At 37.2% G+C, this 144179-nt stretch overlaps 1 protein-coding gene across 1 annotated transcript; it reads right to left on the reverse strand.

The window, feature by feature from the left end:
* Positions 1-22900: 22900 nt before the first annotated feature.
* On the reverse strand, positions 22901-93996 carry LOC131073484 (farnesylcysteine lyase). Its single transcript, XM_058009920.2, has 5 exons — positions 93278-93996; positions 33944-34111; positions 24122-24481; positions 23557-23732; positions 22901-23417 (listed from the first exon to the last, which is right to left on the reverse strand). Exons 1-5 carry the CDS (start codon positions 93785-93787, stop codon positions 23153-23155), a joined length of 1479 nt encoding a protein of 492 aa, XP_057865903.2. The 5' UTR covers positions 93788-93996; the 3' UTR covers positions 22901-23152.
* Positions 93997-144179: the final 50183 nt, after the last annotated feature.

Raw genomic sequence — 144179 nt, forward strand, 5'->3', positions numbered from 1 at the left:
AATACAACCATCAAAGCCTTTGAACCACAAGCCACCTTCAAGCACTCTATGTGAACAAGCATCGCATGTCATCCTTACAACCTCCACAAACGCTAACATGGCCAACCTACTAACCTTAAACATGTACCTTGTGGTTTCTTTTATAGAGTCAAGCTCCGACAAAGCCATACGCTAAAACCATGGGCTACCTAACCATTGACTCCATATTTAATATTGGGTATTAAATTTTCTCCTTTTAAATATCTTTCTCCAATATTAAATAATTATAATATAATATTACAATTTTATAATACAACATCATAGTGGCCTAACAACTAGCGACTAAATTTACTTCCATTTTTTAAAATGCGATCTCCCACTCTCTACAACTCGATTGTTGCACACTCCTCTTTGTTTGCACATGCGCCTTCATTTGCTAGAGTTCTTGGTGTTGTGGGTGATTCACATTGTGTGGGTGATGCACTTGGTGTGGGTTGTGTGAGTACTGCTTCTCTTGATGGTTTTCTTTCTCCCCCTTTGTGGTGTGTGCTCTCAGATGTTTTGTTGGGGGTGTTGGAGCTGCTCCATCTAGTTTTGTTGTTGCTACTAATATGGAGGGTGACCCTACTGTGGGTGCTAGGGTTCCGCCCAGACCTCCTTTAGCTAGAAAACACAACTTTTCTCGTGTGAATCTATTGCCCAACACTCTAAGGGGGTTCATCCTCTTCCCTGTGCCATCCTCCACTATGGTGGTTTGTGGCCAAGATGTTGTGGACAACATTGGGTTCTACCAAAGATGCTCTCTGGTGTGTAGATTCTCTGTGTTTTGGCCTTCACTATTAGACCTCCATTGTTGGGCGAGTGACTCCTGCAAGCCTTTGGTTGCTAATAGTATTGAGCTCTTTCCTTGTGCTAAAGGATTTTTCATTTCTTCTTTTGCTTCTTCGGCTGATCGGGATTTATTTTTGGATAAGTTGTGGTCTTGGGTAGTTCACCCTCTCTCTGTTAAGCCCTAGCCAACTTCTTTCAACCCTCTTACTGAGCCACTTAATTTGCGTCTGATTTGGGGTCTCCTTCCAAATTGTATCCTCCATTTTTGGGAGAATTCTTGCTATGAGGCCATTGGTAACATTATTGGCTGCTTCTTGAAGTTTAATGATACCATGTCTTCAATGGGTCACTCCAACTTTTCCTGCATCTTAGTCGACATTGACATCTCTTCGCCTCTGTTGGAGGATGTTGGTTTCTCCACAAGTCATTTGGCTTTAGATTGCTTGATTTTACATGATAAGGGTGTTGCTACTTGGTGGAAAGATGCTACTATTGACCACTTGACTATCTATGCTTCAGATTCTAATTTAGTTGGCTTCTCTCATGATGATGAGTGCTCCTCTCGAGATGACGCGCCTCTTATTATTGATGTTGTTGTTTCCACTGTTGCAGCTCCTTCTGCCCTTGACAATTCACAACCTCATTCTACTCTTATTGATTCTTCTCTTGATGTTGTTCCTCTGCAACAACTTGTTGTTGTTCTACTACAACTTGCTACGGTCCTACAACAACAATCTGTTGTCGCTACTGATTTTTACCCTACGGGGTCCTCCTCGCTTGATCTCTCTCTTGATGATCCTAATCCTAGTATCGCTTGGATTATGGTTTGTCACAGGCGGAAGATAAAGTCATTCCCCCTCACCCAAACCCCTCCTTATCAAGGCTTGGGTGTCTCTACCCCTCCTTGAGTTGGGTCTGGGTTGTTTATGGTTTGACAGTCTTTAGTCTGCCTATCTGACCTTGTTGTTTGGGGGATTGATCCCATGGTTTCTCTCATTGCCTATGGTCTATTGTATTAAAGGTCATCCTTGTTAATGTGTTTTTGATAGTCTTTGACTATTTTAAGGGTCAGTGCCCTGGTTAACACTAATTTTCTAAAAAAAACATCATAGTGGCCCCAAAAATATTCCAAAGGAATCTCTACATGTTACACGTCTATGTGCAACTCACATAATAAATAAAATATAACAATTATAAACATTAATATGCAAGGGGTAGCACACCTATTTTACCAACAATATCCCACTTATTGTATATATTGCATAAGGGGAAATAAGTAAACTGAAACATGATCAAAGGAACAATCCCTCCAGCCAAATATACCATCAAAGAATCAAAGTGCTCCATCAAGATACCTACAATAAGAAACAAAGTGACCACCATCTCATACATGAATTCTCTCACCCTCCACCATGTCACTGCCACCACACATAGATAAGAGGCCACCTAAAGAGAACCCCACACATTTTTCACAATGAAGTATAAGTTCTACCTCCATTGATACCTAAACACAAACACTCAAACCAAAGGTATCAAATGCATTTGTAGCTATCAAGAACCAATATCCATAACTTAAATAGAACCCACAACAAGTGCTAACACATACAACTATCCATACCTCCAAGGTATAAAAAATATATTGAAAGTGAATCTCATGTCATCAACATATACAACCCATAACATGCAATCATAAGCTCCAAGTGTAACACCTATCATATACACACCTATAAACTCTCACTACAAAGGCAATATCAAATCTGAAATTAATCCACTCACAACATCATATAGAAAGCATAACCATAATCATGTAGTATCAAGGAACATCCACAATAATATGAATAACCTATAAACCAATAACCTGCAACTACAACTCTCACCACAACTCTTCAAATATTCCATGTTCTCCACACTCAACAAAAGACAAGAGATAAAGGAACCTCCTTGCCATCTTCCACATGAAAACATATGAACACAAACTAGTGATCACATAGCTCGAACCAAACCTCAAATCGAATGTATTATGAAACTAAACATATAAGAAGATAATCAATATGAAAGAGAGAAACTACAAATCAAAACCTATAGCGTGTCCTTCTGCATACACCTCTAAATGCCAATTGCGTCAAGTATGATCTCCTCCATAAAACCCCAAATGAAAAGCCAAAAAAACACCCAAACTTGTTCTATATATATAAACATGGATTTAAGCCTCTCATAACCAAGAAGAGAAAACATTACCATTCTTAATCCTAGGGAATAATCCCAATAAACCATCTCCTAAACTCAACGTCAATGAATGTCATCGTAATATATGCCTCTCATAACCAGGAAGATCAAACCAGTACCATTCTTAATCCTGGGGAATAAGCCCAATAAACCATCTCCTAAACTCAACATCAATGAATGTCATCGTAATAACAACTCAAATGCTTAAGGAGACAACCAATTCCAAACATCTCTCAAATTGAATCCTCCAAATCTAACCATCTATCCATAGCTCAAGATCCATATCTATGAAATATACACTAAAAGGAACAATGTACAATACCTCTCAAGTAATAAACCACCAAGTAGACCAATAGTGGGGAATGAGAATTCTCATCAAGATTCACACTAAGAACAATCTCCTCTCAATTCCATCCTAGGTGAATTCTCCTCAGTCTTCTTGGTGAAACCATTAACCATCTCAACATGTCTCTAATCACAAGAGAATACCAAAATCACCTATGTCTCCATGTATCCATGAGCACTTGCTACCAATCAATCCATGCCAAACTCAAAATGCAACAAAGTACCATCATAAAGTAACCAATAAAATGATCATGTACTCAATACAAAGAGAACTACCAAGATCAATACCAAATCTCCAACTGCAGAATCACGAAAAATAAACATGACAACATGATCCAACGATCTCCTCCTAGGAGATAACATGCTTCGTATGAACATATCAAATAACTATAGTATTTCAAAACTCTAATGCTCAATCAAGAGTGTATCATGACATAATATCAACCATCCTATCAAGAAAGGATAACATGTGAAATACAAGCATAAACCACACCTCAACCAATGACTCAATGAATCGTCCAACATGTCCACATCCTCAAATATGAAGATTACCATCTCCCACAAGTGAACTTGCAAATGTGAAAGCTCATTCTTCCACAATAGGATCTAAGGCATCCTCCAAACATCTACAACACTAAAGAATATTATCCACCATCCAATGGTGAATACACGTCAATGCCACAAGATCCCACTAAATCGTGATATTGAGCTCTCCATAGCATTGTGATAACCATCTCCTAAATGAAGATCACCGAGGTCTACACACATACAACTAAAATACCAATAACATCAATTAAACTAATATTTCCAAGCCAAGAAGATACAAAACCACCAAACAAACCATCATGAACCAATCCCATATTGCCACATCATCACTATCAAAATCTTCCATTGAAAGTGCATAAACACTCTATCCATGACATCATGATAAACTATCCTCTACATAAAAATTAACCAAGGCCTTGAAACAATAAAAGAACTCAACAATGCATATCATGAGCTCACAAAATTCAAAGTAACCATGATCCTTAAATAAGAAACAACACCATAACCAATTTGGAATCCAATAAAAACATCACCAATCAAAGCACCCGCAAATCCAATCATGTCATTCCAAAGTCTCTAAACACAAGGAACATCCATGACATCATGATCACCTCCAACAAAACAATCATCTAAATCCTAATGTGTCCAAATTGTAATCATCACACCGTCAACACCATAGGTCTTCCACCATGACTGTACCTGGTAACAACATTTGTTCTCCTCAACATGACAACAAAATCAACAAACCAAGTGACTAAGTGGTTTCACCAATATGAATGTGCAACAACAATGAAAGGTATAAGGGCATACACAACCCATTTCCAAACCGTAAATTTAACTTGTAAGTATAGACCGTATACAACATTGCACAACTTATAGACCCAATAATACAACATAAAAATCGAAACTAAATATTGATAACCATGTCAACATGAGAGCAATTTGAAATACAAAATGAGTATACAATGACATGAACTCCAAACCTCCAAGATTAATCATGTCATAAATTCATAATGTCACCATAGTCAAAAGAACCCATAAATAGATCAAATCAATACAACAAAAAATAAATCATATCGAAATAGCTCAATTTGATCCACTGTGTAGTTATTTAAATGATCTTTTTGTCGACGATTGGAAGTCCAAAATCCAACTCTGTTTGCTCAAGTTATGACCTCTCAAAGCCATAAAGGTACGCCTAACTCCCAGCTAACATTTTGCTAACCAAACAACAAAATCTAAAAAATTGATCAAACCACTATATAGTGCTCTGAGTCCCTTTTCCAATAACTATAAGAAGTAGAAAAGCTGACATCATATGCTTGAGTTATGCTCTATGAAAATAATTTGCCCATTAGGCTACATTTGCGAATATGGACCCCAACAAATTTCTCCAATATGCGATATAAATAATGTTGTAATTTTTTTTTAAAGTAAAGTTATTTTGGTTAGGGTCCCAGACCTAACCCAAAAATTAAACATGGCATATAAAAATAATTGGCTTGGTTGATTAAAAATGTTTTGTAGAAGAATTTTTTATTTTTAAATTTTTAATTTATTGAAAAGGTCAATTTTCATTTATAATCGATGAGCCTTTTTTTAAAAATTTGAAGGGCATTAATAATTTTTTTTTCTTCTATGGGGCACAACCATCACTTTCTGATAGGGTCCTCACTAATGAGCCCTACCAACTTGACAACTACCAATCGAAGCCAAAAATCATCGGTGACAAGACTACCCCAGGTTGTCCCTGCCATGACAGTAACATCCACAAAATGGTACAAGGGTCTACAAAACCCCCACAATTGTATTTTGTTTCTTCAATAACATTAAAATCAATGCCCCTCGATTTAATTTTATTTTTTATTTTTATTTATAGGAATAAATTTGGCTTGATGGGATTTGTATTTCTATTTTTTAATCACATTTTTCTGCAAACTAGCCTTGACAATCATACGAGCATCAGGCTAATTCTTTTTTTGCATTTTTTTAATTTTTTTGCAAAATAGGAAACGTTTATATGAAAATTTGTCTCGTGGCCAAACTGAATCCAACAACATGGTACATTTTGTCTCAAGAGGTCATCTGCCACACTTTCCCCACAAAACCTTCATGTGAATGCAATACCAAGAAAACCATTTGATACATCATTTTTCTAATCTCAAATCTGCCAACAACCTATCACAACAGCAACCCCAAAACCCTTAAATCTACAATAAACAACCAACCTGCAAAAACCTTATATATTGCCATGTCTTCCATTCTCTCATGCAATCCATAGATTCAACTACTAGAGTTATACAACTGTAACCATGGCTCCAATACCAAATGAAAGGAAACTTGCAACCTCATATAGACAATTTGCACACAACCCACATGAGAAATTAAAGCAAATAAGTACTTAAAATTCATAAGAAAGAGAATAAATAACATACCCATCAAAGATGACACAAGATATACCCTAGAAAATCCCTATGAGGGAAAAACCAGCCTCCAAAAGCTTCCACCCATCATGTATTATTTAACAATGCAACATTACAATACATTCATAAAAGCCTTTGAACCAAAAACCACCTACAAGCACTCCAACAAGCATGTAACCATGCATCTCGTGCCATTTTTCCAATGTCCATGTGTAACTCACATAATAAATAAAATATTACAACTATAAACATTATTATGCAAGGCGTACGACACCTACTTTCCCAACACACATCATACTAAATTCTTTTTCTCAAGGCTCAAATACATAGATCAAACAAAAACTATAAATCATGAATTATTTACAAAACAAGAGACACAAATCATGGCTTGAATAGATTCAAATGAACCCATTTTAAAAAAATCGGTTTTTCCATATCCACTTGGTTATCCTTGCAAACTAGAATGCAATTCTTGCAACCATGTAAGGTCAAATTGTAAGTCCCAAGAATTCATCTTTTATTAAAGTAACTCTTGTACCCAAAATGAACATCATTATGGATAACATCCTTGATTTGTAACTCTTGATGGGAACTAATTTTGAATTGTATTTACCATTTTGACATCATTATACATGTCAATCCCACCAAAATAAAACAAGATTCTCTTCTTACCTACCATGTGCCTAGGAATAGGAAATTGCAATAAATGACCTATAATTAATATGTAACTACCATTATCATACTCTAATTCCTCATAAATGTTATTACAACTAATATTCCAAGTCAATTTGAAAAAAAAAATCAATGAAATAACTATCCATACACCTATATGGACATCTGATAAACAATTTCGAAGATGTTGAAGGCATATGAAAATTCATTCGCTTTGTAAGCTTAATATTGTCTTAAATTGTAACATTCTCCCACCAAATATTATACAACAATGGCATAAGTAGTAAACATAAAAAAAAATTAGTACATGATCCACATTCACTCCCTAGACTAAGAGAACTTTTTCATGCTCACTAATTTCATAAGAGAATCTAGAACATTTTCAAGTGAGAACTTTTCTTAACATTAACTAACCATTCTCTACCATCTTGTGAGCAAAGTAATATTACCCATCAGTGTCCTTGGTATGAGCATGTTACACGAAATTATTGCTAAAAATATCTCTTCAACTATCAATTCTAATTTGAATCACCTCAAAATTAAAATCAATACCTAAAAAACTCTATAGCCATATTACCTTTTTATAGATTTGTAGTGGTCATATATCCTACTTTAGTGATCAACAAAGCAACCATGAGTTTCCATGTAACACCCTTCCCATTTGTATCTTGGAGATGTGTCTATCTTGATGTTGTTTTGAGTATGTACCCAACGATGCATGGGTTGTGAGTGTCCTTTTCTCCTAGGTACTTATTCTATGTTTTTCTTTAATGTGTTTATGGTTCTTTCATGACTTATGGTGTGTATGGACGACCCACATGTTTTAGATGAGGATCTCTCAACATGTCAGTTGTTGATGTCATTTCATCGAGTTGTGTGTGTATACTATTATGCCTAGTTCCTTGTGAGGATATAATGTGCTCCTTTGTGATGATAATTCATGTGATGTGTGTGAGATTATGTTATACTTGATTTTGTTATGCTTAAATTTAGGGTATGTACACAAGATGGTATATAATAAAGTGGCCATGTACCAAAAAAAATTAAAAAGATCAAAACACATACGTGTTTTGAGTAAATTCAAATAATTTAAGTTATATTTTATGTATAGATTAGTAGGATGTTTGAGAATGGTTTCATATCTCTAGAAGTCATAATGCAAATTCTAGATTTTAGGAGATCCTGTAATTTTTTAGACATTCAAATTTTAGGAATCAATTGGCTCATATCACCATTCTCTTGCTATCTCTATATCTCATGCTCTTTGTCTCCCCCAAGATCTAGACCTATCTATTTCCCTATCAGCCTCCTTCCCCCCCCCTCTCTACCTCTCTCTATCTCACTCTCTCCTCTTTCCCCCAAGCTCTAGGTATTATAATTTCTAATACAATCAAATTTCAATAATCTCCAAGCTCTTATCATCATTCTCTCTATATCTCTATGTCACTCTCTTTGTCTCCCTCGACCTCTAGACCTATATCTCTCCCTTTCACTCTCTCTCTCCCCCTCTATCCCCCCCTCTCTATCTCATTCTCTCCTCTTTCCCAAGCTCTAAACATATCTCTCTCATCCTTAACTCTACTCTATATCTCCACTCTCCTCTCTACCTACCTCAAACACATTCTCCTTTCTACCTCACCTCTCTCTCCCCCTCCTCACATTTCTCTCATTTCCTCTCTCTACTTATCTCTATCTCCTCTATCCTTCTTATATTCTCCCCTCACTCCCTCCCTACCTCTATTTCTCTGCATAAGTCTCCCTCTCTCCCTTCCTTTCTCCCCATCTCAACCTCCCATGCTTCCTCTCCACTTATCTCTCACATTTTCCCTATCTACTTATCTCTATCTCCCTCCTCTCTCTCTACATACATCTACCTCCTTCCCTCTCTATTTTTCTTTATCTCACTCTCTTGTCTCCCCAAAGCTTTATACCTATCCTCTCCCTATTACTCTCCATCTCTTTCATCTCTCTCTCTACCTCTCACTATCTCTTTCTCTCCTCTCTCCCCAATATCTAGACCTATCTTTCTACCTCTCTCTATCACCCTTTACTCTCTACTTTGTCTCTTTCTCTCTCTCTCCCTCTCCCTCTCCCTCTCTATATATACCTCTCCTTCCCTCCTCCTCCTCCTCCTCTCTCTCTCTCTCTCTCTCTCTCTCTCTCTCTCTCTCTCTCTCTCTCTCTCTCTCTCTCTCTCTCTCTCTCTCTCTCTCTCTATACTTGTGTTTTTCTACCCTCCCTCATTCCAACTATTCTTCTCCACTTATTTTTATCTCACCTCTCTCTATATATTTCCCTTCTGCCTCTTTATCTACACATATCTCCCTCCCTCTCTACCTCTCTCAACCTACAATTCTATTTCTATTTTGTTTTCTTTGTACTTATCTCTATCTACCTGCCTCTCCCTCACCCCCTATACTCTATTTATATGCATACCTCTCCCTCCCTTCTTCCATATTTATTTGTCTCTTTTTCTCACTATCTCACTTCTCTCCTTCACTCTCTACTTATCAATAGAGAGGGACAAAGGGAGAGAGGTGGAGAGGGAGAGGTCGAGAGAGATAGAAAGGTGAGACATATATAGGAGAGTGGAAAATGTGTATAATAAGATACAAAATCAGAGATAGAGAAGTAAAGAGGGAGTGAGGGAGGGACTTGGAGAAAGGGCAGGTAGAGAAGAGAGAAGAGAGAGAGAGAGAGAGAGAGAGAGAGAGAGAGAGAGAGAGAGAGAGAGAGAGAGAGAGGAGAGTGAGAAATTTATGTAATGAGATAGGGAGGGAGTGACTTGGAGAGGAGAGTGAGAAATTTATGTAATGAGATAGGGAGGGAGTGACTTGGAGAGGAGAGTGAGAAATTTATGTAATGAGATAGGGAGGGAGTGACTTGGAGAGGGGAGAGATAAAGAGGTGAGATAGAGAAGATGTTGGCATATGTGCAGAGCTTGATGACATGATGATATTGTATGTTGTCATTGATGTCAATATGTTGAAGTATGAACTGGTATATTGAAGTAAGCAAACTAGCAAGAGAACCGGTATGATATTGTGAACCGGTATATGTGAAAAAGTGAAGCGGCATGTTGGAATGAGAACCTGTATGATATTGTGAACCGGTATATGTGAAAAAGTGAAGCGGCATGTTGGAATGAGAACCGGTATATGGGAAGTTTTGTATTGGGGTTTCACTTGGCATGACTACCGATTGGTAGTCTCAACTTCAGGGTTTCCGGTTGATGCATTCCAAGCCTATGTGATTCAACCGATGACATCTTGTGATGAGTCAACATTTTAATGAAGATCAGATAGTGTTTCCATGACAGCCTTGTGCGTGTGAAGGATTTCCTTGAGGATCTTGCATGGAGATTGATCCTATCTACCTCGGTAAGGTGCGAAGTCTCTATAAATGGTGGAGAGCACGTGATGGGTTATCAACTTCCTGAAGCGGCAAAGAATGAACGTTGGAGAACGTCTTGAGGTATGTTCAAAGATTGTTGTATTCAATGCAGTATGATTAACGGTCAGGATTGAACCGATTGAATTGTTAAACCTAAATGTTTAGGGTTTAGGGTTTATGCTACCGACCTATCTATTTCCTATAAGGTCGATGATGTTTTTCATTTTGAAGTTGTTGGCAAATGTTATGTGTGTATCCAAGTGAAGAGATACTTGATTCTTGCTAGACCGAAGAAGTGTATTGATACCTGCAGAGTGTGATTGCAGAAGCAAAGGAGCTAAAGTGGATCTGCCTTGGCATTGAGAGATGTTATCATATCAGTGTATTACCTGTTGACTTCTAACCATTTCAACAGTTGGAAAATCCCTTAACCGGGTAGCTTTAACAAGCTTTTGTGTAAATCCTTTAACAGGGTGACTCAATTCAATGAGTTCTTCAAATCCTCTTGTGAGGTAACCTTTAACAGGGTTCTAACCTTTAACCGGGTATTTAGCCATCCCTTAACCAGGTGATCCCTAGCAAGATCGGTTCCTAGTAGAACCTATTGTAAAAGTCTTTAACTGGACTAGGCTCCTAACATAGCGGACTTCAAAAGAGTTCAAAGAATAGCTTGTGGGTATTCATCCCCGCTGTGGTTTTTCGCAGTTGGGTTTCCACGTGAAAAATCAGTGTGTCATGTGTGATGCTTTAATATTTTCAGTCAAGTGGTAAAGCATGTTGAACCGGCAGTCATTATATTTCTGATGATATATTACTTGTTTATGCATACGGGTGAAGTGGAAATGAGATATTAGATTGTGTAGAGATCAAAGTGTTTACCGGTTTATGTCTTTCATACTCTCATTGTGTTTTATCGGTAGTGCCCGGATTTAGACTGGTGTTACTGTTTACCAGTTAAGTGCAGTCTTTGCAGTCAAACTGGTTCTGGGAAAGTTTTTGTCTTTACTGATTCACTTCCCCACTCTCAGTACTGGTTTGGTACTAACTGATTCATCATTATTCATCAGAAGAGAGGGAGAGGGGGTAGGATTGAGAGAGAGAGAGAGAGAGAGAGAGAGAGAGAGAGAGAGAGAGAGAGAGAGAGATATGTGTGTGTAATGAGACATGGAGGGAGGGAGATACTTGGAGAGGGGAGAGTTAGAGAGATAATAGAGATTAGAGAGGGAGGGGGAAAGGGGAAGATCGATAGAGAGGGATAGAGGAATATAAATAGAGAGGTCAAAGACCTAGAGGAGGATAGAGGGAGGGAGGGAGAGGGAGATAAAAAGGTGAGCACAAAGATTGAGAGGAAAGGAGGGAAGATAGAGAGTAGTATGGAGAGGGAAGGATGGAGAGAGAGAGAGAGAGAGACAGAGAGATTAACCACATCTAATTGAATGGTAACCACATCTTGTGGGAAGGAACTTCTATACACAACACAACCTCAAGTACATATTAGAACATGTCTCCTCTCCCAAATAACAAAAATGGGTTTGTAATGTCCCTTTCCAAAATTTTAAATAAATATAACAAATTTAAAACAAAGCAAACAATCAAGTCACCAAACTATATCCAAAAAACACCAATTAATCATACTCAAGCAATATAAATATTTGGCTAGACAAACATAAACTTGCATTATTGAACCATAGCTCCAGCAATAATTTATTAAGATTTTAGATATGATCTTTATAGCAATGATTAAATTCAACTTACACCAAGAAACACTAAATAACATAGAAAAATTACACAAATTAATTAGAAATTCTCATAGCTCTTATATTGATATAATTTGGATTTCCTAGCTAATGGGATTGTTATGATAGTCATTACAATAGTAGTAAATAACAATTACAAATTTGCAACAAATGGTGTACTTACTAAAAGATTGAATTGTACTACAAACCGTGAAGCTCCACTACACTCCATGAGTGAGAACACCCTCAATAACAAAAGGGTTTTTGCCCTCTAGCTCTAACAACTAATTGCCTTTTCTCCATTGATCATAGTCTCCCATGGGTTTTTGTCCATAGAAGAGACTTGAACACAATGTCTAGAAGATAAAATGACAACCTCTATGATTACAATTAAAATGTTTTTTGTTTTATATATGCAACCCAAAAAGACCTAACTAATTGGCCTAGAGCCAAGTTGGTGCCAAGGCCCAAATTTGAATTCTACATGCTACATCATAGGTTGGCCTTAGTCAAAATTTTAGATGTTACGTCATACATTGACCTTATAGGTCCTATAGACTTCTCATCATAGGTCCAAATTTTCTTCTTCCCTCCAAATTGACATGGGTTGTGTTGTATCTTTGAACCCTAATCCTTGATAGCTCATTGGCATGCATCAAGAAAAAAAATACAATCCTCAATGTTCAACAACTGTTAGGCATAAGTTAAGACATGGTCTTGATCTCCAACTTGTTTCAGCTTGTGATTTGCCATCTCTTTGTCCTTGGCATGCATTGAGCAACAACGATCAAGTTCTTGGCATGGATTGGGAAGCAATTCTAACCCCCAATCTTGAAAAACTCTCTGTCGTGGATCAATCAACAACCCTGATCTTTAACCTCTAACAACTCCCAGGAACAGGTCAAAAATTAACTTTGATTCTTGAACTCTGACAACACCTTCAATGAGTAGTCTTTTATCTAGTTTTCTTATAAAAGGGACATGAAAAGGCCTCCCTTCCCAAAATTTCTTGTACTCAAGCAATGCAAATTAGGATTCTTAAGAATCTCGAGCCCTTCTTGTGTGGCATCTTCAACTAGTAGGTTTTTCCACCTAACTAGATACCTTATGATGCTCTTGTTCCTTAATTTTTTGATGCAGGTGTGAATCACTTCTTATGGGATCAACAACTAATCGTAATTGTGTAAGGGTGGAAGCTCCTCCAAGGGTGTAATATGGCAACCAAGGATTTTCTTCAAACAAGATAAATAAAAAAACATTATGAATCCTTTTGTTTTATGGAATCTCCAACTCATAGGCCACTTCACCAATCCACTTCAAAAAATTGTACGGTCTAAAGTAGAGGGGTTTGAAATTTTAAACTTGACTCTTCTTAATAGAAGTCTTTTTATATGTTATAATCTCAAAAATACCAAGATTCCTACCTCAAAGGACCTCTCTATTCTTTTATGATTTTTATGTGTCTTTCGTTGATTTTGTGGATGATACAAGTTACCTTTTCAATTTTGTGCAAAATCTAAAAATCCTTTTAATTGTTTCAAATCAATGGAAGGTGCTTAGTCTAGAATCACTTGGATCTTTTGTTAATCTATTTACACATAAACATCCTTGGCACTAATGACATTCCCAAGATACAAAATCTCTTCCAAACCAGACTCACATTTGGACAACTTAGCAAAGAATGATTCACCAATACAAAAAAATTTAGTTGATTACTAAATACCTAATTCATGCACATTTGGTAGTGGGTGGAGCATTAGTGAGACTAAAGGGAATGACTAAAAACAAATATTTATAGTGACACCTAAAAGTGTTATCATGAACATCTTTATCTCTTGTGTGGATTTGATGGTATCTTGATCCCAAATCAATTTTCGAGAAGTATGTAGCTCCATGTAGTTCATCAAGCTCATCTATCATCAGAATGGGATATCTATTCTTGGTGATATTATTTCTCAAGGCCTTGTAATCAATATAAATTTGCATGATGCCATTTTCTTCTTCACAAAAAATACTAAAAATACAAATAGACCGAAGCTAGGTCTTATGAAGTCCGTGTTAAGAATCTCTTTGAGCCTTCTTAATCTCCTCTTTATACCCTCTTGAATGATAGTATGGTGTAGTTATAATAGGTTTATACCATTCTTCCAACTCTATAACATCCTCAAACCCTCTATTTAATGGTAGTCCCAAAGGAATGTCACCAAAATCTACACTATGCATATCCACATTTTTTCGAATATCAACACGATGAGTACCTTTATTACTTGATGGAGACTTTGTAGGAAGAATGAAGAAATTTTATACCCATTATAGTTGGCCTCTACAAAAAAATCTATCCATTCTCTTTTCTTTCACCACATGTGCAGCTCCATTGGAGACCCCTATATGAACAATATTCATTCCATGTATTGTGAACTTAAGTTCTATAGTTTGGTAATCATGTGAATACTCCCCTAGAGAAGGAAACTATTGTACATCTAAAAACATATCAATGTCTCCCAAACCAAACACATACAATTCAACATATACCTTATGATCTCCAAGAGCTATATTAGATTTCTTGATTACTCTAGTACATGGAATGGTGAATCCATCAACGATTGCAACATTGAAACCTTCAAATTATTTTTCCTTCAATCCTCTCATCACCTAACCTTAATTGATAGAGTTGTGACTGGCCTCAACATCAATGAGAACAGTCATCCTTTGCCTTGCCAGCACCCCACAAACCTTGAAGGGAAGGTATCTTGGGGATACTAAGAGAGTAATAAGTGTACTCTCCCGTGTCATTTCATGTTATATCCTTTTAGCCATATGATCACATAATATTCAAATACGTTAGATTCATTTTTATTTTGAAACTTGATATGATACCACTTCAATGTAATGTATTTGTCTTTTACCCAAACATCTATGTTCGGGAGTCCACAACTCTACAACGAAAACATAACTTCTTCCTCTTCATCTCATTCTTTGTCTCTTCCATTTTTCTTGGTTTTGAAGGTATTGTCGTAGGTTGAGGGAGGTTTTTATAAGGAGGCTTTTGATGTAGTATTGGTGGTGCATCATTGGTGTAGAATTTGTTTTTGATCACTCAATCCTTTAATCTTGGGCTCTTTTTGATGACTTCTTGCAGACAATGTGGATCAAATTCTCTTACCAACCCTTGATTGAATCAAATAGACCCTCTACAAATATAACTACGAGTCTCCTTTATATCATGTCTAGAAGAATCATTGATAACCTTTGAAATTAAATCTTTCATGTAAATCTCTAGATCCTTCTAGTCAAACATCTCCATCAACCTATGGTTGAAATTCTCTAGGGCAGTGATTGATCCATATCCTCAAGTCATCATGCCATGGTACCACGAATCATGAGCAACATCCTCTAGTTGTAAAGTGGAAAACTTAATGTCCTCTTCTTTGAACATGGGGATCAAGGAGAAATATGCATCCAACTTTTGCAACCTCGCCCTAATTGAACAACCATTTGATCCATCATATGAGGGTATATTGATCTTCCCTGAGCATTATTGAATGACCCTATGGGGATAATCCTCGTACCATTCCCTTTTATCCCCTTTTCTATTTTTTAATCTCAATACTCATGAAAAGGTATGTCACGTAGATGGCTAGATCCAAGTTATTTGTATTCAACATGATACTTTTCCATTTCACCCCCTTGTCATGGGCATATAGGTTGTTCTTTTAGGAGTTTTGTCTCATCTCTCTAAAACTTTATCTCTAAACGTCTTTAGGGTTGGGTTAATTAAATTCATTGAATTACTAGCTTTTTTCCATTTGGAGTAGATTTCCCAATAACCCATTGTTGATCCATCTCTTTCAAATTATTCACTTTCTTTACCTTAGAGTCCCTTAGGTTGTATTGAAATTATCTAGATAGCTCTCTACTTTTGGTCCTACTGGCCTCCTTGAAGTTGGCTTCCTCATCTCTATCACCCATAAATGATTCTTTTCTATTTTCCCTTTGCAAGTACCTAATCTCCTTATCACTTTTTTGCATGAACCTGCATCACCACACACTCATGAAAAAAAGGTGCTATAATACCACTGTAATTTTCCAAAAACAAATAAATAATAATAATATATTTGAAACATAACTAGCAATATTCATCAAACTGTATACAAACAACAACAATAAGTCATCTCAAACAACACAAATATTTCATTAGACACATAATTTTACAATGGATCGGGTCAAGTTTCCAACAATAATTATATATGGATTTAGAACTTATATCTACAATGATGATAAACTTCACCACATTACACTAAACAACACCAAATGACATAGACAACTTGCACAATTGACTCAGAAATCCCCACAAGTATTACATTGATATAATTTTGATATCCACAACAAATGGGAATATTATGATAGTCATTACAATAACAAAATAACAAATACAAATCTACAACAAATGGTTCAATGATAAACTAAATTGTTGTACAAACCTTGAAGCTCTAATTCACTCCCTAAGTGAGAATACCCTCAACAATCAAAGGCTTTTCCATTCACTAAGTGCAGCCTCCTACGGATTTGTCCACAAATGAGATTTGAACATAAAATGTCTAGAAGATAAAATAACATAACCTTCATGCTTACAATTAAAAATATTTTCCTAGTTTTATATGTTTTCCCCCGAAAGATCAAACTACTCAACCTAGACCCAAGTTGGTGTCAAGGCCAAAATTTGAATTTTATGCACTACAACCTTTTGCATGTTACATTGCACATCGACCTTACAAGCCTTACAAAAATTTTCCCATTATAGGTTCAAAGTATCTTTTTCCTTTAGACTTGGCATGGGTTGGGTGATATCTTCAAAACTTAATCCTTGATAGCTTCTTGGCATGTGTTGGGTAATAAATTCAATCCCCAATCTTTAATCACTCTTGAGCATGATTCAAGCCACAAGCCTGATCTCTGATCTTTGACATCTCCCTAGAATGAGTCAAGTGGCAACCCCAACCCTCAATCTTTAACATCTCCTTGTCCTTGGCATGTGTTAGGCAACAACCTTGACCCTTGACTTCTAACAGCGCCTAGGAATGGATCAAACAACTTCAATTCTCGAACTTCAACACACCCTAAGCAAGAAATCTTTTATCTAGTTTTTCAAAAAGGAACATGAAAAGGCCATACAATTATTACTTTAGCTATAAAGTTTTCTACAAGGGAAAGGACAATGTTGTAGTGTATGCTTTATCTTGCAAATATGAAGATTAGACAACACTTTGTGCCTTATCCTTACACACACTTGATTGATTCCATGAAGTTTGACAAGAATGGCAACAAGACACATATACTCAATAGTTTCTTTAGCAATTGGTCTAGCAATCCATCTAGTTCCAACTACTCTTGGGATGGACAATACTTGTACTATAAAAAGTGTATAGTTTTAGTTCCCACTTTGACTGTTCATAATGAACTATTACACAAGCTTCATGTACCCCCTTCTACATGGCATGTTGGATTTCTAAATACAAAAAAACTAGAAGGGATTCATGTAGAGTTGGAGCCAAATGATCTATACTAAATGGTTTGTCAAAGAATGCAATTTCTACCAATGCCACAAAAGAGAAATTATTCGAACTCAAAGGTTCCACTAGACATTACCAATTCCAACTTGTTTATGGATAGATATTTTCATGGATTTTATTGAAGGCTTACCAAGGTTGAGAGGCGAACCAATTATTTTGTTAATGTTGGATCGTCTCTCTAAGCATGCTTATTTTTGTTTCCTAACATTTCCCAAGCATTCCTTGACCAAATATTCCATCCCAACCATTTCCGAAGCATTCCTTGACCAGATATTCCAACTCCATGGAATTGCCATCTACATTGTTTGTGACCATGACCCCACTTTCACTAGCACTTTCTAGAAAGAACTCTTTAAGTTACATTATACAACTAAATATAAGCTTAGCTTACCATTCAAAAACTAATGGTCAAACAAATATTATCAATAAATGCTTGGAGACTTATTTGTGTGCTTCATCTCAAAGCAACAAGTTCACTAGGTCATATGGTTACTATTGGTTGAACTGTAATAAATCACTAATCACAAGGCAACAAAAATGACTCCCTATGAAGTTGTGTATGGGTGGTTATTGTAGACACCTAAAATTGTCTTGTCTAATTAAATAAATAGTTTTATTTATTTAATTATTTTAAACCTAGTTCTTCTATTAATTGAATAAATCTCTATTTATTTAATCAATTCATTAATCTTCTTCTAGCCTTATTTCTCATTTAAATAAATACATTTATTTATTTAAATTATCTTTTTCTAAATTAAATAAATACTTTTATTTATTTAATTGATCCCACTTCCTCTATTAATTAATTAAATCTTTATTTAATTAATTAATTCATTAGCCTTTTCTACCCATGACACATGTCATTCATCTCTTAATTCCTACACTACCTACCCTCTCATTATTTTCTTATTTTCTCTACCTACCCTCCAATCCTAGCCGACCATCTATCTTTTACACCTCTTAATCTTATCCCTCCATTTTTTATAGTGTATTCTATATAAGAGGATACTCTCTTTCATTATGAACCCTATTCAACTATTAGCACTCGCAAGTCTACTTGCAACCACATTTTCGTTCTTTGTTGAGCTCTTGTGCACACATAAAATCTAAGAGCAAAATATCAAGCAAGATCAATGGAGATAGGAAGAATGGAGATCCAAACCCTATTGGACATGTGATGGTATAATCTTTATGATTTGTTGATTTACACTGTCTTAGGTAATCTTCATATGTTATGGTGGATCTTTGTTGTTGTTAGGCTAGAGTTTTGTGGTTGAATTCATTTAGTCTTTCAATATTGTTGTTTCCATTTTTAACATAAACAGTTACTATTTGTGTGAATAAAGTATTTTACCTAATCAATTAACTAGTAGTTCCTCTTCACATGCTTAAGTTATTTAGGTTCTAGGGAATCTTTCTAGGTGTTAGTTGTCATAAGATTTCATCTTACCTTTTGGTATATAATTATTATTTGCAGTTCATTTAATAATTGTCACCTTAGTTGTCTCATAACATAGGATTAAGACACATGTCATAGTATTGTCTAATCCTATTTCTCAACCTTATCTTTTAGAAGAAAGACATCCTATGTACTTTTCGTATTTAATCAATTCATTCAAGCATCCATAATAAAGCAAGTTATTCTTGCCATTCTCTGTTAGGAAATGTTATTATTATTTTGCAGGGGATCCTAGGGATATGGAGTTCACAATTAACTCCTGCAATCATTACCATCTCCTCTCTTCTACATTCCATGTAGTTGTGAAGTACAAGTAATTGATTCTACAATCATCATTCAACAAAATATCCTTCAACACTGCTCTTTTAATCAAAAACAAAATATCCTTCAAGTTCTCAGACGCAACTTGCCATGGTCTAGAAATAAAATCAAATGAAGTGGCATGTAAACCAACACTACTTAGAGAATACCTTTAATGCAAGATGTGGTTTTTCTCCGTCCATAGCCATGGAAACAAACATTATTTAAGTAAAAAGGTTGCCAAAAATCAACACCCAAGTGTTATTGCCCTTATCAAGTTTTATCAAGGATTGGACCAGTTGCATACACATTGGACATTATATCATCTTCTATATCCATCTTGCTTTTCATATAGCATGTTTAGGGAGATCCTTGGTCACTACGTTCAAGTTTAAATAACATTGCAAGAGCTCAATCCAAAGGGATCCATTGTCTTAAAACCAAAGGCTATTATGGATTATCAATCATGTCAACTCTGTCACCACACTATAACATAAGTATTGATATAGTGGTGAGGTTTATATTGAAAAGATATGACTTTGGTGACAATTTCCTCATCAATTTTAACGACAACTTTTGGTAGGAGAGAGAATGTTAGGACCCTTATGTCGTATAGCTCTTTTACTGTGTATTGGGTATTTACAAATAAAGGCTTAGACACATATGCTTTGTAACTTGACTTGTATGTCAAAAGCATGCATCCCATATGTATGGGAAGTAGTAGTTTTCTTTAGTTGAAATTGGATATATAGAGGTGCCTAGGCAAGAAGAAAGACATCGTAAATATCATTTTGTATTGGGTGTTGCTCTAAAGAGGCAAACCCTCAAAGTGGCCAATGATATAGAGTAATCAATTTACTAATATCAACAAAGATTGCTTCATTTTGTTCTGATTTATAATTAATACACTAGTATTTAGACATTATATTTGCAAGTAGAACTAGCACACAACTACTAAATATTTATTCAATGCGAATATGTACCCCATAACATACAACTAAATCATTATTTCCATACAATTTACATGACATAATGGCCACAAACAAATAAGGACATTGAACGCCTAAAGAGTAGATTCAATGCCCTTGTCTCATAAACATCTAGGACTTTTTGGGGTATTTTTCATTGCATCATGCTCACAACCCTCTAACAATAATTACATTTTAAAAAATATGATCCATACTTAATGGCTTAACTTCCCTAATGGAAAAAGCTTGAATGAGATATTAACGAGGTATGACCAATAAATCTTGTAGAGAAGGCCTCGCACGGACCTTAAAAACAAAGATGTTAGAAATAATGCCACAACACATTAAAACCCGCATAGAGAAAACTCCTTGAGCTATCAAAGCATTATATTTTGAAATTTTTAGTTATTGCTTTATTGGAAGAATCCTCTTGACTTCTAAAATACTCATGGTAGTAATTTTAATCATCACACAAGTTAATTAAATCATGTCACCATTTTTTATATGTTCCTACCTAAACTGCCTCAATCATGTATTCAATGAGATAGACCAATCATTAAAAAAGTACATTTTTAACACTTTTTTTCAACTTTGTTTTTTAGTATGCAATTTGACCTAAAACAAAGCCCCACACCTCTAATTCATCACAAATCTATGAAACGAAACAATCACTTAAAGCCCCAACCTCGAGTATTCCCCCCTTTGCTTTCATAATTGGTATGCCCGATGTTTGGAAGAAACAATGTATTCGCTTATCTGAGGCTACTTTCATTGCTTCCCCAAAAATCCTCTCTAACTCAATGGTCATTACTAAGCTTGGTGCATCGAAGGACCAAAAGCCCTTGACAAGCAAGAAAAAAGGAAAGAATACTAGCCACCGCAAAAAGATTACTATTCTGGAAGAGTCGAGGAAAAAGGAAGAGGAAGTGAGGGAGAGCACTAGCAAGAATGAAGGTAGACGAAGGTCAAACGGGCTAGCCTCTCGTAGCTCTTAAAAAGGTAAAAGATTAAAGCTTGTTGATTATGGCTCGAAGGATGAAGAAGAGGAGTAGGGGAAGGATACTGATGAGGAGGAAGAAGAGGAGAATGTGAAAGGTGGTGGGGTTGACTTGGATGAAAACCTAGAGAAGTCGATGAACAATAGTTGTTGAGCATGGGAATCCAAGTAGGGATGACAGAATGGAGGAGGTCAAAGCGTCTGTTGCAAGTGAAAATTGCACATTGTGTCAAAGGGCTAACAAGGAGCTGAAGGAAATGGGAGCGAAACTACCAATGTTGAAGGCCAAAATCCTTGACCTAGAGAAGAAGATGGGCAACATCTCTAAATTCAGTCTCCAAGTAATGCATAGTTTGATGGCCTCCCTTTGTCTTATGCGGGATAAGGTTTTGGGCAACGTGGCGAAGGAGGAAGGCATCCACAAGGAGCTCTTCAAGTTCCTGATCGAGGATTGGAATAATGTCCTACTACAAGCGAGCTATGGTGTCAAGAATCTTGGTCATGTTTAATGTCGTAGGGGTTTCTTTTTATGCTGATTTTGTCCTTTGGAACTTGGCTCCCCTGCAGAACAATCTCGATAGCTACAATATGTTTTTTATTAGCTGATGTCCTGTTTCTGGACTCTGTTTTTACTCTCTGATTGGTGGTTTTTGTCTACTTACAAACTGTTGTTGATCTAATTGTTTTTGGTATTTATGTTGTGGTTGTGCTGATGTTTTTAGACGCCTTTGGACTATGGATGTTATAAGGGCAGCACCCTTGTTTTGCTGCTTTCAATATAAAAAACAATCACTTAAACTAGCATAACCTTCTCAACCTTGTCTAGTTGTATTGCAAGCTCTAAATATACATGGACCTAATAAAATACATCACCTCTAATTCATCACAAAACTATCCACATTAATTACTAAAACTTCATTTTAAGTTAAAATATCTAAATACAAGCTTATCCAACCCACTAAATCTCTATCCTGGTTTTGTCTTCAAAATTTAAGATATTTACGAGAAGTTTAAGCAAAATTGAAAATCATTTCCTTGCATCCATTACTTGCCAGGTGATCCCTACAAGTGCAAATTCCCTTGCCCAATTTTGCAAATATCTCCAAGGAACGTATATAAACTTCACATGTTCTTGGTACACAGTGAAAATAATTAATTCCCCCAATAACCGCATAGAGCTTCAAATGAAGTAGTTAGAATGTGACTTCTTTTTCATGCATACACCTCCTTGCACCATCCTCACATTCCCTACTCCCAGTGTTCTTATCTATTCTCTCTCATACTTGGTATAATCCAATTCTGTTAGTAAGCAGATGACAATCGAGGAGGAGCAGATCAACTGTCAATTAAGAAATGCTCAAATATAGGGAGCCAAATTGGACCAAAGAGTGAAAAAGCATTTAAAGGGCCACTAATTGGTGAAAAGATCAGACGCATATTCATATGATTCTGCTGTGGGTTGGATATTTATTTACCTAAATTAGTATTAGGAAATTGCCATTATACTGAAGAGTTGTTGCCGTGCTGAAAATGGGAGGATCTGAAAGCATGTTATAAATAACTGCGGCATAATCCATACTGAATAATGCCAACCTCTCCAAGTTGTAAGCTTCACCATTGTTACATACAGAAGGTGAGTTTTGATAGTTTTATGATCTTAGTTACAAGTGTTCTCACAAGAACATCTTGATCTACACATCTAATTTCTCATAACTCTGAAAACCTTTCATCATCACTAGACTCAGAAGATCCTGATCTTGATCTATGTAGTGGATCAACGTGCAATCTAAACAAGATAAGTCGTGCAACATTTTCAGCTGCAACAGAACTCATCTCCATGGTACTTGCAGCACTTTCAAACGTATTAATGTAATACAAGTGATGGCCATCTAGCAAAAAAGAAGCAAATCTTTCAGGTGCTTGATAGTGAGGATATGCAGCCCAGTCTATCTGTATGGTTTCTTTTCTGACACTGTAGACAATTAACAGCCATAGTTAGATTTCAAAACTACAATTTTTAAGTTAAGAAATCGGATAAGAGTGATAATTATCTACCAGGTTTCTTCTGAATATGATACAGGGAATCAAAACAATTAAGACAAGAAACCTACCTGAAAATCTTATCTAACAAATCATCTGCCATGACTTTGCGAGAAAATATCTTATAAGCTTTGTCATCTCTACTATAGTCCTTCAACACAGATATACTTGAAAACGGCAAACTGGGAACTTCCAAAGTGCCTATTAGCTTAGGAAGGATGAAAGAGGATGGTTGTCCAAAGTACACCTTGTTATCACATACATGAAACAATAAGCAAATAATTTGGTCAGAGAAAAAAAAGATAAATTTGTACGGCATATGAATCACAATAAATTAAGCTCCCAGGTGTCATTGCCAGGAAAAAGTCTCATTGCATTCTGGCCTATTTATTGTTGTGCAGAAATTGTACGCCTGCATTGAATTCATTAGAAAAATTTGGCATGAAGTTCTACTTCTAACTGCAGAAGACTAAACATTATCCGTGCTTCACATGAACTGCATCAAAACACCTAAGGATTTGTATGCGGTAGATAGACAAAAGTAGCAAGGCATGGCACACACCAAAACTGAAAATGTCAAGGTATGGCACATAAACATAACATCTTAAACATATTTTACAGGAAAATAATCATTACCGGATTCAACTGACCCCTGACAAAAGTTGTGTAAGTGTGTTGAAGATGTCTCTCTGGAATTGAAAATTCAGGGATAAAGCTGATGTTGACCTCATCCAGAGGTGTAGCCAGAACTGCAACTTCACAATTGTGAACTTGTCCCTTAGATGAACTTATTTCATAGTTCTTCCCATTGAATGAAACTGAAGCTATCTCTTCGTTTAGATGTAAAGAAACATTTGCCCTATCAAGTAAACCTGCAGCCATTTGCCAATTTCCTCCTTCCACTGACCAAAGCCCGCTACCTGATCCACACAAGGAAACTGCTCCAGCTAGTCCACTAATATTTACACTCTGTCCATAATTGATCCTCATGATAACCTATAAGAAAATATATTCCTCATCAGACAACATCTGAAGTAAAATACAAGACTAGTTGATTGATACTGGAAACTACATTTCCACACCATTTTCCACTGGAATGAATTTGATGATAAAGATTACATTTATTTCCCCCTATGACAATAAACAAGTTCTATCATAAACAATATATTTTAAGTCTAGATGGATTCTGCCACTAACCCAAACTCGAAAGAATACATAGGTTTTAAATCAAGTTTACTAATATGGATGTTAGATAATTACGTTAAATGTGGATGGTAGCCCTTTCTTGTAATGTAACATGGATCATTAGGGCTAGTATGAACGTTATTTGGTTGTGGCTGATCATTCATGTTTTAGCTGCTTGGACAATCTATTTTATGGTTAATCCCACTTCTAATCAATTTGTTTGGCGGTCCATCTCAATTAAAGGAAATTTTCTTCTATTGTCAACCATATCAATTATTGTTGATGTTCAATGCATCTAACCTAATCTGTGCCAATAGTGCACCTTTCATTAGAATATGTAAAACCCATATTATCGAAGATTCACTAAGTTACTGATTGTTATGATATACCTTTGGGTTTATGTTCAGCATGTGTTGGTAGTGGTACAATGTATGATCCATTGTTTTTGACCTCATAAATGCTGTTGTGTTGCAGGGGCAAAAATAGTACTTTGTGATGCAATCAAGGATAGGGGGCCAAACAAAAGGTAGCCTTTAGCTTGTAGCCAACACCCAAGAAAGCTCAGATTAATGTTAACCCAAGGATTCAATCAACAACAAATCTGGTTTTATACAATACAAAAGATAGACATACCTGCATGGATTCTACAAAATATCTGACAAAGTCTCCCTTAGAGATTACAACAAAACCCAAATCTTGAACACAAAATATTGCAACTATTCTCTGGATCAAATTAACATAATTTATTACATGCATTTACCCAATAGACTTCAGATCTCTACCCACAATGTACACCCAAGATTCTGGGAAATTTAGACATCCACACAGCTGTCGGAAGCCAAGTAACCACAAATGAGCTCACCCAGAAACAAGAGTCCCTAACCAACACTGAATAGCCTATGGGAACCAAAGAATAGACTCCTGGGAAACCACAACTGACTAGGTCAGAGAAGTGGACATTACAAAATGGTCTTCAACCTCCCTTCTGACATATGTTAGGATACTCAAAATGGTACGAACCAGTAACAGAAATAACCTCCTCAAACCTAAAAAAAATCTGCAACATTAGAAAACATCAAATATCTCCATCATGAAATCCAAAACTAGAAACTTTGCTTGAAGCCCAATAAAGATTCTTGAATGAAACCACTCCACCCTAGCTAAGGATTATCTTACAAATCCGAAACCAAAAAATCTAGAGGGGGTTTTCCTCTTCTGAAGATTGTGGAAGAACTCACAGGTTCAATCTAGCAACATAATAGTATATGAAATCTTCAACATATGCACAATGAGCCCAAACACCTTTTATAGCTTTGAAGGGAAAAAGCAATTTGAAATTATATAAAATAATCCATTTTTTGAACAAAAAACCTTTTTCAATTATAAATTGACTTTATATGTGCAAGTCCCCTTCACTTTCCCCTAAGCATCCACTTTTGAGGGAACATAAAGCAACTTTAATAAAATATAACAATTAGTAAATAATTTTACTTTAAACATTACAAACTTCAGTGTATATTATACGTATTCCACCTAAGTTGCGGAAAGCAGTGCCCAGGCCCCGAGATCCACTTCTTATCATGCCATGATGTAACTGAAGCAATGGGAGGATGACAAGTGCTAACTCAAGGACTCACCAAAAATAGGCATTACTTCCATGAAGTTTGGAGAACACCCCAGGAGTCCAAAACCACTTCTAAAAGTGTCAATGCAAAGTGCAAACCATAACGCCAATTGAGCCCCATGCCACAAATAGAAATCCTGAATAGTAAACTTGCATCCTCCAAAAATTTTGGAGTTCTCAACACACCTAGAAGCTTACAAGAAAATACGAAAACTAGACAAAAGCTCACAATACAATATTGTTTAAATGGGGTATTACATTTTGACTCAACAAAACTCGACTACATATTAAAAAATTAAACAGTAAAAATAAAATAATAATTATTTACGTAAAATATAGTTCCAAAATGTATCAAATAAGTTTGGTGGGGGTTTGGAAGTAGTGCCCCCTTGTAGGGTAAAGGTGCAGCAAAAAGCTATGTTTTTGTAAGGTGAAAATACGTTTGGCAGCTTGCCAATGACTCTCATGAGGATCATGGGAGAATCGAGAGACAAGACCAACCGCAAAGGAAATATCAGGACGGGTGTGAGTCAGGTACAACAAACTGCCAACCAACTGCCTGTAAAGTGTAAAATCGACTGAAGGAGTGGGACAAGCTGTAGTCAAAACAACCCCTGACTGAAATGGAGTGGAAGCAGTCTTGCAATCAAACATGCCGAAGCGCTGCAGCATGTCAAGAGCATACTTTTGCTGGTAGAGAGAGATCCCATCAGAAGACTAAATCACCTGAAGACCAAGGAAATAGTGCAAAAGACCGAGATCTGTCATCTCAAACTGATCCATCAAGGCACGCTGAATATGCTAAATCATAGAGGATGAGCTACCCGTGACGAGAAGATCATCAACATATAGCACAAGAATCAGTATGTCACCCTCAAGAAGTTGAATGTACACTGTGTGATCAGAATGACTGCGGGAGAACCCAATGGAGAGCAAGAAAGAGTCCATCTTCTCATACCAAGCCCGAGGGGCCTGTTTGAGACCATACAATGAACGCCGAAGTCTGCAAACCAAAGAACTATCCTGCACAAATCCTTGAGGCTGTTCCATGTAGATTTCCTCCTGTAGATCCCCGTGCAAGAAGGCACTCTTCACATCCATCTGAAAAACAGGCCAACACCAAGAAGCTGCAAGAGATAGTACAAAGCGAATGGAATTCATCTTGGCAACAGGGGCAAATGTCTCGGAGTAATCAATACCCTCAACCTGTGAAAACCCCTTCGCAACAAGACGTGCTTTGTACTTATCAATGGAACCATCAGCAGCATATTTAGTGCGATACAACCAGCGACACCGAACCATCTTTCTGCCCTTAGGAAGAGGACAGAGATCCCAAGTATGATTCCTCATCAAAGAAGAATACTCCTCCTCCATAGCACAATCCCACTCAGGGTGACCTGTTGCCTCTGAAAACTTTTGAGGATCATCTGAAATAGCATGACTCAAAAGACTGGAACCCACTGTATGAGAACGAGTGCGACAAGTATCTGAAGGATCACCAGCCATAGGACCGGCCGCCTCAATAGTAAGGCGAGCCCACTTGGGCATCTGAGGTGGAGCAGGGGGAGGTGGGGATGGTGGATCATCAGCACCATCATCAGAATCATCCTCAAAAAGATCCTAAAGGGGTGCAGAGGCCGGAGTAGGCAGAGGAGGAGACACTGGAGTCGGGGTATCCACTGTGGGAAGACGCTCATCAAACTGAACATCCCGTCGAAACAGGACCTCTCTGGAATCAGGATCAAAGAACCTGTACGCCTTAACATCCTCACAGTAGCCAACAAAAATGAGTGGTCGGCTTTTCCACTCCATGGCTTTCCTCTGAGCATCAGGAATAAAGGCCCATGCCTCACTACCAAACACTCGAAAAAAGGAAACATCAAGCTTGTCATGAGACCAAGCCTCCTCAGGAGTCATATGTTGAATAGCCTTGTGAGGCATCCGATTCTGAATATAGTTGGCACAATTGACGGCCTCAGCCCAAAAAGCCGAATCCATGGACCTGGACTGAATCATACAATTCGCCATCTCCCGTAAAGTTTTGTTCTTACGTTCAGCGACACCATTCTGCTGAGGGGTGTAGGGAACAGTGAACTGCTGCTGCAAACCATACTCAATGCAAAAATCTCTGAAAGCCTGATTCACATACTCCCCCCCATTATCTGTACGTATCCGCCGAATAGAACAGCCAGACTGCTTCTCTACATATGTCTTGAAGATTCGAAATGAATCAAAGACATCAGACTTGCACTTAAGAAAGTATACCCATGTGCGTCTGAAGAAGTCATCAATAAACGTGAATACATACTTGGCCCCTGAAAAAGGAGTGGGAAATGACATGAGGTCACTGTGAATCAACTCCAAGGGTGCCAAAGCACGAGAGGCTCTCCCCTTCGAAAAGGGATCTCTGTGATGCTTGCCAAGCACACAACCATGACAAACACCATCAGTGCAGGAAATCTGTGGGAGCCCAAGAACAAGTGTCTGCGTACTCATCTGCTGAAGATATCTATAATTGACATGGCCCAATCGCTCATGCGAAAGCTCACTCACCGAATCTACATGTGCTATGAGAGATGAACCTGTACCCGAAGAGGGCTCAAATTCATCAAATCTGTAGAGACGAGATGCAAAATCCACACTACCAGTAGCCACAACCAAATCAGGGTCATGGAGGTCCCGAATAACCACATCATGTGGTGAGAACTCAACTGTCTTACCAGAGCCAGAGTGGCAAATCTGATAAATGGACAGGAGGTTCGTCGAGATGTCAGGGACAACCAAAACATCCTGTAGAGTACCCCCATCCAAAGAGACAGAACCTGAACCCAAGACGGAAAGCTGAACTGAGTCACCCACTGCAATCTGTGAAATACCACAAGAGGCAAGAGAAGTAACCAACTGCTGAGTGTGTGTCATATGGTGAGAAGCACCAGAATCTAGAATCCATGTGGACCCATAGGTCGAAGCTCTAGCAGTAAGAGCATGACCTTTCCTTGTGGAAGGAGAAGACGCCTGAGGTGAGGAAATGTGATGCTGCTGCATGGCTTCCTCTAAAGCCTCTAATCGTTTCCAACACCTGGAAACTGGATGTCCTTCCTTGCCACAAAAACTGCAAGTGTCTGATGATTTCTCCTTAGTCTTGGAGGAAGACTCACCAGACTGTGAAGATTTCCCTCGTTTGGGAGGAAATGGTTTTGAATCAGACTTAGGAGCAGGCTTGGAGGAATTCTCACTACCTGCAGAAGGCTTCTTCGGCTTCGGTTTCTGCTTCTGTTTCTCCTTCTCCTTAGAGGACTAAACAACCAATGCTTTGTTCTTGGAGCCTGAGAGCGTATCCAGCTGAGAAAGATGAGACTGCTCACGAGACAATCGCTCACAAAAGACATCAAAGGTAGGCATGTTGAAACGAGTACCCAAGCCATCCATGGGGAGTAGAAAGTAGAGGCAAAAAACTGAAAGTGACCCCGAAGCTTCGAAAGAATCAAATGAATGCACTCTGTATCAGTCTTGTTCTTTCCACATCCCTAAAGAACAGATCTAGTAGTCTTGAATTTGTTCAAAAAATCCTCAATAGTGAGAAAGGAATCAGGTAACCAAGAAGTCAACTCTGCCTCAATCTGTAATGCCTGAATCTCATTGACCCTCCCGAAGAGAGAATCAAACTTCAACCACATATCCCTAGGAGTAAGCAACTCATCAAGGTGAAACAGAAGACTGTCGGAGACATGCAAAGAGATCAAACCCATGGCCTCATCCAGCTTGTTCTGGTGCATAAGAATCTCACAAGGACGCTGCAGGATTGGTTGAACCTCATCCAAAGAAGCCCACAACCCTCGTGCCCTGAGAAGCCTCGTGATGCGGGGCTTCCAGGTGTGATAGTTGTGTGAAGTCAACAACTCAACTGAAGGATCTGCCATGAGAACAAAGAAAACTCTGCACCTGCACCTGCTTGTTGGTTGTTTTTATTATGTGATCTTTCAAAATAGACAGAAGATGCAGAAGGGTTTGTTTGTTTTGAGAGTTTAGGTGTTTTTGATTTCTGATATAAATGACAGAAAGCGAGAAAAAACACCCCCCCACAATAGAGAAACCCAAACCCTAGTACATAGTAATGAGAAGAAAGTAGTGCATAAGCAAAAACAACTTCAAACTGATATCTCATGTACCTGGTGAAAATTCTGAGAAAAAAGATCACAAATCTGAATAGAGCATACTGAGAGCTTTCCAACGCCTATTCGTTTTCGAAAAACGGAGTCCGTTTGCCCATTCTACGGCCCCAGAAGTGCAAAAAAGAAGCCCGACTTTGACTAGTAAAAAATACAGTCAAACAGCAGATTCAGGAAAAAAAATCCACCACTACAAGGTCCGGCTCGGAATCACCTTTCCGACGCCTATTCGTTCGCCAAAATCCGACTCCAGATGCACAATCTAGGCCCAAAAAACCAACCCCCTCTCAAAAAGACTAGAGAGGAGCTGCTGGTGGTGGTCCGGGCGGAGGAGGGGCTCAGGTCGGGCGGAGGTGGTGCGGCCCGGGCTGAGCGGAGCGCTGGCCGGGTGGAGCAGTGCTGGGGCGGAGCTGGGGCTGAGTGGAGTTGGGGCGGCAGGGGCCGGGCGGAGGTGGCACGGCCTGGTCGCAGCGAAGCTCGGCAGGGCTGCCGGAAGGGACGGCCAGCGAGGGGGTTGCCGGAGCGGTGGCTGCCGGAGCCCGGAGAGGCGAGGTTGCCGGAGAGACCAAGACGCCGAAGGGTGCAGTCGGCGGGGCTGGGGTGGCCGGAGGCCAGCGGGGCCTGTGGGGCCGGCCTGACTGGCCTGCAGGCGCCGTACGGTGCCAAACAATCAGGTCCGGTGCCCTAAAAAATTAAAACAAAAAATTTGCTTCCCTTTTGATTTGTCCGCTTCCTTGGTGATTTTTTTTGAGTTTTTTGTAAAAAAAGTCAAAAAATCCAAAATTCGGCCTACATGCCGTAAAAAGGCAAAAAAAAAATTTATTTTTTTTCTCGATTTGCATGCCAGGGCCGTACACCTTGGTGGGGAGAAAAAAAAATCACCCAGATTCTCAGAAGTCAAAAATGGACAAATTTTATATGACTATAGGGGCTTTTGGGCCTTTTGAGCACGATGGTGAGGTCCGTTTAGGCCCAAAGTGCTCAAGGAATACAACAAATTTAAAAATTTAAAAGAAAGAAAAAAAAAAAAAAAAAACCTTAACCCTAAGCACACAAAAAAATGCCTGAAACCCCAGATCTGCTTCAAATGCAAAATTCTCAAAAAACAGGAACAGGTAGTTGCAGATCTGAGCTCTGATACCATATAGGAGTTGAGAAATACAACCCCACAATAGCCTAAAGATCTTCTGCAAGCCGAATAACCTGTTACAAGGAGAAGCAATGAAGCAAAATCTAAAGAACACACAAAACACAGAAAAGTATTCTCAAAAGATGAGAGCTCCAATTCACCAAAAATGTATTGTGAAAAGATAATACAATGAAAAGAAAAAATAACCTCTAATAGGTCAAGAAACCCTAAAAAGGGAAAACCCTAGGCTTGCACATAATAATTAATTAAAATAATTAGTTAATATGCACCTAATGTTAGCTTAAGTGTAAAAAGATAATTGGGAACTTAAAGAATTAAACAAATATTGTTTAATTAATCAAGTAAAGACCCAATTACTCTAACAGGAAGTAGTGCCCCCTATAGGGTAAAGGTGCAGCAAAAAGCTATGTTTTTGTAAGGTGAAAAATCACATATTTCTAAGTTTTTTACACATCCAAACTCTATATTTGATAGAGATTGAGTATATACGATAAAGCGGATAAACTCACCAAGTACTCACTAGAAACTTACACATTAACTTGCCAAAACTTACATGGAATTTGCCTCTACAACTTGATAATTTTATATTGCAAAAATTCGGGACAAAAAAAACTCACAAGTACACTGTGACTTGCCAGCAAGTAGTTAAACTATGATTTAAATTAGGTTCATTAGTTTTTGTTATAGGGATCCTCCCATTCTAATTTGAACAATGATTCTACCATACACACTGTTTTATTTAGTGTTGCAATGAAAAGGTGTGAATTAAATAACAATAGAACTTTCAAAAAGAAATCCCCAAAGCTTTAAAAAATCCTTTTTGTTTTTATCAATCTCACATGGACAGCGGTAGAATATTGGATAATAAGGCAGATAGTAGCAACCAAGGACAGAAGATAGCTACAATCCAAGCCAAAAAGTTACCTGCTCAGGATGAATGGTTCAATTTCTGCAGCTGGAGTTTTTCTATAAGCACTGCAACCTAAGCCTCATTATCAATACAAAAGTGTAGGCCACAGACCTTTCTGCACCAATCCACAGATAGATGTCCACAAATGAGCGGATTGGCGATGTAGAAGAACAAATCTAAGCAGATCTGAAAAGAGGGAGCAGGTGGGAAGAGGTAGAAAAGTAAGCCACAAACCAATCAGTCCCAAAACAATCCACAAACAATTCAAGCAGTGATCTACAAAGAATAAATTATACGACTGAAATCTCCATATGTCCCACAGCAGATTGAAACTTATCTATCAGTATATATTAAAACCTTATAAAGAACCACAATATTGTGAATGTTGATTGTTGACAAAGGGCACAACGTACACACTACATAACTAGGAAACAGGGTAAAATTTCGGTAATCAGAAAGAAAAACTGGAGACATGGAATCAACAGTTTGACATTATAAATTTCAAATCAGAGCTCGAGGCACCAAATACACAATAAGTGTATTAAAGGCCGTAGATGGAAGCCAATGTCTAGAACAAGGAAAGACAGCCAAAAGCCCACTATGCAGCAGATGAATAGTTTAATGAAAAAACATCCATTTTGACAGAAGATATCTAAATCAGAGAACTGGCATAACAAACACACAATAAAAATATTAAATGGTGGAGGTTGAACCCAATAGCCAAAATCATATCAATGTGCATAACTCTGAAATGTTGGCAACAGAGAAAGTTTCAGATATGGGAAGGACCTAATTGTTGCACTTTGGTACCAACTAATATGTTTTCTATTTCTGCATGTTTATGCATATAAGAGAAGCCCATAATTTTAAGATAAATATGTTATCAAAGCATTTAACATTTCCAACTCCCACTTACCAAATTCCAACTGAACAATTCCTTTTCAAGTTATTTCCATTACAATTTGAATTATTTCACTAAAATCTCCATGGAGAATTAAATTTTACATAATGATGGTTAAATACTAATCCTAATAGATGTCCTATTCCTTATCCTCACCCTAGCAGGTGTTTTGGGAAATGGTGCATGTCCTCACAGTTTTTAAGTTTTACTGAATTCATTAACAGGCAGGCAATAATTAATTCCACCCAGCATTTTTTCAACTAGAAGTCCATTATGAGATGCACGATACGTTACCTAAAAATTTTGAGAAGTTTTTTTTGGCATAAGCTCACCAAAAGATATTTAGTCTACAGCAGAAATCCAATAGATACTGTTATTTTCAACTTAAAAATCTATTATGAGATACAATATTTGTTTCCTATAAAATTTGTTTGTGCTTTTCCGGCACAAGCTCAACCAAAACAATGTTAAACCCACAAAATGAGTAAAATAAATACTGGGAATTATGCTCCAACTCACCGTTATGAGCTCAGATATCAAACGAGAGGATAATCCAGCAGCAACCAATTCTGCCTGGAGTGACTGCGTTGTATATTCATAAAGATCTGCCCATTTCAACATTTCCTCCACTGAATTGAAAATGGGCCGTGAATCATCATAATAGTGCAAGAACTTACTCAGCAGACTCTGCAACCATAATCAGAATTACTATTACTGCATTAATCAGTCTATCAACAATCTCAATGTCATTATTTTTAAGTTGCTGAATAAAAAGGAAAAAATCCCTGCACACTAAGAAAACAATTAAAAACTGCAAAAACTCATCTGGAAATTACCCATTCATAGGAATAAACCGAGTTAGGTAGGAATAATTTAAGCTGACTAAAAAAGTGTTTATTTTATATTTGCAGCTTTGCCCATCTATCATGATTCTATGAAGCATAGTTCAATAACTAAGACTCGGGAAAACCTTGCCAATTTTTAAAAATACATAAATTTGTAAAATTAAATTAAATAATGCATGAGAAGAATAAAGAATGAATCTATAAATTACAAAAGTCTATTTTGATTATAGTAGATTTACTTAGAATCAAGATTGACTCCGCAATTCAAAAGTATAAATGGTATTAAATTACTTCACATGTAATCGGGAAATTTTTGGAAACACTAAAAATGTTGAAATATTCATAAAAAAGGAAACTAATCCTAGACATAAAGATATGAACAAGAATAAACAATTTTGCAAACTATACAAGATTTTCAATGAGGTTTTGCATGAAGGAAATAACTGAAAGCAAACATGACCTGTCTTTTTTATCTCCGAGATTGAGTGCAAGACCTGAAATGTACATGTCTGACAAAAGAAGGTTTTTTCTAATATAAGACTTGCAACCAAACAAAATATACTAAAAAGACATGCTTGCTGCCAGGGTAAATGCAAAGACCAGTGTATTCACATTAACAGAAGAGAATTAAGCAAAACTACAGCACAACATCTAAGGAAAGTAAACCACTCAGAAACACACAAAGTTGCTTCCAAGACGAAAGACAATTATTAATACAAAGCTTAACACAAGTCTTTACTATAATCCACTTACAAAAACCTAACACAAAGACACAACAAGTCAGATCAGTTACATGAATGGCAATCTCTACTGCATAAGCTTTACTTCAACTATCATTAAGAGCTGATATGCTCAAAGCACTTATTTATAGGTTACAAAGAACAGATTTTAAGGATTTAAGAATATTAATTAAACATTCCAACAAGAACTGCTTTAAACTAAACCCATCCTTAAACTGCAGAAAAGGAAAAAACAAAACAACTTTAGAGCAAACCTATTGTAAAACAAATAATAAGATACAAACAGCCTAAAATAAGCCTAATCCGCTGCCTGAACATAGAACACTCAAAAGTGCCACTGCTATATGACCACTACTGAAAAATACCAATTTGCATATGGATGACCTTCAAAACTCTGGACCAACTAAAAATCATCTAAAATGTGGCAAAGTTTCTAGAGAATACTAAAACCCTAACCATAATGAATCCATTGATACCCTAGCAGGATGATATGCCAAACACTTGAATTTGAATTCCTCAACCTCAGAAATACTAAACAGATTTCTTTGACCTTGTTACACACAATCTCTATCAGGTGAAATAATCATGTGAGTAAGTAGGGTAGCTCATGCAGCTTCATTGCTGATAAATGATATTTTCTTCACCGTCCCAGTGTTAGTAAGAAGAAATCTGATCAACAATCTGTTTAGAAAGTAAAACAATAGTTGCTTAAGAGGAAACTCAATTGGAAAGAGGGAAGCTGCTGATATTTATGCAATAATACTGCTGTTTTTCAAAAACCCTTCACAATAATGTCACTGAAAACCTCTCCAATTCTGCAAGAATAAGAAGAAAAATCCCTGTTCTGCTGAAAGAATCAAGGATATATGTTTTGTGAATTTCAAAGAGGAATAGAATTCTTATATGTGCATTGATAGTCTTCTCTTTTGCATGCCTTATTTATGATTTTTTTCTTTCAGACTAATTGACTATAGCGAGATGCCTCTTTTTCTAATTTTTTCCATGCAAAATTAACTTAGGCAGAATGCTTTGATGGCAAAGCCACCTCTCAAGTGTACCAAGTCAAGTATTTATCATGTTTTTTACTTGAGTACAAATTCCTTATGGTTTAACCACCTAAAATGCACACCAGGTGGAGAATTCAGTTGGTTATGCATGCCATCATGAGAAACTACAACACTTTAAACTGTTCTTTTTCATCAACCTAGAGGCATAGATTTGAGCTGGTTAAACTATAGCAACAAAAATCTTTAGGGGAAAAAATTGGCAAACTAAAAGTATAAGATTTTTCAAAAAAAACAGGATTTCAATAGGAAAATATGAGGGAAAAATCCAATTTGAAAAAACATTAAAAAATGTTGAAAAAGAGAGAAAAACTACATAATTTTGAAATTAAAGGCATTTTCATAGCATAGAGATGTAGAGAGAATAAAATAGATTTTAGCCCATGAATTGTCCAAATAAAAAGTGTCTAAAATAGCAGAATGTAGTGTAGCATGTAAGCCTTTCTGCTAAATGATTCTAAATGATTCTTTGGTAAGTTTTGTATTAAGTTGGTAAAGTTATTACTAAATTAACAATAAAACAATTCACCAAATTATATGAAAGTAAACCTCTAGTCTTGTATGATGTGAATGAATGGTAAAATGTTACTAACCACACCACATTCGAAGTATTATTAATATCAAAAGAGTGTTTAATCATAGAGATTGCACTATCATAACAAACTCTGAAAATTTCCAAAAAAAGGAAGAGAAACTTAAGAAGGATTATGAGGGTAGACTGAAACAGCTGGAGAATAAGTTCCAAATAAACAATGACAACCTCATATCCCTGGTGACCTACAGCCATAAAGTGGTTAAGAGCTCGGTGGAAAGCATCAATACTATGGTTGGGAAACTTGAAGGCCTTCAGCAGGAAGGGATGATGGTTGATGCGGAGTCGCTTGAGAAGATACAGGATGAGAACACAGGTCCTTCCAAACGGACTAGAGCCAACCTGAAAAAGAAAGCTCCCAACCAAGACATTCAGGATTTGAAAAAGATCGCCCTCAACATGACTCAGTTGGAAGCTGAAGCCGCATAGGCTCTCAAGAATTTGAATTAGGGTCTCTTTTGTTTGCTGTCTAGTTTCTGGTTTTTGGCTTTTTGCTAGTTTTTTGCTGTTTTATGGCTGCTTGCTCTAATCTGTCTATTTCTTTAAGCAGCAATTTGTAAAAGGGTTTTGGGTCCCTTCAAAACCTGTTTGTTCCTTAATAAAAAAACAAATGCTGAAAATTTTGAAAACTTGGTAAAACCTCAAAAAAACTACAATAAACATGTTTGCACCCTGTTTGTTAACGTATTTGTCACCTCGTAAAGATATAAAACTATGAATAGCCCAATAAGAAATGGTGACAAAAATATACCCAATAGTTGGAGATCATTACTGGATTAATGATCTTCCTCTGAATTTTAGAGGTACTACTCCCTCGTATGATTAGGTTTGGATTTTCTGGGGTATGCTTTTAACCAAAAAGCAAACTAAAATTGAAATAAGAGATGATAACTACACCGAAAAAGAGAGAACACACAGATTCATCTCTCCAATGCACGTAAAATGCAAATACGATGAAGAAGAAATGGCTGCAGCTTAACACAACAAAGATCTGGAGATTTAAATGGCTACAAAATGAACATCCAAACAATTAACAACATAGAGAAACATATTCAGACTTGCAGATCAGAAATATCATTCTTTATTTCTCTCCATAATCATAAGGCTCACAGACTCTTTCCTCTGTAAAAAAATGCCAAAATCAGTTTCTTTCTACCGCAAAAAAGCTCCCTTCTTCATTTGGAAGATTTTATAATAAATAACCAAGGGGAACTTTTCAGTTCCTATAACTGACTTCTTAAAGAGAATCAATTACAAATAATAGAATAATAAGACCTTTCACATTTCCATCCACATAATATTTAACTCGTTAAAATGAGTTGAAACATTATCATCTCAAACTTTATAATAAAATGATATATCTCAGCTTGAAATTGACAGGAAAGTAATCGTCATATTGCATGGTGCAAGCTGTTGTTGCTCTTTGTTCTTTGCAAGCTGACTCATAAGAGTAATGGCATGCTCGGTGTTTTGTAAGGCAATGAGTGGGGTTTGAGGAATCCGATTTCTTGTTGTTTTCTGCCAAGTGCATCAATTATAGCTATGGAGAGGTTACCAAACTTGTCATTTTCAACACAATTGCAAAGAACAGGTAGGAACTCCAAGCTCATAAGTGAAACATCAGCAAAGGCATCTCCCAAATTCTATATGTCTGGCTTTGACTGTCTGCTTGCATTGTGCTCTATATTTTGAGAATTAATAAGTTCTAATGAAATCGAGAAAACTGCAATGAGACATCTAACAATAGTCTCAATCCCATTATGAACATATGGTTTGGTATCCATCAATACGGTTTGGTAACCATCAATACTCTTAGGTTTGTGATCACAGTTCTAATCCTTCTTGCAAAATGTGACCAAGCTTGCATACCATTCTTTCAAACAAAATAACTGCATTGATATAGGCAAATAGTTACACAGATCTTGAATGCACAATTGTATTGATATTTCAGACAAGATTGCATCTGGCATTACTATCCCCACATCTGTCCTAGTATTTTTGTCAAGTATTGTTTATGTTAGCAAAATCATCCATGCTTTTAATGCATTTTTCTCTGAATCTGCAAGGCAAAATGCTATGTTTGCAAGTTTCAAAACCTGCGGCATCTTTTGTACCACAACAATGGAACCTTTCTCATCAGAATGAGACCACCACTCCCTACCCAATTCTACTTTAAGGGATTTGGTATCATAAATATAGTCATCACCATACAGTGGATGAAGATCTTGTGATCAGACATGTATGCTGCTTCGCAAAATTGAATCTAGCTTCAGCTTTATGAGATAGTCTGAAACTTTCTGAAATGATCCAAGAAGAATTTGTCGACCTTCTAACTCTCCTTGAAGATGATAGTATAAATCATAGATGAAAAACTCCCCCAAAACTCTTTTGACTTGCGAGTACTCCTGAGTCAAAATGCCAAAAGAGTTCCACTCCGAAAAACTCTCCAACGAGTTTTTGAAAAACTCTCGGCGATTTTTTCCTATAACTCCCAAGTAAATGCAAATTATCACGAGTATTGTATTAAAAGCTCCTCTAAATTCATATAATAAATTTTTTCTTGCTTGCAATTAGAAAAACGCAATTTTCATTTGTGGTAAAGGTTTCAAAGGCCTTAATTTGGGCTTGGCTGCCCCTCGAACTTGGTGGGGGTGTTGCCCCCAAATCCCCACAAGGGACACTGCTACTTGACCTCGCTAGGGCTGTTGCCCCCAAACTCCATGAGGGGCACCACCCCTCGGCACTAGGGTCTGCATTCCCAAATCCCCATTAGTTATTTGGGCTTGGCTGCCCCTCGAACTTGGTGGGGGTGTTGCCCCCAAATCCCCACAAGGGACACTGCTACTTGACCTTGCTAGGGCTGTTGCCCCCAAACTCCATGAGGGGCACTACCCCTCCTCACTGGGGTCTGCATTCCCAAATCCCCATTAGTTATTGGAATCTGTCAAATAAAAAACTTGATTAAAATGAGAGGTGACGAGGAAGTAGGATATTAGTACCAATGTTCCACCGAAACATGTTCCCCCCCAAGCCCTTTGTCCCCCCGTCCCCGAAACCCGTCCCCGAAACTTTTTCCCTTTGTTCCCCCGTCCCTGAAGCCAGTCCCCCCGTCTCCCCGTCCCCAACAGCCGTGGAACACTAGATATTACTCTTGAGTGTGCCTACTTAGGCATTATTATTGCACAACTTGCCAAAAATATCTTTAGATGAAGGCATATTATACATTTTAAAGTTTATAAATGTTTACAAAATTACATATAATGATAGGTCTAGATCTTGGGGGAGAGAGGAGAGACTGAGATAGAGAGTGGTAGAGAGAGGGGATAGAGGAAGAATGATAGGGAGATAGATAGGTCTAAAATTCGGGGCAGATAAAGTGAGTGAGATAGAGAGGGCAAGAGAATGATAAAAGGAGCCTACTAATTACCGAAATTTGACTGTCTGAAAATTTACAAGATCTTCTAAAACCTAGAATTTACATTATAATTCCTAGAGATCTTAAACCACTCTCAAACATTCTGCCAATATATACATGAAATATAACTTAAAAGTATAAGAAACTTATACTTAAAAGTTATATTCCATGTATATATTGTGATGAAGAGAATGAGACTGACCTGAAAAAAAATGATTTAGGTAATTTTTTGACGTGTTTTCTGGGTTGCACGAGTCTAGTCAAAAGACTCGCAAGTCCAAGCAAAAGACTCGCATGAGTCAATTAGAAAGACCCGCGAGTCTTTCAAAAAGACTCGCCGGGTTTCGCCTCGCGAGTCGACTCGTGGCGCCACTGGACTCGCGAGTCCACGAGTTTTTAAACTATGGATGAGGCAACTTCTACATGACATGTCTAGTGGAAAAGGCATTATAACTCATTTAAAGTTGAACTTGTTTTTTGGTCTATGGTATGTATTAAATTCTAATTATGATTTATATATGATGGAAATTAGTAATATGCTCAACAAATTTAGTAATATGTGTGTTTTTGAAGAATATTTTTAAGCATTTATGTATATTAAATGTTCGCGAAAATTGCGGAGTTATTGTCGAGTTTTTGTTTGAGTCCGGAGGTTTTAAAAAAATTGGGCCAGAAGAGTTAATGCCGAGTAAGAGTTTTCGATCTATGGTATAAATCATTTACAATCAAAGCGTGAAGACCCCTCTTTGAGTTGTATCCTCATGTTAAATATTGCTCCAATAGTTCAACAAAAGCAAGATATTCAAACAAACCTTTTGGAGCCAAATGAATCTTCTTAATTAAGGACCAACTCAACCCTCTATTGTCACTAACCAATTCCTTCCAGATCAAAGCAACAACAAAAGCACAACCTATAGCCTTTGCATCAAGGAGGGGAGCTCCTTATTATACAAACATGATGCATAAAACTGAAGATTTCTATAGATGACCGAATTTTCATTCTAGTCCAGCAAAAATTTTGGAGCGCCAGATGATCCAATTGACCCCAAAATCATAGATTTACTATCATATCCAGTTGTAAAATTGTTAATATCATTGATGATGAAGCAACGGACTTTGTCACAATCTTCTCAATCTTTACCAAGTGACTTTGAAGAGATATTTTGTTGACCATGATATGCAACACAGAAGATAGGTAATTATACTAGAATGCTTGGGTGAAGCCTTATCAATGATAATCTTACTGAAGGAGAATTTTTGAAATACATGATATGTACTTACAAAATATGTCTTGGTTAAGAAGCTTATCAAGAATATGTATGCACTCAACATATCCTTGTTTGTGTAACTTTAGAAAATGAAGAATTTGCCAGTATATAAGGTTGCTTTTTCATAAGATCTTCACTATTTGGAATATAGCTCCATAGCACATCAAACCATTGCCTGTCACTGCCTCCTCTAAATTAATGCTTGAAGCAAACAATCCTATGATTTTGTTCTTTTGTATATTAGCAGACTCTATTATTCTTCCTTGGAGAATAGCATAATCTTTGCAAATGTAGGCTGCTAAAGGGCCGCAGATGTAGTCAGTTCTAACGTAGCAAAAAAGAGCTCCAAATTTGATAAAGTATTATCCTCACATAATAGATGGCAAATCACAAAATTCAGATTGTTTCTCTGTTTAGAACTTGATACATAGCCGGCAATGCTTACTGTGTGAGGGTATCTTCTGGGCACTGAAACACAAACTAGATAGGATTTTTGCAGCAGCCAATTGTAATGCAAGATTGAAAAAGAAACCAATAAAGAGACTGTAGCAGCAACAAAAGGAAGAGGTTTTTGGTGTTGAATGTAGCAATGTCTGCCCCAAAATCGATGGGCCTGAAAATCTTTTGAGGAGTTTCCATTTTTAACGAAGCTATTCTGCATGATTTGAAATCATTGCATCCTATGAGATCATGTCCCTCTAAGATATTTTCATGGGTCTTCATATGCTATTTGAAGCCGCTATTATGCTTCGCAAACAAATACTTCTATAGTGCATGCTTGTGACTATGAAATCCAATTCCAAAACTCCAAAGCTTGCACAAGGAAGAGTCGTGACTTTATACCTGTTGAGTATTGTAGTCGGCATAAAATGCCTATTGTTATGTTTGATTATATTGGTTATCCAACAATGTATTAATTGTCCGAATTAAGTTTGTTGTCACTCTCGGGTAGAGCTGTTGATTGTTCAAGGTAGTGCAAGGATACAAATTCAGATTTTGAAGGATGCCATAGAGTAGTGTTGTGACCTAATCACACATCACCCCATTCCAAATGGGGACCCCCTACATTTTTGGTCCACTTGGTCTTTTGGTTGTGGTTTTTTGGGTTGTTTGGCAGCAATTTCTTCAATCTCCCTAGGTGTTCAAGTGTTTTGGCGAATTTTGGTCAAGTCTGCAAGTATTTTGAATAAGATTGGCTAAGTATGGAACTTGTATTGTCTATTTTAGGGTTTTTACCCTTCAGACTTAGATTTGGGAGCAGTAACTTAGGGTTTTGAGAAATCTGAAGTTTGAACAAAGCAATGAAGTAAGAACCCTTCAAGGAAGCCACCAGTGAAATTTGAGAGAATTTTGAGGACTTGGTATTTTTAGTAAGGTTCACTATGTCCCAAATTGGCCTAACTTTGCAACTTACTATTTTTAGTAGTGTCTATTTTTAGTGTCCTTGTGCCCCGGTTTGCCCTAATTTGATGTTTAGAAGTACTTACTATTTTTAGTAAGTCTATTTTTGGCAGGTCTATCTTTGGCAGTTGATAGTGCACTGATGGCAGATCAATCTTGAACATCCAAGTTCTAAATCCGAAAAAAGTTGAAAAAGCAAGCAAACAATCAGAAAATTGGCTAAGTCCAGAATCCTTCCTTGAAATGGCAGGGCATGGATGAGTCTATTCTTGGATGAAATTCCAAAAGGGCATGGAAGGATTTTTTCTTCAACTCAAAATCCTCTTCAAACCCAAAATAAGGCTCAAGCAAGGTTGATTGGTGCTAGAATCATGACAAAGAGGAAATTTCCTCTTGGAGGAAATTCCTCCATCACCTCAAGAATGCACCCAAGACAGGCATCAAGGCCAAAACCTCATCAAGGAGGAATCTCCAAACTTTTCAAGATTCCTCCATAGCCTCCAAAATGCACCCAAGACAGGCACCAAGGCATCAAAACCTCATTAAGGAAGAATTCTCCTCTCCGACAAAATTCCTCCTACGAAATGCGCTCCAAAACAAGGATGGGCGCCAAAACCATGTTAGGGAGGAATTTTCCTGTTGGAGGAAATTCCTCCACTACCCCTCATTTGCACCCAGGACAATGGAGAGAGTGTGGATTCCACGTGAGGGAAGATTTTCCAATTTTCAAAGAATTCCTTCACTTCATCAAAATCATACCCAAGGATGGAAGGAGAGCACCAAAACAAGGTTAAGGAGGAATTTTCTTATTAAAAATCCTTCCTCAGGGCCAAAATGCACCCAAGTTGGAAGAATTTCAATACATGGAAAATTGGTCAAGTATGGAAGATTTCTCTCCTCAGAATTCTAGATAGGATGCAATTCCTTGGACATGGAAAAAATGATTAATTGTCAGAGAAACTCTTTCTTCAAGAAAGAGTATACACGAACATCAAAAAAATTAAAAATCCCTTCAAGACAAAATCTCTCTAGAAATGAATTTTCTCTCTCCTAGATTAACAGGCGTTCAGGAATCCTTCAGAAGTGGAGAAGATTATTAAAATTCCTCCAAGGCAAGAAAATCTTCCCAATATCTCTTGCATAGAAAGATTCTCGCAAGAGATGAGTTGGTGACATGCAAAAGAGATGTTTCGTAGTTATGAAGCACAACTTGGAAAATTATAGAAGTTTCTTTTTTTGAACTCAAGGGTGATGGTGGGGTCCACTTGCATGGTGAGTTGTCTAACGAAACATGATGCATGATTGTAAGAGAATTAATGCAATTGCTAAATTTATCCCCTTGTCAACTTAGCAGCTTAGTGAGTGACTTCTATTTAAACAATGATTTGGAATTCATTCTTCACAACGATTTTTGAAGAAATTGGAAGCAAGAGAGAAGTGAAGAAAGTCAGCACGAAGTGTTTATCATTTTCCAGAAGTTCTCATTGTTGGAGGTTTTTATTTATTCTAAGGTTGGAATTGATAGCCTGGAATTCCTTCTTCGGTGGATTTATTGAATTCTTTCGTAATGGCAGAATCTAGCAAGGAGGCGAATACCTACCGGCAAACACAAATCAAGAACAAATAAAAAGGATTTCTCCCGAAGTCAAAAATCATTTTGAAATGGAGAGAAATCGGCGACACCAACCTGGGAACTTTCAGGCTAGGAGAGTTCAGAAAAAGAGTATATGGAACAGAACGTCCTCCATCAGCCATTGCCACTAAAATAGTAAAAAGTGGAATTGTAGCAGTTGTTGGCTTCCCTCCTACCATCCAGTGCCCGGAGCTGATTATGGAATGTGCGAAGCATTACAATGCTGAAAGAAGAACAATGCTGAAAGAAGAGCGATTCTAGCACCTAATGGAAAACTCTTGCCAATCTTACACCTGAAGCGATCAAGGAGACTTTTGGAATTCCTGCATACCAGTCCACGACATACAATACCAAGGAAAGAGCAATGTTAATCTATGATTCTGGTTTTGAGAGATGCACTAGAATAATCAATAAGGTGTGGATGAAGAAGCCAAAGCCTCATATTTCAAAGTTACCTAAGTAGATCACCAACATGGTTTCAAACAGGAATATGCCGATCTTGTGTTGATGATGAGCAGGGTCATGGGATGTCCGCAGGCCTTCATGTTTGAATCTTGGATGTTTCACTTCAATGGCGAAGTAATGGAAGGTGAAAGAGAGATAGATTGGACAAAAATAATCAGCAACAACTTGCATGAGCAGCTGAGGAATTTAAGGCAATCTCAATCTTTCTATATGAGCTCGTATGTTGTCTACCTGCTAGCTAGAATGGGCAAGTTCAACGGATTGTCATGCAAAGGACCCATGGGATGTGGACCAGGACAATTGAAAGTTCATGTGTGTTAACCACAATTGCACTTGTATGATACTACTTCTTTCAAGAAAGCGACACATTAACTATGCATATCACTAGATCATTGCCAAGAGGACTTCACACGAGGTTGTCACAGGAAGCAAGGAAGCTAGTAAGAAGTATGAAGCTTGGTACATTCAATTTCCGAAATTCACTTACATCCAAGTCCAAGGATTCTCTGCCCAACCATATAAATTGCCAAGATATCCAACAAACAAGATGATGTTATTGGAGGTTACTAGATAGTTGACTACCTATAATAAAATTCAGAAGAAGTTAGGACTTGAATTCCCAATTGTAATGGGAGCCTATGAGGAAATGTGTCTGTCATTGGCAGCAACAGAAAAGTCAATGGATGAATTATTATTCTTCCACCTTGCATCTCATACTGCAAGGACATTCTTTGACTCATATGATAAAATCAAGATGGTTGTTGGCGTAAGGCATAAGCATAAGTTTTAGCTGGAAGATTATTGGGCCAATGCCAAAGATGACTTTGAAGTCAGGAGAAGGATGTTTTCTAGGTTGCCTCTCAAGTTGATAAGAATCTACGAGGTTATACAAGTGCTAGACCAAGTTGAAGAAGATGAAAATACTATTTAGCCGGGATATGAAAAGGAGAAGGATAGGCCTATTCAGGCACCAAATTGGTCGAAACCAAAAGCTGATGATTTAGATGTCCTAAGTAGGCTAATCCTGAAGTTCACTAGGCAAAGGGTTGAACGACACATAGCAAAATTGAAAGAAAAGAATACCCACCTAACCTACAATCTGATGGGAGAGTTGGAATCCCATGATGAGGCAACGAAAGGGTCATCAAGAGCCTAGGCTAGGGAAGAGGAAATTCTGCAGGAAAGAGTAGAACATAGGAAGGAGAAAAGCATTCCCGAGGATTCGCAAGCAAGGAAGAGAAAGGAAGTCCAGCAAGAAGAACTGCAGCAAATGAGGCCAAGGATAGAAGCACACTCACCTGCTAGCTCTTCTAGCATGCACGAAGTTGAAATGTTCACAGAAGAAGTTACAGGAAACTAGTTGTAGGAGAATGATCATGACATTGCACAAGCACAAGATATTCTCAATGTTAGCACTTCCCATAGGCCCGTTCAGTAGAGATGTCAAAGACAGGAACTTCCTCTGAATCCAAAATAGTAGGTTCATTTCATGGAAACAAACATTGAAGACTTGAGAACTTTTGAGGAAGTTTCACAGGAACAGGTATAGATGGAAATGCAAGATCAGCATGCAACCGCTTCAGATTGGTTGAAGGAAAGAATGAGAAAAGAGCCAGAAGAAGAGATGGATCCTGCACTGGAACTTGAAGAGCTTCTAAATAGGATAGATAGGCCAGCAGAGAAGAAGGCGGCAAAGATTTTCCAAAGTTACAAGGGATATCAAGATCTAGGACATTACACCTAGTTGTGCCCAGAGTTGACAAAGATAGGAATGAAATTACTCTTGATGAATATGAGATTATACTCCTGATGAATATGAGATTATAACAGTCGACTTAGAGCGTGCCTTAAAGGCACAAGTCGTAGAAGATTTTGATGAGTCTTCCTTAGCACTAAAGGAGCAGATGAAAAGAATAGAAAAGAAAAATAGTAAGTTGAAGAGCGAGAACAAAGCCTTGTATGAATATGTGTGGCACTTGAGGCATCCATTCAAAGAGGAAGATCGGTCCTTTGTTCCTCCCTCTTCTCTTCTGAAGGAATCCATTGATGGGATTGAAGAAATAAGGAAAAGGGATATGTGCTCTAAGGAATGGGTAGAGGACGTCTTCACTTCAGCCTGTAAGTTTATTGAAGACTTGGCTCTTTTCTATTGGAGGATCCTAACTATCCTAAGCAGGTTGGAGGCGTGGACAATTCAAGGGAGGATGTGCACATTTATCAAGACTTAACAATTCCATGCCTTAAAGCACTAATGAGGACTTCCAAGCAAACATTGGCTGATGGGAAGGTCATCAAGGAAAACGAGGTATATGATTTCCATCGATGGTTTTATGCAGTCAACATTGGGAAAGAATTCTTTGAGATGTTCAGTAAGGAATCAACATTATTGAGGGAATCAGTCAAAAAGGTTCAGGAAGAAATCCTCAATGCAGTGGAAGCATTGTTTGCAAGGAGGTTGACTGATGACGAGCTGACAGTGGACCACTTGAAGGACAAGCTACATGAATTCTTCTTCGTTGAATCCTTCTCAAAGGAATATTTGGAAAATGTTTCCTTGTTCTCCAGCACAATGTGCAAGACTCGAGAAGTTGTGCCAAGATGGGATGTTGTGACGTTTTCACACATCACCCCATTGCAAATGGGGACCCCCTACTTTTTAGGTCCTCTTGGTCTTTTGGTTTTGGTTCTTTGGGTCTTTTCGCAGCAGTCTCTTCAATCTCCTCGGTTTGCAAGTGTTTTTGGATGAATTTGATCAAGTCTGCAAGTTGTTCGAGTGGATTAGGCCAAGTCTGGAACCTGTTTTGCCTAATTAATGTTTTGCCCTTCGGACTTAGATTCGAGATCTTTTCCTTAGGGTTTTTGAGAAACTGGGCATTGTGTTGGAATCAAGACCCTTCAAGGAAGCTACTAGTGAAATTTGAGCAAATTCTGAGCAAATTTCTATTTTTAGAAAGTTCCTATTTTTTAGGGATTTCATTGCCTCCCAGATTGTCTTTAATTTGCCAAAAATCAAATTTACTATTTTTAGTAGTTTGATGAATTTCCACAGTTCATAATTTTTGCATCTTGTTGATCATAAGTTGCAGTGTAAAGTTAGCCTCAGCCACTAATTTGTGCTAAGTTCGATTGTGGATAGCCGTTTGGATTGCGCCATTTTGGGTATTCAAATGCACTTTCTTGATGTGAAAATCTTTCAACATCCTTGGAAGATTGCACCAGTTCTTGTGGAGTTGTAGTTAATCTTGGCGAAGCAGAATTTGGTTTATTTGGAATTCATCCATTAGAGCACTATCTATTGATATCACTGCCCTTAGGAGTAGATTTAGATCTTTTTAACCCTTTCCCCTTTAAATTTCAATTCATTCCAATTCAATTCATTCGAAGCAGAAGCATCACAGAATTGTTATATCCGATGATGAAGTTTCAGCCACAGCAAAGAAGTGAAAGAACGATCCAAATGTAAGTCCCCTTGGATTACCAGCATATCACATCAAGCCAACTAAGTCACATCCATTGCATAATCAAAACCTTGGAGTCAATTGTTTGAACTTATTGCAATCTTAGCATACAATTGAACTTTGATCAAGAGAGTAAAGTGACCGTTGGAAATCTTTATTTTGTTGCGTGTGGTCAAAAAACACATGTTAAAAAGGAGGAATTTTTCTCTAAGTGTGAAAAGGACACTTCTCTGCTAGAATTCAAACTAGAGACTGTGACAAGTGTCTCTGTAGGAGAGCTGGAAGCCGTTGTGACCAGATTCGTCGCATTGGTCATCAATGAAAGAGATAATGGTCGTCCTATTATGGACGAAAATCTATTGAGTGCATGATGGCATGATGGGTCATTAATTGCTAGTGAACGTTTTGACCAAGTGGTGGCACATTCATTGCATAGCGGCTGCCATATTTAAGGAGTTAGTGGGTCATTAATGCATGGTAAGCAGTTTGAAAGTAATGGTCATTTAATGCATCATGGACGCACTTTTTAGGAGCAAACGGCAATTAATATGTAGTGGTCAAGATTCTTCATTAATGGCTGTCCCCACTACTTGGCATCATATTTTGGGAATCTTTGGTCAAACCCTAATTAGGGTTTTGCATGGTGAATCTTAGCCATTGATTTGAATGTAATCTAGGTCGTCCATTTCCTTTTGGGGGCCTATAAAAGGGGTTCACCCCTTCATTTGTAAAGAGAGAGAGAATTGTATGAGATTGTATGAGAAGGGTGTTCACTTGTGTTATTTTAAAGCTTGCATGGTTTCATCTTCTTCACTTAGATTAGAAATTTACTTTCCAAGCAATTAGATGAATGAAATAGATAGCATTTCTTTATGGTGAGATCATTCACTCATACCTTTTACAGATAGATGATTTCTATCCGTAGTGCAAGGTTGGACTGAGCTTTTATATGTGCGTTATTAACTTAGATTGTTGGATGAACATTGTTCCTTGATGGTGTTCATAAATGATTTTAACTCTTACAAGCACAAGCTTTGAAGATTGTACCCTCTGTGTAGTTGTCTAAAAGTGGCAAAGCAAAGTGTGGTCGATCTCGCCTAAGTCTTTGTTGTCTGTTGAATTCCTAGACTAGATTAGAATCTTTCTAAACCCTTTCCTATTTGCTTTCTGCATTATTCATTGAGAAAATTTCCAAAAAAGAGCTATCGATTGTTAAATCATTCACCAAACCTCCTTGAAGTTTTAAATTTGCTTAAGTCTTCTTCACTGCACATAAGTCCCCTTGGATTACCAGCAACATCAAACCAAACGAGCCTATATCCATCATAAAGTCACAAGTACACAGTTGGAACCTTGGAATCACTGTATGATCTTCCGCAATCTTAGCATAAATGGGATTTTGATCAAGAGAGGATAGAGTGACCGTTGGAAACTTTATTATGTGTTGATGTGGTCATAAAACACCAGTCAACAAGTAGGTTGGGAAATGCTGTATAGGTGGTCACCAATTCAGCACATGCAAATTTGCTTACAAGCACATCTTTTGGACCCCATGTTATGTTTGTGTTGAAGAACACATCGAAAGACATAGGTACGATAGATTGGGTGAAGATAGTGGTGGTATAAACTAGAGATATTGAAATGTAAATTTGCAACTACCAAACCTCACTTGCTCTCTCAAGACATTTTTTAAGGAAGGAATTTCTCAAACTTGTGGACACTGGATTTGTTAGTTACTTCATTCTGTTAGAAGATGCTTGAGATGCAAGAGCCTCTATAGTTGATGATTAATCCAAAGTGGAGTGCATGGCCTAATGCAAGCACTAATGAGGGAAAAGATGTGAAACAAAAGATCCTTGACTACAATTGGTGGTCCACCATGGGGTAAGAGAATTCTGATTTTATTATTAAATTATTAACTATTAATGTTTATGACTTAATAATCTTATTCACTTGTCTTTGTATTCACTCTTTGTCATTTGAGTCTTATAATATTGTTCCTTTTTGAAATTTTTGTTTGCAAATATGTTTGCACCTCCATCTCAAATGTTATAGCCATAGGTGTCATTAGATCTACTAATACAAACTCTCATAGTCTTGAGATTTACGATAAATCTAACAATATGCTTGGGAAAATGTTTCAAGAAATTCATTATAGGGATCATAAATTGGGATTTCATGAGCATATTAGCCCATTGTCACATTGCAATGAAACAATATGAACACCTTGCTTCATACGGCAGTCTTTTCTTTAAATCCCAAATAGTATATACTAAGGATTGGGAGAGTGCCTCCTAAAAATGACGAGATGAAAGAAGGGCTATTAATAAAGGCCCTTCGAAAGATGTATTCAACTTAAGAGGCAACTTAACTTCAAACACAGTAGCTTGTCTTTGTTAATCTTCATAGTCCAACATTCAACAAACTAGAGGTGAGGATAGATAGAGCTAATTAGCTCAATTCAACACTATCAGATGGCAAGCATGGCATGGCAACGATAACCCAAAATTAAGGATGCTTGCCATTTGCCTTCATAGGTTATCAATTCCTTTGCTACAAAGAAGAATTGGTTCAAATACAGCTTAATCCACTCTATCAAGAGGAACATGCTTACCTCTTGACAAGCAAAGAAGTTGGTAGCCATGCATATTGCCTTGCAACTTCATGATCAACTAACTCCTAAGTATTGACGAACTCCAAATTCATGGTGGAATGTTGATTCCAAAGACACCACACAGATTTATGAGAAGGCACTAGAGGGATTGATGGGTGTTCCAATGGATGAGGCAGCCCCTAATATTGGCAGTAAATCAGATTCAAATCTGATTTTGATATAGGAGAGGATGAAGCATAGGCATAGCAATAATTGATCTTAGCTTGTTGTATGCCACCTTTTGGGTGGAGATTACTATTGTTTAAGCCACAATAAAGTGCGCCTTTTGCCTTCACATTTCTCCTTGAAATCTGGGTACATATCTTACTTGTCTTTTGCCATTAACAAGTGCACCTACAAATCGAAGTATTTTTCTTTCCTCTTTATTAATGATGACTGAAATACTTCTATACTTCTGCCCTGGTTGGTTTTCTTCCACTCTGCTGACCTGTTCTTTCTTCTGGTCCATCTTTAAACATCGTAACTGTTTCCATGCTCAAGATTATCACTTAACCCTGCAAAAGTAGTTAGTAGAAAAAACCAGAGCAGGACATTTACAGACTAACTGAAAGAATAACAATTGACTTGGTCTTGATGCAAATTTGAAGATCAACTGACAAGACATATGCATGAAAACTAAGCTTCCTAAGAATACCAACAGGGCCCCAAAATGCTTAGATCATCATTGAACCTTTTTTCACTTTTCTTTTGCCTTTTTTCAGTTTCTACAATTTTATTTTTCCAATGCTGTTCCATAAAGTGACTGTGAGCATGCCTTCAATTACTACATTAATCTAGGTAACCATGAATTTCGTCTGATTGCATCAATCCACTGAATTTGATCATTCTTCATGATCCAATTTGGATCACTCTTGCTATTTATCTCTTAATGGATCTTGCCTTGGGTACAGTTTTCTGTGGTCTTTCTTGCACTCTTATTTTTCTCCACCTTAAGCTCTTTGCCCCTATGTTGTCTCCCAAACTCATTGCCAAAATTCAGGTCCCCATTAATAATAATGCCCAATCCAGCAAGTCCTTCTAGGATCTCTAAAATGCTTCCATCCTTACTTCAAAAGAAGGTTCTGCTGCTGGGATCAATTGTCATGGAAGAAGTGGAAGTGGTGAAAGAGGATACAGTGAGAGAGTTGCTAAAGGTGTTGGGGGCATTGGAAATATTTTCAAATAAATTCCCCTGCATTCAAGTGCCACACACTTAATGATATCAGAAACAACAGCACTTTCAACCTTCACGGTGGGAATGCTCTTTATTGTAGAACCCTCCAACGTGTCTTACATCAATGGCCTGTGTCCTATAATCCCTATCCCATATCCAGAGATTCTATTTTACTCACACAGTCCTTCCAAGCTGCCCCATAAGAGCAAGGAGAGAATTCAAGAGGAATTTATCTCAAAATGAACCAATCTCTACCACAGAAACCTCAATATGAATGCAGCCACTGAAGCATACGTTGAAGCAAACAAGGCTGAAAGCTCCAAACCCAAATTCTATAGGAAAGGGAACCAATAGCTTTCTCCTTATTGATCCCTAAGAAAAGGGTATTGCACATGATATCCACCACCATATACAATCCACAAGGAACAAACGACCAGATAATTATCAAAATTATGGAGCTTGACAATGAGACTGACTCTCTTAAGCTCAAAACCGAGACCGAGATTTCCCATGTCAGACAGTGCATTTTAGAGAAGTTCCAAACCCTTATTTGAGCTATCAATGGTATGCACTCCAAAAGAGATGGCAATACAGGAATCACTGGAATAAGCACCCTTAATTATTTTTAAATTTTTTTGCCAAATTAACAAGATGCACTTCCAAATTAAAGGTAACTGCTGTTCCAAGGTCTGTTATAACAAATTCAACATAATTTTAACTGTTGGTGCAAATATCATGTTGGATAAGCATTCATAAGATGTAATTACATATAACAGAGGTACATATGATACTCCACATGAGAAGTACCTTGGATATCATGATAAAGTCACATGCTGTAGGTCTGAAACTGGATGCAGAATGCTGTAGCAGACATGTAGATCACTTCTCACAGGTCTAGGCATCCCAAAACTATCAAATTCAACTTCCAAACAAGTGGAACACTTTCCCAAATGACTTAGACCAGCAAGGCAATGATCTAGCAGTCATCAAACAGCCTTTAATTGTCAAGGTATGGAAAGGGACAGGTCTATCAATGATTTTCAGTCATACTTGGGACTGATTTGGCACCTTTTCTTGACATCAAACCCATCTAATACAACATCAAATTGCCACCAACACCCAGCATTATCACAATGGCCTCCAAACACACCCAGCACTTTTGCAAAGGCTACCAAACATGAAGAAACAAGTCTACTATATAAATCCGAGCGTTATCAGATCTCATAATGTGTTATCTCAATTTTTGAACTTTCAAAAATTGACAACCCCTACAAATTTTACTCAAAATTTGTAGTTTTCTTCTCTAAAGCATGTTTTATGAGGTTTCAAACTCGTATTTGCTAAAGTCAAATCATTAGTGGTTGTGTTTGCCATCGTTATCCAAGTTTTAGTTGGTTTTTGCTTTCATTTTCCTAGCTTTTTGTGCAATTTCGGGTTTTGAGTTCCTCATTGCAAGTAGGAACTTTTTGATGTCATTGCAAGTAGGAACTTTTTGAAGTCACTGCAAGTAGGAACTTTTTGCTCAAACTGCAAGTTAACTTTACTTGCAGTAGAGTCTTAGAAACCCGATTACAAGTTAACTTTACTTGTAGTAGGGTCTTAGAAACCCAATTACAAGTTATTTGCAGTAGGGTCTTGTTGATGTGTATTTTGTACACGACCAAACACAAAATAAAATACCCAGAGGTATCTTATCCTCTCTTGAGTAAAGTTTCCGAATGCTGAGGATATCACAAAAAGGATCAATCGGAGAAACTTCAAGGTTCTGTTATGTAGGTTCTCTACTCGTGGATAAGCACCAGTGGTCGTTGTGTTTACTGTTTTTCAAGGGGCCTTACGTACTTTCAGGGAAAGCTTGTTTGTGCGACTACTTTTCAAATGAGGAAACAAGACTCTCCTAATGCTAACTAATGTTTCAAAAAAGATCAAAAGATAAAGGTTTTGAGGAGGTGAGACTAAATTAATCCTAAGAATGACTCAGTGATGATTGGTCTTGATAGGACTCTACCAATTTCAGTATTGCCAAGAGGTTACAACTCCACTGGAATTGGTGCGATCTTCTAAGGGGATTCAATGATTTTCAAATCACTAAGGGGATAGATACTATCAGTAAGATACCTATCAATGCCTCCAACAATGATTGAACTCTTAAACAATCTCGATGTTTCCAGTTGACCACGCAGGGCGTTCTTACAATCAGTAAGGAGCTAGTGGTTTGGAATATAAGTCTTATCAAAGATCAAGCACAACATTCGTCCTTCAAACTTAAAACTTAAATGCTATCTCTACTAAGAGTGATTCAAGAAGATAAACAACCATGAAAATAGCCACAAGGATTGCAATAAAACACCATAACTTCAATATTTCATTGATCTCATAGCCAAATAAACAACAATTGTTCAACTTTCTCTCTTCACTACTTATTTCTCTGTTGCTGACAATATTAAACTCTTGAATTCTAACTCTCTCTTTTTCTTTCTAACTCTGAAATGAAATGAGTGAGGGCTTATATAGCACTCTCAAATACAATGAACGGCCTGGATCAAAAGAAGATCAATGGCTGAGATTTTGACACCTAAACCCTAATTAGGGCTTGTTACAAAAAAGTCCCCATTTAGATAAACATTATCAATCCATAGCCAATAGGAATTGGCACAAATAACGAGGAGACATAGACCAATAGGAATTAAGTTGCCACATCATTTTATAACAACTTTTCATCTAGAAGTTTATTCCCCTTATGCTCTCTTCTAGCATATTCAATGAATCTGGACGTAATCTTCTCAATCTCAGCAATGGGAATCTCAGGAAGATTCTTCATCCATTCTTCCAAGTGAAGGACTTGATCAAAGGCAGTGAGAAGGGTCGCCTCCCATCCAGGCTCAAGTTCTTTTGTCTTCTCAATCAGGAACATAGTAGCATTCATCTGATCTTGCTGCCTTTCTGTGATAATGTTCTCTTCCTTATAGAAAATGCTGTTGATCCTGCCTTCCAACTCTTGGACATCCACATCTGTCTCGATCTCTATCCTTCTGTCAAGGATTGTACACAATACATCAAACACCTTGTCTTGAATAGGGTGGATGGTGTCTTCGACTCGGCTGCATCTAGCATTGATATCTTCGAAAAGAACTTCCTTCATCTGGAGCAAAGTTGACCACTGCAGAAGGCTATGGGCTTCTCCATCCATTATCTTCTCTTGTGCTAGAATCTATCTCGGTGTCCTTCTTATCTCTTTTACCCCTTGGAATGAGAAGTATTCTGACTCACACTTGCTTCCCCTTCTTCTGTTCTTGTTTCCAAGGTGAATGTCATAGATACATTCTGCTCTTTCAACTTTTGATGTTGTACGTCCACCCATCTACGAGTGCAAGTTAAAATGGGATCCATCAATGCTCTTAAGTCTGCAACTTCGGGCTCGTTCAAATCTATCTTCACTTCTTTATCTTCTTTTTCATAGGAAGATTGGAGATATCTACCACTGTCCTGGGCTTGATCGGCTACTCTGTAAATTTTACATTTTCTGATGAGATCCAAGCGTAATCTAGAATGCATCTTTCTTTTCACCTCTATATCATCCTGAATATTCATCCAGAAATCCTCTACTTGAAACTCATGCTTGTACTTCTTCTCGACTGTCTCTTCCATGTGACCATGAGGGTCAAAATTCTCCCTTGAGGCAAAGGATGTGAATGAATATAGAGATAATTCTTTCTCTGCATCTTCCGCGGCTTGAGAATTAGGACACGCTTCAATTGAATTTCCTAGCAGGATGGGTACCGGGATACCATTTACATGCTTATGCCTTGATGCTTTACCATAAGCTGCCAACTGTCTAGTCACTTCAAGTAGTAGTATTCTATCTGTAGGATATCTCGGCAACATGTAGGGAGGTGAAGGACATCCATGGACCCTGATATAGGAGAATTTTGGAAACTGAATGAACCATGCACCATGCTTCTTCACGAGTTCTTGTGCTTCCGGAGATAATCAATGATGAATCCCTCCTTGCAATGTCCTGGTGATATACATCATGAAGGTGTCATTGATTAGCTTGTAGTCATTCCTTGGCAGATGATGTAGTTGAACATAAGAATCACAAACTCTTATCTCTCCGAGTCCTCTCCCGACAACTCCTCTGTGTGGTAGCCCTGCGTACTCAAAACTTCTGACTAAGGAATATATGACATATGAACTCATGTGAAATGACTTGGTAGGGGCTAGCCTCCTCAACTGCACGTCCAGGTTATTACTAATGATTCTAGCCCAATTGAACTTTCCTCTTCCTTGCACAATCACTTGTATGAAGAAGAACATCCATTTGTCGAAGAAGAAGGCTTGAGAGGCACCAATAACCCGATTGAGCATGGTTATCAAGTCCTTGAATTCTTCTTGGAAATCAATTCTATGCGGCGTATTGGGAATCTTGTTTAGGCGAGGTCTACTTTTGAGCAACCAATTCTTGTTGATGAAGTTCAGACAGGAATCAGGATCATCCTCGTAGATAGACTTAGCTCCTTCCAAACTTTTGTAGATCATGTCTCTCTACTCCGGGAGATGAAAAGCTTCACTTATAGCTTCCTCTGAAAGGTAGGCTAAGACAATTCTATCCTCAGCTACGATCGTCCTCGAATGTGAATCATAGTGTCGAGCACATTCGATCATGAACTCGTGACACTTGACTGCAGGAGGAAAACCTGCGGCCTTGATGATGCCACTCTCAATTATCCTCTTCGCGACAGGTGACGGCTTGCCGATGTAGGGCGCTTCCCGAAACTTCTTCACATTGAAGTTTCCTAGATTGGTGACTCTGATATTGCTCTACTTGGACACGATCCTAGTCTCCAATTCATCGTTCTTCTGATCCTCCTTGATGAGAGCCTGTCGGGTAGTGGATCCACTGGCCTTGGGGGTCGTCATTTGATACCTACAAGAAATGCCTAAGTTAGGTTTGAGCGTGATATCTTAAGATAGGAGATTTGAGACCTTTCAAGATTATAATTTGAAAATAATGTGATAAATCCTTAGAATTATGATTTTTCAAAATAATATTAATTGCGAATTGAAATCATATTGTGAAAGACTTAACCTTACAAAGAATTAATATGGAAAATTAAATCAAATCTTCAACATGCTTTCAAAATCTGATTGTACATACCTTCCTTTTGATTTTTAGCTATCAACCTTGGAAAATGAATAAAGGAAAAATGGAGATCTGCTGGACAAAGGTGTTTGATTTGAATTTCAGGTCCTTCTTGATGATGGCTTCACCTCCAATCAGCTTCCAGCCAGCCTCCAATCAGCCTTCAAGCAATAAATTTACCTTAGCCAGTTTTCTTTAATCAAAAAAAATCGCCTAAGTCTGCTGGAATTCGCACCTTTAGGTCTGCTCTCCAATTCGCATATGAAAGAATGAATGAATGATTAAAAAAAATCAAAACAAACCTTTCTTTTATAGGGTACTCCCATCAATTTACCACTAGGCCAACTTGATAAATGAGTAAAAAAACTGAAATAAAATCATTTTAAAGCATAGCTGACTTGGTAATAAAATAAAGATAAAATGTGCTGAGCGCTAAGGTATGAAATTTTTTATTTTTAAGGCTTAGAAGAAATTAATTAATCAATTCTATTAGTGCCTTAGCTCATGCGAATTTGTCTTAGTCCCCCAAATGAGATTTAATTAGCAAATTTAATGAAAAGATATAGGTAAACCTAGTGGATGGTAGAATTTGATCAAGGTTTGATGAATGCTCACCTTCTCCATAAGCACTAAAATGCTCAAAATATGAGGAAGGCTCAAACCACCCCAAGGAGGCTTGCTCGAACCTCTCTTCTAGGTTTATTTACTCCATTAATCAACATCTTTACAACCTTGATTTGTCATCACTTCATGCTCTAATCATCATAATTTTGCAACTTGTCTTGGTCAAGGTCCAAACAAGGTGAAGAATAGGCTTTCTCAAGGATCTCGCCTTGGACCCTTTGGAAGGGTCAGGAGAGATTTTCTTGATTAGGCCTTAATTACCCCATTTTTTCACTCCAAAATCCTCCGGAAGGTGAGCATATGCTTGTTTTAGTCCAACAAAGCCTAGGGATACATCCTTTTAGCTTCTCACATGGGCAAATTAGGTGATAATGGGAATTTTGCTCTGGACGCTTTGGAAGGGTTAGGAGCAAAATTCACCTTTTTTAGGTCAAAACTCACCTTTGTTTGATTGACAACCTTCTCTAAGGCAATCTCCAAGGTCCATTCACCTTGATCACTGACTTGGCTCAATATTATCTTGGAGGAGAACATGACTTTTTGTGAATTTCGCTCTGGACCCTTTGGAAGGGTCAAGAGCAAAATTCACCTTTTAGGTTTAATTTTCCATCTCCTCCATTTTCAATTTATCTTGCAAGGCTTAAATAACCTCCCTCCAATCTTTTCATGCCTTAGGGATCAAAATCTTGTCTTGACACAAAGGGGAAATAGTGATTTTGAAGAATTTCACTTTGGACCCTTTGGAAGGGTCAGGAGCGAAATTCACTTTTTGCTTGCCTATTCACACTCAATCTCACTTTCTTCACTTCAACTCATCTAGACTCCCTCATTTTGAATCCACCTCTCAACTTGGCAACATTCGTTTGATCTTCACAAGGCCTAAAAAGGAAAATTCGCTCAAAAACCTAGCCAGGGACAGGACCTATCCAGAATTTCGCTCTGGACCCTTTGGAAGGGTCAGGAGCGAAATTCCAGTTTTAGCTCAAAATTTGCATCTTTGGTGATCAAGAGTCTTTCCAAGGCAATCCAAATGGCTTCTCTCACCCTTGTCTAGGCCTAACTTCACTCAAATTTTGGAGAAAAAGGTGGTTTTTAGGGTTTTCGCTCTAGACCCTTTGGAAGTGTCAGGAGCGAAAATCTTGTTTTGAGCTTATTCCTCCATCATTTCAACTTGAATCCACCTCAAAAGGCAAGAAAACACTTCTCCTCACTCATCCAAGCTATAAAAACCCAAGTTTGACTTGATTTTGCAAGGAAAAAAAAGGTGATTGAAGAATTTTCGCTCTGGACCCTTTGGAAGGGTCAGGAGCGAAATTCACTATTTGGCTCAAGTCCTTCAAATTTGATATTCATTGGCAATTTGAAGTCATTCCTAAGGACTTCTTTAATCTTGATCCACACTAGACTTGGCATAAAATTAAGGGAAAAGATAGGTTTTGCACAATTTCGCCTTGGACCCTTTGGAAGGGTCAGGAGCGAATTTCCATTTCTAGACTTGATTCTTCATCCTTTCAATCCCAATCTTCATTGCAAGGTAAAATTTCATCCCTCTCACCTAAGGAACAAGGTCTCGAGCTTAAGCAAGGTTTTAAGAATAGGGTTGCAAGGAATTTCGCTCTGGACCCTTTGGAAGGGTCAGGAGCGAAATTCCTTTCTTGGCTAAAATCATTCACTTTTCAATGCTTTCAAACATTCCCAAAGGCAACAACATGTTCATTCTCCCTTTCAACATGCCTTGGACATCAAAATTCGGTCAAACTAGGGAGGAAATGAGTCCTAGGTAGATTTTCGCTCTGGACCCTTTGGAAGGGTCAGGAGCGAAAATCATGATTTAAGCTTTGATTGCTCATTTTTCAAACTTTAATCTTCTTTGGGAGGCAAACATAGATCATTTTCCACCTAAGGAACAAGGTTTTAAGCCCATTCAAGGTAGAAAATGAGGTTTATAGTGAATTTCGCTCTGGACCCTTTGGAAGGGTCAAGAGCGAAATTTCACCTTTTGGGCAAAATCCTCATCTTTCAAAACGTCTAACTCCCTCTCAAGGCAAGAACACAACAATTCATCCTCCATCATGCCAACGCCTAGCCAAAACAGGGAAGAAAATAAGAGCTACAAGGGTTTTCGCTCTGAACCCTTTGGAAGGGTCAGGAGCGAAAATCATGTTTTGAGCTTGATTCTTGACTTTTCCAACTCCAATCCTCTTTGGGAGGCAAACATAGATCCTTCCTCTTGCATCTCCACCAAGATCCTGACTTTGGCTAAGGGAGAAATGAGTGTTTTCAAGAATTTCGCTCTGGACCCTTTGGAAGGGTCCGGAGCAAAATTCACCCTTTAGGTCTGAATCCTTCATTTTTGCAAAATTCACCCTTTAGGTCTGAATCCTTCATTTTTTCCACCTTTACTCACTTCCTAAGGCTAGAACATTCAAAAACACCTCCAAACATGCCTTAGAAACTAAGAACTTGGCTTAGACAAGGAAGAAATTGAGGTCCAAGGATTTTCGCTCTGGACCCTTTGGAAGGGTCAAGAGCGAAATTTACTTCCCAGGTTGATTTTCATCTTCCTTTCAACTCATTCTCATACAAACTTGGTCAATTCAACTTCCTTTCATCGCAATCAAGACAAACCTCCATCCAACTGGGTTTAGGCAAGGTCAAACTAGGTTTTAAGGCCAAAGGAAGGCAAAAAAGGAAGATTTCGCTCTGGACCCTTTGGAAGGGTCAGGAGCGAAATTCTTCTTTTAGGTTGATTTTCATCTTCCCAAGGTCTAAAACCTCCTCCCTAAGGCAAACATGCATCAAACTCATTCATCTATGCCCCAGAAGTCTAAAAACTTGATCACATCAAGAGCAAAGTGGAGAAAAATGAATTTCGCTCTAGACCCTTTGGAAGGGTTAGGAGCGAAATCCCTATTTTAGGTTTGATTTCACACTCAATTCCACTCCTTCTCAATCCAGACTTGATCAACTTCATCTCTCCATAGTACCATCATGTCTACTTGCCGTCCACTTGACTCAAAAAACTTCATTCTGCATGCCTTAGGCCAAAATTGGGGGTCAGGTGAGGATTTCGCTCTAGACCCTTTGGAAGGGTCAGAAGCTAATTTCCTCTTCCAGGCTAACTTCCATTATTCTGATACTTCAAACCTTGGATATCCTTTCAAAACTCCTTCAATCATCATCAAGTGCATTTGTTCATCCATTTTTGAAATCGCCACTTCCATCTCTCCCTGACCACTGACTCCGCTTAATAGACTCGGACCTGGAGGAAAACAAGACTTTGACAAGAAAACCATCATTCCAAACCTACCCTGACCTGAGACCTACCATCTCTTTCACTCAATCTATCCATCTTCATTCCTCTGAAAGGAAAAGCTCCACTAAGGCAAACCTAGGGTTCCAGGCAGACAACTAATGACCTCCCAAAACCAGGCTAGACTCAGCTTGAAAGAAACCCTAAGACGAGCTCTCGGAGAGAAACCCTAATCTACCCAGCCCAGGCGACCACTCACGCACTCCAAACTTAGCAAGCAGAGAGAAAACCTAACTAAGGAAAAGCAAAAACCCAAGAAAAAGAGGGGGTCCCCATCCTAATGGGGCGATGTGTGAAATGGTCACAACAGGTCTTAGAAACCTGATTGCAAGTCTTTCTATTGCCATTATATTATTACTTGCAATACTTTTGCACTTGTAATCGGGTCTAAAAGACCTGATTGCAAGGGGTTTCGATGCATGTAAGGACAGTAAACAAAAGCTAGAGCTGTCATATGTTGATGACAGTAGTGATGTAAATTGAAAAGAGTACAATGTCATAAGCACAAAGAGAACTTCTCCTGAAGAATCAGTATTACCCCAAGCAAGAAGATGAGATTAGAGTTCATTGGCAAAGGACATAAGAACTATCAATGATGCAAGTTGATGTTCTTGGACAAATATCCTCACCAATCTTGAATACTTCAAGTGCCAACATCTTTTAGTAGCATGAAGACCTCCTAGACAGAGGATGATGTAAATAAAGTCATGTCTTGGACACTTAGATTAGTTACAATTATGCATTTGTAATTTCCCTTTGACAAATTACATTTAATGCCAAAAATTGTAATTGCAAGTAGTCACATTACTTGCATTCTTGTAACTTGTAATTACATGCAAACAAATTACAAGCTGAAAGATAATAGAACTGTAATTTGGAATAAGTCATAGTTGGTTGTGGAATAAGTCTTAGTTAGTTGGACTTCTCCCACTTTTTGCTCTTAGCCCCTCTCCTATATATAAGGGGGGTGTTCTTTGTATTTTTAATCTTTTTGGCAAGAAAGAAAACTCTGCAGAAATTTACAATCATAAAGACTTTGTGCTTCATACTTGTAAATTGGTTTCTCATGTAATATCAAGAAAGCATTTGAGTTTCAAACTTTGTGTTGAAGCCTTGCTCTTATATCCATTGTGTTCTTGTGTCATAGTGGTATATTTTTCTGAATTTGCTTGAGTTTCTAACGAGATTGTTGAAAAGAGCTTTAATCTAACTTCTTGTAGACTTTGTGCTACAAATATTAAGGATTAAATTATTACAGCTAAGTATTCATAGTAGAGAGAAATTGTAAGACTTTGTGCTTGTAGTTGCTCCCTTTCGTAGTAGTTTAGAAGTGCACCATATCAGCAGACTTTGTGTAGTTGTATGTTGTGCGTTGTTCTTATTCTAATCATTTGGAAAGGTAGATAAGATAGTGGAAAGTAAAGACTTTGAGCTTTATTTCTATTTTCTCGTCCTGAGGAAGTGATGGAAGCAAAGAAACAAGACTCGGACTCGGCGTGGACTCGGCAAGGCTAACCCAACTAGGGACTCGGCAAAAAATCAACAGGACTCGGCAAAAAAACCAATTTCTAGTGGTTTTTGCCTAGAGAGAGTCTCGGGTCAGCCTTGCTGAGTCCGAGCCACCCAGGACTCGCCGAGGGTGACTCGGCCTGTGACTCTCCGAGTTTTGGAGAGTCATGGCGAGTCACGGAACTATGGATGGAAGTCTTTGAGCTTTCACGGAAACTTTACTTCCTTTTTGTATAAGAATCTTTGTAGTTGTTAAAGTTTCTTAAGTTGATGTATTTGTTTCTTAGCTGCACTTTCTTTCTGAAAAGAGAAAAGAAAATCATCTTTTCTGAAGAAAGAGAAAAGGATGTTGTCCCACCCAAGTTAGATTAGTGTTATAGTTAATTTGTAATAGTAGAAAAGGGGGAGTCTTTCCTTAGAATTAGGAGAGTTTTAACTCACACGCTATGGCTGAAACCACAATTTTGCACATCTCCCTAGGTGTACAAAATTTTCAACCAACAATTTTTGGCAACTCTGCTAGGGAACAATATGCATCCAAAGGCCTCATGCTTTTGGATGAAGTATACCGATATCCTATTCATTGTAATTTCTTTTCTTGTAGTTTCTCAAGCTTTCACTAGGGACATGTAAAATGGCTGCTCAAGGTCCTTGGTGGAATGCTTTTGGTCCATTGAATCTAACTCTGCTTTACATGCTCCTCCTAATTGTTCAAGGAAGAACTTTCCCAAGTTCTTTGGAGATGGAAGACAACATCCTGATGAGCACATAGCTGCCTTCTATATTGCATGTGGTGTGCTTGGTGTAGAACATGAGGATGTTTCAGTGAGACTTTTCGTTGAAAATCAACTAGGTGTGGCTGCAAACTAGTTCTACCACTTTGCACCGCAAACCATCACAAATTGGGCTACTCTTAGAACAAAAGTTGAAGAAAGGTTCAAGCTCGCAGAGGATGTGCATGCATTGTTAGCACAACTGACTCAAATGAAAAAGGAACCACAGGAACCCATGCGGGAGTTTGTGGCTAATTTTAACAAGTTGTCTAAAAGAATTCCCACGGTAGCTCAACCCACTAATGAAAATTTGAAGTGTTTCTTCATCAATGCTCAGTTGCTTGAGGTGAGTTTCTTGTTGAGACCGGCAGTTCCGAGAGACCTTACAACTGCACAAACCTTAGCAATTGATATTGAAGATGATCTTATCCTTGCGGGTAAGATAAAGATAGAGTCAAATGGATCCAAAGAAAATTCTCCTTTGGAATCATTGTCTACCAAGAGAATAGATCCCATGGTGCAAAGCTTGGCTAATGAGCTGCTTGCCCTCAAAAAGCAAATAGCTCAAAGTTTATTCTCTTCCCTTTACAAAGACATTCCAAGGAGGCTGTATCCAAATACTGCTCCTAGTTATGTAGCTAGAAATCAGGACAAACTTCCTTCACCATCAGAAAAGCTTGTACTTGAGGCACCACCAACAAATGCAGCAGTGGGGAATTTTGAACTTGAACAAAGTGATCTTGCTGGTCTCTTCCAAGAGGAGGCGGCAAACATAGCTGGTCGCGACTCTCATATCGGGTTTATGCAGTACCAGAAAGTTGTTGAACAAAAAGAAAAGACCATGCCAAATACCATGGGGAATAACTGTTATCACTTGAACCTGCACCCCTGTTTGCTAAGCTATCAACTCAGCAGGCTTGTGACACATGGGAACCCTCCTAGGCCTGTGGGTTGCCTAAAACTTGGAGTGAACCTCTAGAGTAAGCTAGTTCTTTTCAAATTCTTCACCTAAACTAACAATTTCTTCAGGGAAAAGAGTAAGGAGGAGAACATGTAAAATTGAAATCTAAACCTAAGGTGATTGCACTAGATGATATATTGAAATTCAACTAAGCAAAAGATACACAGTATAACAGTGATAATAAAGCTCTTTTACACTAACCAACAACCCATAATCTTTGCATCAATACTTCATAAGAAGGCTGGGTAATCACAGTCCTAAGAGAAAAAAGAAAAAAAGAAACTCCTTTCACAACCTAAGACTGGCAATTACTGAAAAACACAGCTTATGACCTGCAAGAACATATGTATTTCTATATAAGGCATCAACAGAAAGTGCAATTTAAAGGGGGGCAAAAGCCAACCACAAAGAACTGACTAACACTAATGACACAATAACAGAAAAAATGAGAAGTAGAGAAGTAAGCCAAGCTATTATCCCTGCCAAAAAGGTATCACCAAGCTTTATAATTCCTGAAACTGTGTTACAAAAACATTCCTTCCTACAGAGAGAACTCAGAAATTACAGTCTGCTAAAAAGATGAATGAAGAAGAACCCCTGAAAAAAGATAGACCTGCAGTATATATGCTTTTACAAAAGGTAGTCAAAAGGACTCCACCTCCTCTTTTTGGGTCGAGCAGACTCAAAAAACCCACCTTTTAGGGCCCCAAACATGTCTGAAAGGGAATGCACTTGAGCCAAAAGTCAAGCCACCCCATGTCTTCCCATAAAAACCCTTATTTGCACTATAAATGACCCATAAATATCCCTAACAGGCCTGCAAGCCTTCATTAATGCAACAAATATCTTCTTTTTGACTAATAGAATGCAAATAAAATAAAAATCTCATAAAGTGATTTATAAAATATCACTTTAATAAGCTTTTACATTATTTTCATCTTCTTTACACTCAAGTCAAAATTTAATAACACAAAAATAATGAAGTTATTTATTAAAGTGATAACTAAATTAATTCACTTTAACAAGTAATTTAATTATTTTATCTATTAAAATTTTATAATTAATATTTATTAAGGGATTAATGAATTACCACTTAATAAAAAAAAATTTTGCACCCTTTAAATAAGTGATAAACCATAAATCACTTAATAAAATATTAATTATAAAATTTTAAAGAGATGCTAAGTGATAAATAAATTAATCACTTAACAAGCAATCTCATTTACAATGGGTGCCAAAACAAAATATATCGAACTCCCTAAGCATCTTCACGGAGCATAAAGAATGAAGAGAAAAATAAAACAGAAGGCAAAAAAGGAATGCCTTAGGCGATAAAGATAAAGAGTAAACGAAACCCTAAAATCCTCATTTCTCCTCATTTGGCATGAAGTGGCTGCCGTGAGCTAGGGTCTGGGAGTTCGATCTGCATATTTTGTTCGATTCTGAGTGGTTTGGGCGCCATTTTATTTCTAGCTGGGCGCTATTTTCTTTTCTCTCTGCCTTGCTTCTGGGTGCCATGATGAGGAAAATTCGCAAGGCTTCTTTGATTTTCTGGAAAAGATGATACCAATAGCAGATGCATTTCACATTTTAGGAGTTCGAATGGGCTCCTCTGGAAAATAATGCAGACCTTCAAGCTGCCATGGGGATTATCGCATTCTTTGCATTCTATTTTCCTTTCACTCTAAATTGGACGCTTGAATGGGTATTTTTTACCATCTGAAAGCTCGAAAGGGGACTTTTCTGGAAAACAAAACCCTTGCTGGCCGCCATCAGGTGCATTCCACATTTCCTTTGTATGAACAATTCAATTTTGAGCATTTTATCCTTTGAAAATGACTGTAAAAAATGTTGCTTGCTGCTGATTTTATTTTCTGTGAATTTCAGCACTTTCAATAAGGTCAACGTTTAAGTTTTCCAAAGAAGTAATGTTGATAAAATATCGAGCTTATCTTTCTTGTTGATTCCTATCGAAACATTTGCATCATCTTTAAGGACCTTATCTCTTTACCAGTAACCCAAAACTGCCTTTTTCCATTCTCAAAAACACCTACCTCAGCACCCTATGAACATCTCCATTCAGTGATTGATGATAGATATGAATGCTTTGAATTTGAAGATACCTGGACATTAAAATGCCACTGCAAAATGTAATTTTGACCTTTCAAACTAATGGACTGCAATAATCTCAACACTGCTTTTAACTTATTCAAACACTGGGCAAGGCTGCCAAAAATGAGTTATTTGACTGAAACCCTTATCATGCACCATCTTCAGCTCTCTGCAAATGAGAAATATATAGCCGCATCTAATGTCTGAGATATTTTGGCAGTCATATATGACTGCACACTCTTTGCTCTAGAGGACTTGCTCCTTACAACATGACTGATTTTGCCATCTTTGAATCCACTGCGACTGTCTTTTACAAGTATTTCCATTGATCAGTATATTACTTACAATATTCCTTCATTTCACTCATGCTAATGATGTATTCTTTATCATACTGTAATAGGCACGAAAATTCTCTTATCACTGTTTCTATCACTGATTCTTGCCTTAATGTCTGAGCTTTCTATTTAGTTCTGGGTTGCACAGTGGTAATGCACAATCATAAATGGAGCTATTTGATTAAAGCTGCTCTTGAATTAGTATTATAACTTTCCTTCACTGCTCTTTGCTGCCCATATTGTTGTTGGGACTGTCTCTTTCATGATTTATCTCTTGAAAAATTCTTATGACTGTATTTTACCACTGCATCTAGTCATAGGGACTTACTGTATCATGACTAAAAACTCCCCCATTTGCTCATATATCTGTGATAAAAATGACTCTTTGCTTGGGGGAAAATTTTGAAGTATATGCTATATGTGACCGCATGAACTGCTTTTACATCTGCTGTAGCTGAAAGATGAAAGCATTAATTCTAACTACCATACTTGATTGCTGCTCTACACTACGCTGCCCCATTCACTGCATAATGGAGATTACTCCGACATGTATACATCCTTGCATACACCTTTTGAGACATGTGACATGTGGCGTGAATGATTGCTGTCCATACTGATTTTGATTCTTGTCGGTATCATTTTCTAAGATGTGACTGCGTGCCTTTGTTGATTTCATATGAGCTGGGCTCAACCCTTGTGGGAGCCTCATTTACCCCCACTCATTGTGAAGTTTATGACCAGCAAGATGTTCTTTTCCTAATCCTGCACATGAAGCAAACATGTTAGCAGTAATATGCATATGTATGGTGATTTTCCTTCGATCTGATATTTGTTTTTCTGAGACCCCTCTGTGATGCTAATTATATGCATCTGATGCATGTGGGGATTATATATATATGCATGCATTAGTACACATGTTAGGAATGTAGTCAGCCATTGCTTAGAACGAAATGTTCTAACGCATTGCAAATTTTAACTCTTTTGCAGATACTAGAAGGAAAGCAGATATAAACCAGGACGAAGCAACAAGACAAAAGCAACATCGAGTCTACTCCAACCGTTCCAATCATTCAGGCAATGACTGGTTCCATTCTCAACATGCTCTCTTCATTTTTTGTACTTATGCATACATGTCTGTGTATTTCCTTTCTGCACCTGATGCATGTAGCTAGTCTCACGGCTCTTTGTGTGGGACGCATGTTTGAATATTAATAAAAATACTTCTCTTTTTGATGAGATGCCTCTTTCTTTTGCAGTTACAAACTAGAAGTATTTAAAAATACCACCTTTAGTTCATTTCTTAGTGCAGTTGGAACACCAAAATAGTAGAAGTAGTACACACTTGTTTCATTTTGTAAAAACAAGCATACCTTAACCTATTTTTCAGCTAGAAGCGAAAAATAGGTAACAATAACAAGCAGAAGGATGAAAGTCACTTTGCCAAGGTGTTGGTAAAGGAGGACAATCATGTCTTGAGATGTGAAAAGATGGACATGCATGAAGATAACAAGGAACTTGATGAAGACCATTTCACAAACATAATAGAGGAATTTTGTTTTAGTCTAATGGAAATATTGTCATTGATGTCAAAGATGCAAGAAGACATTCACAATGTATATGAGTATATGTGCGATTCATAAAAGATGAAGTTGTTATGACAAGTCAGCATACATGTCAAAAAGAAGATCAGAATATGTTGGTTGATTCCATAAGAATGTGAAGTGGATTTGTATAATATAAAGCATATCTGAAGGCATTATTATCAGACCATATAAGCATATCTGAGAAGTATTGAGCAGATCTGTACAAAGCTGTGAGCATGGTAATGACAGAAAATTAGACAATGAGCAGTGTCAGAATGGCGTACACCTGATTTGCATAACAGCAACCATAATGAGTTAATGGTTGATGTCTAATAGCATAAACATAGCATATGACAGATTTTGTGGGCATGTGATAGTCGACTATGTCTTTGAACAGTAATCAATGATAACATTAAAGAAATATTTTCATGCCAACAGTCTACAAAAATATAATAAAGGGGCATATTCAACAAGGTTAACTCTTTAAGAAAGTATTGTGCATTTGTAGACAAAGATGGTGATAATGATAAGTCGACTGAGATAATCGACTACATGGAAGATGACAATCAGTGACTAATGTGTGACAAAATACATGACTAATCAGCGACAGTAATCAAAGACTTATGGTAACATAGCATTGAGACAAAGAAGACTCTGAATCAGCAAGTCAATGATCGAAGAAAATAAATAGATTAGGTTCTGGAACGGCAATCAAATTATGAGCGATCAAACATACTATATAGTCTGATCATATATATATAAATTACAGTCCCAGTAGTTGGAGATATAGATCCCATGCCAATATACTGAGTGAAAGCTGATCCTTTTGTCGGTGGAGAGAAAGGTCGACTTCTTATTGAAGTAAAAAGCAATGCCACATACAAGTCGGCAATTCATATAATATAAACCAATAAACAAAGTCTAAAGATGATACGTATATGCAAGGAGTATCGACACATAAACAAAATGAAAATCGTAAGGATAAGAAAGTTCGTGAGAAGACAAGTGCAAATCGATTAATGACTAAGAAAATTAACTAATAGCAATGTATTAAAGAAATCGATTCATGGAGGAGATGCAAAAGGGAGTATTTGTTTAATAAAGTTAGTAAAGGATGTAATTAATATTAAATGAAGATCTGTCATTAGTGAAAGGTGGCGTTTCATTTCATAGTGATGTGTTGTTAAAACATGTGTGGCTAAAGAATGAATGAAGCACTTCGACTATTCTAAAGAGATACGATTTGGTGAATTGACAAGAATGTGGATAATATTATAAGCAAGCTTTGAAACAAGGATTAGTTAAAAGATGTGTAATTACCTTTCATAAGGTACGGGTCAATAAAACGGTGCGATTAAGAAGACTCGCCAAATGGTAACCTACGATTATTATACATGAAAAGGTGCAAAGTTTATCACAGGAAAGAAAGTGATTAATATTCTTAAAGACAGCGCTCTTCACATGAGGACAAATTGTTTTAGTAAAAGACAAATTCCTTGTCTCATATGCAATGTTGTCTTATTCAAAAAGGTAAACTTTTCCATCTTATTCAAGGTCAAAAGGCAGCGCTTGAGATAAGAAAGGTTTGTCAAGTAATTAATATAATATGCCATTTAAGACAAGTCAGCAAAAAGGTACAATTTATTTGGAAGATTTATATTTACGAAAGGAGGAGTCTCAAAGGAGGTATGAAGAAATAATTTGTAAGAAAAATAATATATCTATGGTGAAGCATCGTCTCTCTTATAGGAGTCGTATTCTTTCAAAGAAGATTTAAATACAATAAGAATATGAGATGGGTAGCTGTGAGTGAATGAAATACAGAATGCTAAGAAAAGTGAAAAAGAAGATGCTACTGTGCATGTATTAAAGACATTTTTTAATATACACAGGAATACTAAAATTCTGAAAGTATAGACTGAAGTGTGTGGTCTGTATATAAGTCTGAAATAATCTTCAGACTATAAGACAGTGAGTATGAGAAGAATGTGAGAAAGGTATTATGTGTGAAATATGAAAATATACAAAGAGAGGAAGAGAGTCGTGGGTGTATAAATGTTGAGAAGATAATAATTATATACACCTGTAGGTGAGCAATGTATAGTGCTGAAGGTATAAGGAGAGTTTTAAAAAAGGATCAAGTGGAGATTTATGAGAAGATTGTGAGAAGAGAAGTCTCAGGCATATGGGCAGATTATGAACAGATTTATATGACAGGCTTGTGAAGAATCCATGATCAGATTTGTATGACAGATTTATGTATATGCAGATATAAAGAGAAATGTGTGCAGATTTATAAAGACATATTGATGATGATAGAAGAGAAGTGTATGCAAATATAGTGGGAGGATTATGCAGCATTTCGTGCAGAGATAAAGAAGACTTATGAGCAGATTTATATGTGCAGTTTGAGAACATATTTATGACAGAGTTATGAGGAGATTATGATCAGATTTATGTGACTGATTAGTATTATTCATCACAACAGATTTGAGAAGATCAAATTGTCCATCATCTGTTGTTATAGCAACATTGTAAAGGTGGAAATTCAGATTTATATGAAGTGGGTTGGTGCTCACAAATTCAGAAGTGGGTTGGTGCTCACAAATTCAAAAGTGGGAGTTGGTGCTTCCAGTGGGTTGGTGCTCACAAATTCAAAAGTGGGAGTTGGTGCTTCCAATGGGTTGGTGCTCACAAATTCAGATTTGGGAGTTGGTGCTTCCAGTGGGCTGGTGCTCACAAACAAAGTTAGGGGTTGGTGCCTCTAGTAGGTTGGTGCCTACGAACATTGCAAAAGAAGATTTATATAAAAGCATTTATTGTCGTGGTTTTCTCCCGTAAGGGTTTCCACGTATATATCTCGTGTTCTATTTGTGTTCATATTATTTAGATCACATATGAATGTTGGTGTGCAATGAATATGTTAATGAGATAAGTTATATACTTATGATTGAAGTTGAAAAAGTTTAAATTGATAAAATATTGTTGTTATACTGATTCACCCCCCCCCCCCTCTCTCAGTATAACCGTGTGCTCTTCAAAGTCTTGATGACAATTCAAATTTTCTCAAAGCTAAAGTTTGTGAACACCATGTTGAAGCAAGTAGTGCAGCCATATTTTCACTTGGATGGCAAGAGGAAACTCATTCCACTCAGCACAAGGTTGTAGTTGAGGTATCAATTGATAAAGGCACATCAGGCGAGAAGAGGTCAGAGTTTGTCATATCAAGGGGATGTCCTATAAGACATCTAGCTTGGTTGGAAGTCAACAAGACATCAAAGGCCACACTTGTCCCTAGACATGAAGATATAGTTGAGAGTGAGGCCAAAGATGCATTGGTAGTTGAGCAGGAGTACTTCTGGTTCATTGATTTACTTTGGAGCAGCAGTATGTGTGACCTATTTGAGGAGGCGTGAGAATTTGTTCATCTTTTTCAAAGAGTAGTGCATCAAGTTATGGTACAATTGTTCGTGCTTCAATTGGTTGTGGTTGCTTATGATCATGCAAAGCATTGCAAGTTGCTAAGGAAAAGCAGCTACTTTGGTGAGCCCGTGAATGGTTTCATTTAGGAGGGTTTCCATGGTCAATTAGTTTAGGTTAGGTTAGTTTCATTTTTCAATAAGTGTGGTTGCACAAGTTTGCATCTTGTTTTCAGTCATACCATTCTTCCTTGTCGTTTGTGTCTTTGTTACTTCTCTCTGTAGCCTGATGGATGATAAAGGCACTTAGAGTTCTGGATTCTTCTCCCTTCAATCGTTCCAGTGATCAAAGGAAGTCCCCAGTCAGAGCCAACTGTTGTCTCAATTTTTTAACTTTTAGAAAATTGACAACCCCTACAAATTTTTACTCAAAATTCGTAGTTTTCTTCTCTAAGGCACATTTTATGAGGTTTAAAACTCGTATTTGTTAATGTCAAATCATCAGTGGGTGTGTTTGTCATCGTTGTCCAAGTTTTGGTTGGTTTTTGCTTTCATTTTCCTAGCTTATTGTGCAATTTCGGGTTTTGAGTTCCTCATTGCAAGTACAAACTTTTTGATCTCATTGCAAGTAGGAACTTTTTGAAGTCATTGCAAGTAGGAACTTCTTGATGTCAATGCAAAGAAGAACTTTTTGAAGTCACTACAAGTAGGAACTTTTTGATGTCATTGCAAGTAGGAACTTTTTGCTCAAACTGCAAGTTAACTTTACTTGCAATAGGGTCTTAGAAACCTGATTACAAGTCGATGTATTTGTTTTCTTAGCTGCAATTTCTTTTCTGAAAAAGAAAAAAAAAATCATCTTTTCTGAAGAAAGAGAAAAGGATGTTGTCCCACCCAAGTTAGATTAGAGTCATAGTTAATTCGTAATAGTAGAAAAGGGGGATCCTTCCCTTAGAAATAGGAGAGTTTAAATTCACACGCTGTGGCTGAAACCACAATTTTGCACATCTCCCCAGGTGTACAAAATTTTCAACCAACGTAATGGACTGTTACAGTCCCAAACAGCAATAGTAACCTTGATAACCACCTTCAAACATGCATAAAACACCCACAAATGGTCACCACTCGCCAAATACCACCCCAGCACTATATCGGGTATTGTAGTGACACTGTATCATGCACTGTAGCGGGTGTTGTAGCTGCAATTGCAACCCTTGTGCCTTTTTCTCCAAATACTCACTATAATTTGCTAAGCCAATATTACCAAGGAAATCTTTAATCTAGAAACAAAATGCAAACTTGGAAATATCATTTAAACACAAATCTCCACAAAACAACATAAGGCACAAATCTTCAATGCAAACATTCAGCTCCAATGTGAATCTTGTGCAAATCCACTTATAACCAGCTAGGGAGGATCTTTCACCACCAAAACCAGCAAACTCAAGAGAGTTTTCTCCTCGGGGGTTTCTGAAAATAACACAAATTCTCTCCAAATTATGGAAACAAAATCATATTCATCCATAACCAAACAAAGAGCCTTCAACCTCTTTTTATAACTCTTTGAAGCAATAGAATATTACTTTTTTTCTTATTTGCTCCAAAAACTCCTTTTATAAAATAAATAATTAACTTTATGGAGCACTTTTCACCATTTTGAGGAATAATAATGTTTTCTCATGAAACAGGTCCCTCTTCCAAGGCATCCATTAGAAATAACTTTTAAACTTAGTTGTTGTCCCTTTTAATATTTCTAACATTAGACAACTTAAGTGAAATATTAATTAAATAACTCAATAATATATCCAAATTGCGAAAAGCACCCAAATGATATAATTTTGCAATTTTGATCATACCAAAGTGATATTGAATACTAGGGACAATAATCGGACGCAATTGGGTGACAATCTAAATAGCATACTCCTCCAAGAAGTTTGAAGAGCACCCAAACGGTCAGAAATCAATTCTTAGAGCATCAAAGGGCTCCATCTAACCAATTGAACTCAAATCCAAGAACAGTTGCTTTGCAAGATTGATCAAATGCCTCTCCAAGAACATTGGAGTTCTCCCTAACAAACCAGCTAGCCTCTTAAAGACTTGGAAATTGGCTAAATATGCACAAATTGGCTAAGTGCCAAAAGGGGACATACAATCACGATCTACATACTAAAAGGAATTCAGATTGGTAACACCAATCAAAGTGAAATATTAAGACAAGTGGCTTTGCTGGCCTCACATGACAATGGAAACAAAGGAGCAAATGGCAACAATGAGGTCAACATTAGCAACAATTATGTCCATAATGGTAACAACCACATTACCAGTAACAACAGTGAAGATAAAGACAAAGATAATGATCTCAATAATTAAGTTCCTTTTAGTCTTTCTATCTAATAACTCGAGCTTCTGCTTATGCTTGTGTAGCATACACCCCTAATTTTTTGAAAATATTATCAACTGAAATAGAAATGCAAACTTCCCCTCCATTTTTTGATCACCCAGATATCGAAGTGAGCAAGGTGAGAGCATAGGATGTTTAGGGTTATAGCTACATGAAAGCAACAGCTGAAAGGAAACACCAGGCAGCAAAGCCAGCCAATACCACTTATTCAGTGGGGTGCATATATATTGCTGGAAATTAAAATAAGAATCTTCCACATAATTTAGTGGCGAGCATAGGGGCACATCCACTTATTCGGTGGGAAAGTTTATACAATATTGAAATGTAAAGGCAAGCTCCATCGACTTATCGAGTGGTAAGCGATTACAATAAACCACTTATTCAGTAGGGTAAGTACTAGCAATAACCAAAATCAACTCATTGGTGATAATACCATCCAAAGTTACAATCTAAAATGCATGAAAATAATAGCATTCAGCAGTATGAGCATCCAAAGCATTACAAGATTACTCCAAATTTGAGATAGATGACTCGATTCAGTTGAAAAACTAAATTTTTTTAATAGAACATTTTTTATGTAGGAAAATAGACCCTATGTATCCAAATTTTAATCGCTGCATACTTGGGTTAACTGAATATAGAAGCACTGGGCAAGGACTTATCCAACTACCATAATTTAAAACTTGCAACTATGATAACATCAATACAATGGAAAGATAAACAATAATGATACTAAATGTAGGACGACCTCAATAGCTTGAAAAAGACGAACCCTTGCAATTACAGAATAATGGTAACAACAATTCATTTGAGGGAATTAAGACAAAAGACAACTATCAACCAACTAATTGAACATAAGAAGCCACCACTAAGATAATGTAGTGAATATCTTGCTATACATGATTTTTAATAAAATCTCCATTTTATTAAGAAATCATGAATTGCATAGCATACTTGGCAGAAATACTTGTAATGGCATATTTAATTTATGTAATACTTGGCACCCCAACCATATGAGGACAGTGGGGCAAGTAATCTAATAAGGGACCTTCTTTTGGATAGTATGCTCATGGCATTTCACCGTTGGATCTGCTTCATAAATCAACAGTTACAATTTGCCCTTTCATTTTGGGTAAACCATAAAATGTAAGGATTGTCCCTTTTGGATAGGGGGTTTATGAAGGAATATTAGCCACACTTTTTTTTTTCTGCAACTATTGATATCGATTCCGTTTTTTTAAAAGTTGTGTAACTCGCTGGCACCTAATGTGTGCATTGGGGTCCCCACACCACCTCTTTTCCCTCAATAAAGAGGAGCTTACTGTCCCCTTGCTTTCTATTACGATTGAATGTAATCTCTAGGCACCCAATGTGCATGTTGGTGTCCCCAAAACCTCCTTCTCACCCTTTGCAATATGAAATGAGGGAGATTCTGCATTATTTGATGCTTGTGTCTTTGAGTGGAATGATTTTCTTTGTGAAAATTCCCAATTTCTATTCTAGCACTTCACTTTATTTGTTTTTATGCACTTTTCCCTCACCTTCTTTATCTCTCTATCCATTTTCCCTACAATTGTTAATGCGGGCCAAGCATTAGGATAAATTAGTAAAGGAACTGGCCTTCTCTAGAGGTTGCTCAAGCATTGGAGGAGTTGGCCCAAGCTTCAAATGTTGGTGCAGCCCTTGGGCACCCTTCGAAACTAACAAGAACCAACAAGAAGTAACACAAACTTAGAAGGAAACGACACAACAGAGGACAATCATTTAGCTATAGCCTGCTCAAACAAGCTTTGTCTGGTTATATAGTGAACCTAAACAATCAATAGTGAAATAGTGAGTCTGAAAAATCAGAACTGAAAGATCCCTGCTAGATTCCTGTTTCTGATCTGCTGTAATTTTTATTTAATAAACTAGGTTTTTGTAATTTTCTGGTGATCTTATAGAATAGACAGAAGTGCAGAAAGGGAGTTTGTTTCTTTTGTTTTGAAGTTTTGAAGATATATATATAAAGAAACAGTAAACAATAATAGTGCGGAATAAGAATGGAAACAATGTTCATAAATTAGAACTCTTACAATCCAAAATACTACAACTCGTACCACGACAATAATCTGATTTCCTTGTATTCCAGCAATTATCATTTACCAATTTGGAGCTGCTACAAAATGAATTGACCAGCAATGAATAAGCAAGACACAATATGCAGATTTCCAGCTCTTCACACCAGCAACAAACCAAACGTGGACAGCAAGGAAGAATGACGCCACCACAACTCCCAATGGGCTGCAGCTGTAGTCATGTGCCAGCTGAATAAGGTTAGCCGCCTTGATGAAACCCTCTGAATGCAATTTGAATCCTCTGCAATAAATAGCGCACCCAATCTCTGTCAACCAATGTCCAACACCCTGAAGTATTTACTGACAAACTACTGCTGAGGGTTACATCCCAGCCAGTATCCAACCTGGGGTTTGCGTCCCAGATGAAGAATCGCTCTACCAGAGCAAATTCGCAAGAAGCAAGTTTTGAATGTGTAAAAAGATGCAAGAATTAGGTCACAACTTCCTTATAACCCCTTCCCACTTAGCTCGAACCCTAAAAGTGACTCAATGGGGCGTTTAGGGTTAAAATGTTATATTTCTCGTTTTAAGTTGCCAAGTGTATAGAAAAACGACCTTTTTTCAAATATAAAGAAATCCGTTCACCAAAAGGATCTGAGTCAAAAGAGAAATATTTAGAAAAGTCCAAGACCTTTCCAACAAGCTATTACACCAAGGGATACCTATCCAGATGAGGCCAGAAACCCCTTATTACTCCAAAATGGCTATAAACATAGCCTTATTTAAATAATAAACGCTAACTTAGGAAATATTAAAAATATAACTCAAATAGCTGCAAAATGCTCAAATGACACCACAAACCAGAAAGTCAACCTGCCACCTGTCTGTGACTGAAGTCGGAAATCAAGGATCCATTGGCAGTCTCATCCCTAAAATCTAGGGATGCTCCTAGAAACTAGGAAACAAACCCAAATCCTCTGAAACTGAACCCAAGGAATAATCTCAAGGAGACCCAAACCTGGGTATGGTCATAACCTCCTAAATAGTAGGGATATCCTCCATAAATGTAGGAACTGTCTCCTAAAAATAAGGAACTGCTCCAAACTGATCAACTACTGCCAGAACACCAAGTCCCAGACACTGTATAACCACACTGAGTCTCTATCCATCACTGTCAGCCTACAAGACCCCATAATAAGCTGACTCACATGTCTCTGCTAGACAGAGCTAAAGAGGGGACATGACAGTCCTCCCCTCTCGGAGATGCTTGCCCACAAGCAACTGTAATGCTGGATGTTGTAAAATGGCCTCACCCTCCCAAGTGGCATCCTCTATGGGAAGATTTCTCCAACATACCAAATACTCACGAATCACCCTGCTTCTCAACCGCCGTTCCCTCACCTCAAGAATCTCCTCAGGAACCAGAGTCAATTTACCTTCTTCATCCATGGGGGGCAAATCGGGTGAAACTGTAATATGCTGTCCAAGGGCCTTTTTCAGGCAAGATACATGAAACACATTATGAATTTTACTGCCTGGTGGTAACTCAACCTCATAAGCAACCTCTCCAACTCACCTAAGTACCCTGTATGGTCCATAAAAACGTGGTTTGAGCTTCTCAGCTCCCCCCCCTTTAAGGGTGCTTTGCTGGTATGTTTGTAAGCGCAAGAAAACCATGTCATCCACCTCAAATGCTCTCTCAATCCTATGCCGATCAGCGTATATCTTTTGCTAATTCTGTGCATGCTGTAAATTCTCCCTGAGAGATCTCATGATATCCTGATTCTCCTGTAACCAATCCTGAGCCAAAGGAACTCTACTATCACTCAGAGCTAAATCAATGAAGGATAATGCCTCATAGCCGTAGAGAGCTCTGAAAGGCATCATACCAATGGACATATGGTGCGTAGTATTATAACAATACTCGCCCAAATACAACCAACGTACCCATGCTTTCTGCTGCCCTGACACATAGTTACGCAAATATCCCTCAACCCACTTATTGACTATTTCGGTTTGTCCATCTGTTTGAGGGTGGTAACTAGTACTAGGTGTCAACTCAGTGCCTGCTAGCCTGAAAAGTTCCTGCCAAAAGGAACTCATGAATCTACTGTCCCTGTCACTCACTATGGTCTTGGGAAGACCATGGAGTCTAAACACCTCTCTGAAAAATAGCTCAGCCACCTGAGATGCTGTAAAATCAACTGCAATGGGAAAGAAGTGGGCATATTTTGTTAGCCTATCCATGACCACATAGATACAATCCTTCCCTTGTACCCGAGGAAGACCTGTAATGAAGTCCATAGAAATCCCAGTCCACTTTTGTTCCGGTATAGGCAAGGGTTGTAACAACCTAGCAGGATAAGTATGCTCCGACTTGTTCTGCTGACAAGTCATACACTCACGGACATGCCGCAAAACATCATCTTTGAGACCCTTCCAAGAGAATCTCTCTTGAACCGCTCTGTAAGTCTTAACATACCCTGGATGTCCTGCCGTAGGAGTATCATAGAAAGCATGCAAAATTTGTTCCTTCAACTGTGAACCTGGAACAAGATAAACCCTGCCCTTGTAATAGATAATATCATATACCACACTGTATCTGTCGTCCACTATCAAACCATCCATGACCTCACAAGCATGCTGATTTTTGGAATACTCAACCAAAAGTTGAGCCTTCCAATCTGCTGAAATCTCGCTCAACGAACATAGGGCAGCAAATGATGGTTTCCTAGAGAGTGCATCAGCCGCAGTATTATTCTTCCCCTTTATGAATTCGATATTGAAATCATAAGCCTGAATCTTGCTCACCCATTTTTGTTGTCACCCATTTTTGTTGTCGATCATTGAGCTCTGTCTGATCTAGGAAATATTTCAAACTGTTGTGGTCGGTTCTTACCACAAATTTGCTGCCAACAAGATACTGTCTAAATTTGGCTAAAGCATGCATAATAGCCAACATTTCCTTATCATGGGTAGAGTACAACCTCTCATTATCTCGCAGCTTCTGGCTCCCATAGGCTCTCATAGGCAATGGGATGTTTGTTCTGCATCAACACAGCTCCTATGCCTAGACCTGAAGCATCACACTCTAGGACAAATGGCTGCAAGAAATCAGGTAATGCCAAAATTGGACAAGTGCTCATAACCTCCTTGAGTCTATCAAAGACTCCCTGTGCCTGTTCAGTCCATCTGAACGCCCCTTTCTTTGTGAGGTCTGTCAAAGGTGCTGCCAACTGAGAGAAACCTCTCACAAATCTTCTGTAATAAGCACATAAACCAAGGAACCCACGTAACTCAGTAATGTTTTGAGGGCGGGGCCAATCCCGAATCGCCTGAATCTTCTCCTCATGCACCTTCACCCCATCAGCACTAATCACATGGCCCAAATATAAAACCTCCCTAAGTCCAAACTCACATTTGGATAACTTAGCAAATAGAGATTGGCTCTCCATAATGCTAAGTACCTCCTCAACATGTCTAAGATGGTCCTCCCAAGTACGACTGTAAATCAATATGTCGTCAAAGAACACTAGAACCGACTTCCTCAACTGCTTGTTGAAGATATGGTTCATACAGGACTGGAAAGTGGCTGGTGCATTGGTAAGGCCAAAAGGCATTACCAGAAACTCATAGTGCCCATAGTGACAACGGAAGGCAGTCTTGTGTACATCCTCTGCTCGTACACGTATCTGATGGTAACCTGAACGAAGATCAATCTTAGAGAAGTAGATAGCTCCATGAAGCTCATCCAATAACTCATCAATGCGTGGAATAGGGTATTTGTTCTTGATTGTCTTCTTGTTCAAGGCTCTGTAATCTATACACATCCGTAGAGTCCCATCCTTCTTCTTAACAAGCACTACAGAAGAAGCAAAGGGGCTAGAACTAGGCCGAATGAAACCCATATCCAACAACTCATGAATAGTCTTCTCACTTTCATCCTTATAGGCTCGAGGATGACGATATGGGGTAGTAATCACTGGCTTCACTCCATCCTCCATCTCTATACCATGCTCAAAACCTCTATCTGGAGGCACTCCAAAAGGTATGTCACCAAATACTCTCCCATGACGGTCCATCACTGACTGAATATCAACATGAAATACCCTGCCATCCTGAGGTGTAGGTGTTTTGGACTTCACCAAACAATGTGTAGCCCAAATCACATCATTATGTCTAATAGTAGTCTCCATCCTGCGAGAAGACACCTCCTTAGGTCCACCATCTGATGCTGCCCTTAAGATAGTCTTCTTCCCCCCAGAAAGGAACTCTAACTGCATACGGTGGTGATCAATAATGTAACGCCCAATACCCTGTAACCACTGCATGCCCAAGACCACATCATAATCCTCTAATGGAAGCACATAAAAATCATCGGTCAGAGTATAATCCCCCATCTGAATACTAAGCTGTGGAATTCGTTTAGTACAGCCCAAAACTGCACCATCTGCCACCTTCACTCCAAAACCACCAAACTCCTCATACTGTAATCCACGCCTCTCCACTAACTTCTGATCAATAAAGTTATGTGTGGCACCTGTGTCTACCAAGCTCATGACCCGCTTGCCCTTCAGTGTACCTTTCAACCTGTTGTGACCATTTCACACATCGCCCCATTAAAATGGGGACCCCCTCTTTTTTGCTCTTGTTTTGCCTGTTCTTCTCTCTGCTTTAGGGTTTTGAGTAAGTGAGGGAGTCGTCTGGACTTGGGTTAAGCTTTAGGAGTTGCCTTTTGATATTTTCAAGCCGAGTCCAGTCTAATTTTGACAGATTATTAAGCATCCTCACTGAGATTGCAATTTTGAAATAGCTTGAGTCTGTCAGGAAGTCAAGTTTGTCTCAGGATGGGTCCAGTTAAGATTTTGAAGGCAAATTCAAGTTAGGTCTAAAGTGTTAGCATTTCAATGATTAAATTATGCAATTTTGTCCGGGTGAATTTTGACCAAATTTTTGAAGGTTTACTAACTGGCCCTTGGCCTTGGAGATGACTTAATTATGCCTTGTCAAGTGATTCGAAGACCTAATTTTTGATATTTTGGCCTGCAGAGGTGAAATCGCCCCTGTCCCTCTCTCAGGGACCAGGGCGAAAGTAATATTTTGTGCATCTTGGTTATTGACTTGTCTTAATTATTTTGTGCAGGGTCGCCAAGGGACAGATTGGACATAAATTGAATATTTTGAAGATTTTGAAGACTCAAAAATGATGAATTTTGAAGATTCAAGACAAGTTCGCTCCTGTCCCTCACCCAGGGACCAGAGCGATTTTCCTCAAACACACCTTCTTGGACATTGTTGGATTTGGACTTTTGTTCATAACTTACGAAATGATGATATCTTTCCCAGCAAAGGAGAATTGAGGTGAAAATTGTAAAGATTTGACCTTTAAGACAAAAATCGCTCCTGTCCCTCACTGAAGGACCGGAGCTTGAATTCCAAATTTGCATTGTCCTCACAAGATTTAAATGATTTCACGATTTGAGGAAGACAAGGGAAGTATGTTTTGCCCGTTGAATATAACTTGAATGGACCACGAAGGAGAAAATCGACCCAAGGTACAAATTCGCTCCTGTCCCTCTCCAAGGGACCAGGGTGATTTTCAAATGAAGCTCTTGTCCCTCTCCAAGGGACCAAAGCGATCCTCCTTCAAGGCAAATATCTGGCAAGGGATATGCAAGTTTCGTGCTTGAAATGAAGGAAGGAGGGCGTAATCAACCCATTGAGGATAGTTTCGAAAGTTAGCAATGCATAAATGAGCTCATGATGACCAAGGCGCTCCTGTCCCTCTCCAAGGGACCAGAGCGATTTCCTCATAAGGCAAATTTCCCGCAAAGTTAAAACGAATTTCATGTTGGAGATGAGTGAAGGAAAGCATAATGAATCCATTGAAGATAATTTTGAAAGTTGGCGAAACACAAGTGAAGCCTATATTGGCCAAGGCGCTCCTGTCCCTCACCCAGGGACCAGGGCGAAAAATGCATTATCAAGTCTTCCCTTCCAAATTTGGACGAGTCCAAGTCAAGACACAAGGTCAAAATGATATTTGGAATGCCTCTAAGAAGAACGAGGTTGCAAAAACCACAAAAACTTGATGTAAATGGTTAAGGCGCTCCTGTCCCTCACCAAGGGACCAGAGCGAAATCTTCAAATTTGCCTTATTGCCTAATATTTTGGAGTGCTACTTCCGTTCGCAAGACTCAAGATGGAATAAGGAACAACGTTTTACGCCTCGAAGATAATTTGATATTGATATGATTGAGGATTTGTACCATGGATTAAAAATCGCTCCTGTCCTTCACTGGAGGACCAGGGCGATTTCTATAAAATCAAGCATCTCCCTCCAGGATCACGCCAAGGCAAGGTTTTACAAAATGAGAAACGCCTTTTGGAAAACGACGGACAAGGAAACATCCACAAGAATTGACAATTTTTGGCTCAAGTATAAAGTTCGCTCCTGTCCTTCACTGGAGGACCAGGGCGAAAATCCTTGGGAGAGCTCAGTTAGTCTTGAAAAAGCGAATTGGACATGCATGAAGCAAACAATATAGATCATTGCCTGCCTCACAACTCGATTTGGCGACTTAGAAGATAAAGACCAAGGGCAAAAAGTAAAGATCGCTCCTGTCCCTCACCAAGGGACCAGGGCGAAAATCTCTAGAATATCAAGTTTGCCTTACAAAGGACAAGTTAAGCATGTATGGAATGGATGGAGGAAGATCATCGATTGCCTTGCAACATGAATTGGCGGTTGGAAAAGACAAGAACCAAGGCTAAGTGTGGGATCGCTCCTGTCCCTCTCCAAGGGACCAGGGCGAAAATATCCCAAGGTTTGCCCCTTCCAAAGATCACATGAATCGAACTCAAGATTCCAAGCGAAAATGCTATTTCAAACGTCCAGGATAAGACTTTGAACGTGAAAAGTAAAGAAATGCAAGGCCAAATGAAAAGGGCGCTCCTGTCCCTTTCCCAGGGACCAAAGCGAGGTTCTCAACTAGGTGGTATTTTTACCATGCTTAGGCGCCAATGTCATCTTAATCGCATTAAATGCTAAGTCCGCTAAAACTTTGAAATATTTTTTTGGCATTTAATGAGTTCGCATAAGGCATTTAATAATTGAATTAAGCCTTTTAAAAATCGAAATTTAATTGCAAAGGCATTTAATTAATTAATTATTAAATTAAGTGAAGGGAGTGCGCTTGGGGTTTTATTTTAAATATTTTATAAAGGTCGGCCTCCTTTTTATTTAATTTTGTTTATTATTTGCTTCATTTCCACCAAGTCGGCCTATGGGAGAGTATAATGGTGAGCGCCTATATAAGAAAGGTACTTTGAGGCATTTTACTCCATCATTCAATCATTGTCTACATGCGATTTGGAGAAGCAATAGAAGGAGCGAAATCTCATCCAAGGAGAGGTGCGAATTTTCAATCCAAGAGGAGTGCGAACTTTGCTAGAGGTTAGAGGTGGAGCGAGTTTCCCTCAAGGCGTTGAAGACCCAAGGTGGTGAAGTTGATGAAGGAGGCGCCTTTGCTAGAAGACTTCGATATTCATTTTGCCTAGCAAATTTCTTAATTTTTACATCGCTTTTTAGAGCTAGTTTTCAAAGAGAGGTATGGCAAGATCTTCCTAGCCTAATTTTGAAATTTTGAAATTTTGAATTTCCAATTGCATAATCGTATTTAGGAAATGATAATTCAAAGATTTATCATGAAGTTTCCTAAATTTAAAGCTTAAACTTTATTTTTACGTTCCAAGGTATATTGCTCATTATGAAATGTTGTGTAGGTGTCAAGATGGCGACCCCAAAGCCAGGAGCATCCACCAGTCGTCCAGCCCTTATGAAGGAAGATCAAAGGAACGAAGAAATGGAGACCAAGATCGTGTCAAAATGGAGCAACATTGGAGATACCAACTTGGGAAACTTCAGTATGAAGAAGTTTTGAGAGGTCCCTTACATTGGAAAACCATCACCTGTCGCAAGGAGAATAATTGAAAGTGGCATTATCAAGGCGGCCGGCTTCCCTCCAGCAGTCCAGTGCCATGAGCTGATGATCGAGTGTGCTCGCCATTATGACCCACAGTCAAGATCGATCGTGTCCAAGGAAGGAAACACTTTGGCTTATCTTTCAGATGAGGCTATCAGTGAAGCTCTCCATCTGCCAGAACATAAAGATATGATTTACAAAAGCTTGGAAGGAGCTAGATCCATGTACGAAGATGATCCAGACACTTGCTTGAGCATCATCAACAAGAATTGGTTACTCAAAAGTCGTCCTCGCCTGAGCAAGATTCCCAACACACCACATAGGATCGACTTCCAGGAGGAGTACAGAGATTTGGTAACCTTACTCAATCGAGTTACAGGGGCTCCTCAAGCCTTCTATTTTGAGAAGTGGATGTTCTTCTTCATCCAAGTGATAGTTCAAGGAAAAGGAACAATTCATTGGGCTAGAATTATTAGCCATTGCTTGGACGTACAGTTGAGAAGACTGAAGGCTACCAAGTCATTTCACATGAGTTCGTACATCATGTATGCCTTGATCAGGAGTTTTGAATGTGCAGGACTACCTCACAGGGGAGCGATTGGAAAAGGACCTGGAGAGGTCAGAGTTTGTGACTCTTATGTTCATTTGCATCATCCACCTGGGAGTAATTACAAGTTAGTCAATGATACCTTCACAATGAACATCACCAGGACACTGCAAGGCGGGATTCATAATCGGCTATCTCAGAAGGCACAAGAACTTGTAAAGAGGTATGGTGCTTGGTTTATCCAATTCCAGAAGTTTACATATATTAGAGTTCATGGGTGTCCTTCACCTCCATATATGTTGCCAAGATATCCGACAGACAGGATAGTACTACTTGAGGTGACTAGGCAACTGGCAGCTTATGCGAAGGCATTCAGACACAGGCATGGAAATGGGATTCCTGTACCTATCATATTAGGAAATTCAGTTGAGGTATGTCCTAATGTTCCAGCTTTAGATGATGCAGAAAGGGAGTTGGCCTTATATTCATTTTCATTCTTTTCATTGAGGGAGAATTTTGATCCTTATGGATATATAGAAAAGACAGTTGGTAGAAAATACAAGCATGAATGTCAGGTAGAGGACTTTTGGATGAATCTCTCAGATGATTTAGAAGTGAAAAGAAAGATGCATGCCAGATTGCCTTTGGATTTCATCAGGAAATGCAAAGTTTACAGAGTGGCCGATCAAGCTCAGGACAGTGGCAGGCACCTCCAATCCTCTTATGATAGAGAGGACAAGGCAGTAAAGATAGATTGGAATGAACCTGAGGTTGTGGACTTGAAGACTTTGATGGCTCCAGTTTTGTCCTGTACTCGCAGATGGGTTGATGTGCAACATCAAAAGTTGAGAGAGCAAAACATATCAATGACTTTTACTTTGGAGGAAAGGTCGACAGAAGGAGGAGCAAGCGCAAGTGAAGGCCATCCTCATCCTAGAAGCACAAGCGAAGGCAAGCCTCACCCCAGAAGCGTAAGTGAAGGCAATCCCCATCATAGAGGTGCGAAGAGGAAGGAAAGACCTGAGAAAAGAGAATCTTCCAAGAAGAAGCAAGAGGCCAATCGAGATCGCTCATCCGGCACATCTTCTCGACAGGAGAAGAGGACACTTGAAGTGGAGGAATCTATGGAATCAATGGTTCAAAATGATAAACATGAAGGAGGACAGGCATCTCAACGTTCATCAAGTCAATCTCCCCAGGTCAATGAGCTACATGAAGACCAGAATGACGATGAAGCGACGTCTCCTCTCCGGAAAGAAGAGTCACTACCTAAAGAAATACAAGTTAGAGAGACAAGGTCCGCCATTTCAGATTGGTTGAAGGAGAGACTAACAAGGGTGATTGTGATCGAAGACGAAGAAGATAATGTGATTGATTTAGATAGCCTTGTTGGAGATTCTCAGGGAGTAACAGAAAAGAGGAAGGCCACCAAAATGTCCAAGATGGTCAGAGATGAGACAGGGGCCAGGAAGTTGCAAATAGCTACATCGGCAGTGGACAAGTACGAGGGTGAGATCCTTGCAGAAGAATATGATGTAGAAACTGTTAGAGCTTGGTCCACTCACCACCGAGCAGGCATTGGATGAGGCAACTGACTCATTTGAGGCACTTAAAGATAAACTTAAGGAAGAAATGGAAAAGAGTAGAAAACTTGAGAAAGAGGTCGGTGCTTGGAGAGGCTACTTTAGCCACCTCAGTCAGCCTTTGGGACGTCAGGATCCAGCAGTATCTCCCGTGCAAGCACTTCCCCTTGAATCAGTTGGTGAAGCAGAGAAAGTTAAGAGCTTGGTCCAGCTTATGAGCTCTTGGATTGACAAATCCCATACAATTGCCATTGAGTTTGCGACAAGAATGATGCAGACCATTCATCGGGCTATCCAGGTCCTTGAGATCATCCACAACCTAATGATAACAGTAGCCGCCTTTGCTCATACTAAAGATGTTATCATTCTTGTCCTTCAAGTAATCAGGCAAACATCAAGGAAGACCTTAGCACAAGAAAAGATAATGGATGGAGGAGCTCATAATTTACTCCAGTGATCTACTTTACTCCAGATGAAGGAAGTTCTTTTCGAGGACACCAGCGCCAAATGCAATCAAGTGGAGGAGGTCATCCATCCAATCCAGGACAAGGTGTTTGGGGTTTTATGCACTATTCTTGGTAGAAGGATCGAAGTTGAGACAGATGTGGATCTCCAAGAGTTGGAAGAAAGGGTCAAAGTCATCTTTTGCAAAGATGAGAATGTTATTACAGATGAGCAAAGAGATCAAATGTTTGCTACTATGCTCCTGATTGAGAAAATTAAGGAACTCGAACCTGAATGGGACGCAGCTCTTCTCAAGGCTTTTGATCAGATTATTCACTTGGAAGAACGAATGAGGAATCTTCCTGAGATTCCTATTGCTGAGATTGAGGGAATCGTGTCCAGATTCATTGCATATGCTAAAAAGGAGCATTGGAAAGGGAATAAGGTTCTAGAAGAGAGGTTGTTATAGATGACTTGGCACCTTAATTATCATTGGTCTATGTTTCCTAGATTTTTGTGCCAAATTAAATATTTGGCTATGCATTTAATGTTGTGCAATAAAAAGGGAACTTTTGTAATAAAACCCTAATTAGGGTTTAGGTGTTAGAATCTCAGCGGTTGATCTTCTTTTGATCTGGGCCGTTCATTGTAATTGAGGATGCTATATATACCCTCACTCATTTTCATTTTAAGAGATTAGAAAATTAGAAATAGAGCAATAAGAAATAGTTAGAAGATTAGAGCTTTTGGAGAGAAGAAAGTTATTTTGTAGCAAGATTGAGTTTGAAGAAAGAATTTCAAACAATTGTTGTCTATTTTGGCTTTGAGATCAATAAAATATTGAAGTTATGGTGTTTTATTGCAATTCTTGTGGCTATCTTCATGGTTGTTTACTTTCTTGAATCATTCTCAGTCGAAGTAGTATTTAAGTTTGAAGGACTAAGTGTTGGGCTTGATTTTGGCGAAGATTCACATTCCAAACCACTAGCTTCTTACTGATTGTAGGAACGCCTTGTGTGGTCAACTGGAGAGACTTGAATTACTTAAACCTTCAATCGTCATTGAGCTTTGGATATGTGCCTTTGTGGTAGTGTCCATGATCCTTGATGAATTGAAAAATCATTTGTTACCTTAGAAGATCGCATCAATTTCAGTTGGGTTGTTATTTCATGGCAATATTGAAATTGGTAGAATCTTGCCAAGTCTAGCCTACATTGGGTCATTCTTAGGATTAGATTAGAATTTATCCCTTGCAAACCCTACCTTTTGATCTTTTTGAAGAACTTGTTAGTTTTAGGAAATCTTGTTCCTGCAAATCGGAGGACGTAAGGCCCCTTGATGAAACAGCATTCACAACGACCACTGGTGCTTATCCACACATAGAGACCCTACATAAAAGAACATTGGAGTCACCCTGATTGATCCTTTTTTGCGACATCTTCAGCAATCAGAGGCTTTATTCAAGAGAGGATAAGGTACCCTTGGGTATTTTATTCTGTGTATGATTGTGTACAAAATACACGTCAACACAACCTAAAGGCATGAAATTTAGGATAACTGGAGAGGGTAGCCATAGTTACTTTGGCTGTCGCCAAAGGCTCAGGGGTATCTAACTCCAACTGTGTCTGCACCTGCTCAACATCCTCCATGCTATACTCAGTGTCAGTGTCGAGTACCTCCTCATCCCCTAACTCAGATGTCACCTCAATCAAATGAACCTTTCCTTTACCCATGCAACGGTGTCCTGGTTCCCAAGGTTCCTTGCAGGAAAAGCATAACTTTTTCCTTCTCAATTCGTTCCTCGTCTCTTGATTCATCCAAGGGGGTCTAGATGATGACCCTCCTTTATTCTGTGAAGTATTGGCCTTCTGTGCAGGCCGAGAGTCCCTGAATTGCTTCTTATCTGCCTGATAAGAAGTGGGAACGGTATCCAGTCTCAATGTCACATCAATGGCCTCCTTAAGAGTGGCTGGCTGGAAAGCACGTACCAATCCCCTAAGTCTATCCTGCAATCCCTCAATAAATAACATCACACTCCGCCTCTGGGGCATATCAGGTACCATAACCGCAATACGCTGGAACTCATTAATATAAGCTTCTGCATGCCCAGTCTGTCTAAGATGTGCCAACTCTCTATAGTAGAGCTCTGTATCCTTACGGTCAAACCATGTAATGAGTCGTTCAGTGAACTCGGCATAGGAACGTACCAAGGCGTGATCCTGGGTGACCAATCCATGGTGCCACCAATCATAGGCAATCCCGTCTAAATGCAACACAGCAAACTGAATAGCCTCACGCTCAGGCATGGGCCTCAAGGATAGATATATGTCCAGCTTGTGCACCCAAGCTCGTGCACTCGTATCACCAGAGCCATCATATGTAGCCAATGTGATCTTCCTAGTAGCTCTATTGAGGTCATAGTTCTGCTGTTGTGGTGGTCTATAACCACGATCTCCTCTGAACCTAGTTGTATCTCTACGCTGTGCACAATACTGGGGAAGAGGGAAAACATCCCTAACCTCTGGGAGTAGGGCTCTCCACTCAGCTGTGGCTGCCAAAACTGACTCCTGGAACCCAACCTCTGGTGGATCTTCCTATGCTGGCCGTTCACCTGGTACAAACTGAGGAAGCAAAGGTCTATCTGTAGCAGGTGTACGATGGCATTCCTGCCTAGAGGAATGAAGGGAGCTCCCCACTGATGAATGGGACTGATGGCTATGCTGACTGCCTGCCACTGAAACTGATCAATTCCGCCCATGTCTGCCCCTATTTCTATCCAACTCCATTCGTGCCAAAGTTTCCTGTAATCTGTCAAGTGTCTGGACTGTCCTGGGTTGTGTAGTGATGAGAGTTCTCATCATCTCCCGTTCTTCATCCTCAATCCGGTTATGTCTAGCACCCCCTTGTTCATCTGCCATACTGGGTACCTATTCAATTCCAATCTCACTCTCCTGTTGAGCTACCCTGCGCGTATAATACCTATGTATCTCCTCTCTACCCGGATGCATAGAATAAAATGTAACCCTAGTGTGAAATTTCCACACAAACCCTACAGGCTGGCAGGATGATGGCTCCGATACCACTGAAAGATCCCTACTGGATTCCTGTTTCTGATCTGCTGTAATTTTTATTTAATAAACTAAGTTTTTGTAATTTTCTGGTGATCTTATAGAATAGACAGAATTGCAGAAAGGGAGTTTGTTTCTTTTGTTTTGAAGTTTTGAAGATATATATATAAAGAAACAGTAAACAATAATAGTGCGAAATAAGAATGGAAACAATGTTCATAAATTAGAACTCTTACAATCCAAAATACTACAACTCGTACCAAGACAATAATCTGATTTCCTTGTATTCCAGCAATTATCATTTACCAATTTGGAGCTGCTACAAAATGAATTGACCAGCAATGAATAAGCAAGACACAATATGCAGATTTCCAGCTCTTCACACCAGCAACAAACCAAACGTGGACAGCAAGGAAGAATGACGCCACCACAACTCCCAATGGGCTGCCGCTGTAGTCACGTGCCAGCTGAATAAGGTTAGCCGCCTTGATGAAACCCTCTGAATGCAATTTGAATCCTCTGCAATCAATAGCGCACCCAATCTCTGTCAACCAATGTCCAACACCCTGAAGTATTTACTGACAAACTACTGTTGAGGGTTACGTCCCAGCCAGTATCCAACCTGGGGTTTGCGTCCCAGATGAAGAATCGCTCTACCAGAGCAAATTCGCAAGAAGCAAGTTTTGAATGTGTAAAAAGAAGCAAGAATTAGGTCACAACTTCCTTATAACCCCTTCCCACTTAGCTCAAACCCTAAAAGTGACTCAATGGGGCGTTTAGGGTTAAAATGTTATATTTCTCATTTTAAGTTGCCAAGTGTATAGAAAAACAACCTTTTTTCAAATATAAAGAAATCCGTTCATCGAAAGGATCTGAGTCAAAAGAGAAATATTTAGAAAAGTCCAAGACCTTTCCAACGAGCTATTACACCAAGGGATACCTATCCAGATGAGGCCAAAAACCCCTTATTACTCCAAAATGGCTATAAACATAGCCTTATTTAAATAATAAACGCTAACTTAGGAAATATTAAAAATATAACCCAAATAGCTGCAAAATGCTCAAATGACACCGCAAACCAGAAAGTCAACCTGCCACCTATCTGTGACTGAAGTCGGAAATCAAGGATCCACTGGCAGTCTCATCCCTAAAATCTAGGGATGCTCCTAGAAACTAGGAAACAAACCCAAATCCTCTAAAACTGAACCCAAGGAATAATCTCAAGGAGACCCAAACCTGGGTATGGTCATAACCTCCTAAATAGTAGGGATATCCTCCATAAATGTAGGAACTGTCTCCTAAAAATAAGGAACTGCTCCAAACTGATCAACTACTGCCAGAACACCAAGTCCCAGACACTGTATAATCACACTGAGTCTCTATCCATCACTGTCAGCCTACAAGACTCCATAATAAGCTGACTCACATGTCTCTGCTAGACAGAGCTAAAGAGGGGACATGACAAGAACTTTCTAAATAACCAAAATTTCAAGGTATTTGATATGGAGAAAAAAGGTAAAAAATGAAGAAAGAATATAGTTTCAAACAATATATTAAGAGAGAATTAGAGTTTTTAAGCTTCTACAATCCATTAAATAGGAAAGTGTTTGTAGAAAGACCTGTGATAAAATGATTTACTAGATTCTCCATTATCAAGACAAAGATGTAAAGATGTATTATATGAACCATGATGGACTATACAGTGTGATCATAATTGTCAATGTAAAACACTTTATCATAAATTCTTCCAGAAGCGTTTTCTGCAAAGATGAGAATATTAGACAGTAAGTCAAGCATCCCAATCTTCAAGAACTCATTGAATTTACGATCCCAAAATCAGATCGTATTTATGTTAAAGAGGTTGGTTTTAATCCAATTTATACAAGGAATTCAATTCAATCATATTTTAGTGTTGGAGAGACAAATACAAGGTTGTTGAAGGCTCGGGTGATCTGAAGCATCTTGGGGAAAAAGACAATTTTGTACACAACTTTGAAAAATGGAGTTTTGCTCACATTGGCAGGCTCACCCTTATTGGCAACCTAGCTGCCCCGGTGAATGGCTGGCAAGAGAGGTAAATGCATAACTAGTAAAGAAACAAACGCATACATTTCAATTTGGCAATAAAATTAGAAAGAATTGTTAGTTCATTTCGACTTCCAGAGGTCAAAGTTCTTGATTTCCATTACTTGGGAAGTGCAAGCATCTACTTTGGGAGTTTGGCAGTGGGGGTTGGCACTCTTGTTTAACTTCACTGCAAGAGAAATTATGGAGGTTCAGCTATTGTTGGAACAAGCAGCTTGTGAATGGGTGCGATCACCCTTGTTACTTGTTGAAGAGCTGTAAAGGTCAGAATAAGACCAGCATTCATTCATATTGATTGTACTTGACTGGTTATACTGGATTCTGGAGAGTATTTACTCGTCCAACTGGAGTTAGTTTTTAACCTTTTCAGGTTTCTCTAGACTAAATTTAATCACTGTTATTATCAAGTGTTTTGCTCTTATTTCTAGGCTTCTTATTGCTCTGGTTTAGATATAATATTTCGTTGTGCATTCACTTGACAAATGTTTTAGCTAGCATTAGTAATCCACAATAGGTGAGCCGTTTTGGAATATCTAGAGCAGTTTACAGATCAATCTAACCGAAGAACCGTGTAAATCAAGATTTGATACTTTTTGCGTTCAAATAGAATTTTCTAGGCCTAGTTGTGCTACTTACATGGAGGAGATTTTTCACTCTGAATCATATAAAATTAAAGATCAGACAAATGATACCAGAGGTTATTTTGAGGCCTCCCTAAACTAAAGGATCTAAGCTGAACGTTCTGCTTCCATTCAGTTTGACAGAGGTTACTTCATGTGATGATTTCTTGGGATTCAACTGCATAGTTTCAAGTCGATATTTATGAACTTAATTTCATAAGTATTCATTTACAAGAATAAATCTTTCATAAATGGTCCATTTAGCACCTTGTTAGTATCTAGGTGATGCCACGACCATGAATGATCCACTTAATGAGCATCCCGATGCTCATAGGATAGTAAGCATGCCATTCATAATCACAAAAGATAGATTTTTGTGAACCGTTACTCATATATATAGATAGATGAAGACTAAGTTGTAACTAGAAAGTTGAATCCAAGTAAGCCATCACATAATTTGATAAACTGTGAAAAAAACCCTTTAAAAGAGAGCACTTTATTAAATTTGCGTCTGCTTTGACCAGATGTTAACTTGTTGAATGTAAATAGTTGTGTTGAGAAAGAAAAAAAAAACATGGCTTACAGAGACATATTTTTGCATTTTGAAGAGGCTGGTTCCGTATCGCCAAAAGACGAGCAAGTCGTTGAGGAAGGAGATAGCCATCCCTGATGATGGATAGGTCTTCAAGAGAAACTTTTGTCCATCCCATATCCCGAAATCAGTATCATCGCCGCCGCTACTGCGTTGGAGGCCAAGAAGTTCAGTGTATTGCAGAGTGTACAAGTTCTTGGGATGGAGGATTGAACCACCCGCTTCGAACTTGTCGCCTCCCAATTCCACCATGGCCATTCGTCCTCCTACCACTGAGTTTCTTTCAAACACGTGAATTTCCATGCCCTCTTGGGAATACTTTCTCAGAAAATGGGCGGCAGAAGCTCCGCCAATGCCACTGCCAACAATGCAAATCTTACTGCAATTGCAGCTGCCCACGCCCAACAACACCAACGCCAAGATTGTCCGTGCCCATGCCAGTGCGAGTGCCATTTGTTGCTGGCAATTGAGATTTCCACTTCTACAAAATAGGGGTCGCATACTACTGTCTGTACATTCATAAATTGTGCCAAAAAATTCTCAAATATCAATCAATAAAAAATAAAGGAGCTGGGTCAAAGGCCAAATGGTAAACAGATATCAAATATCAACCGTGGACGGCGAACGAAGCCACTGTCCTTTGTTTACTCATCATCTGTAAGAATATTATTAGAAAAATACTAAACAAATTCATCAAAGGAGTCTCTTTTATTGTTAATATGAATCACCCACTGTGGAGCACATAGTTTAATGAACAATGGAGCAATACAGTCGATGGAAAACTTAAAAACGGCTGAAGCTATTCTAGTTTCAAAACAGATCTTTCATGTTATTTGTTAATTGCAAAATCGATGGTGTAAAACGCTAACACGCTTGTTAGTCATTTTGTACATTCATTCTGTATATTAGATCCTTGAATGTAACAGCACTTTATTTGTTAATTGCAAAATCGACGGTGTAAAACGCTAACACGCGTGTTAGTCACTCTATACTGTCTTTTTGGAGCCAGAATAGACGCGTCCCTTAAAAACTGCCTAATTTGAATTGTGTTACATTCAAGGATCTTAATATAGTCAAATTATGGATAGCCTAGCGGTAAATCTCTGATAGTTTACAGTGGTTTCAGTTGAAGCTACTCTCTCCTCCCCACCATTGACCAAAGGGTACTCTCTTTTTCCCCACTATTAACCAAATTTCGCAATGTTGTAACATTTTTTCAATTTTAAAGATATTTTTTCCAATTTCACCCATTTTTATTAATTTTCTTATGCCTCTAGAATCTTTAGCCTAAACTATTTATTTTATTTTTGGCAAAATTATAACATTAGACAAGGAATTGAATAATTATGGATGAAATTATACAATCATTATGGTTGTTTTATTACTCCCAATATAGTTAGGCAATCATCATGGTGGTTTTGTAACTATTTCAATTTATCTTAAATATGACAATTTTGAAACATTATACATATAGAGCACTAATTTCATCACGCTTCATCAAAGGAGAAATGCAAGGGTCGATAGCTAAATAGCAATCATTCATCCTACCCCTAATCCTTATTTTCACTCCCCTTTATTTGTGCACAACAATCTTAAAGGGGTTTTTTCCTACAAGTAGATGTGTTTTTTCCTTTTCCTTGATAAAAAATCATATTATGCTAATTAGTTCTTTGTTCTCTCAATCACAACTTTAATACCATTGTTCTTATACACATTTTACTCGACCATACTTATAATCTTAAGATATTTTAAGATACCTGCATCTAGACCATGCATTAATAGGCCTTGCAAAGGATATTTGAGAGATAAAGATGCCCTTGTGTGAAAGAGGTGTGAAGGTTGTAGGTGTGATGTTGCAAATTGCATACCTTGCAATTTCACATCACATAAACTTCTCATTTACCTCAATAAAGATAATTGTACAATTAAATGATAATTAAATTAAATATGATTATGTCTAGCAAAGTAAGACCAATTCTAGACCCTTAAGTTTGGTTTTCCTTGAAGCGTCCCATGAAAATTTGTGACTTGATGCACCTTGGCAGCATAATGCCCCTATCAACCAACTCAAGTGTCATAGGCGTATCCAGATTTTCTATATTCACATTTGAACTTATGTTTTGGCAAGAACTTTGTCCCTCCAACAATCTCTCTTGCATTCTTCTCTCATTTTCTCACACATGCACATCAAGTTATATTGTTCTCTTGAAGATCTCATTGTCATACTTGCAACAACATTGAAGTTTTGAAGATCATTCTTCCTCTCTTGTGGTATCTATGTGCTAGAAATGTGGGATCAACCTGTATTGCAAGGAAAACAACTCAAACACACACATGGAACATTGCATTAGAGGTTAGAAATCAATAAAACAAGTTAGTGAATCTAAACTCTTTAAAATCGTTTCATGCTCCTCTATCTCTAAATATCCTCAAGCTTCAAGGTGGCCCTCACTTGGAAGAGCACTTGATCTCTTGGATGACAACCTAGAGAACGAGATTTAAATGATTCTAGGATCAAAAAGGATGCAACTAAGATCCTAATGAATGCTAAGATGATGGACGAGAGCTAGGATGCAAGATGCAAGACTAAATGCTCAAGGTGATGAAGATAATGAAACTAGATTGATTCCAAATTAAAGATTAAATGATACTAGATGAGTTAATTAAGCTATGAAAAGATATGAATTTAAATTAGATGATGTCCTAAAACATGATGCAAATGCTAAATGCTATAATGGTAATGCTAATGCTTGAAGATGACTTGAATGAGCTCCTTAACTTGCAAAATGACTATAATTTAGATGCACAAACAGATTGGATCGTTTGAAGAAGGAATGGGCTCTATTTATAGGAAAAATAGAGAAATGGATGGTTGAGATTGAGCAATCTCAACAAGAGCTATGATTGAAAGTTGTCAATCCATGTGAGGGATTCGATCCAATCCCAAGTTGACAAATGTCACCTTGAGAGGGCTTGAGAGGATATGTAAGAGGCATTAAATGTTCGAGGAGACATGGTGGTTACCTTAAGAGGTAAGGTTATGGCTGGTTTAGTGAATAACCAATGGATAAAGCCTTTACCCAAGGGGTAAACTCTTGTGCAAGGGTTAATAGGATAACTAGGATCAAAGACATGAGTGCTTGATGAGACCCTTGGGTTAGATGAGGGTTAAGTTAGAGAGAGAGTCTCTAACCATGAGGGGAGATTGAATTAACCATTAATGGTTAGTAAGACTTTGGGGGACAAATTTGTAAGAGTCCTTCCAAATTTGGGGAACTCAACAAGTTAACTTGTTGAAGAAATGAAGCCTTTAATGCATTTAGAAGACTTTCTTCCAAACTTGAGAAGTGACCTCCTCAAATTTAGGGAAAAGACATGATTAGGATGGGATTAGGAGGTTTCTAGAAGGATAATTAGGAGGCAAGTGGGAGATGTAGGATTTTACAAGTGGGTGAGGGAAAATAGGATTTAATTAAAATAAAATTGATTTATTTCAATTGTTGGTTGCAACTTGCATTTGATAGATTTAAACAAATATTGATTTATTTAAATGTGATTTTTGAATTTTTTGCAAGTGGGTGGATTTATAAATAAATTTTGATTTATTTATTTGCAAAGGGGATTTTAATTAAATGTGGGTTTAATTAAAAGGGGAAATGGGATAAATGGATATTTTTAATTAAATGTGGATTTAATTAAAATGGCTAGAGGGGGTATTTAATCAAATGTGAATTTAATTAAATGGCCTAATTAGAAGAAGGGAAGTATTAATCAAATCTCTAATTTGATTAATAGGCTAATTAGAAGAATAGGGATATTAATTAAATCTTATTTAATTAATTGAAAGAATCGGGGATATTTAAATGAATAAAATTCACTTAATTTGTTGTGCAACTTTTCGGTGTCTATAATATCAATATGAAGACAACTCTATCTTTTGAATAGTTTGACTTCCTTTATTATGGGAGATTGGTAAATTGTATATTTGAAGCAATCTTTTGAGTTGATTGTATTGTCTTTCATTTGAAGCATATAGATCTCTTTGGTGTCTCTTTTTATGTCATTTCTATCTTTATATGTCTTGGTTGTCTATGGAGGTGGAAACACCAAAACGGAGGCTTGACTAAAGCAAGCCCCTAAACAACCACCCCTAATCTTCTATTTGGTCTTCTATGTGTAGGTTTGGAAGACACTCTTTCGTTGGAATCTTTTATGGCATTCAACTTGTTAGACCATTTTTTCTTTTTTCTCTCAGGTCTTTGATTTAATTTATTTTAATATACACTAATTAATATATTTTATTTCATTACATTCTAGTACTTCTCTTTCTTAAAATTTATGTAGGGTTCATACTGTCATTTTCAAGACATTCCTATTTTTTCTATGGGACAAAAGCATGTTGTGTTTTCATCTATGTGTCACGTTAACGTCTATGACAAAGAGCTAGTCTAACTATCTAAAGAACCTCTCTCACTAACATGTTTTGTTTCTAGAATCATTACAATTTAATTATGTCATGTGCTCACAATATAATGAAAAACCTTATAAAATCTTCTTTGTCAAATTATAACTTCATATTAAATATGATAAACTAGAAGGTAGTGATAACCTCTATTTTATCTGAGTGTACAACTGGAAAGCAAGCTCCCAAAGGATCGTCATCCTTTCATAAAAGTTCACTTTTTCAACTCTACATTTTGGTGATTTCGACAAGAACATTCCTTTTAGTATCTTTGTGCAAAATTGCAAAAATCTTTTGAGTGTTGGCATTATAACAGACAAGGAGAGATTGTTGGCATTTCAATAAGGATATTGAGAAGGTTGTTGATGATTATGAATATAACTGATTAAGGATGTTTACTGTCTTAATATTATTATTTTGTCATTGATGTCAAGAAATTGATTTTCTAATTCAGTATGATGTTGCCATATCTTGAGAAGTATGATTTGATGAGTATAAAGATGTCGGTAAAAGACACAAAAAGAATATGATGAATAAGGGGAGAAATAAGTTATTCAATGGGAAACTATTACCAAGTTAGACAATGATGAGATCATGATGTTTAGATTGTTTTGATATCATACATATGTTATTGATTGTAAGATTAATACTATACTATGTTACCGAGCAAAGAACCTAGTCGATAAACCCTAAGGAACCTAGTCGGTAAACCCTAAGGTTATCGTTATCGGTTAATGAAGGCGGTATGTCTACAGCTCAAATTGAACTGCAATACCCTAGCATAAGTTCCAAGAAATGTATGCAAGTTCCAAGGCGGGGTAAAACATTTTCAGATCGAAGGATACATTGAACCTGGTCAAAGTTTGAAGATCTGATGGCTATGATTGATCATGGGAAATATGATCAAGGAGATTAAGCGGTTGGCAAATTGTTTATAAATAAGGAACTATTGATAAACAATGTATGCGGGCAAGTGTATGCACAGGGATGCTACATAGTGATTACCGAGCATAGAAGCTTGAAGACCTGTTTGAATAACAGAGTATAGAGCCCAGCAAATGGACAAGATTAGTCCTATTGTATTGAGCAAATAAGAATCTGCTTTAGCATTTTAGATGTGAAGTTGCAGATAGATTTTTATTACTGTTATTTTGTGAAGTGACAGAAAATCTCTTAACCGAGTGGACTTAACAGTCTTATTTGTAAAACCCTCTAGCAAGGTGACATTCTGATTGAATGTTTGAAATCCTTTAACAAGGTCACTTCTAACAAGGTGAAGATCCTAACAGATATGAGGGAAATCCCTTAACCGGGTCACATCTAGCAATGTGTTTGTAATCTTTAACAAGATTTGCTTTTAATTGAGCATACTCTAGAAGAGTATATTTCTTAGTGGGTCTGAAATCTCACAGTGGTTTTTCCCTATTTGGGTTTCCACGTTAAATCTGGTGTTATGAGTGTTATGATGTTTATATGCTTTTGAGTTTGCATGTTTAGCAGTTTTGGTTATATTACTGAAGTATATGTTACCAAGGTTGAATCCGATGTTTTTATGGAAGATTAAGTTTGTATGATTCACCCCCCCCCCCCCCCTCTCATCTTATTAGCTTGGCATTTGTACTTAACATTAAGTATCAGAACTATCTATTGGTATCAGAGCTTTGGACTCTGGAAGAAAAAGTTTAAAGGTACTTGAGGCAAAGATCCAAAGATGTATAAGAGGGATGCACCGAAGCTGAATAAGTCAAGTTTCTCTACATGGCTGAAAAGGATGAAGCTGCACCTATCAGGAGTTGGAGAATATGTTGTATATTATCTGGAGAATGATTTCATCACACCGAGCACCTATCCATTGACAATGGAAGAGATAAAGGCAAAGCAAGAACATATCCAAGCAATGATTGAAATAACATCTGCATTGACCGATTCAGAGTTTAATGATCTAGAAGGCTGCAATGATGCAAAGGCAATGTGGGACAAGCTCATATCTGTGTATGGTGGAGATGAACATGTTCAAAGAGCAAAAGTGGATAGTCTAAGAGGACAACTTGAATCTATGAGGATGAATGAAGGTGAGAACATAACCCAGTACAATACAAGACTAAAGGAGATTGTCAATCAAATCAAAGGAGCAAGTGGAACTATTGAAGAAAAGGATATAACAAGTAAGTTGTTAAGAACCCTTCTACCGGCTTATGCAATCCGAGTCTTTGCAATCAATGAATTGAGGTTTGTACCCAATATGCCAGTTTCCTTGGATGCTACTATTGGTAAGCTACATGCATTTGAGTTAAGTAACTTTGATAATAGTGGGTCATCGATAAATAAAGTTGAATCTGCATTTAGTTCTTTTCATATTGGTGAATCTAATGATTACAATGATAGAATGAGTAAGTACACTAAAGGGGATCACAGTGGAGCAAGTGAAAGATTTCACAAGAACATGGAGGAAGTGCACAAACTGTATGAGGAAATCAGAAAGCAAGAAGAGTTTGAAGCACTATTAGCCAAAAGGTTACCGAGAGGTAAAGGTAAGTATAAAGGAAAACTACCTTTGAAATGTTTCAATTGTGATAAGATAGGACATATGGCTTCTAACTGTCTTGACAAAGATTCTACTGAAAGGGGAGATTACCGAGATGATAGACAGAAAGATAATCATTACAGAGGACACTGAGACTTCAGAAGAAGAGATAGAAAGTCATGCTTAATAGCCGATGAGGAATCCAATGATGATAAATCAGATGAAACTGATATAGAGGAAGTAGTTTATGTGGCTATCAAAGATGGATCAAATGAAGAAAGGTATGAAGAAAAAGCCCTAATAACTCACATAAATACTAATGATTCTTAGATCATAGACAATGGATGCTCACATCACATGACAGGTGATAAACACAAGTTTGTTATGTTAGAAGACTATGATGGAGGCTATGTAAGATTTGGTAACGATGCACCATGTCTGGTAAAAGGTAAAGGATCCATAACACTTCTTGACAATGCAAGATGCAATGATGTTTATTGGGTTGAAGGTTTGAAATACAATTTGTTGAGTGTAACACAGCTAAACAATACAGGATACCGAATAGAATTTCAGAAGGGAATTGTCAAAGTTCATGACAAGCATGGAAAGTTAGCTGCTACCGGGACACAAACAAAAGGTAACACATTTCACCTTGACTCAACTCGGAATAAATGTCTGTATGCAAAGACAAATGATACCTGGTTATGGCATAAAAGGTTTTGTCATGTAAATTTTGATAATATGATCAAAATAAGCAAGAAGCACCAAGTAAGAGGTCTACGGAGTCTTGAAAAACCTGAGAATGCTATGTGTCGAGGATGCCAGATGGGTAAAATGACAAGATCAAGCTTTACAAGTAAGTCCTACACTTCCAAGGGAATTTTAGATCTTGTGCACACTGATCTTTGTGGTCCTATGAAAGTTCAAAGTTATTATGGTGATAAATATTTCATATTATTTGTGGATGATTATTCAAGGATGATGTCAGTTATGTTTTTAAAAGAAAAATCAGAAGCTTTTCAAATGTTTAAATGGTACAAGGCAAGAGTTGAAAATGAAACAGGAAGACAACTAAAATGTCTTAGATCAGATAGAGGAGGAGAGTTCACATCTGATGAGTTCAACTTATTCTGCAATGATCATGGTATAAAAAGATAAGTCTCTGCACCAAGAACTCCACAACAAAATGGAATTGCTGAGAGAAGAAACAGATCTATTGTGGATTCTGCCAGAACCCTGATGATTGAAAAGAAAGTGCCACAAACATTTTGGAGAGAAGCAATAAGCACAGTAGTTTACACCCTGAACCGAGTACAACTGTAGAAAGGAACTTTGAAGACACCATATGAAATCCGGTATGACAAGAAACCTAATGTAAGTTAGTTTAAAATCTTTGGAAGTAGATGCTATGTACACAAAGATGATAGAAATGGCAAGTTTGATCAGAAAAGTGAAGAAGGAACATTTCTTGGTTATTTTTCTAGAAGTAAAGCATTTAAATGTCTGATCAAATCATCTAACAAAATAGTAGAAAGTGCAAATGTGAAAATTGATGAATTTGCAGAAAGAAATGATGAAGGAAATTCCAAAGAACCAGAAGATTATGATGAATTTGTCTATGTTCAACCGACAAGTCCTACCGAGAAAACTACAGAAGGAAATGAAGAAAATATTCAGTTACCAAGTGATGAAGAAGATCATACAGAGCCTACCGAGCCTGTATTAGCTAAGTATGTCAAAAGACATCATGCATCAAGTCAGATTATAGGAGATAAGGATGATCAAGTAATGAGAAGGAACAAACTGAGACATAACACATGTCTGATATCTGAATTTGAACCGAGAATAGTGAAAGAGGCATTTAACAGTGAAGATTGGATAAATGCTATGACAGAAGAGATTGATCAAATCAAGAAGAATGACACATGGACACTGGTCCCAAGACCGAAGGACAAAAATGTAATCGGTACAAAGTGGATTTTCAGAAACAAGCTGAATGAAAAAGGTGAGGTCATTCGAAATAAAGCAAGACTAGTTTGCAAAGGTTATGCACAAGAAGAAGGAATTGATTATGGTGAGACTTTTTCACCTGTGGCAATTCTTAAAGGAGTAAGAACATTGTTGGCATATGCTGCTTACAAGAATTTCAAGATATATCAAATGGATGTCAAATCTGCATTTCTGAATGGTATATTAGAAGAAGAAGTTTTTATTGAACAACCTGAAGGATTTGTTGAAGACAAGAATAAAGATCAGGTATGTAAATTGAACAAAGCTTTATATGGTTTGAAACAAGCACCTAGAGCATGGTATGAAAGATTGCACTCTTATTTAATCAAGATTGGTTTTATAAGAACAAGTGAAAACAACAATAAGTACATGAAGAATGATGAAAATGGAATACTAATCTCAACCATATTTGTTGATGATATTATCTTTTGTGGAAATGACTCTCTATGTAAGAACTTTGGAAATGAAATGAGCAAATAATTTGAGATGTCATTAATCGGTGAGATAAAGTATTTTATAGGTTTACAAATACTGCAAATGAAAGATGAGATTTTCATTACTCAATCCAAGTACATAAATGAAATCTTGAAGAAATTTGAATGGAGGATTCAAAACCAGTAAGTACTCCTATGACTACCAACTGTAAACTATCAAAGAATGATGAATCTGCATCTATTGATGAGACACTTTACCGATCCATGATTGGAAAGTTGCAATATGTTGTTCACATCAGGCCAGACATAGCACATGTAGTAGGTATAGTTGCAAGATTCTCTGCAGATCCTAAGGAAACACACATGACAACAATCAAGAGAATTTTCAAATACTTGAAAGGCACTGAAGATTATGGCTTAGTATATCAGAAAAGAAATGATTTTGATTTAAAAGTTTATACTGATGCTGATTGGGTAGGCAACATTAATGATAGGAAAAGCACAAGTGGAGGAGCTTTCTTTTTAGGAGAAAGACTAGTGAGCTGGCTTAGCAAGAAACAAGGATGTGTTTCACAGTCAACAACCGAAGCTGAATACGTTGCTACATCATTGAATTGTACCAACATAGCATGGATCAAACAACTGTTGGAAGGTATAAATGAGAAAGTTACTGAGCTAGTAACTATATTCTGTGACAATACTAGTGCCATAAACATTTCAAAGAATCTAGTTATGCACTCTAAGACAAAGCACATCTCTATCAAATATCATTATCTTAGAGAAGAAGCTCAAGAGAAGAAAGTGGTGTTGGAGCTTGTTAGCACAAAGGAACAAATAGCAGATATCTTCACCAAGCCACTGCCAAGGGACACTTTTGAGTATCTCATAAGGAAGTTAGGGGTCCTACCCCTATCTTTTACTCACTGACCGAGTTCGGTGAAAGCATCAATTCAATGACTCTACAGAATATCTTTTAGGAGTTGATGCTAATTTACACACTTTAGGATGCTTTCTAAAGGTGTGCAGGAAACAATACAGGGAACAGGAATTAAAGACATAAATGCTCTGACTGAGACTAAGTTGACACATAACAGCAGGAAATCACTTCATACACGAAGAAATTATGTTTTAGTTCTTTACTTTTTGGCATTGTTGTCAAAGGGGGAGAAGACTGAAGAAAAGAGGAGAAGACTAATGTATGGGGGAGAATTCTGATGACAGGGGGAGAGCATTTCAACATTTCAGAATCTCACAGCAATCCGAATCAATTAGGTCAAATCAATTGGTTTTGCCATCAATGCCAAAGGGGGAGATTGTTGGCATTATAACAGACAAGGAGAGATTGTTGGCATTTCAATAAGGATATTGAGAAGGTTGTTGATGATTATGGATATAAATGATTAAGGATGTTTACTGTCTTAATATTATTATTTTGTCATTGATGTCAAGAAATTGATTTTCTAATTCAGTATGATGTTGTCATATCTTGAGAAGTATGATTTGATGAGTATAAAGATGTCGATAAAAGACACAGAAAGAATATGATGAATAAGGGGAGAAGTAAGTTATTCAATGGGCAACTATTACCAAGTTAGACAATGATGAGATCATGATGTTTAGATTGTTTTGATATCATACATATGTTATTGATTGTAAGGTGAATACTATACTATGTTACTGAGCAAAGAACCTAGTTGGTAAACCCTAAGGTTATCGCTATCGGTTAATGAAGGCGGTATGTCTACCGAGTGAAGTTTAATATTTACCGAGTTGCAACCGAGTAATAATAGAATGCATTGAATGAATAAAAGCATTATTTAATGAAGGAAGGTGACAAGCTGGCTATGATTAAATGATTGGTATGTCGTGAATAAAGTTTGTTAAAGAATCTATGGCAAAGGAAAATCGACAGGAAGATCTACAGCTCAAATTGAACCGCAATACCCTAGCACAAGTTCCAAGAAATGTATGCAAGTTCCAAGGCGGGGTAAAACATTTTCAGATCGAAGGATACATTGAACCTAGTCAAAGTTTGAAGATCTGATGGCTATGATTGATCATGGGAAATGTGATCAAGGAGATTAAGCGGTTGGCGAATTGTTTATAAATAAGGAACTGTTGATAAACAATGTATGCGGGCAAGTGTATGCACAGGGATGCTACATAGTGATTACTGAGCACAGAAGCTTGAAGACCTGTTTGAATAACAGAGTATAGAGCCCAGCAAATGGACAAGATTAGTCCTATTGTATTGAGCAAATAAGAATCTGCTTTAGCATTTTAGATGTGAAGTTGCAGATAGATTTTTATTACTGTTATTTTGTGAAGTGACAGAAAATCTCTTAACTGAGTGGACTTAACAGTCTTATTTGTAAAACCCTCTAGCAAGGTGACATTCTGATTGAGTGTTTGAAATCCTTTAACAAGGTCACTTCTAACAAGGTGAAGATCCTAACAGATATGAGGGAAATCCCTTAACCGGGTCACATCTAGCAATGCGTTTGTAATATTTAACAAGATTTGCTTTTAACCGAGCATACTCTAGAAGAGTATATTTCTTAGTGGGTCCAAAATCCCATAGTGGTTTTTCCCTATTTGGGTTTCCACGTTAAATCTGGTGTTATGAGTGTTATGATGTTTATATGCTTTTGAGTTTGCATGTTTAGTAGTTTTGGTTATATTACTGAAGTATATGTTACTGGGGTTGAATCTGATGTTTTTATGGAAGATTAAGTTTGTATGATTCACCCCCCCCTCTCATCTTATTAGCTTGGCATCTGTACTTAACATTAAGTATCAGAACTATCCTTGAGAAAAACTTTGGCAAATTTTTCTTCTCTTCTTATTTGAGGTCTATTGAGTTGAGTATTGTGTTCGCTTCTTATGAGATTCATGACCCATTCCACTACTTTTGGGAATATAGTTAGAAGGATTTTATGCAATTTGAACATGTCAAAATCTAAACATGCTTTTAGTCCTCGTAGACTAGGACCCGTTTTTCACACACAATCGAAACTCTCCAAACTATGTTCCTACACTATCACATTATATACTTAGTGTAGACACCTAAAATTGTCATGTATAATTAAATAAATATTTTTTATTTATTTAATTATTTAAGCCTAATTCTTATATTAATTAAATAAATCTTTATTTATTTAATTCATTCATTCATCCTCTTCTAAGCCTTTCCTCATTTAAATAAATACATTTATTTATTTAAATTGTCATGTTCCTAAATTAAATAAATACTTTTATTTATTTAATTGAATCCCACTTATTCTATTAGTTAAATAAATATTTATTTAATTAATTAATTCATTACCCTTTTCTACCTATGACACATGTCATTCATCTCTTAATTCCTACACTACCTACCCCCTTTATCATTTTCTTATTTCCTCTACCTACCCTTTAATCCTAGCCGACCATCTATCTTTTACACCTCTTAATCTTATCCCTCCATTTCTCACAGTGTCTTCTATATAAAAGAGGACGCTTCTTTCATTATCAATCATCTCCTAAGCATTCTATTCAGCTAATGAGCATTCTAATCAATCTTTTGTGATCAAGTTATCAACCACATTTCTGTTCTTTGTTGAGCTCTTGTGCACACATGAAATCTGAGAGCAAATATATCAAGCAAGATCAATGGAGATAGGAAAAATGGAGATTCAAACCCTAGTGGACATGTGATGGTATAATCTTTTTGATTTTGTTGATTTTCATTGTCTTAGGTAATATTCATATGTTATGGTGGATCTTTGTTGTTGTTAGGCTAGGGTTTTGTGGTTGAATCTATTTTAGCCTTTCAATATCGTTATTTCCATTATCCACTTTTCACCATACACACTCAATACTCCTTCACTACTTAGATCTCCTCCTATTGTGGTTCATGAGGTTTCTATTATGGTTCCCTTTGAGCAAGTCCAATCCTTGGAGGAGAACCTTAGAGGCTTTCAAGTCTTTCTAAATTAAGATTCCTTCTACACTCAAGCGGCTCCTATCATTGGAATTTTGAGGGACATGCTCATCTCAAATCACAAGGGCATCGATATTCTACATGTATTGACTCATACAGTTGAGACTCATGTACCTTAAATTCTTAAGGTGGGATCCCAAATAAGATAATAAACAATATTCTAACCAAAGAAGGGGTTATCTCTAGATAATTCACTAAAGTTGTTTGTATTCAATTCTTAAATAAATTTGTGGACCCATTAAAATGTTGGCAAGGCAAGACATCCTAAGTTGAGAAAATTGGAGGAAAAGTATATAAAATTCATGTTTAGGAGTACGCAAAAAATTACTTAACATATATCAATTTTATAAAGGCGTTAATGGGACATATGGTGGATTGTCCAAAAGGGAAATGATTATGGAATCACTCTCATTTTTATTGATTTATTAATGTTGCCCCTTTCCTTTTCATTTATCACTTGCTATTTGGTCATCAAATATATATATAACAATAAGAAGAGACAGGATAGAAAGAATCTTGCAAGGTAACGAGATAGTATAGCTTGAATCACCTATTGAATTTTGTATGCAATATCCCTAATGAGGGAGCACTATTCTTAGATCATGTCATTGTCAAGTTTGATAATCTCAAATATACAAGGGCAATTGGAGTTTAAATGGAACCCTTCCTACTTAGCAGTAGACTTCATCACAAATGTAGGTAACCTAGTCTTACTAGAGGATTGAGGGAGCAAATTCTAAAAAATATTTGCAAGACTAAGGGTGTAGCAAAAATAGAGTATTAGGAGGAGGGTATGGAACTATTTAAGTGTATTCTGAGACATAGAAAAACTCCAACCAGTGTACGAATTAGAAAGTAGTATCGTCAAACCTGGAAGCCCTCATGAATGGTCTTTAGGTGTTAAAGTTAAAAACCTTTGCATGTCTTCAAGAAAGTAATAGGCAATTGAATTGCATTAGATGTATCCCCAAATCAATAAGAATGAGGGTTCTACAAATGAGTAAGCAATATCCAAATGGGGAAAATAAAGAGAGCTAGAATGCTTGTAGGGAAAGCTCCCAACAAGCAAGGACCCAAAGAAAATAGTTACAATGGTGGTAGAAATAAGGAAGAAACCTAAGTATTATGTTGTCCTTCAAGAATTGAAGCCAAATAAAGAACCCTTTGAGAGGAAACCGAGCAATTAAGTTTTAAGGAGCAATAGGTTGGTGGAGAGCACTAAGTCATTAGAACCAAGTACCATCAATACAAGAAAGGGGGGAAGGCTTGCATTTTGCCTAGCTACATGGCTAGTGCACATCAATTTGCTCAACTATTCTCAAAATTGTTATGTATACATGTAAATTTTTCTTTTTCATGTAGTAGGAAATATTGTGAATATAAACAAGCAATAGTAGTTAGTTTATCCTAGGGGCATGAAAATATTTTGCATGGGCAACAATTTGGTGCACCACAAAATTTGATATAATATAATACAATTTTCTACCTTAATGTTCCTTTTGGACTTTTCCTAAATACACAAGTTTTCTTTTTATCTTTTAATTTCTTTAAGGGGTTAAGACCAATTCTCAACTCTTATTCATTGAGCCCAAAATAGAAAAGGAAAACTAAGATGAAAATTGGAAGACTTTTGCTCAACTTCTATGGATTGAGACAATTGAATCAACATAGTTGAAAATATTTTTTTTAATAAAATATTTTTTATGTACAAAATAAACCCTATGTATCCAAATTTTAATTGATACATAATTGGGATGACTAAATATGGGAGCATTGGACTCAAGTACTTTATCCATCTACCATACTTTTAGGCTGAAAGTATAGTGTTGTGTCGCACTTTAGGCTAAGTGCGAGGGAAAAAAAATTCTACTCGGCCGAGTAGGACTCGCATGAGTCTGTGTGGCACCACATGGCACCTATGTGGAGGATAGGTGGTGAAGTATACTCGGTCGGGTCCCGACGACTGCACTTAGCCCCCCATAGTGCTATTTCACATTAAAATATGAGGGAAAGGGTGCTCACAGATGGTCCCGCCGCTTGGGGGACTCAGTCGAGGCTGCCTATGTGGCATCCCACATGGAAGCCTACTCAGCAAAACCCCCCCAATTTGCAAAACTTTCAAGTTCTTCTAAGAATTAGACCATCATTTTTTTATTTTTTTAAAAAACCAAAAATACCCTTTTCGAGAGCTCGGAGTGAGGAACGTTGACATATAATTTTTATAGAATTTTGATTAGAATTAGTATATTAAAATTACAAAATACTATAGGTAGGTGTATTAACATTCGAGAAGACTCTGATTCGGAAAAAAAAATAGTAAATCATATCAGAAAAATTTAAAAATTATATATAACACTAGAGGAGAGAGTCGTCTTCAAGAATATATAATTTGTTTTGGGATTGCTATAGTTTTGATAGGGGAAATTTGGTGGGAGATGAAAAACTATTGATTTCAGCAACTTCGACTTTGAATTGTTATAACGGTGAAAATATAAATCGAAATCAGATTTATTTATTTTTGCACTGGCTATGGATGTCATCTAAAACATAGTTCAAAATCAAAGGAAAACAAGATTATTTACATATAGTTTTGTAGTGGGAGGTGAAACCCTTGATTTGCAATATTTTTCAATAATTGAAAAATTGACTTTAATAATTAAAAAAACATATCAATTCTTGTTCCATTTTTTTTTTTAAATAATAGGCATAAACTTCATCCAGCTTTACACATTTCATCAATTTACATCATCTTCAAATACCAAATAAAAATATCACTTTTGTGCCATTGAAGTTGAATTATTTTTCTATTGTTAGCCTTTTCCTTTATAAAAGTGAGACAAAAGTTTGTACTTTTATCCTTTAACGCTTGCAACTATTATAACAATGACATGATGGAAGGAAAGAATACCAACAATGATAGTAAATGTAGGATAAGCTTAGGAACTTGAAAGAGAGGACTCCTTGCTAATGGAAACACCAATTCATTTGAGAATTAGGATAATAAACAACCATCGACCAAATTGAATGTATGAATAAGTCACTACTATGATAATGTAGAAAATATCACCACACATGCTTTTTTAAAACATCTCCATTTTATTAAAAAAACATGGATTACATAGCATGTTTGGTAGAAATAATTTGTAATGACATGTTCAATTAATGTAATATTATGTATCACACCCATATAAGGAGTGTGGGGCAACTAATCTATTAAGGGGCCCTTTTTTGGATAGTATTCTCGTAGAATCTTACCAGTTGGATCTCCTTTGTAAATCAACAATTATGGTTGTCCCTCCACTTTGGGAAAACTATTAATGTAAGGATTTATGCATTTTGATACAGGGCTCTATGAAGGAATTTTAGTCACACTGTTTTTTTTCTAAAACTATTCCTGACTTGATTCCCTTGTAAAGATTGAGAGTAATTCATAGGCACTTGATGTGTGCATTAGAGTCCCCACTCCTTCTCACCCTTGGTCACAAGGAGGCTCTTATTTTCTACTTGTCTTCTATTGTCATTAAGTATAATCTTTGGGCACTTCATGTGCATGTCAATGTATCCAAAATCTTTCTATCACCCTTTGCAATGTGAGATGAATTGATATTATATGTTATACAATGGTTGTGTCCTTATGTAGCATTACTTTCTTTGTGAAGTTTCAAAATTTCTATTCTGGTGCATAGCCTTATTTTTTATGCACTTTTCTCCCAACATCTCATCTTATGTATCCCTTTGCCCTACAACTGTACATATAGGCATATCATTAGGATGGATCAGTAAAGAAGCTAGCCTTCTCTAGAGGTTACTCAAGTGTTAGAGTTGTTGGCCCAAGCTTTTGATGCTAAAACGGTCTACAAACACCTTTCTAAACTAATAAGGGATAACGTAAACTCAAAATGAAGTGACACATTAGAAGGCAATCATTTACTTAATATGTATTAAAATAATCTCTCCCTAGTGATATAATGAACCTAAGGAATTAAAGTGAAATATTGAGCCTAAATAATCAAAATTTCTTCAAATTTCAAGGGATTTGATATGGAAAAAAGGGTAAAAAATGAAGATGGATTCAAAAAATATATCATTAAGAGAATTAGAAATTTCAAACTTCTACAATCCATTAAATCTAGGCAAGTTTTTTGTGGAAAGATCTTTGATAAAATGATTTTACTGGATGGTTCATCATTGAGATGAAGATGTAAGAAAACATAATATAACCCATGATGGATCATGTAGTTTGATCTAAGTGTCAATGTATAAATACTTTATCACGAGTTCTCGTAAAATTTATTTTTCATAAAGAAGAGTATCAAACAATAAGTCAAGCATCCCAATCTTCAAAAACTCATTAAATCTATGATTCAAAGATTAGATCCTGTTTACAATTGAAAGATTAGTTCTGGTCCAATTTAGTTAAGGAATTCAATTCAAGCATGTTTTAGTGTTGGAGAGTCACTTATATCAACTGTGTACATCAATGAGGCACATAAAAGGTTGTTGAAGACTCGAGGTGATTTGAAGCCTCCTAAAGAAGAAGAGTATATTCATACAAGCTCTCATTGACAAGTTTTTACCTATTGATAAGTCTAGTACCCTAGTTGAATAGCTAACAAGAGAGGCAAATACATAACTAGTAGAGAGGTGAATCCAAACAATTTGAATGTAGTAGTAAAACTAGAAAGATTTGTCAATTTGTTTGACTTATGGAGGTCAAAGATTTTTATTTGCATTACTTGGGAAGTTCAAGCATCTACTTAGGGATTTTGACAATCCATTTTGGGGGTTGGCACTCTTTTTTATCTTCATTGACGGAAATTATGTAGGTTCAACTATTGTTGGAACAAGGCTTGAGGAAGAGTAGTTTGCTGATGGATGGAATCACTCTTCTCACTTGTTGAAGAGTTGTAACTTGGACAGATTTAGACCATCATTTAATCATATGGACTACATTTAAATGGTTATAGTAGATTCTAGAGAGTATTTACTCATCTAGCTAGATTTTTTTCTCTTGTTTGGGTTTATCTAGAGCAAAGCTTGTGTGGTCCTGTTATTATCAAGACTTAGAGTTTTGATTCTATTTCTAAGTTACCTATTGCTTTGGTTTTGGTATCATATTTTTTGTTTTGCATTAACTTGAAAGATGTTTGAGCAGCTAGTATTAGTAATCTATAATTGGTGAGCCAATTTGGAATATCTAAGCAGTTTATGCATCAATGTAACTAGAGAACCATGCAGATTGACATTTGATACTTTTTACTTTCAAATTGTATTTTCTAGGCCTATTTATTTTGATACCTTTTACTTTAAAATAGAATTTTCTAGGCATAGTTATACTTCTTATATGGAGAAGATTTTTCATTTTGAATCATCTACAAATAAAAAAACACACACAAAATCCCAAAAGTAAATTTGAAGGCTCCTTAAAGTAAAGGCTCCAAGTTAAGTATTTTGCTTCAATTTAGTTTGACAAATGTTACTTTGCGTGATGATTTATTGGAATTCCACTGTATAATTTCGAGTCAGTATTCATGGATTTAATTTCATAAGCAGTGATTGACACGAGTCCATCTCTCATGACCATGAATGGTTCATTAAACTCCCATTGAACATCTCTAGATGATGCCATGACCATGAATGGTCCTCTTAACACCTTTAGACATCCCAATGTTTATAGGGTACTGTTAGCATTTCAATAAGGATATTGAGGAGGTTGTTGGAGATTATTTGATATAACTGAAAAAACATGATAACTATCTTTATAACATTATTTTGTCATTGATGTCAAGAAATTGATTTTCTGATTCAGTATGATGTTGCCATATCTTGAGAAGATTGATTTGAAGAGAATTAAGATGTCGGTAAAAGACACAGAAAGAATGTGATGAATAGGGGAGAAATAAGATATTCAATGGGCAACTATTACCGAGTTAGACAATGATGAGATCATGATGTTTAGATTGTTTTGATATCTTACATATGTTGTTGATTGTAAGGCTAATACTATACTATGTCACCGAGCAAAGAACCTAGTCGGTAAACCCTAAGGAACCTAGTCGGTAAACCCTAAGGTTATCGATATCGGTTAATGAAGGCGAAATGTCTACCGAGTAAAGTTTAGTATTTATCGAGTTGCAACCGAGTTATGACAGATCGCATTGGATGGATAAAAGCATTATTTAATGAATGATGCTGATGAGTTGGAGATGTATAAATGATTGGTATGTCGTGCATGAAGTTTGTTAAGGATCTACGACAATGGAAAATCAGGAGGAAGATCTACAGCGCAGATTGAACCGCAATAACTTAGCACAAGTTCCAAGAAAGGAATACAAGTCCCTAGGTGAGGTAAAACATTTTTAGATCGAAGGATACATTGAACCTGGTCAAGTTTGAAGATTTGATGGCTAAGATTGATCATGGGAAATGTGATCAAGGAGATTAAGCGGTTAGCAATTGTTTATAAATAAGGAATTGTTGATAAACAATGTATGCGGGCAAGTGTAAGCACAGGGATGCTACATAGTGATTACCGAGCATAGAAGCTTGAAGACCTATTTTGAATAATAAAGTAAAGAGCCCAGCAGAGGGACAAGATAAGTCCTATGATAAGATTGTTTTGAGAAAATAAGAATCTGCTTTAGCATTTCAGATGTGAAGCTGCAGATATATTTATTACTGTTGTTTATTTTGTAAGTGACAGGAAATCTCTTAACCAAGTGGACCTAACAGTCTTATTTGTAAATCCTCTAGCAAGGTAACATTCTAGTCGAGTGTTTGAAATCCTTTGACAAGGTCACTTCTAACAAAGTGAAGATTCTAACAGATCTGAGGGAAATCCCTTAACCGGGTCACATTTAGCAATGTGTTTGTAATCTTTAACAGGATTTGTTTTTAACCAAGCATACTCTAGAAGAGTATATTTCTTAATGGGTCCGAAATCCCACAGTGGTTTCTCCCTATTTGGGTTTCCACATTAAATCTGGTGTTATATGTGTTATGATGATTATGTGTTTATGAGTTAGCATGTTTAGCAGTTTTTGGTTATATTGCTGAAGTTTAAGTTACCGAGGTTGAATCTGTTGATTTTATGGAAGATTAAGTTTGTATGATTCACCCCCCCCTCTCATCTTGTTAGCTATTGGCATCAGAACTTTACAATTGGTATCAGAGCTTTGAACTCCGGAAGAAAAGTTTAAAGGTACTTGAGGCAAAGATCCGAAGATGTATAAAAGGGATGCACCAAAGCTGAACAAGTCAAGTTTCTCCACATGGCAGAAAATGATGAAGCTATATTTATCAGGAATTGGAGAATATGAAACATATTATTTGGAGAATGATTACATACCACCAAGCACCAACTCGATGACCTTGGAAGATATAAAGGCAAAGCAAGAACATATTCAAGCTATGATTGAAATAACATCAGCATTGACCGACTCAGAGTTTAATGATCTAGAAGGCTGAAATGATGCAAAAGCAATGTGGACTAAGCTCATATCTATGTATGGCGGTGATGAACATGTCCAAAGAGCAAAAGTAGATAGTCTAAGAGGACAACTTGAATCCATGAGAATGAATGAAGGTGATAACATAACCCAATACAATATAAGGTTAAAGGAGACTGTCAATCAAATCAAAGGAGCAGGAGGAACTATTGAAGAAAAGGATGTAACAAGTAAGTTGCTTAGAACGCTTCTACCAGCTTATGCTATTCGAGTCTCTGCAATCAATGAGCTAAGGTCTGTACCAAACATGTCAGTTTCTTTAGATGCTACTATTGGTAAGCTACATGCATTTGAGTTAAGTAATTTTGATAACAGTGGGTCTTTGGTAAATAAAGTAGAATCTGCATTCAATTTTTTTCATATTGGTGAATCTGATGAATACAATGATAGAATGAGTAAGTACTCTGAAGGGAATCATAGTGGAGCAAGTGAAAGATTTCACAAGAACATGGAAGAAGTTCACAAACTATATGAGGAAATCAAGAAGCAAGAAGAGTTTGAAGCATTATTAGCCAGAAGGTTATTGAGAGGAAAACGTAAGTATAAAGGAAAGCTACCTTTAAAATGTTTCAATTGTGATAAAATAGGACACATGGCTTCTAACTACGCTGACAAAGAATCTAGTGAAAAGAGAGAATACCGAGATAACAGGTAGAAAGACAACCAATACAGAGGACACCGAGACTTCAGAAGGAGAGACAAAAAGACATGCCTAGTAGCTGATGAGGAATCCAACGATGATCAATCTGATGAAACTGATATAGAGGAAGTTGTTTATGTGGCTATTAAAGATGGATCAGATGAAGAAAGGTATGAAGAAAAAGCCCTAATAGCTCACATAAATAATAATGACTCTTGGATGATAGACAGTGGATGCTCACATCACATGACAGGTGATAAACACAAGTTTGTTAAATTAGAAGACTATGATGGAGGCTATGTAAGATTTGGTAATGATGCACCATGTCCGGTGAAAGGTAAAGGTTCTATCACACTTCTTGAAAATGCTAAATGTGATGATGTATACTGAGTTGAAGGTTTAAAATACAATTTGTTGAGTGTAGCACAGCTAAACAATACAGGATACCGAATAGAATTTCAGAAGGGAATTGTCAAAGTTCATGACAAGCATGGAAATTTAGCTACTACCGGGACACAAACAAAAGGTAATACATTTCATCTTGACTTAACTCGGAACAAGTGTCTTTATGCTAAGATAGATGATACCTGATTATGGCATAAAATGTTTTTTCATGTCAATTTTGATAATCTGATCAAAATAAGTAAGAAGCATCGAGTAAGAGGTCTACTGAGCTTAGAAAAACTTGAGAATGCTATGTGCCGAGGATGCCAGATGGGTAAGATGACAAGATCAAGCTTTACAAGTAATTCCTACACTTCTAAAGGAATTTTAGATCTAGTACACACTGATCTTTGTGGTCCCATGAAAGTTCAAAGTTATTATGGTGATAAATATTTCATATTATTTGTGGATGATTACTCAAGGATGATGTCAGTTATGTTTTTAAAAGAAAAATCAGAAGCTTTTCAAATGTTTAAATGGTACAAGGCAAGAGTTGAAAATTAAACAGGAAGACAACTGAAATGTCTTAGATCTAATAGAGGAGGAGAGTTCACTTCTGATGAACTTAACTTATTTTGCAATGATCACGGTATAAAAAGGCAAGTGTCTACACCAAGAACACCACAACAAAATGGGATAGCTGAGAGAAGAAACAGATCAATTGTAGATTGTGCCAGAACCCTGATGATAGAAAAGAGGGTACCTCAAACATTTTGGAGAGAAGCAATCAACACTATAGTTTACATCCTAAACCAAGTTCAACTGAAGAAGGAACTATGAAGACACCATATGAGATCTGGTATGACAAGAAACCTAATGTAACTGGTATGACAAGAAACCTAATGTAATTTATTTTAAAATCTTTGGAAGTAGATGCTATGTTCACAAAGATGACAGAAATGGAAAGTTTGATCAGAAAAGTGAGGAAGAAACATTTCTTGGTTATTCTTCTAGAAGTAAAGCATTTAAATGTCTGATCAAATCATCTAATAAAATAGTAGAAAGTGCAAATGTGAAAATTGATGAATTTGCAGAAAGAAATGATGAAGGAAATTATGAAGAATTCATTTATGTTCAACTGAGAAGTCCTACTGAGAAAGTTGCTGAAGAAAATGAAGATAATGTCCGGTTACCGAGTGATGAAGAAGATCATACAGAGCCTATCGAGCCTATATTAGCCAAATATGTCAGAAGACATCATGCATCAAGTCAGATTATTAGAGATAAGGATGATCCAATGATGACAAGGAATAAACTGAGACAAAACACATGTCTGATATCTGAATTTGAACCGAGAATAGTAAAAGAGGCATTTAACAGTGAAGATTGGGTAAATGCTTTGACAGAAGAGATTGATCAAATCAAGAAGAATGACACATGGACACTGATCCCAAGACTGAAGGACAAAAATGTAATCAATACAAAGTGGATTTTTAGAAACAAGCTAAATGAAAAAGGTGAGGTCATTCGAAACAAAGCAAGACTAGTTTGCAAAGGTTATGCTCAAGAAGAAGGAATAGATTATGGTGAGACTTTTGCACCTGTGGCTAGACTTGAGGGAGTACGAACATTGTTGGCATATGTTGCTTTCAAAAATTTCAAGGTATATCAAATGGATGTTAAATCTGCATTTTTGAACGGTATACTAGAAGAAGAAGTTTACATTGAACAACCTGAAGGATTTGTTGAAGACAGGAGTAAAGATCAGGTATGTAAATTAAAAAAAGCTTTAAATGGTTTGAAACAAGCCCCTAGAGCATGGTATGAAAGATTGCACTCTTATTTGATCAAGATTGGTTTTATAAGGACAAGTGAAAACAACAATATGTACATGAAGAATGATGAAGACAATGGAATACTGATCTCAGCCATATTTGTTGATGATATTATTTTTTGTGGTAATGGCTCCTTATGCAAGAACTTTAGAAATGAAATGTGCAAAGAATTTGAGATGTCATTAATCGGTGAGATAAAGTATTTTATAGGTTTACAGATACTACAAATGAAAGATGAGATTTTCATTACTCAATCCAAGTACATAAAGGAAATCTTGAAGAAATTTGGAATGGAGGATTCTAAACCAGTAAGTACTCCTATGACTACCAACTGTAAACTATCAAAGAATGATGAATCTGCATCTGTTGATGAGACACTTTACCGATCTATGGTTGGAAAGTTACAATATGTTGTGCATAGTAGACCAAATATAGCATATGCAGTAGGTATTGTTGCAAGATTTTCTGCAGATCCCAAAGAAACACATATGACAACAATCAAGAGAATTTTCAGATACCTGAGAGGCACTGAAGATTATGGCTTAGTATATGGAAAGAGAAATGATTCTGATTTAAAAGTTTATACTGATGCTGATTGGGCAGGCAACATTGATGACAGGAAAAACACAAGTGGTGGAGCTTTCTTTCTGGGTAATAGACTAGTAAGTTGGCTTAGCAAGAAACAAGGATGCATTTCACAGTCAATAGTTGAAGCTAAATATGTCACTACAACATTGAATTGCACAAATATAGCATGGATCAAACAATTGTTGGAAGGTATAAATGAAAAGGTTACCGAGCTAGTAAATATATTCTGTGATAATACTATTGCCATTAACATTTCAAAGAATCCGGTAATGCACTTTAAGACAAAACATATTTCTATAAAGTATCATTATCTCAGAGAAGAAGTTCAAGAAAAGAAAGTTGTGCTAGAATATATCAGTTCAAAGGAGCAATTAGCAGACATCTTCACAAAGCCATTGCCAAGGGACACTTTTGAGTATCTTAGAAGCAAGTTAAGGGTCCTACCCCTATCTTCTACTCATTGACAGAGTTTGGTGAAAGCATCAATTCGATGACTCTATAGAATATTATTTGTGAGTTGATGCTGATTTATGCACTTTAGAAGGTTTTCTAAAGGTGTGTAGGAAATAGTGAATAGAGACAAGTTGCTCTGACCAAGACTGAGATGATACATAGCAAGGCAAATCACTTCACAGGGGAAGAAATCATGATTTAGTTCTTTTACTTTTTGGCATTGTTGTCAAAGGGGGAGAAGACTAAATGGTAGACTACATGGTAAAGTCCTAAATGAAGAAGATAACAGAAGACTAATGACAGGGGGAGAAGATTATAAAGGGGAGAAGACTAAATGCAAGACAACAACTCAGAAGACTCAAGGATAACAGGAGAAGTCTAACAACAATCTGAATCTGAATCATTTTGAATATCTTGTTGGTATTACCATTTAAAAGTTGGTTTTGCCATCAATGCCAAAGGGGGGGATTGTTAGCATTTCAATAAGGATATTGAGAAGGTTGTTGGAGATTATTTGATATAACTGAAAAAGGATGATAACTATCTTTATAACATTATTTTGTCATTTATGTCAAGAAATTGATTTTCTGATTCAATATGATGTTGCCATATCTTGAGAAGATTGATTTGAAGAGAATTAAGATGTCGGTAAAAGACACAGAAAAAATGTGATGAATAGGGGAGAAATAAGATATTCAATGGGCAACTATTACCAAGTTAGACAATGATGAGATCATGATGTTTAGATTGTTTTGATATCTTACATATGTTGTTGATTGTAAGGCTAATACTATACTATGTCACCGAGCAAAGAACCTAGTTGGTAAACCCTAAGGAACCTAGACGGTAAACCCTAAGGTTATCGACATCGGTTAATGAAGGCGGAATGTCTACCGAGTAAAGTTTAGTATTTATCGAGTTGCAACCGAGTTACGACAGATCGCATTGGATGGATAAAAACATTATTTAATGAAGGATGCTGATGAGCTGGAGATGTATAAATGATTAGTATGTCGTGCATGAAGTTTGTTAAGGATCTATGGCAATGGAAAATCAGGAGGAAGATCTACAACGCAGATTGAACCGCAATAACCTAGCACAAGTTCCAAGAAAGGAATGCAAGTCCCTAGGCGATGTAAAACATTTTCAGATCAAAGGATACATTGAACCTGGTCAAGTTTGAAGATTTGATGGCTAAGATTGATCATGGGAAATGTGATCAAGGAGATTAAGCGGTTAGCAATTGTTTATAAATAATGAATTGTTGATAAACAATGTATGCGGGAAAGTGTAAGCACAGGGATGCTACATAGTGATTACCGAGCATAGAAGCTTGAAGACCTGTTTTGAATAACAGAGTAAAGAGCCCAGTAGAGGGACAAGATAAGTCCTATGACAAGATTATTTTGAGCAAATAAGAATCTGCTTTAGCATTTTAGATGTGAAGTTGCTGATATATTTATTACTGTTGTTTATTTTGTAAGTGACAGGAAATCTCTTAACCGAGTGGACCTGATAGTCTTATTTGTAAATCCTCTAGCAAGGTAACATTCTAGTTGAGTAACATGAGCCCAAAGAATAACAACAAGGCATTTCCGTCTGAGAAAAAAATGGAGGGAACATCGGAGGCAGTGGGAAATTTAAAATTGAGAAATGTAGGGAACAACGATGCTGGATCCTCTGGTTCTGAATCCACTGCAGCTTAAGGACAAGCATCTGATGATGAGGATGGGAGATAGGATGGGGACCCATGAATATAGGACCCTCCTCCCGATCATGAAAAACTTAAAAGATTCTCAAGATTTGAGCCCCGAGGTGGTGAAGTTTGACTCAGAAAATATCAAGGAGGGGCGAATAACCAAACCCTGGAATAGTCTCTTTGCAATAAAAGCACCTGGTAAACTGACTGGTAAATGGTAAATCATCTTTCCCCTTTGTGGAGGATATATTAGATAATAGAACGGGTAAACTTGCGATTGAGATTCCTGATATAGTTATTGATCATAGCATCTCTTTAATGTCTTTTTCTTTGGTGGGGAAATTTGTTGGACCTCGACCTAATATTGAGGATGTTAGGTCCTTTATTAAGAGAAAATGGAGAATGAAAGGATAGGTTGATGTCTCTGCCTTGCCTAGAGGCTTTTTTGTTTTTTCTTTCTCTCGCGGGGAAGATATGGAAGTTGCTTTAAGTGGTGGGCCCCTAGATGTTTGGAAAATCTTCTCTATCTATTAGAAAATGGTCTCCTAACATGGAACTCAATGATTCTTTCTTTGAATCTGCTTTGGTGTGGGTTAGGTTGCCTAGGTTGCCGTTGGAATACTGGGTGGAGGATGTTTTCTCAAGAATCGCTAACTCCTTTGGGGAGCTTGTTGCGATAGACCCAATGACAACAGCTCGCAAGAGATTGGTGTATGCGTGCATCTGCATCAACATATCACAAAATATGGACCTCCCAAGCACTATTGACATAAATTCCAAACTTGGGTTATGGGAACAATCAATAGAATTTGAATCTCTCCCCTTTTTTCGCTTTTCTTGCAAAAAAGTAGGTCACTGGGCTAAGGCTTGCCCCAACAACCCTAAAAAACCTGTGATGACAAATATTCATAAACAGGTATGGAAAGAAAAAAATAATAACAAAGACTGTAACAAGTTAGAAGGAAAAAATGGAAACTCGGTTAATATATTTGAACACCTGGAAGCAGATAGCACTGACCCTCCTAAGAACCCCCCTTTGAAGGGGAATAAAAAGAATGAAACTAGGGAGTTTGAGATTAAAACGGTCAATACCTTTGAGGCTCTATAGACATAGGCAAAAGAGAATGAAATTAGTGAAGAGACACTTGAAGATGGTGAGATTGAGAATATCACTGATTCTCACCCTGAGGCTTTTCAGGAACCTATATCAAAAAAAGATGAACACTGTTTAGAGGATGATTTTCAAGAACATGAAATAAAACTGGGAAGGAGTAACAAGTTTGGGTCACCGCAGGTAAACTTAAATGCCTTATTCCAGAACATAGGAGTTGATATGACTACATCATCCCAGAAAAGAGAAGACCTATGGAGCAATATGCAAGATGAGTCTAGAGCAGAACAAGAAGAAAACACAACTGGAAATGGAAAGAAAATTAAAACCAAGAAGGTAGGAGGCCTTAATGGAGTAAAAACCAGAACCAGATCCAAGGCTGATTTTGGGGCTTCAAGATCCCCACCGGGATGCAAAACTATGAAATGGCATAGGGACCAGGAGAGTAAACAAAACATAGCTGATGGAAGGCAACGAACTATCAAGGAATCCTACCCTTAGGCTTCCAAATGAAGGTAATATGTTGGAATATCAGAGGCCTAAATGGTCTCAATAAACATGATATATTAAGGAACCTCATTCGAGATCAAAATTCGGATATTATCCTGGTTCAAGAAACCAAAATGAGTAAAGAGAAAGTGGAGAAATTAAAGTTTTTCAAAAATGGAGGGGCTTGTGGCAGTAGCTCGAATGGAGCCTCTGGAGGGGTTGCTATATTTTGGAATAAAATCACAACCTCTGGAGATATGATTGATGTTGATGGCAATATTTTATCCCTAAAAGCTAAAAGCATCATTGATGGTAAGGAATGTGTCATCACTAATATCTATGCCCCTAACTCCAAATCCACTAGAAGTAAATTCTGGAATAAAATTCAGCATAAAAGAAATTCCTTCCCTCTGAACAGCTAGGTTGTGATAGGAGATTTCAATACTCCTCTGCAAGACATTGAAAAATTTGGAGGCAGTCAAGCTCAACCAGACATCAGATCTGACCTGATGAACTTTATTAATGTCAATGCTCTCATTGATATGGATCTCAATGGGGCTTCCTACACTTGGTCTAACCGAAGGGATGGTGAAGATCTCATCCAGGTAAGACTTGATAGATCCCTTGTTACTAATGATTGGATTCTTTCTCATAGATGCTCCCTTTCTGTTATTAATAGAATTGGGTCAGACCATTATGCCATCTCTTTTGTTGCTGAGAATTTTAAGAATAATCAGAGATTACCTTTTCGGTTCGAAAAGATGTGGACCTCCCACCCTAATCTTGAAAAATCTATTGCTAACTGGTGGAATCTTGATGTTAATGGAACTGCCATGTATAAAGTTGCTAAAAAACTTAAAAACATCAAAACTAATATTAAGACTTAGAACAAGAAGGTCTTTGGTGATATCTTTGATTCAAAGAAAAAACTAAAGGAGGAACTGGACCAGATACAAAATTCAATACCGAAAGAAGGCTACAAAAAGTATTCCAAAGCCATGGAAGATGATGTTCTAGTCAAACTCCACAACATTATCTCTAGGGAAGAAATCTATTAGAGGCAGAGATCGAGGGCTATATGGTTGAAGGCAGGGGACAGAAACACTAAATTTTTCCATATGACTTCTCTAAAACACAAGGCAGCAAATAGAATCACAAGACTGATTGTTGAAAACAACACTCTACTTAATAAGGATGAAATCAGGGATGAAGCTGTTAGATTCTTCAATCAACTCCTTACTAGTAACAAGGACATTGATCAGACCCACCAACTCAATTTGGTTAATATTATTCCTAAGGTCATTAACCCTATTCAGAATAAGGCCCTTACTGCTATCCCGTCTGCTGGAGAAATTAAAAAAGATGTCTTTTTGTTTCAAAGGGATAAAGCTCCGGGTCCTGACAGTTTCCCTATGTTTTTCTTCCAAGAATTCTGGCATATTGTGGGGGAAGACACGGTTAATAAGGTCAAAGAATTCTTTGGATCTAAAAGAATCCTTAAGGAACTCAACTCCACTTTTATAGCCCTAATCCCCAAAGTTGTTGGGGCGGACTCTATGGGAAATTTTAGGCCAATTTGCCTATGTAACTCTTTCTACAAAATCATATCCAAAGTTATGACCACTAGAATTTTGGCAGTGCTTCCCTTCATCATCTCTGAGGAGCAGAAAGGTTTTGTTCCTGGTAGGCAGACTCTGGACTCAATTATTCTTGTTCATGAGAACATTCATTCCCTCAATGCTACTAAAAAAGAAGGCTTCTTGATAAAGTTGGATTTGGCGAAGGCTTATGATAGAGTGGAGTGAGATGTTCTCTTCAAAATTATGGGGGCTTTTGGTTTTGATGAAAAGGTAACCAAAATAATCAGAGAGTTGATCACCACTCCTATGTTCTCTATTCTGATTAATGGATCTCCTACCAATTTTTTTAAAACTTCAAGAGGGCTCAGACAAGGAGATCCCATATCTCCTATCCTTTTTACCATTTTGGCTGAAAGTATGAGCAGATTGATTCACAATTTGAAACAAAGCAAAACTATCAAAGGTCTTCAACCTTCCTCCGCCAATGTTTTTTGCTCTCATCAACAATTTGTTGATGATACTATCCTCATGGGATATTCTTCTGTTAAGGAGGCTGATGCCTTCAAAACTACTCTTAACTCCTATGCTTTGGCTACTGATCAGCAAGTCAATTGGGACAAATCGACTATTTACTTCCTGAATACTCCGTTCATAAGACAACAAAAAATTGCTAAAAGTATTAGGTGCAAAGTGGAAATGCTCCCTTCCACCTATCTGGGTCTTCCCTTGGGTTTAGCTCCCCCAAATTCTTTCTAGAATGTGCTTATTGATAAATTCAATAAAAGACTTGCTGGATGGAAAGGCTCAATGTTATCTCAGGCTGGGAAACTGCAGCTCCTTCAAGCTACTCTTCAAAATCTCCCTATTTATGCCCTCAGCCTATTTGGTATCCTGGCTAAATTTGCTGAAGCAATGGAAAGAATCCAGAAGAGATTTTTATGGTCAGGAGTGGAAGAAAAAAAGAGCATATCCTTGGTTGCTTGGGACAAAGTGTGTAGACCAAAGAACAAAGGGGGGTTTGGGGATTAAAGCTCTAAAAACCTTTAACAAAGCTCTTCTTGCTAAACAATTATGGAGAGCCTATGATACTAAGAAAGATTGGAATCAAATTTGGTTTGACAAATACATTCAGAATCAGCCTATCCAAGGGGTCCTTAACTCTGAAGACATCCCTGTTGGATCCTTCATCTGGAATAGCATTACTAAATCCATAAAAGTGGCAAAAGCTGGGGCTGGATGGGTCCTTGGAAAAGGTGACAGAATAAGGTTTTGGGAAGACCCCTGGATGAAGAATGAAGCTCTTTATGATCAAAACAACAGTCAAATTATTGAGGATTGTAAAAGGAGATTTGGGCTTATGGTGTGTGACTACTGGAAGGAGACAAGTGGGTTAGGCTTGATGACATTCATTCTGGATTTTCCTCCCTCCAGAAGGAGTTGCTATCCTTTTCCCCTAACAAAGACTATGATGATGTATTCCTCTGGAAAAGTGATCCTAAAGGTGAATTTATGGTTGCCTCAGCCTATAAAAACACCTTTTCTCAAACCAGCAATCCCATTTGGAGTAAAGTTTGGAACAAAATTTTGATCCCTAAAGTCAACATTTTCTTTTGGCTTGCTTCTCGTAATAGTACCCTTACTCTTGACAATTTAATCCGAAGAGGTTTCAAATTCCCTAATAGATGTGAGCTATGCCAGAAGGAGGGGGAATCAGTTGATCATCTCTTTTTTCACTGCTCTTTTACTTGGGATATTTGGTGCAAAATGTGGGAAAAATGGAAAGTTAATTGGGTTATGAACAAGAGTATCAAGGATATTATCTGGCAATGGAATTTTCCAACCAAATGCCAAATTATCAAGAACCTTTGGTCTTTGACCCTCCCCATGATTTGCTGGGGCATTTGGAAAGAAAGAAATAATAGGATATTTAGGGAAGCTAAGTGTAATACTCAGGTGGTCTTTGAAAAAATCTGCAGGGCTATAAAGGAGAACATCAATATTCCTCACAAGAATAATCAGCAATGGTCTGTTACTAATATGAATGATATGGAAAGAGACATCCTCACTAAATGGAACCTAATGCATAAGGTCTACAAATCAAAAAATAAGAATAGGAGAGATAACATTGTATGGCGTTTTCCTGAATATGACTGGATAAAGGTTAATTTTGATGGGGCGGCTAAAGGGAACCCTGGAAAGGTTGGTGGTGGAGGAGTTATTAGAAATGCTCAAGGAATTTGCATTGCTACTTTTGCTTCTCCTTTTGGGGTCCAAAATAACCATGTGGTTGAAGCTTTGGCAATGCTAAAGAGCCTCCAGCTAGCTCAGGAATTCAAATTCAAAAAAAATTGGCTTGAAGGGGACTCTTTAAACATCATACAAGCCCTCAAAGGTACAAGTTTTGTTTCCTGGAATATTACCAATTTAATTAAAAATGCTAAATATCTTTTAAATAACTATGTTAGCATTAGTATAACTCATACCTTTAGAGAAGGCAATAAGGTTGCAGATATCCTAGCCAATGAAGGGGTCAATTTGGAGAAGGATGTCAAATACATTGGAGAAACTCACATTTAAAGGGAGGTTAAAGAGCAATTATACTTTGATCGCATCAATGGGTCAAGTTAATCTCATGATTACTTTCTGGGGAACGATTTCCAAAGATAGATTTTGGGGGCGGATTAACTGTCAGATTATGAGTGTTTTTTGGCATCATTTCTAAGATCATATGTGTGCAAAAGATTATAGTAATAATCACTGGGTTTGTGCAGCCATAAGCAGCAATTTCAAAACAATGAAAAAGTCTTTACACGGGAATTCCAGAAATAACAAGTTTACAAAGTCTTATCTGTGGATTGTGAACTGCAACAGTGGGTATCTTTACTTGGAGATCAGAATGGGTGGTAACCTAAACAGGAACGAGCCTCCAGGATGTGAAAATTGGAAGAGTGAACGAAGGTCTGGAGAAGGCTCCACAGATATGACTTCACTGACTATATGGAAAAGCTTCATGCAAGTAGAAATTCTATGTCTTATGGTTTTGCTAAAAGCTGGAGTAACAACAGAGTCACCCTGTTCAGGGAGATTTGGCAAATCGATGAAAACATGGTTGCAGAGGTCACGGGTCTCCAGACTAAGGGGACTAAATTCTACAGGGATCAGAAGTATGCAGCTGAAGCTTTCAAAAACTTCCTGAAGTCGGAGGATGAGAAGGGCAAGCTTGTGAAGAAGGACAACATCTCCTACTACACTCCCCAGCAGGTAAAGCCTTTCTGGCAAAAAGTTCTAAGGGTTTTAATGGAGTATTTGACTGTGGATGGCAGATTTACAAAAATTTATAACTATCATTTCACTATTCTGAACCATTTCTGTCATGGGGCTAAAATATCCCCACCCTTCTATTTAGCATCCTCTCTAAATGAGAGCCTTCCAGACCATGCTAAAAAGCCTAACTCTTACCCTTTAGCCCACCAGGGGCTCATACTGCTAATATATGAACATCTAAAGGATAAGGCTAGGGCAACCAAGGATGACCCTTTGATCATTAACGCTCATATCTCTGAGAGCTGCAAAGACTCTGACTCAAATGGGGATCAGCCCAACACCCCTACCCACAATAAAAGGAAAGCTGAAACAGAGCATGAGGAAAAGGAGGTGCATTGTGATGAAGAAGAGGAAAAGGATAAGGACACTGAAACTGAAATGGAGCAAAATAAGGATGAGAACTATGGTGAAGGGGAGGAAGGGGGTAATTCTGAAAACCCTCACTCTAACCCTAAGGGCTCGGAAAGTGAGAATGTTGCTCTGAATCCTAAGGAGTATGACGACCCTAACTTTGAGGAGACTGAACAGGGCAACAATTTCCAGAAATGGGTTGTCGAAAACATCACCAGTAAGCAAGGTAAGCAAAGGGAGCTGGAAGATAAGATTAATAAGCTGATTAAGAATTCTGACTCTGGGAAACAGAATGAGAATACGGAAAACAGTGAAGCTGAGGAGGAAATGGAGATGGAGGACTGGTTGGAGAAAGATCTAATCAAAGGGGACTTGAAACATTTGGAGGATGTTATTAGAACTCTGAAAGAGTAGGTGGAGGAGGACAAAGATAACATCAACACCCGGATCGCCCATAATGAGAAGGCTTTGAAAAGCCTCATGAACCACAGCCTCCAGGTCCTTAAAGTTTCTTCCCAAAATATGAACGCTTTGGTGGATCATTTAGAAAGGAAAAATCAGGATAAGAACCTGGTAATTATAGAAGATGCTCCAACCTCTAGCCCCACCCACCAGAACCCTAGACGCAGAACTAGGCAGACCACTATTGGGAAGGACACCAAAATGAAAGAGAGCCAGCTGGGACAAGAAAACAACGACCTGAGGGAAGCGACCAAGGTGATGATGCTCTTGGTACAGAATGCTGAGGAAACTATGAAGAGTTTTTAATTAACTTGTAATGCTGGGCTTGGGGCCAATTTCTTGCTGGCCTCTTGCTGTCCCTTTCTCTGTTGCTGGTTTTTTTGCTGGTCTTTTGTAGTTGTCTTGTTTTGTTTCCTTCTTGTAGATCTTTCAAATTTAATCGGGTTTTGGGTCCCTTAAAACCTGTTTTTACTTAATCAAAAACATTCTAGTTGAGTGTTTGAAATCCTTTGACAAGGTCACTTCTAACAAAGTGAAGATTCTAACAGATCCGAGGGAAATCCCTTAACCGGGTCACATCTAGCAATGTGTTTGTAATCTTTAACAGGATTTGCTTTTAATCGAGCATACTCTACAAGAGTATATTTCTTAGTGGGTCCGAAATCCCACAGTGGTTTTTCCCTATTTGGGTTTCCACGTTAAATCTGGTGTTATATGTGTTATGATGATTATGTGTTTATGAGTTAGCATGTTTAACAATTTCTGGTTATATTGTTGAAGTTTAAGTTACCGAGGTTGAATCTGTTGATTTTATGGAAGATTAAGTTTGTATGATTCACCCCCCCCTCTCATCTTGTTAGGTATTGGCATCAGAACTTTATAGGTACTAGGCACAACGAGCCTTAAACTCCACACACTAAGCAACATATCAAGCCTGGAGAATGTTAGTCAACTCTAAATGTTTAACACTTTTAAATCTAAAAGAAACCTTAGTGAGTGTGATTGGTGTGATTTAAGGCGTTTGACACTAGACAAACCATTCTTAATCATCAAAAATAAAATTTTCGAGTGAAGACTAAGTTGAAAGTAGATAATTAAATCCAAATAAATCATCACATAATTTGATAAATGTGAAAACTCGACTTGAAATTTATGCTTGCTTTGACCCTTTGTAAAATTGTTGAATGCAAATAGTTGTGTTAGAGAGAAGAAAACATAGCTTACAGATGTATATTTCCTCATTTTGGAGAGGCTGGTTCCGTATCGCCAAAAGAGTAGCGAGCCATTGAGGAAGGAGGTAACCTTTCCTGAGGATTAATAGCTCTTGAACACAAAATTTTGGCCGTCCCATATCCCTAAACCACCGTCATGGCTGCTGGTCTTGCGTTGAAGGCCGAGAATTTGAGTAAATTACAGAGAGTACAAATTCTTGGGATGAAAGATTGAGCCACTCACATCAAACCTGTCACCTCCCAATTCCACCATGCCCAATCGTCCTCCTACTCCTAAGTTTCTTTCAATACGTGAATTTCCATGCACTCTTCGGAATTATATTTCCTCAGAAAATGGGTAGCCAAAGCTCCGGCAATGCCGCTGCCAACAATGCAAATCTTATTGCAATTGCAGTTGTCCACGCTCAAAAACAATAGTGTTAATATTGCCCATGCAACTGCCATTTTCGCTCACATTTTAAATTTACACTTAAACAAAGTAGTGGTCACATACCACTTGTCTGTACGTTCCTAAATATAAACAAACAACCGTTGACAAAAAAACTTGGATCGCGAACGAAGCCACTATACAATTATAAAATTTACAAAACAACGACGGTTGACAAACCATGGTCGACAAACAACGTGTTAAAAGATATTTATCTCATCCAAGGAGCCTCTCTTATTGTTAATACGAATCACCCACTGTATATCGAGCACATAGTTTTTTGAAAAAACAATCTACACCCGATGGGGAACACATTTTCCATTTTGAATTGATTATATTAAAATATCTTGATAAGAAAATCATCTATGGGTTTGTGGTCCATCTTAATTTTGTGTATTAAATTTTTAAATGCTGCACTAATACATTTGGACTAGATTTTTGACTGAGGTTTCCGATAGAGAAGGTATATTGTGGCCAAATTTGATATTTTTTTTTGAAAAAATGCCCACATTCATCTTAATTCCAACGACAATTTTCCATTTGGTTTTGACGAAGAAGGCATTAGCAATGATAATTTTCTTTTTTTCAAAAAAGTGCTCAAGTTCATCGTAATTCCGACGACAATGGTCATTACTTAAAAAAGAAGAAGAGGGGAATTCATTTGTGCATTGCAATCCTGCACAGGCGTCTGTGGCGACTTCAACCCCCAAGAACATCAAACCCGCGTCGAAGGCATTTGTGGCATTGCTTGCAATCCCGTGCAGGTGGTAGATTCAAATTTCCCTAGTTTTAAATTTCATGTTGCAAAAAATATACATGTGGTGGTTAATTGCCCTAGTTTAATCTCGTAAAACCATAGAACCCGTGATTGAGGAGTGAGCGTTCAATTTTGTAGCAGCAATCCCTTCCTCCCGTATACGTGTGTGTTGATTGTTCACATGAGATCACATCTCTTTGCGGCATCATATCAAACAATTCACGAGCCTTGTCCATGTTTCCACATTTTGCATTCATGTCAAGCAGGGCATTTGCAAGTACAACACCTAACAAAATTTCTCTATCCATTATGCTTTGATGGATGTCCATACCCTATTCCAAAGCTCCCATTTTTGCACAGGCAGGGAGGATGCTAGCAAAGGTTGTGGAATTTGGCTTTATGCCTTCCAATTTCATTTGCTTGAAAGTGTCTAAAGCCTTTTTGACAAATCCATTTTGTGCATATCCAGCAATCATTGCAGTCCATGAGACAACATTTCTTTCAGGCATTCTATCAAGCAGTTCACGTGCCTTGTCTATGCTTCCACATTTTGCATACATGTCTACCAGGGCAGTTACAACTACAACATCTAACAAAATTCCTCTATCCTTTATGCTTCAATGAATGTCCATACCTTGTTCCAAATCTCCCATTTTGGCATAGGCAGGGAGGATAGTAGCAATGGTCATGGAATTTGGCTTTACACCTGTTGATTGCATTTGCTTGAAAGTTTCTAAAGCCTTCTCAACAAATCCATTTTGTGCATATCTGACAATCATTGCAGTCTAGGAAACCACATTTCTTTGAGGCAATCCGTCAAACAGTTCCTGTGCCTTGTCTATGCTTCCACATTTTGCATACATGCTAACAAAGCAGTTGCAACTACATCTGACAAAATTCCTCTATCTTTTATGCTTTGATGGATGTCCATACCCTATTCCAAAGCTCCCATTTTGGCACAGGCTAGGAGTACGCTGGCAAATGTAACTAAAGAAATGCAATGATCAGCTCCAAAGACATCAAACCACTACTAACAAAACCGAGAGTCTAAAATATGATAGGGAATAGTGTGAGATGTCCTGAAATAAAATATTTTATTTTCAATTTTAACTAAAACATAATTACTCAACCATTTAATGTTATTAATAAGTGTTTAATTTATGAAAGAGATAAATGGTTGGCCACAAGTACATGAGTTACTAAATGCACACAAATAAGTGAATTTGATATTCAAAACTATCTACAATGAATTCAATTCTTGTCCATTAGTCATTTATGTTTGCAATAAGCATCTTTCTTAGTTTTTCTTAATCTTTATTCATAGTTATGTGCATATTTCACATTCTATAATTAGGATATCAATTGCTATGGCTGAACACTAGCATGATGTTTGTGTTGTGGTATAGATGCATGGAAACATAATTATGGGATTGTTATATTATAGAGATCATAAATCTAGATATCACATATTAGTTCTAGCTCTTCTTGGATTGAGTCTAAAGTTGACATATAGTCATAAAGCCATTATTAGTAGATCTATCCATTTCTAGTAAAGACAATTGAGAAAGTCATTTTGATATTGAGATTTTCTTTTCTTTTTACCTATTGATCATTATTAAGCCATAATATTTAGGTCTATTTATCTCTCTTGCAAACCTCTACAAGTGTCCTAGATTGTCCCTACTACTCACTCTTCAATGAAATAGTGGAGTTCTAAAGATTTGTTTCACAAGATGGTGTTGAACGTATCAACAAGGCTAGCATGGAAGGCATGTTCAAGCTTCCACTTGTACAACTTACAACAAATGATTTGTTGATAGAAGAAATTCTTGAAATAGGGATACAATCGAAAGACAAGTAAGTACATACAAACCTCCTCAGTTGAAAGTAAAATATGTGTATAAAAAGAGTACATTGAATCCCAATCCATAAACACAATAGAGATACCGATGGAGACTTAATTGGATGTAGCATGTCGCACCAAAGTTGTTAGAGTATGCTAAGCTAGTACATAATGTTTCCTAAAGCCACATTAGTATTTTACCCAGATCATTATCTACCAAAACTAGCTATAGTAATCCTTTTGAGGATTCATTTCATGGTGCTAGATCTTTATTTAGTTCCACTTCTTGTTGGAGAAAAGAACAGTTATTTCTTGAGGTAGATGAATATGCCATCAACAAAGGACAAGACCCTTTCTAGAATATAACAAATTCTACTCCAACAAAAGATCAATGGGGTTTCACTAGAGATATTGAATAAGAGATAGACTTCTACTACTGCATTAAAAGCATTGGCATGTTCTTCATTTATTGATGTAAAATCTCTGTGACGCCACCACAACCAACAAAGGTGTAAAAAGTTATTTGCAATACATGGATTTTTAGGATTGTCTTTTGAGAAAATAGAATTAAAGTATGGAAGCAGGATCTGCCAGCTCCTGATGGAATCTTGATGAAAAATAACTGTAAAATATTTGGGTGAGCTTATATGCAAAAACTCATGCTTCCTGATGGGTTTATGTACAAAAATAAGCACGAATTAAGTGGTAAAGGGGCTTCTAGAAACAAAAGGGACAGAGAGGCAGTGGAAGTGAAAAATTTTGGTGTTGTGTCTGCTCCATCTCAGAATGGGAATGGCGAAGGTGTTGTAAGAGGAGCTGAGAAGGGTGTTGGAAGAAGTGGGGGTGTTTACATTCCCCCATTTAAGCTGGCTCAAATGATGAAAGATGTGGAAGACAAGAGCAGTGTGGAATACAAGCGTATGACATGGGATGCCCTTCAGAAGAGTATCAATGGGTTAGTAAACAAGGTAAATGCATCTAACATCAAGAACATCATTCCAGAGTTATTTGCAGAGAATCTCATCCGTGGGAGGGGTCTATTTTGTAGGTCTTGTATGAAATCCCAAATGGCATCCCCTGGATTTACAGATGTTTTTGCTGCGTTGGTTGCTATGGTAAATACAAAATTTCCTGTAGTTGGCAATTTGCTTTTGCGAAGAATTATTTTGCAGCTTAAGAGGGCATACAAATGCAATGACAAGCACATGTTGATAACAACAGCCAAATTCATATCTCATTTAGTGAATCAACAAGTTGCACCTGAGATCATTGCCTTGGAACTTCTCACCCTTTTACTAGAGAACCCCACAAATGACAGTGTAGAGGTTGTTGTTGGGTTCGTGAAAGAATGTGGTTCTTTGTTGCGAGACCTTTCACCCAAAGGTCTCTATGGGATTTTTGAAAGATCTAGAGGTATTCTCCATGAGGGAGAAATTGACAAATGAGTACAATTTTTAATTGAAGGCCTTTTTGCAATTCGCAAAGCTAAGTTCAAGGGTCATCCAGTTGTGCGTTTGGATCAGTTAACACATGAAGTTTTCCTAGAAGATGAACTTGATCAAGAAGCTAGTTTGGATGTTTTCAAGCTAGATCTTGATTTCTTAGAGCATGAGGAAACCTATGAAAAACTGAAGAAAGATATCCTTGGAGATGCTTCTTCAGATGAAGAAAGATATCCTTGGAGATGCTTCTTCAGATGAAGCAGAAGGGGAGAATGATTTAGGTGATGATTCAGATGATGATGATGATGATGATGATGAAGAGGAAGGTGAGGAAGCACTGAGAATACAAGATGAGACAGAGACAAACTTGGTCAATTTAAGACGTACAATTTATTTGACAATCATGTCAAGTGTTGATTTTGAGGAAGCTGGTCATAAGCTACTAAAGATCAAGCTTGAACCTAGTCAAGAGAGAACATACCTTTGTTATTATGGTCTTCTTGGACAAAGATTCTGTATGATCAATAAAATTTATGAGGAATTTTTTGATAAGTGTTTTGTACAGCAATATTCTATGATACACAGACTGGAAACAAATAAACTGCATAATATTGCAAAGTTTTTGGCTCACTTACTTGGCACAGATGCTCTTCCATGGCATTGTCTTGCTTATATACGTCTGACAGAGGAAGATACTACTTCCTCTTCCCATATTTTTATAAAGATTCTCTTGCAGGAGCTGGCAGAGCAACTTGGTATATTGTTGCTTAATGAAAGGTTGAACGATCCAACAATGCAGGAGTCTTTTGATTCAATTTTTCAAAGGACAATCCCAAAAATTCATGGTTTGCTATCAATTTCTTTACTTCTATTGGTCTTGGTGGTATCACTGAGAGTTTACAGGAGTATTTGAATAATATGCCAAGGCTTGTAATGTAGCAGCAAAAGTCTATTCTTGAGTCAGATGAATCTACCTCTAATGACGTTTCTTCTAGTTCATCAGGTTCGTTAGATTCTGATACATCAGACTCGGATTCTAAGAGCGAAACTGACAGTGAGAGCAGTAAGGAGTCACCAAGAAAGAAAAATAATTTAAAGCATGACAATGAGTATGAAAAAACAAGAAGAAAGAAAAGGGCGAGGGCATCTGACTCAGAGGATGGAAGTGACAGTGAAAAAATTAGAAGGAAAAAGAAAAGGAATTAAAAATCTTTCTAGTCAGTTATTCAAGGCTCCAGTAGACACTGTTTTCCTGGATTGTGACAAACAAAAGAATCACTCCCAAGTGCTTTGGTTTTATAACAGATGATTATAAGATGCTACAATGTTGTCTTATGTATTTTAATAGCCATGGGTTTTAGAGTTCTGTACTTGAAAGGTAATGGATAAACAGTGTTAGGAGGAGAAAATATTGAAGGCCAAGTGCAGATTGTGATAATACTAGATCAATGAATCCTATTATTTATTGATTATTTCTTGTTTTCCATGTTGTATGATGTACCATAAGCAAACTAGAAATCTGAATTCAATAAGATGCTTTGTTCAATGATGATAATTTCTATTTTCTTGCCTGTGAAGAAAGACCATGTCAGACAATATCAATGAACAACAAAATAAGGAGACAATTGTTAGATTGTGGTCTAACTTGAAAAGAAAAGGTGATGGAAAATGTTATTGTCCGTGCAAAATTTGTAAGGGGTTAATGATAGTTCTGATACTTAATATAAGTAAAGATCCAATAGCCAACAAGATGAGAGGGGGGGGTGAATCATACAAACTTAATCATCCATAAAAACATCAGATTCAACCTCGGTAACATATATATCAGTCATATAACCAAAAACTGTCAAACATGCAAACTCAAAAGCATATGAACAATATAAACCTCATAACACTAGATTTAACGTGGAAACCCAAATAGGGAAAAACCACTGTGGGATTTCAGACCCACTAAGAAATATACTCTTCTAGAGTATGCTCGGTTAAAAGCAAATCCTGTTAAAGATTACAAACACATTGCTAGATGTGACCCGGTTAAGGGATTTCCCTCAGATCTGTTAGGATCTTCACTTTGTTAGAAGTGACCTTGTCAAAGGATTTCAAACACTCAATCAGAATGTCACCTTGCTAGAGGATTTACATATAACACTATTAAGTCCGCTCAGTTAAGAGATTTTCTGTCACTTTCACAAAATAACAGTAATAAAAATCTATCTGCAACTTCACATCTAAAATGCTAAAGCAGATTCCTATTTGTTCAATACAATCTAGACATAGAACTCATCTTGTTTATCTGCTGGGCATCTATACTCTGTTATTCTAACAGGTCTTCAAGCTTCTGTGCTCGGTAATCACTATGTAGCATCCCTGTGCATACACTTGCCTGCATCCATCGTTTATCAACAGTTTCCTATTTATAAACAATCTTCTAACCGCTTAATCTCCTTGATCACATTTCCCATGATCAATCATAGCCATCAGATCTTCAATCTTGTCCAGGTTCAATGTATTCTTCGATCTGAAAATGTTTTACCCTGCCTTGGAACTTGCATTTTCACCTTGGAACTTGTGTTAGGGTATTGCGGTTCAATCTGAGCTGTAGATCTTCCTGCTGACTTTTCATTGCCTTAGATTCGTTAACAAACTTCTTCCACAACTTACCAATCATTGATCCGCTCCAGCTCATCAGCTTCTTTCATTAAATATCACATGTAAACATTTAATGCATTCTGTTATAGCTCGGTTACAACTCGGTGAATACTAAACTTCACTCGGTAGACATTCTGCCTTCATTAACAGACAACGATAACCTTAGGGTTTACCGACTAGGTTTCTTAGGGTTTACCGACTGGGTTCTTTGCCTGATAACATAGTATAGTATTAACCTTTACATTTTACAACATATGTATGATGTTAAAACAATCTAAAACATCACGATCTCATCATTGTCTGACTCGGTAGTAGTTGCCCATTGAATAACTTATCCCCTTATTCATCATATTCTTTCTTGTGTCTTTACAGACTTCTTTATAATCTTCATATCATACTTCTCAAGATATGGCAACATCATACTGAATTAGAAAATCAATTTCTTGACATTAATGAAAAAATAATAATATTAAGATAGTAAAAACATCTTTAATCAATTATGTCCATAATCATCAACAACCTTCTCAATATCCTTATTGAAATGTCAACAATCTTTCATTGTCTGTTATACTGTAATATTGCCAACAGTTAAAGACTAGAAGACTTCTAATCAAAACAACGAAGAAACATTGTAGGCTGCATGGTCACGTTGAAGGTGGACATGATTATCATCCATTGGTAAGTTTTTCATTATATCGTTTTGACAATTTATATACATAATAAATCATGTGATGATGAGATCATGATCACGGTTTATTTATGTTTATCAATTTTATATATGTCAAGCACCCCAGAGCACATGGTATGGATCAACACAACCCTGAGAATATGGTTTTCAAAGTGGACGAACATGGAGATGTGAATATGGAAGCTGAAGATAATGATCCCATGGAAGATGACGATCATGAGCCAGAAAACACAATTGAAGATGATGGTACAAATACATTGATCCATGACTCATTTAGTACTCATGTAGCTAATCATGATGATGAAGATCACCTTGATGTTGTTCATGATGTCCCTCTACTTGAGAAGGCATCTGAGGCCCTTTACGAAGGCTCGCAGACAACTCTTCTCTCCGCTGTATTGTTGTTGGTGAACTTGAAGGTTATGAATGGTTTATCCAACATAACAATGTCACGTATGTTAAGGTATGTCATATATGTTATAATAAACTATGAATCATGCTGTACCATTAATATTCTTTATTATAACAAATTATATTTTTTTGCTGTAGATTGATAGGTGAGTTTTTGTTACCACCATCAAATATTCTACCTCGCTCATATCGAGAATTATCTGCCATTATGAAAGATATTGGAATGGAGTATCAAGCAATAGATGCTTGTCCCAATGATCATATTATATATCACAAACAACATGAATTTTGAACTGAATGCCCTGAATGTCATATTAGTAGATATCGAACAGATCAAATAACAAAAAAGGTTCCTCGCAAGGTTCTTCGCTATATTCCCATTATTCCACGTATGCAACGATTATTCAAGTGTACTAGCTTGGCACAATTTATGGATTACCATGCACGCAATAGAAGTCGATATGACATTATTCGAATGCCTGCGGATGGTTGAACATTTATGGACATAGAGGAAAAGTGGCCACACTTTAAAGAAGAACCTCATAATCTCAGGCTTTCATTGGTAGCGGACGGTGTCAATCCATTTGGAGAGATGAGATCTGTTTACTCAGTGTGGCCTATTTTTGTTATCAACAATAACATTCCTCCATGGATGTCAATAAAGAGGGAGCACATAATGTTGGCAATGATTGTTCCAGGTATTTTATCATTTAAATATAGTCGTCTAAATTTAATTATAAATATTGCAGTAAAATGGTCATTGTAGTCACACAAATCTGTCCAGCTTAATTAAACAAATATTCGCTATTTATTTGATTAAAAATCCACTAGCCATCAGTTAATTAAATTAATATTTAATTAATTCATCTCCAAACATTCTCCTATTAATTAAATAAATTATTCAATTTATTTTAATTAATTCATTAAACCAAATTCACAATCAATTAAATGAATAAAATCTATTTATTTAATTAAATCCCCTTTTCCTCTTTTAAATAAATTAAATAAAAACATTTATTTAAATCATTATCCCCCCCACTTGCATTTTCCTACAAATGCAACTTGCACACATTTATTGAAATAAATGAATTTTTATTTTAATAAAATCCTATTTTCCCTCACCCACCAAATCCAATTGCATTCCTAAATCCCCTTCTAGATTCTTCTAACCCCTTCCTAATTAGCCCAATCCACTCCCTAATTATTGTCACATTCCTAAGCAAAATGGAGTCACTTCTCAAAGACTTCAAAAGTCTTTGAAAAACATTTAATGCTTTGTGTGTTCAATAAATTAACCCCCAAAGTCTTCCAAGACCACTAATGGCTCTTACATGACCATTTATGGCTCTTACATAACCATTTATGGTTATTTCAAACTTGTCTCCCCAAACATTTATTGCTTTGACCATGTTTATCCTTTTTTACATTTGCACAAGAGTTTATCCATTGGATAAAAGCTTTATTCTTTGAATAAAGAGTTTATTCATTCAACTAACCTTGACTTTAACTCCCAAGGTCATATCAAGCATTTAATGCTTATTCCCTCTCCTCTCAACCTATCTCACATTGACACTTGTCATCCTGGGATTGGGTTGAAAGCCCTCACATGGATTTGAAATCATTCAATCCTGACCCTTGTTGAGATTGCTCAATCTCAACCATCCATTGCTCCATTTTCCCTATAAATAGAGCCCATTTCTTCATAATCCAGATCCAGATAACTTGTATGCATTTAACCTATAGGCATTTTAGAGAGAATTTAGCATAGCAAACTAAAATCTTGTTATTTTGGTTAAAATCAATCATTTTAATATCATCTAGTATTTTAGCTTTTTATTTTACATTTGGAGCAAATACTAAAATCTCAATCCTCCATAAGCATCCATAGTGCAAAAAGCTGCTGAGAGCTACACTATTTTGGAACTTGGAGAGGAGAGGAACAAGGGAGAAGGAGCTAAGAGCATGCTAAGAGGCATTTGGAGATGCCTTATTATCTTTGTTTCATTTGTTAGATATATTAGCATGATTTTAGTATCTCTTTTGATATGCCTGTTTAGATTAGTTTTTGATTGACTAACACTAACGATTTTCTTGTGTCTTGTGTTGTTTGTCATTTGCTAACCTTGTCCATTTCGCAGAGCATCAGTCATAATAATATGTAATGTTTTTGTTCATTCGATTAGGTAAGTACCAAGCTAAAGATATGAATGTATATATTGAGCCTCTTATCGACGAGTTGCTGGAGTTATGGAATGGTGTCACTATGTATGACGTCTCTAGACCAATAGGACAAAGACAATTTCAATTCCATGCGATGCTTCTATGGAGAATACACGATGCCCTAGGGCTAACACATTTTTGTGGTATGTTATAGTGTTTAAGTTGTGCATGAACATTATAATTCAAAAAATTATCATATTTAATCCAATTATACATTATTTTGTAGGTCTTCAAACAAAGGGAAAATTTGCATGTCCTGTTTGTGGTCCAAAGATGAAATCTTGTCATTCAAAAAGTTTAGGAAAGCAAGTGTTTGATGAGTATAGGCACTTTCTCCACAAAAATCATAAGTATTGAAATATTGAAAAACATCTTTTCAATGGGAAAGAAGAGAATACATCAAAGCCACGAAGAATGACACCTCACCTGTGGAAGTTAGAATATAATATAATTAATCGTCAAGGTAATGCCATTCCATCTATTGGTTTGTCATAAAACATCTTTTCTATTTTGTTTTGTTTACTGATGATGTGATTGATGATCATGAAGGTCGTGAAGGCATAAATGACCACCTTCCTAAGGGACTAAAAAATTATCCTCGACAATTTAGTAGGTTGCCCTACTACGAGCAGTTACAAATTGTTCATTTGTTTGATAGTATGCATATTGGAAAGAATATAATAGAGACAGTATGTAAAATATTGGATGGAAGGTGTGACAAAGAAAAAATTATCAAAATATGTAGTGACATTCAGGATTCCAATCATGCAATGATAAATGTCATTCAATCAAATAGCCATGGAGACTAGATTAATATAAGTGAGCTTCCCTGGTTATTAACGGACCAACAAAGCAATGCTATAAAAGAAGTCATACGAAAAATTCGATTTCCCACAGGATTTGCTGCGAACATAAACAATCTCATATCAAAGAAAAGTGAATTTGGGCCAGGGATGAAAATGCATGATTGGCATAACTTCATTAAGGTAATTCATGTTCTTGTGTTTTTAGTATGTATTTAAGTACTGTGCGTACGTGTAATTTTCATTATGTTACAAAAAAATGAAAAGATAATTTTATAATTGTTGCAGTAAGTTCTACCTCTATCTCTCCCAGACGACTTCGACAATAATGTCAAGCAAGTCATATATGATCTTGGAAAATACATGAGGTAAGTAGTGATATTTGTTTAGTTCGTTGTATAGATATTATATTTGCGATTTGTTTTACTTGTTATGTAATATTATTTTTTGCATCTTGAATACCTTCTAGGTGGTTGTCATGTAAAGAAATCCATAAAGACGATATAAAATATTGGAAGAAAAAAATTCCTCATTTAATGTGTGAAATGCAAAAGTGTTTACCTCTAGCTTTTTTTAATGCACAAGAACACTACCTCATACACCAAGTTGAGGAGATTGAATTGTGTGGACCTATACACACTAGGTCAATGTGGATGGTTGAGAGACACTTAAAATTTTTGAAGGCTTTGGTTCGACAAAGAGCACATCTTGAGGGTTCTATGGTGGAGGGATATATGGTATACCAGACTATGGTGTACATTTCTGAATATCTTCCTAAGTTTGCAACAAAGATCTACATGGATTGCATTTGGGATCCCAACACCATTAACAAAATCGAAGGGGAGTACTGTAATGCCCCTACCCTAGTCGGACTTGTAAAACCCATTTGACCTTGGTTGACTTCCTATGTGGCATTCTTGAATGGTAGGTTAACCGTGATGCAATGTGTAGTTTAGATAATATAAATAATTGTGCATACTTATTATTGTGCTCTTGCGTCGATTCTTGTGTAAATGTAATCTTTTCCTAACTCTTGTGATAAATCTCGAGCTAACGCCCTCATTGAATATGTATATGTATATGTATGCTTGTATGAATTCATGGGTGCAGGAGATTGCAGGTACAACACCGCCTAGGGCGAGGTTCATCTCCTTTGGGATTTGTAGGGTTGAGTATACCTCCTTCATCCTTAGAATTCAGATTTGGTGGTCATAAAACTCTCGTCTTGCCTTAGCCATGGTCAGGTGAGCGTCATGTATGGTTCGTGGGGGTTTTCTTTTCATTGGGTTGCGTGTCGTGTGATTTGGTGGACTTCCTCGATTTGCATGCCTTGCGCGGGGTAAGTGGAGTTTGCTATCCTAAGTATTTAATCCAATTTAATGTGAGGATGTACGCATTAGTAATTTAAAAATTTAAAATAGGTAGTTTCTTTTATATGATGAATCGTTAAATTAAAGAGATCGCTTTAATTATAATTGTAGCAAGCTTAACGCATTTAAACCGAAATAATGTGTTCATTTATGCATTAAAAGTTGAGGAATTAAAATAAATAGGTTCCTTCATGAGATCAGTCATTTATTTTAAAAAGGGTTGTTTTATTATGTTGTAGCGAGTTAATTTAATAGTTAATTTTAATAATAACGAATTTAATGAGTTATGCGTTTTAGAAAGGAAAGATTTAAAGTCATTTGGGAAATAGAAATAAATTAATCATTTTCACATTTTGGAAGAGAAAGGGTAAATTTTATTATTTAAAAGAAATTATTATTATTTTTTACTTGTAAAGTTGATATAGTATAAAGGATTGATTTTTGGAAATTTAAATTAATTTAAATACCTTACCCTTGTTAAATAGTTCAAAATATAAATGTTGGCTAAAGTAATATGGAGAAATTAAAATTAGAATTAAAAGAAATAGAGGCATTTTAATTTTAATTAGAAAAGCGAAAGATGTTCTGAATAGTGGAAAGAAATGATTTCCATTCTGATTTTCTTTTATTTAAAAAAAATAAATGCCTAAATTCGAAATTGAAAATTAGGTCAAAAAAAGAGGTTTCTCATTTAAACTAGTTTTGGAAATATTTTTGGGGGTTCTTTCTTTTTGGGGTTTTTTTTTGGGAAAAAAAAATGGTTTTGGGGAAGGAAGATGGAAAGATTTTGGAAGCATAGATTGTTCTACAGGTGGGCTCTTCTTCAAATTCTTGCCAGGAATGCTAATGGGAGGTAGGCTTCTTGTTTATCTTTTATTTCATTTTAAATCAAAAGAAATGTGTTTGATTCTTCCTTAAAAATCAGAGTTCTAGTTTGAAATAATGGTGGACATTGGATCAAGATTGTTGTTACTGCCTTATGATTTAGCAAATCTTACCTACCTGAGAGTTATTGTTTCTTTTCTTTGTTTGGGGGAAAATCATGAGCTTTTATTTGGAATTTTTTTCTTTTCATTCTGATATTTTGGTCATTCTGGAAAAAGAAAAAAAAAGAGAAATGGCTGTGACTGTGTTAAATGGCTAATGGAGGTTTGATGTTATTTTAGTTATTTTATTATGTGATTTTTTTAAAAATAAAAAATAAAAAAAATGCTTGGGTCGAATCTGGACTGTATCAAAAAAAAATATACAAAAAAAAAATGAACACAAAAAAAGAAGGGAAAATAAAAAATTTGGGGTTTCGGGGGGGGGGAGTCGAAGCTCAACCCACCCCTCCCCGCGCACCGCCGCAGTTTCCATTCGGTGCCCACACATAGTGGGGGCCGGAGGGGATTGCGTCTCCCATGGAGGCCGCAGCTCCTCCCGGCACCACTGTGTGGAGAGCCGAAGGGCCTGCGACCCCCATGGCGAGCGCAGTACCCCCGACTCCACTATAAGTGGAGGCCGAGGGGCTTGCGTCCTCCGTGGAGGCCGCAGCCTCTTCGGCTAGGGCACGACCGCCTTAGGGTTTGGCCGCCCTCTATTTTTTTTTAAGTGTTTTTTTTATTATTTATTATTACTTAGTATTTTAAGTATAGTTAAAACTTGATTTTGGGGGTTTCCATTGTGTACAAAAAAAGATATGCTTATTAATATAAGTTTATTTTAAGTAATATTTTGTATTATAAAAAAATGAGTTGGGATTTTTATTCTAGTAAATAATGTTTTAAAAAAAAAAAAAGGGGATAAATGTATATATTAAAATATATGCTAATATAGATAACATCTATTTAGCATATATTATTAATTATATATATAGATTTTTGGGCTTTAATATAGCAATGACTTTCATTGTATTTTTAAATCGAATGATAATTAATTATATGAAAATGAGTAAATCGAATGGAGGTAATGGTCTTTTATCTTTAAATGTATGCAATAAAAGCTTGATTTGCTCGGAAATGATTTTTCCATTTCTTCATTCACTCTTAATGTAATTTGTCCTTTATAGTAAAAGGGTAATTTTTGTGTCGTTGGAGAAGGGGCTAGATTATTGTTGTAAACCAAATCGTCATTAGTGTTTATCTAAGGATTAATTAATCTGTTTAGATGCTTAAGTCAACTTGAGAAAATGTTGTAATTACCCGTTAACGCTTGAGCATGGCCTATTATTTTGGTAATCGATGTGTCTGTTATAATAGCACGTCTTGATAGGTATGTTGGGTCCCTATCGTCTGATTGCTTTTGTCTGACCAACGTCGGTCAAGTCTCCATTTAGGGTACCGACAGTTAAGAAATCCCTTGCTTTTGCTTTGATGTATTTAGTAGGATCCGCTTCAAAAGGGATCATTATGTAATTATCGTTTGAGGTGGCTGTTGTATATTGGTTGTGTTCGCCTAAGTGGCAAGGATGTAAAAGACATGTAAATTATGTATTCCTAATGATATTAAATGCCATAGGGGTCTTGCAGTTGAGCAGACCCGGAGATGTAGCCCTTTAGGGGTGAACTCCGAGATCATATCCGTGTTATGTGATGCCTTGTTTCCTTATTTCATTTATAAGTTATCATGTATGGTTGCTTTCATAAGTGTATGATGGGAATTTGATGAAACTAAATCAAAACGCATAAAATTATTCATCTTGATAAATGTAGTAATCAGGTTCATAAAACACTGTAAGTATGATTATGGAAAAGAATTTGGTTTATGTTAATTAAAGAAAATAATGGTGGAAAGAATCTCATTAGGATGCCTTATTGTTTTAACTTGATATAAGTTGGTAATTTGAACAAATGTGAATGGGAAACAAAGTTTGAATTAATGTTATAAATTCTAAGTTGAAATTTAAAGGATGAACCTCATATAGATATTTACCTTTTTACCTTAGTAAATGAGTAACGCCATGTTAATTAAGTTTCACTATATTGGATGAATTTGTTTAGTTATTGCAAGTTTTAATCTCAACAAATAATCCTTACCAAAATTAGCTTGAAAATTGGGTTAACTCAACTATTTATCCATAATTGTAACCTTAATAAAAGAATCTCTTATGATTGCTAAAATTGAACTAAAAAGGGAAGTGTTTGTATAGTTGCTTACATCTTAAATCTTAGTAAATGTATATTTTCATATTAACTTCATTTAACTAAAAAGAGTGACACACATTTAGTTAGTTT

The sequence above is a fragment of the Cryptomeria japonica genome, chromosome 9 (genome assembly GCF_030272615.1).
Source record: "Cryptomeria japonica chromosome 9, Sugi_1.0, whole genome shotgun sequence".
Taxonomy (NCBI): Eukaryota; Viridiplantae; Streptophyta; class Pinopsida; order Cupressales; family Cupressaceae; genus Cryptomeria; species Cryptomeria japonica.

What these genes read in the sequence shown, in the direction of transcription:
- LOC131073484 (XM_058009920.2), bottom strand. Translation starts at nt 93,787, where the DNA reads ATGCGACCCCTATTTTGTAGAAGTGGAAATCTCAATTGCCAGCAACAA. An exon ending in AAATGCAAAAATATGTCTCT is followed by an intron (nt 34,112 to 93,277) that starts GTAAGCCATGTT and finishes TTATGGTTGCAG; the next exon opens with AGTCTGCTGAGTAAGTTCTT. An exon ending in TTGTTAGATAAGATTTTCAG is followed by an intron (nt 23,418 to 23,556) that starts GTAGGTTTCTTG and finishes AATTGTCTACAG; the next exon opens with TGTCAGAAAAGAAACCATAC.